The sequence below is a fragment of the Vigna unguiculata genome, chromosome 3, assembly GCF_037176805.1.
Source record: "Vigna unguiculata cultivar grain cowpea cultivar isolate G323 ecotype 2 chromosome 3, ASM3717680v1, whole genome shotgun sequence".
NCBI lineage: Eukaryota > Viridiplantae > Streptophyta > Magnoliopsida > Fabales > Fabaceae > Vigna > Vigna unguiculata.
In genome coordinates this window covers 59468787-59573455 of record NC_140794.1, presented here as the reverse complement: position 1 = coordinate 59573455, position 104669 = coordinate 59468787, and the positions used below count along the sequence as shown (strand labels likewise).

At 29.7% G+C, this 104669-nt stretch overlaps 10 protein-coding genes across 13 annotated transcripts; 4 read left to right on the top strand and 6 right to left on the bottom strand.

The window, feature by feature from the left end:
* The first annotated feature begins 7950 nt into the window (after window positions 1–7950).
* On the top strand, window positions 7951–15153 carry BIM1 (basic helix-loop-helix (bHLH) DNA-binding superfamily protein). 2 transcript variants are annotated; one of them, XM_028064677.2, is made up of 10 exons: window positions 7951–8272; window positions 8605–8994; window positions 11546–11648; window positions 11751–11878; window positions 12767–12872; window positions 13020–13089; window positions 13172–13267; window positions 13494–13933; window positions 14463–14598; window positions 14712–15153. In XM_028064677.2, the coding sequence occupies exons 1-10, from the start codon at window positions 8257–8259 to the stop codon at window positions 14814–14816; spliced, it is 1590 nt and encodes a 529-aa protein (XP_027920478.1). In that variant the 5' UTR covers window positions 7951–8256; the 3' UTR covers window positions 14817–15153. The 2 variants fall into 2 exon arrangements, with proteins under 2 accessions (XP_027920478.1, XP_027920477.1); XM_028064676.2 differs by having other exon boundaries at window positions 13491–13933.
* A 4887-nt stretch (window positions 15154–20040) lies between these two features.
* Window positions 20041–26050, bottom strand: LOC114178998 (uncharacterized). 2 transcript variants are annotated; one of them, XM_028065174.2, is made up of 6 exons: window positions 25485–26050; window positions 25056–25156; window positions 22452–22549; window positions 21607–21818; window positions 20884–20936; window positions 20041–20320 (listed from the first exon to the last, which is right to left on the bottom strand). In XM_028065174.2, exons 1-6 carry the CDS (start codon window positions 25738–25740, stop codon window positions 20276–20278), a joined length of 765 nt encoding a protein of 254 aa, XP_027920975.1. In that variant the 5' UTR covers window positions 25741–26050; the 3' UTR covers window positions 20041–20275. The 2 variants fall into 2 exon arrangements, with proteins under 2 accessions (XP_027920975.1, XP_027920976.1); XM_028065175.2 differs by having other exon boundaries at window positions 20041–20296; window positions 25485–26043.
* Window positions 26051–44491: 18441 nt separating this feature from the next.
* On the top strand, window positions 44492–46026 carry LOC114179569 (dof zinc finger protein DOF5.4-like). Its single transcript, XM_028065957.2, has one exon. The coding sequence runs from the start codon at window positions 44804–44806 to the stop codon at window positions 45659–45661; it is 858 nt and encodes a 285-aa protein (XP_027921758.1). The 5' UTR covers window positions 44492–44803; the 3' UTR covers window positions 45662–46026.
* An 8828-nt stretch (window positions 46027–54854) lies between these two features.
* MPB2C (movement protein binding protein 2C) lies at window positions 54855–59043 on the top strand. Its single transcript, XM_028060883.2, has 5 exons — window positions 54855–55125; window positions 55395–55478; window positions 57086–57418; window positions 58048–58266; window positions 58653–59043. Exons 1-5 carry the CDS (start codon window positions 54958–54960, stop codon window positions 58821–58823), a joined length of 975 nt encoding a protein of 324 aa, XP_027916684.1. The 5' UTR covers window positions 54855–54957; the 3' UTR covers window positions 58824–59043.
* Window positions 59044–60506: 1463 nt separating this feature from the next.
* On the bottom strand, window positions 60507–61984 carry LOC114179768 (protein BREAKING OF ASYMMETRY IN THE STOMATAL LINEAGE). The gene is made up of 4 exons (XM_028066219.2): window positions 61759–61984; window positions 61300–61643; window positions 60983–61215; window positions 60507–60750 (listed from the first exon to the last, which is right to left on the bottom strand). Exons 1-4 carry the CDS (start codon window positions 61814–61816, stop codon window positions 60642–60644), a joined length of 744 nt encoding a protein of 247 aa, XP_027922020.1. The 5' UTR covers window positions 61817–61984; the 3' UTR covers window positions 60507–60641.
* A 978-nt stretch (window positions 61985–62962) lies between these two features.
* On the top strand, window positions 62963–64605 carry LOC114175992 (isoaspartyl peptidase/L-asparaginase-like). The gene is made up of 4 exons (XM_028060865.2): window positions 62963–63212; window positions 63292–63525; window positions 63607–63693; window positions 63836–64605. Exons 1-4 carry the CDS (start codon window positions 63051–63053, stop codon window positions 64319–64321), a joined length of 969 nt encoding a protein of 322 aa, XP_027916666.2. The 5' UTR covers window positions 62963–63050; the 3' UTR covers window positions 64322–64605.
* Window positions 64606–67520: 2915 nt separating this feature from the next.
* LOC114179323 (hexosyltransferase GAUT11-like) lies at window positions 67521–71415 on the bottom strand. Its single transcript, XM_028065624.2, has 2 exons — window positions 71022–71415; window positions 67521–69346 (listed from the first exon to the last, which is right to left on the bottom strand). The coding sequence occupies exons 1-2, from the start codon at window positions 71175–71177 to the stop codon at window positions 67892–67894; spliced, it is 1611 nt and encodes a 536-aa protein (XP_027921425.1). The 5' UTR covers window positions 71178–71415; the 3' UTR covers window positions 67521–67891.
* Window positions 71416–78596: 7181 nt separating this feature from the next.
* LOC114179380 (uncharacterized) lies at window positions 78597–79689 on the bottom strand. Its single transcript, XM_028065708.2, has 3 exons — window positions 79280–79689; window positions 79114–79199; window positions 78597–79015 (listed from the first exon to the last, which is right to left on the bottom strand). Exons 1-3 carry the CDS (start codon window positions 79566–79568, stop codon window positions 78731–78733), a joined length of 660 nt encoding a protein of 219 aa, XP_027921509.1. The 5' UTR covers window positions 79569–79689; the 3' UTR covers window positions 78597–78730.
* Window positions 79690–85680: 5991 nt separating this feature from the next.
* On the bottom strand, window positions 85681–91510 carry LOC114179819 (agamous-like MADS-box protein FUL-L). 2 transcript variants are annotated; one of them, XM_028066285.2, is made up of 8 exons: window positions 91196–91510; window positions 88929–89007; window positions 86794–86858; window positions 86621–86720; window positions 86498–86539; window positions 86306–86347; window positions 86103–86212; window positions 85681–85937 (listed from the first exon to the last, which is right to left on the bottom strand). In XM_028066285.2, exons 1-8 carry the CDS (start codon window positions 91378–91380, stop codon window positions 85838–85840), a joined length of 723 nt encoding a protein of 240 aa, XP_027922086.1. In that variant the 5' UTR covers window positions 91381–91510; the 3' UTR covers window positions 85681–85837. The 2 variants fall into 2 exon arrangements, with proteins under 2 accessions (XP_027922086.1, XP_027922085.1); XM_028066284.2 differs by having other exon boundaries at window positions 85681–85943; window positions 91196–91506.
* A 4659-nt stretch (window positions 91511–96169) lies between these two features.
* LOC114179818 (MADS-box protein EJ2-like) lies at window positions 96170–100701 on the bottom strand. Its single transcript, XM_028066283.2, has 8 exons — window positions 100392–100701; window positions 97716–97794; window positions 97289–97347; window positions 97090–97189; window positions 96913–96954; window positions 96786–96827; window positions 96570–96709; window positions 96170–96482 (listed from the first exon to the last, which is right to left on the bottom strand). The coding sequence occupies exons 1-8, from the start codon at window positions 100574–100576 to the stop codon at window positions 96398–96400; spliced, it is 732 nt and encodes a 243-aa protein (XP_027922084.1). The 5' UTR covers window positions 100577–100701; the 3' UTR covers window positions 96170–96397.
* Window positions 100702–104669: the final 3968 nt, after the last annotated feature.

Sequence of the window (104669 nt, the reverse complement as noted above, 5' to 3'; positions counted from 1 at the left end):
ATCAGTAAATTTTAATGATTTTTTTTTTAAAATTAGCAGAGACTATTTTGTCACTGATTTAAAATTTTCAAGTATATATCAGGGTACAAAGTTAATCGTTTTATATATTTAAACTCTTAATCGTGTTTAGAAAAAAAAAATCAGTATACATAAATCTATGATGAAATGATCTCGAAACAGATTTCCAAACATGCTCTTTGGTGGATGTGGGGTGTTTGGTTATTTTCGAGCTCAACCTCAACAGTTGCATCGATTTAGAACTCATGGCCCAGTCCATATGAGCATCAGAATTGGGAAAGAGGTTGGAAGAGGAAATAAAGCTGAGGCAGGTGCGGTTTAATTTCTATATTAAATTATTGTAACTATTTATGAGATTGGGAGAAATTACAGAAATCATCTCTATTTTTCTATTCTCACACGTACCTCTTAATGGTATGAAAAATATGACGTTGCAATCATTTATATATTCACTAACTAGGTTAAAAATGCCGTGCCAAAATTTTCCATATGAAATATTGCTTTTAATGTAAACAAAATTATGTAATCTCAACACACCCCTAAGGATTTCTAATTTGAAGCTTCTATATTATTTTCCAATAATTTATCGGTTCATCCTTAAACGCTTTCAAATAGCAATCGAAATGAAATTGATCTAAGTGGTTCATTCCGAATTGGACACTCTGTAACAGTTTTCCCGTGACAGCGTTGTTTGTTTAATAAAAAAAATTAAATCGGTAGTCTTACATGATTCGGAGTTCGAAAAATAATATATAGTGTACGCGTTCTTTGATTTTTTTAATTTATTTTGTGAATAGTAAAAAGGTGCATATTATATTTATTTTCCGAGGATAAGAAAATGAGTATTATTTAAATATTGGAGAAAGAAAAATAGAAAGTATTAAAAAATGTAAAGTGGAGGGAATAGGAATAGGAAATGGAGAGAAAAAAGTAATGGAATGTGGGACAGAGTGGGGTGGATGGAGACACTTGTCCTACCAGAAGTGGGTCCACTGGATGGCATGCATGAGGTAAACGACAAAGAAAGGGAGGCACGTGAGTGAAGCACGTGAGTGAGGCACCTCATGTGAAAGAAGTGTCTCTCTTATTGCATCGCTTTCAGATTTGAATCAGCCATAAACGACAGGTCAGTTGAGAGGGGAAAGCACATGCCCCCACTCTCCCTTTTCCCACTTTTCCATCCCTCCCCCTGTGGGTCCCTCACCCACCCCCACGTGACACCCTCACCACTAAGATACCCACACCCACTCCCCCATCATCCCATCCCATCCATCATCCATCATCATCCATCCCCACACATACATCATCCATCACCCATCGCCCCAGGTAACTAAACCCAACGGCGGTTAAACCTGATTTCATCAAACTCCACACATAAATGGTCCCCACCGCACGCGGGGTAGACCAACGGCAGGGGATGATCGCACGTGACTCACTGCTTCTTCACGTGCTCTCTCTACCGTGCTCCCCTATTTCTAACAACAAACCTCTTTTCTTTTCTCTATTTTCATTTTTAATTAATCATAAAAAGGTTAAAAGTATTTCACAAGGGTTGAAATTTTGATGAAAGTGAGTGAAACGAAATGACGTACGCTTACGCTTGCATCACAAAAAGCTAAAGCAGAAGTTGTTGAAGAGTCACTTGATGTATCACATAGTCTGCAACATGATGCCAGTACAAACGAATAACGAGGAAAATTTGAACGGCGTTCAAGATTCTATTCTACTCTGCAAAGTAACTCAACGTTTCAACTCCTTTCTCATTCTTCACCAACACAAACTCTCTCATCAATTTCGTTTTAGTACATTTTATGATTTTAATTTTGCATAATGTTTCTATGATTTTGATTGGACAAGCATTTGAACTACAAATGTGACTGGTATCTAATTATAATAGACATAAACCGTAACAACTTTTAAATATTTAAAACTTCATGTGAGGCGTATGCTCCTTTTGGCTTAAATTATACAGAGGAAACAAACCATACATACATATGCATAAGGGATTAAGTTTCTAAATTAATTAATTAATTAAATAATTAACGTAAATATGGTGGAGCCACCAACTATGATGGATGAGTTGGCCACGTGAAGAGAGAAAGTGTGTATACATTTTAATCACGTGATGGGGTGCGGGTCTTCCGGAGAATTCGACACGTGTCCATTCAATTAAGACGTGCAGGAACCCCGTATGCTTTTCTATTTCATTTCGGTTGGCTTAACTTAAGGCATAACTCATACACACAGCTAATTACAACTTTTTTATTAATTAAATATTCATTTCACTTCTGATTCCAAAACACACTCTCTCACACCCAACATAAATTCAAACAAAAATAAAAAAAATAAAAAAAACTTTAGAAGTGTGCTTCGACTCTGTAATTAGATTATTAGCAAGAATGTCTCTATTAGGATCATGAGTGGAGGGGATGAGTTCATAATAATTAAATCACCTAAATTAAAATGGATTTGTTAACTGATCCCTAAACTGATTCCTTAACAGAGGAATGTCACCACCTTCTCAGCCAGCACATGGCATAAATATAAAATTATTTTTTCACCAAAATTAACTAAATCTTTTTATATTTGCTTCAAACATTCATAATTACTTCATTGCTTGAATATTAATATGTTGTGAGACAATTTTTTTTTTAAATAATCAAACTAATCTATCTTGTGTACATAATTATCTTTTTTTTTCTAGTATACATTTTTAGGTGTTACTTAAATATGAAAAACATAACTAATGATTGAGATCATCTTTATAGGCAATATTGTAGAAAAAGTAAATGAATTAGTACTTGAAAAAGTGCATTGCACTAGAGAATTAGAGTGCCACGTTCTTGGTTGTATATTTTATTTGTGCTTTGTGTTTTTTGAAGTACGATTGTGCAATTCATTCTCTAATAAATATATTTATATAATGGTAGAGCACAGTTAGATGGTACTTTTGTTATTGAGTATGAAAAAGTTGTGGTCACTGAATAGGCCTCGATCCATCTTTTACATTTTGCTTTCATTTATTCATCAGTTTAATAAAATATCACTGAAACAATTATTGTAACCGATGCCGATAAGGAGCTTTAAGCAATATTTTTATGTTGAGGAAGCACAGGGTTGCGACTCCGTGCATGAACCTTGTACGCTGTCTTCACGCATCAGAATCTTTTTTTTATTTTAATCTTGTTTTTTTTTTTTTAATTACACTCCGTTTTTCGTCATACTGTTTGTTAAAAATAAAATTAACGAAACAAACATTATACACTTGGCATACACCGAAATTAGCTATGTCTAGAAAGAAATAGAGTTTAAGCTTTACGATATCCATATTTAATATAAGATTTTTAATATATTCCGTTTATATCGAGGTAGATATATCTCTGAATGTGAAATTAAATATTAGACATTGAATGACACAATATTTCTAACAAATAACAATTTGATAATTGATGATATGATAAGTCTAACAAATAACATGTACCACAAAAGTATATCAGTGTTTGTACTATGATATACTCAACTAATAAGTATTATTTAGATATATTTCGAATGATTTTAATGTTATCTTAAAAAATAATAAATTTTAAGTCTAATTTAACATTATAAAATTTGATTTGTAAGATGAAGTTTGCATTTATTTCTATATTGTAAATATGTCTTATATCTTATATTAAATCAATATAAGATATTTAATAAGGCAAATATTTATAAATAAATATTTTATAAATTTTCAAATAAAATTACAAAAAAGAAATATAAAATTAAATTAAATTTGAATTTGAATTAAATTTAACTTAATAAAATGTAAGTTAAACTTTAATTTTATTTTTTTGTTATTTATGTATATCCATTTATAAAAACAAATATTAAAATACCTACTACCCGTGCATAATAAATATATGTAGGTTCCAACTAACTGTTGCAAATTTTATCCACGAATATCCGCGGATATAAATATTTTTGTCATCCTCGATATACTTAATCATCTCATATCCCTTAAAAATTAAAGGCTTATATATGTTTTTGGTCACTTAATTTTAAGTGAAAATTGGAATTAATCCATATTCAAAAATTTGTACCAAATTAGTTTCCAACTTTAGAACTTTGTGAATTTAGTTATTTTAACTAAATTTTGTTAAATTTATTTGATGTTTCAAACGCGTTTCATGATAGTTTCTTAGTTAACATCGAAGCGAAAATGTGTCAAACGGTGTAAATAACTCAAATGTTATTATAAAACTCATTTGAAATATCAAATAAATTTTTCAAAATTTGGTTAAAAGAACTAAATTCACTTTGTTTTAAAGTTGAAAGACTAAATTGAACCAAAATTTCAAGAAAAAACTAATTCTAATTTTCATTTAAAGAAGTTAAAGGATTAAAAACATATTTATCCAAAATTAAATAAAGAAATTAATTTTTTTTTTCTAAAAATAAAACCTCTTATAGAGATAAAACTATAAATTCCAAAAGTGAGAAACACACATGATTAATATCCAAAAAGTATTGAAAATAGAAAACGGAAATGAAGATAATATGTGGGGTAATTTTGGTTAGGAAGAGGAGTGTGGATTTGAATGGCAGTGAGTGATAAAGTGGGGGACCCCATTACAGTGGTGGGCCTTATCCAGAGACAGTACAGTTGCTGTGTGTGATCTTCTGCACTGCACATATCATATGATTTATGGGAGGTAATACAAGTTGAGTTAGGTTTTTGTGTTGTGTTTTGCATACTCCTTTTGTTTTTATGCACGTGACTTTCGATCACCTCACGTGGCCTCCATCCCCTTCCATCGCTAACCCCACCCACCAAACCATATCACCGCTCATCACTTTTTCACCCTACATTCTTCCATTTTTTTTTTTAAATCTATTATTTTCGATGGCATATCAACCTAATTCATATTTTCAATCTATTAATAAATTTAATTTAGTGTACACTATGTTTCTTCTTAAATATTCACTATAAAATTATATTACTATTAATATACGATTAATTAACACTTTCAAAGATATATATATTTTTATCATGAATAAATTATCAGAACAACAATATGTACTTGAATTTTGACCATTCAAATATTTCTCAATTATTTATAATTGTTATTTTTATTTCTCACAAGATCGAGTTCACACTGCTGCCTGATATATCCAAAACATGTTAGAGTAAAAGATCGAATAAAAGTTTCAGCAAAATGTACCTTTTGTGAAATTATAGAACACTGGTTGCTCTATGATTTATTATGTTTTAGTTAGATAAATATGATTTGTCTTCACGCAAATTTCACTGTAATAATTATGAGTGAACGACTAAGAAAGTAATATATAATAAATATCCATAAAGATTTAACTAACATAACTAATTATTTTAAATTGTTTATACCAAAATTAAATTTTAGTATTTTACATTATTTTTCTTATAAATATTATGTGCGTAGGAAGTTAGGTGTGCATTCACTTTTATATTATAATTTAATTATATCTTTAGTTGATTTATGGTCTTTAAAACACTAGTCACATCATAGAATGAATTTCTTCAATGTTAGAAATATATATTTATGAATGGTTTGATAGTAATATGATAATAGATGACATGTCCAATAAATTTTATTATGATACTAAAATTGTGTGATATTCTTAACATTTTCTAAATATTTATTGTAAAATCATTTAAGTAAAATGTGTTTTGTTAGAAAGACTATAAACATTTTTTTTCAAATCATTTAAGTTGTTTCAGTAAACTGAATAAATTGATACCACTTTGAAACAATTTAAATATACATCACTAATTTAATCTTCCGAGTGATGGTTTTTTTGATATACAATACTAATGAAACACAAGTCAAAAAATTAATAACATCTCAAGACAAAAACTTCATAGTAATAAACTTTTATATCTTCTCTCATGTTACTTAATTATTTAGTTGTACTCGATCTGAAACTTAGATTTTATTTACGCTGAAATACTTTATAAGAACAAAAGTGACAATATCTTAAATATGGTAATTGATTCTAAAGATGATATTATTAATAAATATGGTAATCGTACCTCAATTGTGACTTGGTATAATATATCTTCAATAATTTTAAATATGTAACTTTTTTTTGTTAATCCTTATAAATAATTTTTTTTTTCTTCTGAAAATATCGATAAGTGATCCTATGAATTCTATGTGGACAGATTTGAGAATATGATATAACGTTCATAATTTGAGAATAACTAGAAATATGGTAATGCATGTTCACTAACCCGTTTGCGGACTAGAATACATTTGAAACGCTGAACTCTTAATAAACCATGTAAAGTATTAGGAATAAAAGTTTGAGGTGTGCAATGAGATAGCGTGGAGTTTTATATTTGACGGCAAAAAGCATTGCCATGTGTCCGAAAATTGAGTGCGTTTGTAGTTTGTAGGAATGGATTAATTAGTATACTCGGAAGCAAAGATAAGTTGTGTGTGTATTTATATATCCAAAAAGAGAAAGAAGAAAGATAAAGATGCATGGATATCGTAACTCCAAGCTGTACCATTGTATCTTTGCATCACACTGTAAATGCTCGCCATGATTGTCGGAGGGCTAAAGAATCCTTTCACTAATCAATTCGTATTCCTTTTCTTTCTTTAATTAAAAGCGATATAAACAAACAATTATTGTAAAACACTATTAAACAAAAACATAAACAAACACAAAGAAGGTAGAAGGAAGCTGCAGCCCGCGGAAAGAGAAACCCCACGACAAACCTTCAAAATTCACATGTCTCTGCATTATCATCTCTGTAACGTCATAACTTTCTAAATTTTCTGTTAATCGTAAATTATGTGTAAATGCATAAAACAACTCTTTCTTTCAATTATATATGTATGGCAATGGGAATTTAAATAATCAAATGCAGGAATCAACATAAAGCAGAATTGCCATGATTCGGTGTCAGTTCGCGCTTTGTTAATGCGCTTGAGTAAAAATATATATATTAAAATTTGTAACTAAAATTTGAGAAATTTAAAAAATATTTGATGTAAATGTAGATATGTGTGGTGTGGTGGGTATGAGAGAGAGTGTTGAGGGACATGCACATGGAGGCATAGGAGAAGGCATGATATGATGGAAAGAGAGAAGGGTAGATTTAAAACTTGAAAATAAATAAATAAATGGCGCGTTTGACGGCACAGCCAAAAAGATCCATGATAGAGCAGGGGATATGAAGAGTGGAGGTGAGGTGGTGCGGCACGTGACATTTCCTCCCTCACCACCAACATCTTCTGTTCCTTTTCTCTGTCTTCATTCTTTTCTTTTTCATCTTTTTTGGATAAAAACGAAACAGGGGAAATGTAAATCCATTTCCAGTTTCTTTAAAAAATAGAGGGGGTTTAATTAGTAACTGAGGCAGATAATATTGCTAGGGATCCGTGCACTAATCATCACCACAGGCCTGTATTTAACACTTTCTTAATTTCATTTAACCACGTCAACCACCTTCTGTTCCCGTGTCAACGCTCCGTTTCACGTGACCTTTTCTTTTAACATTCCTCAACGCTCACACACAAAACTCAAAAAACCACTGTCGTTTTGGTATTTAATCACCTGTCACATTTTTCTTTTTTTTTTTATAAAAATAACTGAAAGAGTATTTTGATTGTAGTAATAAATCCAAACATTCCTGAGAGTGGTGGCAGTAGGGATTATCCGATTTAAGATGGAAAAGGTTTAATGGTGTTGATTAAGTGTGAGAAGGAGTGAACTAAAGCAGAAGTAATGTATTTATGACGGTGTGTGAGGGTTATGAAAGGAAGGTAGGTGTTTATTGTTGTGTTACACGTGTGAGTTTGATGCGTTGTAATTAACGGAGTGGTGCTGTGTAATGCTTACGTATTGGGGAGATGTCTATGTAAGTATTTCTCTCCCTTCTTTCTTTCTCCAACCCAAACACTCACATTCCACGATACATACATACCCTTCTCTCTCTCTCTCTCTCTCTCTCTCTCTCTCTCTCTCATCTCTTCTCTTCTCTTTCCCCTTCACCCTCACTGCATGTTCCTGCTTCTCTTTCTCTTCTCTTCTCCCTTCATCTTCCTCTACTCCTTCCCTTCACTTTGTTCTTTAGTTGCTCCTCTCACCTCCCCGCGTCTCCTACACCAATTCAGATCCTTTCACGCCCAACCACCACCGCCGTCGATCTAGATCTCCGTCCGCCAAACGCTGCCGATTTTTCGAGATTTCCTCGCCGCCGCCACCGTCATGACTGCCAACGGAGGTTGCGCCATTAATTACTTCTTTCTCTATTTTTAATTACTTAATTCATTGCACGGACTGTTGTTGTGAATTTCGTTTCCTTTCATTTCCAGTTTTGATCTCTGTAGTCCCTAGTTTCATCAGAATTTTGTACCGGTTGAGTGAGATATATTGAAACTCAATTTTGTTGTTAAGGAGGAACGAGAGTTCTGTTGCGTTATTCTGCTCCTGTGTGAGAACCGTTTGTAATAAGATTAGTGTGCTGAGAAGTTGCGAGAAACGAATGAATTATAGGTTTGTGTTCCGTTGACTTGCATCGATCTTATTGGCGTTTTTTTACCTGTCAACATACAGGGAGTTGTCTGAAGACTCATGATTTCCTGCAGCCACTAGAGCGGCTAGAGACGAAGGGGAGTGCGAAGGAAGAAGCCACAGATGAAATATCATGGGTGGTTGAGAAAGCAGGACCTTCAGTTGAGCACCTCTTACCTGGAGGAATTGGGACTTACAGCATTAACCACATTTCATATGTTAATAATAACAATAACAATAATAATCAAAGGCTTCCGAAGGCGGAGACGTCTCTTTTTGTGCGTCAAACAACTAGTACGGACAGGAACGATGAGAACTCCAACTGCAGTTCGTATACTACTTCGAGCGGTTTCACTTTGTGGGAAGACTCATCGGGGAAGAGGGGCAAAACAGGAAAGGAGAATAATTCGGGCGACAGACCCTCTACTGGAGGTAAACCATAAATTTTTTCTCTCTCTCCATCTTTTTTTTTCTCTCTCTATCTAGGAAAAACTTCATTCAATTTATTTTAATTTATAAAATAAATAAATAAATGACATTTGCAAGCTCTTTTTAATTTATTATTATTGATTATTAATATTTCTTTATTTGTTAATATAAATATACTTTTCATCCTATCTCAATAAATTTCATAGATAAAGTTCGTATAGTGGTAATTTAATGAATAAATGTTTCTTAAATATTTTGTCCCACCAATTTCCTACATTTTTTTCATGGATTTTCCTACAACCTTTATAGACCTAAATTAAAACAAGATCAAGCAATCGCAATTATTTTCCTATTTTCCGCACCACGAAATCGAATTTATAGATATCTTATAATTTAATCATTTCATAAGACTAAATTATGTATTATTTTTTCGAGAAGTTACTGAATTTTATTTTTTATCTTTAAATTTTTATTCTAATATTTTTTAATTTTATTTTAGTGTCTAAATCCTTATCTGAACTATTTCATGTCATTAATTAAAACTTTATCTACACAAATATAGAGGAAAAAAAAATATTTGAAACAAAAAAAGTTACAAAATTTTGTTAAAAATCCAAAACAAAATTCGTAATTTTACATAATAAAGAGTTCATATTTAATTTAATTTCAAATTGACATGCTTGGTCTGAAAAGATATACTCTACCCACTTGCTGAAAATTCCAGTTTTAAACATAGTTTGCTTGTTAAAATCTATCATTCCATAGTAAATCAGAACCCTCATTTTACAATTATTTAAAAAATGAATTTCATCATTATTACCTATCGGCTTTAAATAATTACCTTTACTTTAATTTTTTTTATTCATTCTAAATATCATCTCTTAAATTCAATTTCATTTTATTCTAAAAGTTGACACATTTTATCGAGTTATGTATAATTTTCTTTTTTGGATAAATACATTTTTAATGAATCTTAAATTGGATTTTGTTAAGGTTTAAATCTGGAGATATCCTCCGTAGATAAATTGATGAGGTTTGATTTTAGTAATTTCTGATTTAATTAAATGAACTGGTCCAAGACACTTCTAATTTTATTATTGAGAGAAGAAAATATTTATCTGATAAAATTTCCTGAAATTATGTCCTATTATTAAGTTTTATAGGACTATTTTACTATTAAAATATGTTTTTATTCAATGACTTAACAGTAAACCATAGACTATTTCATCTATTATAATGTTATTGATAAGTCTTATAGGATTATTTTGCTATTAATATATGTTGTATTGACTAATTTGACAATAAATTAGAGATTATTTTGTTTTAAAGATATAATGTTATGAACCAGTTTGAATTTTTTACGCACTTGTAAATTATATTAAATTTTCATTTTTTTAAGATCTAAATCAACCCAGCCTTACGTATCTAAGGAACAACGAGTTGGTTATTTATTTATTTATTTTTAAATTTGAAACATGTTACATCCCTAATTTCGTTCCATTTAATATATATATATATATATATATATATATATATATAATTATTTAATTTATATTTTTGAATTTAATTTAAATTTGTAAATAACCAATGCACTTTTAACTTTTTATTTTTATGTAATTAAAAAAATTCATGAAATACAAGCTACATTTTCTATTATTTCTTAAAATGATCTAAATCGTGTGTGTTTTTATGTATTCTCACGTCATTGTTGTAAGATATCTTTATTTTATTTCTTGTAATGTATTTGATGATTCATCTAATTATTCTCCACAAATAATAATAAAGGTGTTGTTCCTTTTATAAATTTGTTCCATTATTTTATAAAAATTGAGTCACCGGGCCAAAGAAATAAACTGATTATGTCAACTAATAGAATTGTCAATTTTGGTTGTTGGTTCATATTGTGAATTTCTCACCCTTGTGTTCACAGTGGCAAATAAAATAATCTTAATATAGTTGCTGAGAAATTTAACCAGTAGATGGAGAAAGTCATATATCTTCGATATGAAATTATGTTTGTATAATTTGAAAGAATTTATGAAAAATATTTGTTCAAATTTTTTTATAGGATTAATAAGGAGAAAAAAAAATCAAAAATCAAAAATAAAAGAAATCAACCTATAAATAATGTGTCCGTTGATTCATTTAACAATTTTTTGAAAATATAATATTATAATTTTTATTTTTTTTACTATCATCTTTTATTTTATTTTTTTTAACATAATTCAGTGTCGATTATTAATTAAAAAAAAATTAATAGTCCACAACAAATCAGATAAAAATAAAAAATGAGAGTAATATTATATTTTTCGATTCTTTTTAAGGGTGTAATAACATGATCTGACATGTTGATTCATTTAAGATCTACATGTAATGTCATAGATAGACTGAAGCAGCGTTGTGGACTAGTTAGACCATATTCGGTGCTTGTCTATCGGTATTCGGCATAAGAAAACAGTAGAAGTAATGATAGTGTCAAATATGAATTGCAGTATATATACATAGATCTAGTTTGTCTATAATTGGTATGGCTAACGGTTTTATTATATGACAGAGTGTGCGGCGACAAAGCTAGGGCAGTGGACATCAACGGAGCGGACCTCACAGTCGTTTTGTACCAATCGTCACGATAGCTTCAGCTCTCGCTCTTCATCTCAGTCAGTCTCTCTGTCTCTGCCACCACTTCCATATTTATACTCCTTTTTTTTGTCTTCTTAATTTTATTAATGTTTGTTGTATTTGTGGAATTGAATGAACAGGACAACTGGGCAGAAGAACCAGAGTTTTATGGAAATGATGAAGTCCGCAAGGGATAGTGCCCAGGATGAAGTGCTGGAGAACGAAGAAACATTTTTTCTCAAGAAAGAACCTTCCAATAACCAAAGAGGTAACTTTTAACTTTCCATTCTTGAGAAAGGTGCACCATACCCATTGACAGTACCTATTTCATGCAATAATATGCTCAGGTGGCTAAATAATTTTCATGTTAAATTTCTTCTTTTAGCTGTAAAGTTATAACTAGATATTTGGGTTTTCCAAACAAATGGGGCATTTTTTTTTTAAATTTCAGAAATTAATAAATTTTAAATTTATCATTATGAATGGATAAGTAGCCAATCGAACAGTTTTTATTATTCTCTACTTTTAAAAACGTATTATTTTTTTATCATTTTAATGATATTTTTTTAATAGCATATTTTTCAATATATATATATATATATATATATATATATATATATATATATATATAATTTTATCTCACATTTTTTATCTTCTTTACCTCTTTCTGTGTTGCATAAAAATATGAGAAAACATAAATTGGTGTGAGTCTCATTCTTTATTTAATGAGTGTTCACTTATATTTTTTATAGCATTTAATAAATTATAGCTAATAATAGAAAATGTGTTAGAAGAAGTTTCTTATAAATAAAGCATTGTACAATTACACTTCTCTTTATTCAAGTAGAATTTGGAAGACTTTAGAGAGGAATCTCGAGCCAAAACAAGTCGAAGTTTGTGATGCTTAGCATCAACTATATCTTTTACTTTTTTATGATTATTCTTCCTGTGTCGTGCTTTTGTATTTAATTTAATGTAAAGAGGGAGTAAGGAGAAACTTTTGTGCACAACAACCACTTTGTAATTCTTATTTATGTCATTACATCGTTTCGGCCTGGCTGAAAAGGAAATTGATCCAGGTTATTGAGTATTTGTCCTCAAGGTCATTTGTTAAAAAAATTTTGACCAAGTTAATTTATGTGATTATTTACGACAGAGCTGAGGGTAAAAGTGGATGGTAAGAGTACCGATCAGAAGCCAAACACACCAAGATCAAAACACTCTGCAACAGAACAACGGAGAAGGAGCAAAATTAATGACAGGCATGTGTTCCCTATCAATGCAGGCTTAAAGGAACTCTCCTTTTTACTTTATTAGTTATGAACTGAACATAAACTAACATAGTTAAAAAGCAGATTTCCTTACGGTGTTCATAGTCTTCTGACAGAACATTTGAATTAATCATGTAGATTCCAAATGCTAAGAGAGCTTATTCCACACAGTGACCAAAAGAGGGACAAAGCATCTTTTTTATTAGAGGTACATTCATATGAGACGACAGTTTTTATCTTATATAAGTTTTCAATATTTCTGGTTAGTGCTAAATCTGAAATATTTTTAGGTCATTGAGTATATTCATTTTTTACAAGAGAAGGTGCACAAGTATGAAGGTTCATTTCAAGGGTGGAGTAACGAGCAAGAAAAATTGATGCCATGGGTAAATACCATATATACCTATCATAAGCTGCGCAGGATTTAAATGAATAAAACATTATCTTTCTATGAGATATTTACCATTTCTTATCATTTAAATCGCATATGTTTGTTGGGTTCGTTCATTAATATCAATAGCCTGTTGCAACGGATTTGAATTTAGAAATATAATAAGGATTGCGAACCATCCAAAAACTTATTTTTCTATTTTTATTTTTATTTTATAGCAGAGAAATAATGACAAGCCAGCAGAAAACTTTCAACATCGTGGCACTGATAATGGAAGTCCATCTCCAGCACTGCTTTTTTCTTCAAAGAATGAGGAGAAAAATATTAGCATCTCCCCAACAATTCCAGGAAGTACCCAGAATGTAGAATCTGGCTTGAGTACAGCAACTACCTCCAAGACAATGGACCATCAGGCCGGAATAATGAACAAGGCTTTTCCAATTCCTATTTCTTCACAGCTAAATTTCTTCCCTCCAGCCAACATGGGCGGTCCAGGTGGAGTAGTGTCTCAGCTCGCACATATACCGGCTTCTGATGCCGAGAACAAATATCAATCTTCAGTGGAGTGTCAGACCATGGCGGCTACCAGTGAAAAGCTGAAAGAGAAAGAGCTCGCTATTGAAGGTGGTGCAATTAGCATATCAAGTGTGTACTCAAAAGGGTGAGTATTTATAGTATTTTTATTTTTTTTGTGTATAATAAAAAACAGTTTTGAAATTGCTATACCATTTTGAAATTACGTTGGTCTGTTGGACATAAAAAAATGGATCTATTCTCTAGTAAGCATTCATGTAAAGGGAATGCAGATGTGGCACATGTTATGGAGATATACTTTTTGGCAATAACCTATTAATGCTGTATCATACTTGTCTTGACCCTGACATAATGCCGAGGAGTCATTGGATTATGCTATGCAACCTTAATTTAAACTAAATTCACTTTTTTCTCTGATCAGGATTGGCAATTCATGATGCTGTGTAATTGTAGAAGAAGTCCATGATTTGATTTCAGTTCATACTTTACAAATTATCCTTTGTATCTCTTTATATTAGATCAATTGTCTCATGCAATGATGGTACATAGTACTGCTCTGTTCCATTCAAACAATTAGCTGTGCAACATTAGAAACTAGTCCAAATAATTTTCTCAAGATTATAATAGACTAAGATAAATGTATTACACTTGAACAGGTTGCTGCATACGCTTACACATGCACTGCAAAGTTCAGGGGTGGATCTGTCACAGGCTAGCATCTCAGTGCAAATTGAACTTGGCAAACAAGCAAACATGAGACCAACTGTACCCGTGTCAGTGTGTGGTGCTAAGGTATATTGACACTCTAATTACTTATTTTCCGGGTCTTTGTTTTGAACATAAGCTAGGTTGTAGCATTAAATTAAAATTTCACATTATCTAATTTGTGGATGATGTTCCCCTAGGATGGTGAAGTACCTTCTAACAACCAAAAGATGATGCGCTCTAGAGTTGCTAGCTCTGGGAAGTCTGACCAAGCAATTAAGAAGCTAAAGATCTGCAGAAATTAATTGGACCGTTATATTCATTCTTTCCTTATTATAATTTTCATTAATTATTAATTATTTGAGGTAACTTTTTAAAATTAATTTTTGGAAGGGGTATTTATGTCTTGTGCTGGCCTGCTATCCTGCGAGGGTGAGATCGACTGTACATTCAGTGTCCTCTTAATTTGTTGGGATGGTTAGGCTCACCCCAACAAAATAATATGAATCAATTTAGTTTCTAAATCATATAAATATAAAAGGCTTCCATACTAATTGAGAAGCTATTTTTTAACCACAGCTTCTATTCATGTAAAGTTTGTAAACTCTGACTCCTTTATTTGTTGCATATTGTTTGACATTTCGTCTTGGTGGTATTGGTGCTGCTCTACTCAATTCTTATGAAATCGTATAAACTACATCGAAAGCCTATTATATATTTACAATGTTTGGATGCTATAATATACCCAACTAGAGTTCAGTTAAAGGAATCAAAATTAGAAAACTAAAAGAAGGCAACTATTCAAACGATTTCAACCGCAATTCTGGTTAATATTTTCAAAATTCACAGGATAAATTTTACTTCTAATTTTATCTTTTTTTTTCTTTAATGTTTAGTGTGTAGTTCTTTCCATCACTCTTACTTTCGAGGCGAAGAAGATTAAGTTGACAAGTTGATAGCTAAAATGTTTTTAACAATGGTTTTTTGTTTTAAAAAAGTATAAATAACTTTTTTATGGTTTAAAAAAATAAAAATTGTTAGCATAAGTGAATTCTTTGACTTAGGTTGACTCATTTGAATTTTTGACCTGAACCTACTAATTTTTAAGTTTTGATTGATCTGACTCATTCCAGTTTCCAACTCAGATTAAAAGTTGATATAAATTAACCTTTTGGACCTATGGATTTTTTTGTCCTAACCAGTGAACAATTTCACAGTTTGAAAAATATTAATTTCCTTTTAATTAGAAAATTTTAAATTCTATTACTTTTTGTCATTTAAAATATCTTCTTAAAAATTATCATTCAATTTTTTTTAATATTCTCATCCAAACTTTTCATTTTCTTTAAGTATTTCAAGTTTTCTAAATAAATAAATTAATCTCTTAAACTGACTCATTCAAAAATATCATAAATAACGAAAACATAACTCAAATTTAAATATAATTAGGATGATCAATTTGTTGAATTTTGTGTAAAATTACATAAATAATTTATTACTGTTTTGTTATCTTTCATATCCTCTTTTTAAAAAGTTATTAAGGGGATATTAATTTATCATATATATATATATATATATATATATATATATATATATATATATATATATATCTTTAATTTTATCTTTCAATAAATAACATTTTTTATACTAAAATAATTATCTTATCAATTTTACTTTTTAAATATAACTGTGTTTATTTAATAGTTCTTTTAAACCAAAATATTTATTTACAATAAAAAAAATATCAACAAAATCCCTATGTAAACACATTCTTATTCCTATTAAACTATTTAATAGGTGAATTGATCTGCATACCCAACTTTAACAAAAACAAAATAAAAGAAAGACAAAATTTCATTATTAATAATTTAAAATTTAAGAGAGAGTTTATTAGGATTTGGGCCCATTCAAAAGTCAACAATTAGTCGCTTTTGAAAATAACAACTCACTGTCTCCGTTTAATTAATTATTATCTAGTTGATAATGGCTCGTGTTAACGGTTGTTAATTGAGACAAACGTTGAAGATCGATCAAAGCAACATGCATTAATATAAGCACGTGTTATCAAAGGCGAATAATAATTTGGTAGTTATGAAGTCCCTGAGTTAGTGTTACCATTAGCAGCATTAGTGACATATTAAGGTTTTCAGATAATTTATTCAATTGGACACTTGTGTTGCAGGTGACCTCGGTTATCTCATGATAAAAGTAAAATAGATAGAATTACAATCGTAACATTAAAATTATTAAAATTATTATGTTTTGTTAGGATCCAAGTATGAGTTTAAGTTTCATATTGGTTAGAAATGAGAGAGTTGAGCACTATATAAGAATAAAAATCCATAAACTTATTACTTTAAGGTTTTGAGTCGAGAGTGATGTCAATACCTTATGTGATTGGACTTAGGTCTTATTGATGTTGTATTATGTTAAAATTATTATGTGTTGTATCTTTCTAGTGAAACTCATCCTCTTTTTAAGTAATAAGAGTTTTATTGTGACTAATATTTGTAATTTTTGAAATAGTAATAAGTGTTCATTCTATCAATTAGTATCAAAATAAAGTTCAGAAGATCAATTTTCACCGGTAATATTTTTTTGGATAGTTCAACCTATATTAAAATACAACAACTGGATAAGTTTCTCATCATGTTCTTGGAATCCATCCTATAACAATTTACCTTTAATTGACATCAATTCAGACTCTCTTTGATTTCACAAAAAAAATCCTTCATTACACTCAATGAAGATTTGCCATAATCTGTTGTCTGCAAGTTTTTCTCATTTTAATTGAATATAAGTCCTGATTTGGGCGTGAGGGAGGATTAGGGTTTGAGAAAAAGGTGGTTTGAAATTGTGTGTTTGCCACTTTGATGGTGTGAAGAAATGAGGAATTGAATATGTTGAATGAATGGTGAAGTGTTTCACAGTGGAATACAACGCACTACTATTCACCAATCCGCATTATGCCGACACCTCAATTCGCAACTTTCAATTGTTAATTTGATTATGTTTCCTCATTTTAACTATTATAAAAATCTATACAAATTAGTATATATTCCTTTAAGTTAATGTCATCAGGCAAATAAATATACGTATATAGTGTTATATGTAAAGTGAAACACATTATAATGGTTGAATTTTCTATAAAATTTTAAAAATATTAAATACATTATTCATTTTGTATACTTCATGAGAGGCAAAGAATATCTTAAGAAAACACACTCATGATTATTATCTTTAGGAAATTGAAAATTGGTAATGTAAATTTGTTCTATATCTTAAAAAAAATAACCGAGTTGTTAAATATGTGGAGCTTATGTAAAGAAGCTATAGTGTTAAGAGGACACTTGTTGGAATTTTGTTTAACAATAAATTAGAGAAATTCAACGTCAATATAAGTGTCTATGTAAGATAATATGTTAATATTTGTGAATTTTTTTCTCATATATTACTTTATTTTCTTATTTTTATTAAATGTAATTCACACTTACAGTTTTAATTCTTTATCATTTCAATCAGAAATCGAAACAAAAACACAAAAATTTACTAAAAAAAGTTGAAGTTTCTTGATATTTTCAAATCAATAAAAACTGATTTAACTGAACAAACAAAAAACCCCTCTATAAGATTCTCAATAGTTGAATCTTTATTTAGAAAGCTGAAGCCATGTGTTTGTGGGAGACCATGGTTTTTAATCCTGTGGTGATGTCTCATTGGAACTCGTAACTGTTTCTGACTACAAATATATCACTTATTGGGAAATGTGCAGATCATATTGAAACTGTATATTAGGTTGTCTTTTTGGGCCAAAATGTTGACTTTGTTGTGTTTAGGTTGACTATATGGGACCCAATATCACAGTCCAACACAGTTTAGCTCCTAAAAAATAATGTGTTTGTCTTTTCAGATGTTTCTTAGTTCATCTTCTTAATAGTTTCATGTGCAATCTGACATATAATTTAGAATGTAAAAACCACAAAAGTAATTTTAGATTACTCATTTTGAAATATCCTTTCTCACTTCACTGTTCCATTATTCATGCTTCATAATAATATAGTTATAATATTATAGTGTGTGTGTGTATGTTTATGTTATAGTTTATAATATAATAAATAACAATAGTGTATTTTTTGAACCAACTAATTTTAAAGTTATATTTCCATTCCATTTCTCTTCTGTCTTTTCTTCAACTAAACAATATTTATTTTAACTCTATTGCTCACATATTTATCTTTTTTTTTTCTTTACTACCTTTATTTTTTTTCTCCTACGGTTTGGGTTGTTTATTAACTTAACACACACACAAACACGCAAAGTAATTAATAATTGAAAAATAAAATAAAATATTAAAAACTTAATAATTAAAATTTATCATGAACAAAAAATAAAACAAAATTGTAAAACATAATTTTGAATTTTAATTATAGATTTCTCTTTTTCTTTTTGTTAAAGCCTTTCAAAACATGAAAATACAAACTATGATATGTATGGACAATTTTCCCGCGAAGTTGAGGTTACTTCTACTAAAAAGTAAATAATTAACATTTAATGTGAAAAAGTGAAAAATTAAAATTTTGAATTGAACTTAGTTTAAAATTTAAAATCATAAATTAATTTTTAATGATAGATATTTTAGTTTTTCTTTTACTTAACTCGTTTAAAATATAAAAAATTAGTACATGGTAGAAAAAATATGTATATACTTTCGCTACAACTAAGGCAACGAAACTTTATTTATAAAAAAAGTATGGAGCAAAAGCTTTTCCTTAACAAATTATTACTTGTGGAAGTTTACATTAAACAAATTAATTAATTAACATAAAAATTTAAACAATAATAAAATGTTGGAAATTAATTAATAATCCAAAAACAGAAACATAACATCGTAATGTAAGTTAAGATTACTTTTTATAAATATCACTAAATAAATAATATTAATTTATACATTAAATAAATAAAAATTAGCAAGCGTAAAAATTTTAAAATCAATAAACTACTATTGATAATTAATATATAAAATGAAGAAAGTATGGTGTAAAGAATTTTATCCTAAAACTAAGATTTTAACCTCAGTAAATGTATATTAAATACTACTAATATTTAATTACGAATTGAAAACTAGAAAATAACATGTTAATATACCGAAGGAAAAAAGTATTATTTTCAAAATTAAGATTATTTCCGTAAATATACAATAAATAAATAAATAAAATAGTGAGCAAAAAACATAAACAGCAAAAATAATTAATAATATTTAAAAAAAGGCTTTAGGATTTGTTTTGTGTTGAATGTGTATTACAGTTACAGATGAGATGAGTAAGGTTTCAGTTTTTGGAAGCAGTGATTGAGCAAGAGATGAGGTGAACTCAGATCTAACCTAAAAGATTAGATATGTTAAAAGAAAAATAGTAAAAGGTAAACATAATATTAGTGGTTCTATTTTTTGAAGCTACACATTTTTTCAAATCGCTACTACTCAACATTATTGACCCAGAGAAGGCTCTTAACTCTCCATACAAAAGAATCTACAATTAATATAAGTATGATTTTTTCGTTTTCCTTTCAGAACATTTAATGAGTACTTTTACACGCAAAGAGAAAAAAACGTTTAAATAACAACAAAGCTGTATAATCATAAGTTTTATTATCACAAACCTAACATTCAGGGGAAACTAAACTACTATTAACACTTGAATAAAGGTTGAAACAATAAACGTAAGCATCACAGAACTTATCAGCCAATAATTTCATCCAACATCTGTCATTTCCCTTTCTCATCATCCTGTACATTCATAAGTGTCGCCAACTTCAATGAATGATTTAATCAAATTTCAGACCAAACTCAAGTTCCAATGACCAAATATATCTTCTATTATCCAAAAATCATGTCAGAAAATAGCGAGGGGCCAATTTGTAAATGTGAAAATAAAAATGTTTCTATTTCTTCGTACGTGTTTGGTTATAGGCCAAATTAATGCAGAATTGATTATAATTGATTTTCTAAGTAGAATTAGTTCGTGTTTGGTTTCTAAAATCAGTTAGAGGATAAAAAAATCACGTTAAATGAGAAACAACTAATTTTTACTTTTACATTGAAAAATTGATTTAGCTGAAATCAATTCTCCAACGCTGAACCAAACACTCCCTTCATAAAGGAACATAAGCAAACAGAAGAAACATTTAAATTCTTAATTTAACTCCCAAAACATTTCAAATTCTAGTTCTTTTGTGAAGCCTAGACATTTTGTAGGATAATAAAGAAAATTATTTCTTTTTTAAGTTCATGTTATAGATAACACTTTCACTCAAGGAATAAAGAAGATATATATACACAGAAGTTTTAACGAGTACAGATTATATCACGCTTACCGAATTATCCATCAGTTTGTCCAAATCATCATTGTATCTTCCATTGTCATCATCTGAAAGACCAGAGAGATTGTAGGCAAATGTAAAGTCACCAAAGTTTAAATTCACCCAGAGCACATATTATTCTATACTCTAACTCAAATACCCAAAACAATAATCTAACACTGTCATTGGATATAAATCCAACTCCGGAGAACACAGTGGTATAGGCTAACAAATAGGAAAAACATGACGAAAGTTACATCTAGATTACTTGCTTTGATGAGCTTCAAACTAGTGTACAATGAGGGTAAGGAGCTTTGCAGTTATCTTAAGAACTTGCAATTTACTATTTGAATAACTTTAGTTGTTTGAATAAAAATGTGTCATATCGAAATTTTTTAAAGTTAATATTAGGAACATTTTTTACCTTGCCCTTTCTTCTCTCATAAATCATCCAAACACGAGCAATACAAAATTACACGATTTTGTCCCTTCCAGTCCATCTCATTCTCTCAAAAACTTCCAAATTACGTAGCATAATCAGAAGACCTCAATTATCCAAAAAATAAATTGTTTGGCTTGACATAACTATATCCATTTTCCTATACGGTTTATATCCTTTAAATTACTCTGGGACTTTAAATGTGTTTATATAGTTTATAAATGGAAATGTACCAAACTCATACACCATTTTTCAGAAACAAATAACAATTTTTGATAGATTAAAGTAAGAAGGTGTACCGGGCTCGTCGTCATCGCTGTTTCCTTCCCCCAGAAGAAATACATCCAAGTCTTGCTCAGTTGATGAATTTGATAATTTGTCCTTTTTTTGCATTTCCTGCGCCTCTTGATTACAGATCAATTCAGCATTTAATGGTTTCATCGTGACTATGCGATCGTTTCCTTGTTCAGAAGATTTTAGTTTTTCATCTTCCATGTACTTATTCTCATAGCTGACAGAAATCACAAGACAGAAGTTTACTAAATGTTACAAAACAGCATAACTATAATAATATAACCCAAGTTATGATCAGTTGAATGAGTTAATTGCAAGATGCATTTCATATGACAAATGGGCTAGCATAAGCAGCACGACAATTTTCCACAAGTATATTGATTTCTTAGGTGTTCCAATAATCTGCTAAAATTATTGTTAGTAATAATTTATGCACATCCAATTACATTTTGTTATTATACTGTACCAAACACTTGTTATTTTAAGAAATTCAACCACATTCTGTTGTCTGAAAACTTCACATATTCATATTGTTATAGCAGAAGTTCCTTCAATTTCTTTTTCTGCGAATGTTATTTTTATACCTCCAGGATGAGTGTTTCGTACTTTCGGAACTACGGGAAAATTTACACATTCCTATGCCTAGAATATGATATTTAGGTATTTACAATTGAAAACAGCATATTATATATATATATATATATATATATATATATATATATATATATATATATATATATATATATATATATCAAGCAGTCCTCTATTAAATTGAGTCAAGTCAGATGAAACTCAAAAACAACATTCAATGTGAAACCAAAATACTTAAGCAACAAGAAAAGTTACATACGGTGCAGTATGATTATTCACAAGTAAAAAATATATTCTCCAAAACTTCCTCTCTTTCATGACTCGTGGACACAGATCATACCTCAATCGAGAAATCTCCTGTAACAAAGAATCAACTGAATAGTGGGGAGTGCATTATGTTTCAAATATGTGATTGCACGAAAAAATTTAATTGACAATAGAATATGTATACACAAGCCACCCTATACACCTAGGTCAAAAATTTTACTTTATTCATGCGAGATTAGCATAAAAACATGCAATGTCTTTGACACAATGATTTGCTTCAACAAACTTGGAGACAAAAATACCGAGCATCTTATGATTTAGCATGCAGTATATCACCAACCATCATGAGTGCATCCGACAAGCTCACAGTTGCAGGAGGATGAAAAAGGACAACCATAACTCACCATGCTGCAATTCAGGGTTTTTAACTCTTACACCATTGCTCTATCCCCGCCACTTCTTCTCTCTTCCTCACGTACACAAACAAAAACTCCTAGAACACAATGGTCAACTCTAATTCAGATGCACAAATTATGCAGTATTTGAATCTCACACACTCTATTATGTGTTTTAGATTCGGTCATTACTCCATGATATTATTTTACCGAAAACATCAGTTCAATTTACGAAGTATCCTGGTTGAGTAATTTTCTGGACAAGTATTAGGCACTTCCCATTCCAATGGCTGCATAACTTTTTTATGTCACCAATAACTCATTGTAGCTAAGCAAATAAAGTTAAAGCAGAAAAGAAGAACATTATTTAGTAATTCCTACAAAAGATTTAGATGTAAATTATTACTTATCCAATATCTATCCGGACTGTCATACTCAACTTTCCTAATTTCTCTTCTGAGATGTGGTGTAGAATACAATATGGTAGCAAAAGGCACAATAAACTTCAACAAACCTTATTAGGATAGAATCTTTTATTTTCTTTAAAAGGGATTTAAACCTAATTCAACCATACAAAAATGACTTGTAAGATGAAATATGCATCAACTTATATATTACAATTTTATTATATCTCTAGTTGATATGGGATCTCAAATAATTTTTATCATTGACTATTCTCCTTTGAAATTTCTTTTGAGCCTATAATTGCATAATGATTGCACATGGAAATTTAAATCACCTCATCCTTATTACCATAACAGAAATGAAAATCCTGCTCTGGTATTGGTTCATTCTCCACTAACAGTGAAAGTTATCATGAATGGGCGAGATCTATGTAAACACCCTCAGATCACAAAGTATTAATCCTGCAATTTTGTTGATGTAAGTATTAATCAAAATGTTATGGTTCAAATCCCTCCTTCATTCACTTTAACTAGTGTTTCATATGCACCTCTTTTTAAGGGCAATTTGATTTCTATTCTAAAATTGACCACAAATCATAATTGCTTAACACTTTGCCATTCTTTCATCTACTTCGTTGTTAAGATGCAGCCAAGGAGAGTGATTGGTACAGCTGAGAGGTTACACAATCTTTAACAATTGAGGACTTCGAGTATCCATCATGTGTCAAAAGACAGAAATAGGACGATTGAAAGAAAGTAGGTTGTACGGTCTATTTTATTCATAATAAGGTTAGAAATACCCATAAAACTTGTATAGATACTGATAATGAAAAAATCGTTGACATTTTAGAACGGGATACTTATTACATGACAGGTTGACAGCTTTGTTGTCATATTACTCAAATGTTTCAAACCTTGTGATTCATGGGAAATATTTTTATTTCCCTGGAAATTTGAAAAGACAGCTACAATGTCCAGGTTTAGAGACAGAGTATAGAGTCTTTAATTGCTTGTGTGTGACCTACAATAGTCACAGTATTTGTGTAATGATTTGTACAGTGGGATTTCTACTATTTTTTTGTCGAACAAAACATATAGAAGTTGAGTCTCATTTTATTCCGAGAAAGCTTCAAGAAGGTCTTATTCATTTTCTACTCATTCCTTCCTCTGCTCAAGTGGTTGATATGTTGACAGAACTTATACATTCATGTTTCTTTCGTGAGAACTTGTCCAAGTCCAACTTGTATCACATACATGCTCTGGCTTTTGGGGCCTTATTAGACAATAAGGATGAAAATCCCACTGATCCCATATGAATCTTATATACAACTAATTCTGTTAGTGGACTTCAAGATTAGCCTGTTAAGCTGTAACTAATTTTTCTTTCTTTAAGATGTATTTTAATAGCATAGTATGTACATATTCTAATCAACTGAGACCATTCAATTCTGTTAATGAGATTCACTTTTCTCTCGGGTCTCCTTTCCCCTCTCGTTTTCTCTTTCTGCTCTTCTTCTGTGAGGTGGTGTAGAATACTAACATGTCAAGTTTTCAAGTTAACATGATTGATGAAAAAAAAAATGTCCAAGAGTCTAAAACTAAACTCCTTAAATAAAAAGTAATCAGTACTTCTAAGCCAAACATTATTTGCATGCCAGTAAAAATTGATAATGGGTGCCTCTCTTAAACTTAATGAAAGCATTGTGAAAACACGCGGCGCATTAACATTGATAAAAGCAGACATGCCATGCACAGCTTTGATAACATTTTGATTCACAGAAACACAGAAGATGCTACCTTGACGGTAGAAAGAACAAGACTGGCATGTTTTTCCTGCCAATCAGTTAGATCCTGCCTGACATTTGAAACCGCAGGAACATCAGAAAATTCCGTATCATCTGAAAATGGATGGAAACCAAAACTGCGATAAGATCCTCCCGTGAAATAAAGGAAAGTAGGTGCCGAGTGATACAGAATTCAAACATGGTAGGTAGCATTTGTAATGAACTATTAGTGTTTGATAATGACGGAAATTTTGGAATGAAAAAACATTTAAAATAGGTTTTAAATAACAAAAAAAAAATGGTAGAGAATAAAATGCCCCCGTTTTCACTTTAGAATATGACACAAATTGCAAACTATATTCACTACGTAGTCTAATTTCCATTTCTCACTATAAGGAAGCAAATGTTAATCCAGAGAGACAATAAAAGGAAAAGAAAAGACCTTGAAGGGGGAAATCTTCAAAGGTAGCGATGGTGATCCCTCTGACGAACTCTCTCAACTCTTCGGTGATGCCAAAACGCTGGAGATCGACGTCGGTTGTGAGCGAAGGTTGCGGCAAGTGCTTTGAAGCTTGTGCCGCTATCTCTTTGGTGGTTTCTGTAATGATGTCGCTCAATTTGGAAGCTCCCAAGGACAGATCATTCGAACGTTTCGCTGCTTCTTCCGCAAAGCTTCTGGCTCTGTTCCACAGCTCCATCTTTCTCTTCTCTTCTCTTCTGATTGATTACACCTTTTTCTTACCAATTTCAGACAAAGAATTGTCGCAAATTAACGACGTCAATTTTCATTGGGAATGGAAGAGAAGAACGAGAACAGGTTGCCACGTACTGTGCTTCATCACTATCTCTGTCTTTTTCTCATTTTTTTTTCCTTATTTTCATTCCCTCAAGGTCACAACTTTTTCTTTTTTTAAGAAAATATCTTGAACAAAATTGTGACCATCGAAACACAACAGATGCTAATTCCATAAACAAAAACAGGGTGGACGAATTCGCTGTGCACAACCAAAATGTACTTTCATTTGACATGTTGATATAACAAAAAAAATGCGATTTTTGTTTGGGTATTGTTGTAAAAAAAGTTAAAAAATATAAGAAAATGTGAAAATTAAACGAAAAACGTACACCTATTATAACATCTCATAATTTAAAATTATACTTTCTTGGGCTTAATTCATAGTTATATTGTTTTCTTAGTGGGTTGGGCTATATTGCATCCAAGCGGATTTAATTTTTCTACATTTACCACTTTTTTAGCTACATTTAACCTTTTTAGTAGCTCTTTTTTCTTTAAAATATATATTAAAAAAAAACAAATGATATCGTAAAAATTCATAAATATAATTCAACTGATTCTTCTTCTTTTTTTCCATTGCGGCAGATTTAATCAGTTTTCCGTCCCATAATTCATCTAAATTTAACAAGTTTGTTCTTGTTTGGATTGATTTTTGTTTTCTTTTAATTTGAACCAAATTCAGTTAAAGTTTGATAATATAAAAAAAAAAAAGTTAGAGCCATCAATTAATTTTCATGATATATAAATAAATAAAAATAGTTTAAAGTATAAGTTAAAGAAAAGTCAAAATGAAGTTATTGAAGAGTAATAAGTGTGAATGTTGTTAATGGCGGAAAACGAAAAACTAACGGTAGTAGTTGATTGCACAGTAGTAGAGACGCAATAATAGGTGGAGATAAGATGTGCGCGTGTGTTTGTGTGTGCAAGAAGGGATGGTGGTGGGAGCGAAGGAGAAGACAATAGGGGTAGCGTGGGGCCCAAGAGGCCTGGCTCCAACCGACTGGGCCTTCGACATAGGGGTGAAGCCCATAGTTGGTGGGTCGTGACAGTGACACCCATTAAACGAAGAAGCATCAAATAGCGTATCTTGCACGATCTGATGGATCGTGAAAGCTCCACGCAGATTTTTGAAAAAGTCCATAACAAGCAGGCCCCTCTCTCTCTCCACCTTCTTGTTCTTGTTCTTCTTCTTCATCTTCTTGTGTTTGCATTATTGTTATTATTCATGCAGACACGTAAGCAGAGAAAGAAATAAGGTAGCGAGCTTTTAATTTAAATTTTTTGATAGATGTGGACAAGTACCGGTAGACCTAAATTAGGAGCCCCCCACCGTCCCATGTGCATCTCAACCTCTTCACAGATATCAATTTCTCTTATTACTCTATGACAATTTTTTCTTATAATATAAGATATTATTTTTTAAATAATTTTAAAATATTAAAAATAAAAAAATAAAAACTAATTAAAAAATTGAAAAAGTTTTTAAAATTTAATAATTAAAAAATTATTTTTCTAATTTTAATTAGCCATTACCCTCTGATGTCACCCTCATTCAGCAACACCAACAGTTAACTCTTGAATAAATAGCAGGCATATGTTGCTGACCCTCCACTTTTGTCCAAATTAGTTGGAATAATAATTAAGGCTATGCCTTTAATTTAAACGCTTCAACTGTGACTCACTATTCTTCGCCCGCCACACTCTGCAATATTTCCAATCACAACATCAAACTACGGTTTTCGTTACGCTAATTTGAGTTCTTGTGTTTGGATATGGTGGTCCTCCACTCGTTGCCTACTCCTAAAGATCATCGTTTTTTCGATCTCTCTGCCGCTACACCGTTCCATGTTTTAAACGATCTACAAATTAACGCATGTACTCTACCTAGTACTCGTACAATGTTTTAACATTTTGGTCTGACTCAGACATGTATAATTTTAATATCAATTCTCTGAAGTTGCATTGTTTTGGATAAGTCTTATGTTTTAGCAATCCAATCCTAGTCCCTAAACTGTATTTGATCACCGCCAAAAAGGCTCAACTGCTTTTCTACCAATTATCGCACCATTAACCGAGAAAAGATTTAATCCCATGTATATATTTCTCAACATAAGCAAGAATCTCTCATTCATTCACTTCAGTATTCTATTTCTATTCTCACCTTTCTTTCACCAAACTGAGGTCAATTACGTGTATTTTAAATCTAGTTCAACTTTAAAAAAATTCTATAAGTTGAAATATTTATATTTTTCTAATTTACTATTATTTCAAATCCACGTAAAATCTATATAATTTGGTACTTTGGTACTTTGAGTATATAGGATATTTCAAGTGTGAGATCATATATATATATATATATATTTGTAGTTTATTGATAGAGGTAATACAATAAATCTAATAAATTTTATTATAATAGACTATGATGAAAGTTAACTTTAATCATAATTTAACTTATTGAACTAATTTGTAAAATAAAAATTATATTTGTATTTAATTATTTGTGGTGAATGTATTAACTATTGAAAACATTATTTTCAAATTTTCATAAATATAATTAGGATAATAATATTTTCATAACGAAAATTTGATAATTTTCTCTTATGACATTTTTTAAATGATTTTGAAATATAGATAAAAAAATGATAAATTACTTAAAAAATGTTAATTCAGATTGTATGAGAAAATTGTCGAACGATCATTTTTCATATAGTTATTCTAACCAAGTACTATGAAAATCTTAAGTTATAGAGCATTCAAAATATTTTTCTTTCTTTTCATTACTATTCTTATTTAACCAAATATCTAATAATTATTGTCGTATGAATATTTTTCTATTCATTGTGTAGATTCACTGTATTTATTTGAGTGATATTTCTCTATTAAAGTAATTAAAAAATTTTAACCACAATATCAAAATTTACTTCTCAAATGTACATTAATATTAATGACTAATGAATGGAATACCGATCAGGTGGGAACGGATCAAAAGATGGAAACTTAGAATCCTAACTAGGGGTGACAATTAGAGCCTGGCTCGTCGGGTCGACGCGCAAACCTGCATAAAATAAAATAAAAATTGCACTTGTATATATTAATTACTATTTTTATGAACTTTTGCATTAACGTTTCAAATTCTTGTATAACTGAAAAAGACAAGTATTATGTATTTTGTAATGTGCTAAAATTTAAAAAATACATTGTGTATGTCATAGTATGAATATGATGAAATTGCTGAATTATCAATTTATCATCCAATTTCCCAAAGTCTTTACTTAATTTTGTGAACTTCTTAAAGTTTTCTAAATTTTAAACATTGAAAGTTTTATCATAAAAATTAAAAAAAAAAAAAAGCGGACAGCCCGCAGACCAAGAAATATGCGAGATGGGCTAGTGTTTACAGCCCGCATAAAGTATGCGGGACGGGACGGACCAGCCCAAGTTGTGTGGGCCTTATGCGGATCGGACCCAAACGGATCAAGCCGGCCCACATTGCCAACCCTACCTAACACCACCCAGCCTCTAATTATAGTTTTTTTAAACTATAAGATTAGATAAAGATAAAAATGGACCTACACCACACTAATACTAACCTCTCTTATGGGGCATGTTTCATTGACTCAATTAATTTAGTTTATCAAATATTGTTTTGCTTTATCAAATATTATTTATTAATTTTATTTTAGCATCACGCTATAGTATTGCCCAAATTTAATGCATTGTATTGAAAAAATTGCCGACAACTTAGAGTTAGTCATAAAATTGAAACTAATGTCTTACAAAATTTATGGAGAAAACACGTACCATAAGTAAGACAAAGTGGAGGTTATAGAAGGACACTAGTGACTCTATCATTAACTAATGCAAAGTAATGTTAGATTTAGGTTACTAAAACATATTAGCATTGACTATAAGTCCATATTACTTTATTCAATAACTTCAATCACCACCTAAATTTAAATTATCTTTCCAACTTGATTTTTTTTTATTTCTTTGGAAATATCATCACTTTTGAAAGTATAGAGAAAGGAGATTAATGTGTTTAGGGTTTGAAAGAAAAAAAGAATAATTTAACATAATCAATCTTGTGTGGCAATTGTTAACAAACTTAACGCAAAATGTTATAAATATTTCTTAACAAGCAACAAATTAATCTCTCTAATTGGATGTATTACAAAGAGAAAATTACTCTTTATTATGACTTTGTGTGGTGAGAGGAAATTAAATCCTCAATTACCGAAACGCCATTTATTTTACATGTAATGTCAACCCTTATGAAATGTTTTATGCAATAATTAATAACCGCCCTTTTAGTCAAATAATTGTAACAATCAAAAGAATGCTATTAGTTTTTGCTTAATTAGTATTTTCTTTTAATCCAATATTAGTGTCATGCTAATACAAAAATATTTCACGAGTTGCTTGTTCACATTCTCGTGGACCAATCCTATATTTAATCCAACGGACCTTTTAAATGCCTCATAAACTTTAATAACTCTTCGTTGGGTGTAAAATCAACCGCTCACAAATTTTATGACTCAAATTACTATCCCCAAAACTGAAAATGAACCAAATCTGAAAAATGTTAATATATGTTCATGTGGTTAATATCTTAAATATTTGTTCAAATTTGATTATATCAACTACAAAAGAGTGAAAAAAGTTGCTAATGTTGGAGTTTAAATCTGGATAATAATAAAATTGTTATTCAGGTATATTCAATCGACTAGAATGACAGTGGACAAATTGTGAAATATTTTTTAATTGTCATGGTAAACTAACAGTTATTAATGAAAAATAATACAATAAACATTTGTTTTGGGTATTGGGACCAAACACCTATTTTCAACACTCAAATTACCCTTAAGTTCTTTTATCCGATATTCTCCTCTGCTTGCTGTTTTGTTCTTTTTTCTGTTTGATTTCTTTACCCCTTTTCGCTCGGTTGGTCGGACGATCGGGTATATGTCTGAAAGACTATGATGCTTAAGTCAGTTTAAATCTGATCGGGATATAGCAATTAATGTTGTAATAAATGCGAGTAAAAGTTCTCACCCACCTATCTTGGGCTCCTATTTATAGTTTTTGGTATGGGTATATGATTAGAGTATTCTTAATCATGGCTCAATTATTTTTTAAACGTGATTACTGCTGACTTATATTACTTTAATTTACTTTTACCTTACTGATTCAGTTTTGTTGCGTCCGCCTAATCGGAGTACTGTGCGTCCTGGCGGTTGTCTCCATACATGTGAAAACAAAATTCAATTGTGCGGAGGTCGTTGGATCGTGAGCTCCCTTAAAACACTTCGGAGAAATTGTCACATCAACAACCCAAGGAAAGGTCCGCCTGTAACAGGTGGTCTGCAACCGTTTATCCTTGAACCGCCTGACCGATGGTTTGACAATAGGCCATAAAGTACAACATTTATTTTAGTTATTTTAATTAATTAACCAAAAAGGCAACCAACAAGTTTTTTTTTTTTCCTCTTACACTACACAACCATTTCGAGAATAAGTCTTCTCTGTTAATTCAAATGTTTTACTTACAAATTAAAAGTATTCAAGCAAACATTTGAATTTTGTCACTTGTGTAAAATTTAATACTTCAACCTTCGATAAGAACATTTTTTTTTCACGTATCTCCACACTCGTAGAATGAATTTTGTTCTCTATAGGCCTTTATTTTATTTAAGAACCTCCAAAAGTGGAGGCTTAAATGGAGAGAGAGAAGGTGTAGGACATTCACTCAATGATTTTCCTATGCAATAGTTATAACTAAATAAACTCAAAGAAAAATAAGGACAATGTTCAACGAAAATAATTAAAGCATAAAATGAAATGTTTAATTTTTAAAACTATGTTTAAATATGTATTCTTTTATTTTATTGACATAGTTCAACAAAATTTAAGAAGAAAAACCACGACAATGTTTGATATATAATAAGATAGAACAAATTCTGGAATAAAATTTTTGTTATCAATTTATACTATGAAAATTATCAAAGTAAACTAAGAATAGAGATATAAAAACATCAAAATTACAACATAAACAATAACCAAGAATAATATGAAACGAGAAGTGATTTAGGGGGAATCCTTCGTGGCAATGGTGGGTGGGATGGACACGGCAAGAAGAAAGTGTGTAGGAGAGAAATTTACAATGTATTTATTGAAAAATATTCTTTTAAGTTTTAATTATCTAAATATATTTTACATTATGGTCGAACTAAAATAATATCTATAAAATAAGAGAAATTAATCATTAGTTTTAGAATAGGAAAAATATCTTTTTGGTTTCTGAAGTTTGATCTTAATTTGAAAATGGTCCTTGGTTAAAATTTTGTCATTGTTTAATTCTTGCACATTCAAAATTATTATTTTTGGTTCCTATTCCTAAACGGCGTTAAAAATAACAAACGGTATGTCACATATTATTTAATTATTCTTATAAAATAAAAAAACTAGCGTATGCCTACACTTTTCATGAAAATTGAAAAAAAATGTTTTTCTTCCTAAAATTTGAACTTAATTTGAAAATGATTTCTGGTCAAAAATTAATCACGATCCCTACATATTCAAAATTCTTGTTAATATATAATAATACTATTACTAATAATAATATTATTATATAATCATTAAAAGTATTATAATTATTATATAATAATAATATATTATTATTAATAATATTAAAATAAATAATTATATTATAATTATTAATAATATATAATAATAATACTAATATATAATTATTATTAATATTAATATAATATTATTAATAACTAAAAAATTATATATATTAATATATGAGTAATAATATTAATAGTAATTAATAATAATATATAATAATAATAATAATACTATTAATAATTATATATCAGTAATATTATTATATTATTAATAATATTAATATTATTATATATTCTTATAATCATAAATAATAATTACATTATTATTAATAATATAAATAACAATATTATTAATTATTATTAATATTATTACTTGTATATTAATATTATTAATTATTATTTACATATATATTAATATTATTATTAATATATAATAATAAATACTATTAATAAATATGTAATATTATTATTATATATATTAACAATGATTTTGAATATGTAGAACCAAATAATGACAAAGTTTTGGTTTGAGACAATTTTCAAATTAAGTTAAAATTCCCGGAACCAAAAATATATGTTTTCTTATTCTCGTGTAAAACTTTGGCTATGTAGACACTAGTTTTTTAATTTATAAAAAAAAAATAAATAACATGTGGCATATCCTTTGTTATTTTTAACGTCGTTTAGAAATAAAGACAAAAAATAATAAATTTAAAAGTGCAGAGACCAAACAATGATTAGGTGACCAAATTTCGAACAAAGACTATTCTTTAATTAAGGTCAAATTCCAAGGACCAAGAACATTTTTTTTTTCCTTTAGAATATAGTTTGTAAGTTTATATTCTTAATCTTAACAATAATCATGGATATTTTTTTAAGCTTAAGATTTTATATATATATATATATATATATATATATATATATATATATATATATATATATATATATATATATATATATATATATATATATATATAACAAAACATTAATTTTACTTGTTACATAATTTTTTACTACAGTTGATTAAAAATATAAAAAAAAAATTCAGATTGAGTAGATACACAATTAATATATCAATGCTTTAAAACTAACAAGTGAATTTTTATTTCCTTATATCAACATTTATCTTAAATAAGTGCAGTATCTAGTCAAATTGCATGGATATTTAATTAGGTTATATTTTAATTCAATATTTAAATGAAATAAATAGTTGATAGTGAATGCTGAGAAGGCAGATCATCTAAAATTCATCGTATACGTCCATGGTGGATTCTACCGATACTTTTATAATCGAGTCATAATTCAATTTTGGTGAAATTAGTTATTTGATATTTAATGATCTGATGAATGATTTTCTAATTAATTATAATTAAATTAAAAATACTTTATTTTTTTCAACATAGTATTAAACAAATTAAATAAAAGTTGTGTAATGTATATAACTTCATAAAACTAAAGTTATATTTTAGTTATAAATGTCACCATTCACGGCTAGTGACATATTTATAAAAAAAAATTATATTTATTAGGAACTATAATTAAATACTAAATAGATATAATAAAAAAGTACTTACCCTCATAACATTTTATTAAACATACATAAATTTGGATTTAATTAAAAAAAACATTTCGTCTCATGTAAGGTTGTATGTGTTTGATAATTTCTTTTGGTAACATTGTCACGTAGTGACTAACTGTGAATATAAAATATAATAATTAATTATATAGATGACAGACTAACGATGATATATAAAAATTCACCATTTTTAAGAAATTTTAAAATAATGAAATAGAATTCATTTTAGTTTAAATTGTTTTGTTTTTTAATATTTTGTTTGATAAGTAATTCAAATTCATTAAATTTTAATTTATCATCTAAATAAATATTGAATTACTAAAAAATATAGAAGTACTTAGATATTAAAATTTTGTTAATGATTAAAAATATTAATATTAATGTCTCTTTAAGCTAAATTTGGCTAATGCTATTTTTTTTTTTAAGTTTGTAAACATTTTTTCGATTGGAATGGAAAAAATTTTCTCTCTCAATTGATGTCAATCAATATTATTTTTAATTGATTCGACCACATTTACTTACTTAGACAATTAATGGATGGTAGTTAATAGACAAAGTTTAACAATAGTCAAATTATTGACGAATTATGATGATAAAAATTTATTAATAAAATAATCATTAATAAATTTTATTGACAAATATTAAATATTTGTTGACATTACCGAGTACTTTTAAGAAAATATATCTGTAGGAAATTACTAATAAACATTATCTATTGTCAAATTATTGTAACCAATTATTGACATCAGTATAATTCCTTAGTTATTTGAGGTTACTTTGATGCCAAATTTGGTTTTCCATATCTCCTACTAAAACCTGTATGTATACAACCAAACCTATAATCAAAGCAGCATATGTATTAAGCTATTTTTTGTTTTGTCCTGAATTTTATTAAAGCGATCTAATTATATCCTATACTTGTATAAATGACATTAACGTTATTTTTATACATATTATGTGTCATCTTGTAATATTTTTTTTTTATTTTTTATTTTAATTTTATTTTATGTGTCAAGTTTATGTCATATCACATAATAAATTAGTGTTATGTGACTGTATAAGCACCAAATGTTATTATTTTATATTGAATTTAATTTTTATATTTAATTTTTATTTAATTGAGTTTCAATTATTTTTTAAATGAATTCAATATTATTCATTTTTAAAATGTAGTTTAATTCAGTTTATTTATTAATAAAAATAAATAAATTATAAAAAAATTTATCATTACAAGTTTCATTTAGTTTATAATATTAAATCCTACCCTTTTTTAACTAAAAAATTGACCTATCCCAGTATATAAGTAGAAATTTATAACAACATTATAGTAAAAAACATAAATTTAAAATTAAAATACAATTAACAAATTTTAATGACAATCTGAGATAGTATTGAGCTAAAAATATAATAAAATTAATATAATGTAACTATTTTAAATTAAAAAAAAAATCTTATAAACAGTATTTGAAATCATATGGAAACTATCATTCTCTGCCTTACTATTATTATCTTTGAATAAATATATGAAGTAATTAATGAAATAACAACATACAATTTAATTGACCGTAAGAAAAAAAGAAAAGTCTTGTTAAAATTATTGTAATTTTGCAATCAATATTCCTAAATGATTTTATCGACGTGATAAAATAGAAAATGAAAAAACTACTAAAACATAAACAATTTAAAAGAATCGAACAATTTTATAAGAGTAGGAGGAAAGTTAATATCATTTTATAATTCCAATGTTTCGATACTAACTTGGATTTTTGTAAAAAAGTTTATAATATCTAAAATAAAAAAATATAAAGAAAACTCTTTGAAAAATAAGAAATTGTAAATCTTACTTCTTATTTTCTTAATTGTTTTGGTTTCAAATTTAAGAGTTTAAAATCAATATTTAAAATTAAATAGTATTCATATATATATATATATATATATATATATATATATATATATATATATATATATATATATAAGAGAATTTAAAGATATAAAACAAATTAAATATGAGTAAAAAAATCATTTTCAACATTGTAAGAAGAAAAGTTTTGTAATCAAATAATATTATAAATTAAACAATATATAATAATAGAACAAGTTTTGTAATTTATTTATTTATCGGTAGGTGTTGAATTCAACTATATAACTATATTTTAGAGAAGGAAATATTAAATTGTTTTTAAAAAAAAATTCAATTGAATAAAAAATTAAATATAAAAATTAATTGAATACAAGATAATAACACATAGTGCTAACACTTAGTGTTGACACTATCATATGACATAATATGAACTCAACACGTGAAAAATACTTTAAAAAAATCAAAAAAATAAAAATAAAAAATAAAAATACTACAAAATTGACATGTGACATGTATAAAGATATTCTCTTTTAACAAAAAATTGAACTTAATTAAAAAAATAAATAAATAAATAAACTAAATTGAATAATTTCAATAAAAATTTGGACAAAAATATATTTTAACCTATATATTACAGTCAAGCCAACAACCTAATATTTATATTATTACAAACAAACATTTATTAAATAACATAAAATAACATTGACAAAGTTATGATATAGGATGTGAATGTAATGCGTTAAGAAAAATGTGTAGTTGTACAAATTCATATTACCAAAAAATTAAAAAAGTTGCATGAAGAATGTTAACTGACATATTACCAACGCATTTGGATTTCTTGATAATCTTCGTCAGTAAATTTAGTATTGTTAGTAGTGTGATATTATCATATATTATTTTCAATTTATATCGATCATAATTATTTAGTCTATTATTTATAGAAGTTTATTTTTACAATGATATTATATGAGGTTTATTCACCAATTTTTTTATTAATATAGGTTGAAAATTTTCCCTAATTCATTGACAAAAAATAAAAATCTTAACCAATGTTGTTTAAATTTTTTCCCAATTAATAATTATTATAAACATGAACAACAAATAATAACAATAAACTTCATTCAATCGTCCACTTAAGATAATTTTTGTATGTTCTCACTTCGATATGGGTCCTTTCTGTTCAGATAATCGTATTCGTCAACCAATCAGTAGGTATTTGCTAAAGATACTCTGACCCTAAAGTTAGTTTGAATTCGATTCCTCAAAATAATTAATGTTGTAAGTAATAAATGCATAATAAATGTACCAACAACCATGTATTTTTAATTTTTTCCCATGAGCTTTTAACTAAGAGGAGCCTAATTACAACTCAATTCTTGATGAGCTTGTTTACTAACTTGTTTAGACTAAGCATGTATTTAGTTTATTTTGGTGTTGACCGACTAGTTATCTCATTAATTGTTCAGTCAATTATGTGTGTGTTTGGATCACCATTGAAAAAGTTGAGTTTGGTTGAAGGAAACTTAATTTCATCCAAAGGAAAAATATCAAAGGTGTTTCTTTGCATACAATCACACTTTGGACCTCTTTAATACTCCATGAAATGTAAAAAAAAAAAGAAAAAATTACCAAACAAATGGGTGTGACATTCAATGCTCTTCAAGTGACTTTTGAATGTTCAAACGATAATCTAAACACACACTATGTATATCCTACTCTATTCGGCCTGGTCGAATGGTACATATAGTACAAAAACTCAAACTAAAATATTAAATGAGAAAAAATAATAATATACAACAATATAAGGGTGATAAAAAAAATTAATTCCCATTAAATTAATAAGAAAAAAGTTCAGTAGACTCAATAAAAAACATTCTCTAATATTGATCAAATGTAATATTGTCCAATCTAATATTGAAAAAAAAAATTTACTTATGGTGTTCAAAAAATAACTATAATGAGTAAAAAAATAAGCATGACTAACATTGAAAAGAAAAAGTTTTAAGATCAACTAAAAAAAGCATCTTTAATATATACCAAGAAAGTTTTCACTAACGATAACTAAAAAATATAATAATCTACATAAATCAGCAATACATAATGTTAATGACATAAGTAAAAAAAAAAAGGTAAAACATGTTTTTATTCCTTAAACTTTAACGAAAAATTGAAATTCTTCTTTGTTCTTATCATGCTCAATAGTCTCACATTATTTAGGAGTTGAGCAGCAAGGCAATTCAAATACTCATTCATTTTTCTAATCTTTAAGACGTCTTTTAAGGACAAAATTGTAATGAAACTTTCCGTTTCAAAACAGATAATACCTCGAATTTATAGTGATTGACAATACCTCGGATGCCTAGTCCCACATCTCTTAGGAATCAAGTTTTAAGACATTTTAAATACATATTATTCGTTGCAGTCTTTGAGATGGTTTTTAAGAATAAAATCATGATGAAGCACAAACCCCAAAACTGATAAGACTTCAAATGCTCAGCAATTTTGACCCTAACAATGACGGCTGACGAACTTAAGATTATGGAATAATCCCTATTCAAATGAAACATGTTTAACAATAAAATAAAAATCACAACTCTTATAGTTTTAAGTGAAATTTGAACTTATCTATTTTTAAGTAATTTGATCACTCTTAAATAATTTTTAAATTTAAATTTAAAAATATATTTTATTACAAAACATTTCAAATTCTAAAAAGAAAATAATATTTTCTATTAAACCAATTATAAAATGATAATCTAAAACGACATTGATTATAATATAAGTATATTGAGCTTTTATTTAGATAATCCTATATATGATTCGAAATGAAATGAAAAAGAAGAAGATAATTACATTATTTACATTGGCAAAAATGTTGATGAAATATAATGATTATAATTAAATAGCTATTTTGTTATTTTGAACATTCTTAAACGAACCCACGTTGTTTTAAAATAGTGAATATAGTCATTTTCAAATGATAACTACTTAAATTAGGTTAAACAATTAGTCAAACAAGTATGATGCACCGTTGTATGTGCATGACACCGCCATAGACTAACAAAAGGGAGTTTTCTGTGAAGTTAAATGTTGAGTTAAACTTATCTTTTGAATATAGTCAAAATCATGTTATTATTTGTTTCGGGTGTAGGGACCAAGCACCTACTAAGAAGCACTTCAATTTTACTCCTTTCTCCTTTATGCCTCCTCTCTAAATAATCTGTTGTAACTTTCTCGCCAAGTAATCTTCCTCCTTGTTCGATCGGTTGAACAGACGATCGGGGTACCTGTCTAAAAAGCTCCGATGCTTAAGTCAGTTGATGGAGCGATCGATGAATAATCGTAACTGTTGTAATAAATGCGAATAAAGATCCCTACCAACCTACCTCTGGGCCCTATTTATAGTTTCCGGTGTGGGCCTATAATTAGGGTTCCTTAATCATGACCCAATGATCCCTTAATCATGATTACTGACTTGTTTAATTTTAATTAATCTGGCTGATTGGTTCAGGTTTTCTGTTTGGTCGATCGACCGATGGTCGCTTGGCTAGGCGAGTTATCTTGTATGAGTTTAACAACCTTAAGTGATATTTAATCTATATGACTGATTGATCGATGGTCATATGTACGATACTATGCGATTCACCTATGGGGCCGATCGACCGATGGACCTCTATAAGGTAACGCATGATTTACCTGTGGGGCCGATCGACCGATGGTCCCTTATGAGGTAACGTGTGATTTACCTGTGGTGCCGATCGACCGGTGGTCCCTTACGAGGTAACGTGTGATTTACCTGTGGGGCCAATCGACCAGTGGTCCCTTACAAGATAACGTGTGATTTATCTGTGGGACCGATCGACTGATGGTCCTTTATGAGGTTCATATGTAGTTTATTTAAGTGACCGATAGTCCTTCATGGGTTCGCATGGTTTTTGTGGGCCGATCGACCGATGGTCCTGTTTCATATGCAAGCCCTCCCAACCTTGTTCGATGGACCGGCGAATTATGCATTGCCGATAGTCCGATGGAACATACAGTACATTATTATTAAAATATCCGGCAAGAACATCGGAATGCAGGTGTTGGATTCTCCTTCTTAAGGTGAAAATTTCTTACGTAAAGACTTTATTATGATTAAATTGTTGAAAGAAGAAGGTTAGAATAATGAATTTATGGTGTAGGAAGAGATTTTGTGAAAGAAGAAGAAGAGGGAACGTGGGTGAGTGTACACCATCTGTTTGACAGAAAGAAAAAGAGAAGAAAGGAGAGAGTTAGTTGTTTTGTTGAACTATGGATAGATATACACATAGGAGTGGCCGACAAAGCAATGCGACAACTGGTTTTCTGGATTACACCTTCCAACCACCCCTCACTTCGCTCCATGTCCCCACCCTACCCTCCATTTTCAACTCTGTTTCTCATACATTTTTTCTTCTTTTATTTTTCGGTAAACTCATTGTCTCACCTTAATTTCAACACACAAAATGTTATAATATCTATTACAAGATTACGAGCTTTGTTTTGTATTTTTTTTTAATTTAATTGATTGTATTAGAGAATTATATTTTTTCATTTATTATATATATAAATTCTAAAAATAAAAATAATAATGAAACAAAACCATAAAGTTATTGATTCTTATAATGAGTACAGTATAAATCATACTAACATAATTATTGATAAATTAACTGTATATAATTGTTAAATTTTAAAAGAATAAGTCGATACAAAATATAAAGTAGAAGTAAATAATGTTAACTAATTATATATTATTGATATTTTTTAATTATATTTCTTTAACCGAGTTTTTATTTTTATCTTCTTTTTTATATTGATACAATGTTTCGGTGAATGATAATTATTGAATTAAATTATTTAAATTAAACGATGTTAACTAATTTCTTAATTAGTATAGAGAGGAAGGGAAGGAGAAGAGAGAAGCTCTGGTAGAATATTCACTTATCGCAAAGAGTAGAAATCATAATTTTGATTTATATAGTTGATCAAATTATTAAAACTAAAAGGAAAAAAAATGTGCATTACTTTCTAAGATGACAATTTACCACTAACTTTTAACATTTGTCGTTTATGTATAACTATCCAATTTAGATTTACAACTTTTAATTATCACGACAATTAGTTTTTCTTCTTACGATTTTTTCTATACATTATTTGCATTTAATGATGTGTTAGTGATTTAATTATTTTTTTCTCATAGTTTATCTAAAACAATTTCGTTTAGTTTTAATTGCTCGTATCAAATTGACGTAATTTTAAAATTTTACTTAACTTTTAATTTATTGGATTTTTTATTTTAAATGAACTTCGAAATTTAGGTTTCTAGATTGAGAAAAGATGTTGTTTTTATTACATTTCAAAATTCATTTTTTAGTACCTTTTTTAAAACACTCTAAATTCTGAGAAAAATCTTATTAATGGTAATTTGTTTGATTACATTTTCAACGAGGTAACTATGTAGCTAGATAAGAAACATAGTTGGTTAGTCGTAATTATTTTTTATAAGTGAATCCATTCCTATTAAGTATTCTTTTTTCTTCTTCTCATAAGATATTTGGTACATGGAAGATATTATTGGTGTATGAATTGATAGTTGGTTTATTACTTTGAGTTATATTAGATTTTTTAAAGTGACAAGAGAAGTTTAAACTTGTAGACACTCTACATCCAAACAAGAGGATTTAATAGTTACGTTTATTCAATGAGTTGATTTTTAGATAGGTAAAGTATGTGATATTTAGTTTATTATATGTATATTGGAACTAAATGTGGTAATGATTTTTAGAATTAGATGAAGAATACATGAAAGTATATGGAGTTATTTTTAATAAATGGATGAGTTGTTAGACTTTTTAGTATGGTTTGGATTTAATTTTCAGTGCATTTTTCTTTGAAATATGAAAATTGATGCTCTTAGATTTGATACTCCAGAAATATGAAAATTATGCTCTTAGATTTGATACTGTGGAGTTTAAGTTGTGTATAATAATTGTTTTTATCAATATTTTTATTTAAGTTATATATATATATATATATATATATATATATATATATATATATATATATATATATATATATATATATATATATATATATATATATATATATAAGGATTGATCACTTATCACTAGGCTAAAAACTATAATTATTAGTCAGGACACAACTCTTTTTACTTAAGAGTGTAACATAAGTCGCCACGATTGTGATTCAGTCTACTTAGCCTCTGTCACGGGACAATTGATGTCACTTGCAACAATCTCCCCCTCAGCAATTGTCCTACTAGGAATATCACTTGGATTGTGACTTGACCTACTTGGCCTCCGTCATAGGACAATTGTGCAACCCGCAACAATTAGTGTTGTACTCCCTAATGAAACCTCTTCTGTAAACCTAACAAGTAGTATCAGAGTCAGGGACGAATTATTTAAAGGGCAGGGAGGGGCCATGGCCCCCCCAATATTTTTTTTTTAAATTATATGTATATTTTTTATTTTTTTAATTATATTTATATTTTTGAAATTATTTTAAATTATATATATCTTTTAAATTTTTAAATTTTTTAAAAATTATATGTAGTATATTTTAGAAATTAATGGAAATTAAATTGTGTGACTTTTTATTTCTTTTATAAAATACAACCTTTAATCTTAACAAAGTTGGTCATTTAGTTTTTGTAGTCTCAATTTGGTTTCGATTTTTTAAAAAGTTGATGCAATTTGGTTATTTTCATTAAATTTTTTTGGAGCGGATCAAAAAGTTTTTCATCAAAATTAACACTAGGATTATGTTAATTGCACCAACAAAGCAAAACATTCCTATTAACCGTTTTAACCGTTTCAATTTTCAACAAATATAGACTAAAAAAACATTAGACAATCAATTAGACATTTTTAGACAAATAAAGAAACAAAAAAATAATAATTAAACAAAATATTTATTAAGATATTTTTTGTTTCTTTCTCATTGTCTTTCTAATCTTTCACAAATTGTATTCATCTCTCATTCCCATGTGTTTTCTTTTTTGTTTTTGAAGAAAAGAAAATTAGACACAAACTCATTATTATTATTTTTATTTCTCATTTGTTTTCTTTCTTTTTTGAAAAAAAAAAGTAACTCTTTATCGTCTTACCTGATAATTAAATATTAGTTTAAGAGTTATTAACATGATTTTTTATCTTACAAACCTTTTACAAATTCATTTTTTATGAATATACAAGAAAAAATTGTATTCTTATATTATTTTGAAAAAAAAATATTTATACAGATGGAAAATAAAATAATAGATTTATTTTTTAAAAATAATAAAAGGGAAGTTGTTGGTGAAGATGAGAACAAATACATTTTACTTCTTCATATATTTTGAAACATTGTATTAATGGTCTAATCTAATAATCCAATTGTTGAGTTTAAGGAATTATTTTTTGAAACATTATACTAATAATCTAATTTAATGAACAAAAAATTATATTATTTTGGCTCCTCCAACATTTTTAGTCAAGATCCGCCACTGATTAGAGTCGATAGTTAAAATCGACTTAGATGAGTGTAATATGGTCTTTGTATCGAAAGTCTTCCTGGGAAGGGTTCCAGGTAAGCGTGTCCCGTTAAGAAGAACGACAGAAAAGGCAAAAAAGAAGTACTCGTGTTTGGTAGCATCTTTCACCAGGGTGTTAAAGGTCAGGTTTGAGGTTCGATACCCACTGACAACAACCTGCCTTGCGAAGTGGGGGGACACTTGGGGCGAGGGATTGGGGTGTATTGGGTTTTGTGGATAAAATGCATTATTTTTTTTTGAACAAAATCCTATTAATAATGTTTTACAATAGTATGTGCTCTGAAAACAAATGATATTATAAAAAATAATACCACAAAAAGTTAATAGATAATTTAAGCATACTATATATTATTATTTTTTACATAGTTGATGTTATATAATTATCTAATATAAAAGTATACGATTCTCATGTAATTTATTACTAGTTATGTTTAATAAAAATACATATAAAGCACACAATTAAGCGTTGTATGATAAATTTAACATTTTCTGTTAAGACAAATTCTAAAAATATGTTATTAATATAAAACTGTAAACAACGAAATACACAACACACTAATTAATTTAAAACTAAAATGTATCATTCAGTTTTATTGAAAAATCATTGAATTTGATATTAAGACAGATCGATATTAAATATATTTTTTAGTACAATAGAATAGTGAAATAATTTAACAGTAACAATGTCATCATCAATATGCTCTTCTTAATATAAAGTCAATTATTAATTTCAACATCACGTGCCTGTTCCGAAAAAAAAATGAATAATTTAAATTACACAATAAAATTGATTTAACATTAAACTAATAAAGTAAGCATACACTAACAAATACTTTTAAATTTCATTAATGCATATACTTATTAATCTGCATATTATATTTTGTAATTATGGTGTAACTTATGTTATAATTGAGAGTTATAGAAAATAAAGATGAATGAATTGAATATCTTAGGCGTATTAAAAAGTGCGTGGGTTGGGCTGCGAAAGTAGTTACGGCTATGTTATAGGGATTGTTGGGTCAATTCACCTTCCCTCCCAAATCCCCAAACATGACATAACAAACATTACAACTCAGTAAGTAATATAGAGAGCTCAGAAGGACGGTGTTGCAGACTCCAGGCATATTTGTCACTCTCTCAAACGCCGTTCACATTCCGCATCCCAATTCTCTTCTCTCTCTCTCTGCTTTTTCTTCTCCGTACTCTCTCCACACAGACACACATGTGTGTTTACTCAACGACCACAACACCAACACACTCACTGACATAAACACTGCTTTCAGGTGCATCTAATCAAAACTTCTCCCTCCCATTTAACTCCACCAAATGCAGCAAATACACTCCATGGCACCAGGGACACCGGGAGGAGGAGGCGGAACCAGGTTTTTCTCCGGCACCGCCGCCGCGGACAGGAGGCTCCGACCCCACCACCAGAACCACCAGGCCCTCAAGTGCCCCCGCTGCGACTCCCTCAACACCAAGTTCTGTTACTACAACAACTACAACCTCTCCCAGCCTCGCCACTTCTGCAAAAACTGTCGCCGCTACTGGACCAAGGGCGGCGTCCTCCGCAACGTCCCCGTCGGCGGCGGGTGCCGTAAATCCAAACGCTCCAACAAACCCGCCAAAACCTCCGACGCCGCCCCCCCACCCCCGCCGCCCGACCCGGACCATTCCAGCAGCGAGAGCTCGAGCCTGACCGCCGCTGCCGCGGAGCCGGTATCGGCGCCGATAAACTCCGATTCCACGAACATGCAAGAGTCGAAGTTGTTGGTCCCCGTGGATCCTGTTTTGGAAACGAATCCCGTGGAGCAGGGAGCGGGGGACTGCGGTGGTATCTTCTCTGAGATTGGACCTTTCACCAGCCTGATCGCTACTTCCACTAACGAGCCATTGGGTTTCGGTTTCGGCAACGCTCTGCCCGATGCGTCGTCGTTTCAGTGGCAGCACTCGAGGGTGAGCGGCAACCAGGAACTGAAGTTGCCCGAAAGCTCCTTCCTCGACCACACCGTTGATTTGTCGACTCTGCATGGTAAAACCAACCACGGGACATTCGGATCGTTGGATTGGCAGGGCGGTGCGGATCAAGGTTTGTTTGATCTACCTAACACCGTTGATCACGCTTACTGGAGTCACACTCACTGGTCTGACCACGACAATTCTTCTCTCTTCCATCTCCCCTGAAAACGGCTCCACTCCTTCACAAATCTCATCTCACCTTTTTTTTTTTTTTTCAATTTCTTATATAATTTAACTCTAAAGGAGGGCAAAGGATATCTGAAACCAAACTCAAAGTAAAAAAAAAAAAATCGAAAGCGAAGGTGGAAGAAGGACTTGATATAATTAATGACGAGGTGTATATTTTTTTTTTAATTTATAAATTTGGGGGGTGATTGAGCTTGATTCTAATCAGTGATGTGCATGCAGAACTAATTCCATGTTAGTTTCTACCTGATTCTGGTTTTTCCTGTGTTTGATGTGATGACGTTTTATTATATGTTTGTGGGATTTGATTGATTAACAGAGAATTATAGCAGAGTGTTTTAAAATGGAGCGCAATTGTTTATTGAGTTGGTCGCTTATGTTTGGCATTTTTTGTTTATGTCCGTACGATGATTATAGTAAGAAAGAGCGAAGAAATAAGAAGTTGAGGGAGGGGGAAGAGAGTATTGAGATGAGGGAAATGAAAGTAAGAAATTAGGGATTGGGTGGGATAGGGTAGGTTTGGGCGTGGGGTAGTGATGAGTTGCATGCGCGATCATGTTGATGAGTCGGCGTGCGCGAGAGGAATGTGGGGACACGTGGGTGGGAAGAGAAGAATGCGATGTGGTGGATGAGAAGGGGGAGAGCAATTAATCTGGATGGAGGAGTGGTGGAGAAGATATATCTAAGCTAGTGCATTCATAGTGGAGTATCAACTCAACCACTGTTGTTTGTGGGGATATGCATGGGAACAGAACACCCTCATCATCATGCCGTCTCTCTTCACCACTTCATCACGCGGATGCCTCTGTTCCAACACGCCACACCAACAACCACTCTCTATACAATATTAAAATAGGATCACATTTCTTTATCATTCAACATCTACTACTATTTACCGCACTGTCCCAATACAGTTTTCTTTTTTATTTTTACACAATAACACAAGAGTTTGAAGGTGAATGTTTTGTTGTGGATATGTTAGTAAAGAAAGGAGGGTGATAAAAAGTAAAGGGAAGAGGGGAAAGTGGTTGAGAGGGATGGGGGGGGTGTGCAGGGTTAGCCCATATTGTTTACCAAAATAGGTGTGGAAAGGATGGAGTGAGAGTAGAGAGAACTGGTCCATGGCGTGGGCTTTTAATGTGACAGAGCAGCGTGGATTGCGACTCCACCCATGTTAGGGCCTCAGAAGTAGGCACATGGTTTTCGTGGTCCTTCTCTCCACTCACTATTGTGTTGTCATACACAGCTGCCCCTATTCAAACCTTGACGTCTCAACTTCTGCTTTCCTTTCCCTAATCACACTTCAGCTAATGCTATTCTCATTATTATTATTATAATAATATTGCTCTCTGGAACATGGTCAGAGTGTAGACCATATGTCTGCTCATCAGTGACGTTAATGTTAGATAGGAATGTATTCCTTTGATGTTAAGGTTAGGAATGTATTCCTTTCCTCCCTATTCTGCCAACAGATTTCCCACGATCTTTTCCCTTTATATTAATTACGTAACGTACAACTCTCCCTACTTTTTTTTTATCTACATGTATGTACTTCTGCTCTCCGTAATAATCCAATCAATCACTTTACCCAACCGGTGTGGGCTCATTTGGACGAGGTTCTGTACTTTCTGCCTCAACACTGCACAATATTATTAATGCTATGTTTCATTCTCTTCACCATGCCTCTGCTGCTCTTGCGTAACATATTAAGTCGCATTCAATTCCAACCAAGTAAGAAACTGGAGTTTTTACGTATGAACACATTGTTATCCCAACTGTGAAGACACTCAGAATTTGTAACTACCCAATGGTTCAACGTTTTCAGGGTGTATTTGAATTGAAAACATTTTAAAGGTTCGTAACCGGAAAATTTCACTTTTCAAAACTTAACTTAGATCCAAATTCGCACTTACTTGACTTATGGTCAATTGCACAGAAAGATGTTCCAACATTATACCTTCTTTTCAACATTAAACCCTTCATCTGTAAATTTATATTTCGTTGATTAATTAATTAGATTTGATACCCGTTATTCCAACTCGGGCTAAACATGCATAAACACTACCTGCAGATATAGAAAAACGACTTCTTCGTCTAAAATAATTGAATGTGGGGCTAGCGTTTACCCCTCTTTTCAAAGCATGAAATATCTTAAATCCTTATCTTGTTCTGGGGGAAAAATATCTTTTCAATTGGTTATTATGCAATTATGGGTGGGGAAAAAAGTCCATGACCAGCTCCAAGCTCATGCATAAAACGACATATATCTAGTCATAAATATGGCAACGCCAAGAGAATTTACATTATCACCACTACCACCCTATGACACCATGAAAGTGAAACACGGAACCGCAAAGTTTTCTGCTTGTCTCACACTACACAAAACATAAATGTCCCGGGCAAAAAGATTTGAAAATGAAATACCTCTTACCTCGGTGTTGATTAGAAGAATTTAATATCAATTCTGGTGTCAATAACGAAGGTAAAAATGTAAAAGTTTAGCCCTGTCGTCAATACTGTCCTTCCACCGTTTTCACCAGAGGTATCTGTTCGTGCACTTCGAGGACCTATAAAACACTTAAATTTAATTTGTCTCGGCCATTCGTATCCCATAAATAAGGATCATTTTAAAAACTATAAAAAGTTAATATAATTATGGTTTTTTTTAGCAAGAGAAAATAATACTGAGAGCATTGCTCTTGAGGAACTAAAAATGGAACCTGCCCTCTTTTTAGACTGTTCCTGTGTAGAATATCTATTTCCAGAACACTCAAAAAGAAAAAGTGTAGCGGCTGTCTTATGTTGTCCACGTTGTTGGTTAACCTTCCTTTTTTCTCTTTCCAGTTGTGGTCCTAGCTGCTTTTCCTATGATTCTTAAGTCCTTTTTTTTTTTTGTATGGATATGTATAACCCACACATATAGATATATAATCATATCTTGTATATTTTTAAGAATAACTGTATGATACATATAACATATTGTATCCGATAGATGTATGGTATCGACAACACGTATCATTAATATGTGCTGCATAATTCAGTAGTTGAGGATATGTTCTGCTTAATTTGCTGTCATTGGATTTATGGCGCACGTCAGATTTTGTTCCATAAACAACGTACGATGTAGGAGATATAAAGGATCTATTGCACAAGAAGACGCCCTTTCCAGATCAATATGCATGTCGACCAACCTGTTGATTTGTGCGTTCCATGATTCACCTGAAAGTCATCTCTTCTTTTTGCTGGACATCCACCACGTAAATTAGAGATAAGATACATTTATAATAGATAACTTATAAGTTTTTTTTAGGATCAAATTAAAGGTTCATTTCTTTAGAATCATCCAAACAAAATTTGTAGTTTATTAAACTTATTATGTCTCAATTATCAGTTCACCTATGGTCTAATATTTGATATGCATATATTTCGATGTGAAGTATGTTAGACATTCACATCGATTAGAAATAAAAACAAATTTACGATATAGGTTTAATTACATTTTCTGTTTCTATTTTTGTAAAGGAATTTCAAATTAGTATACCAATTTTTTCTTTTTCAGTTAGCATCTTATTTTTTTTTTCCGGTTAAATTCTTATTTTTGAAGATGTGATGCAATTACGTCTGATTGTTAAATGGCGTCAGAATCGTTATCGAAAGAGTGAGGAGACATGCATATATAACAGTTTTTAATTAAGTACAGCAGTAAAATGTTGTTAATGTGTAATGTGGATTTTTGTTTTTTAAATGTGGTGAATATTTGAATGAATAGGATGGTTTTCGTGGGTTCAAAACATGAAAGTATGGTCGATGATTTTGGTAAGATTGAATGTGAAATATTGGATTGTCGTTGGGATCGAAGTTGGTCAACATTGAAGGTGAGTTTCAACTCATGTTTTGTGATTGTGAGTTTCAATTTGGATGTTTTAGTCATGGTTTAATATTGCCTTTTGCTTTTGGGTGTTCTTTATTACATTTCATCAAGTTATGGAACGTTTAAGTTGCTTCACATGGTCATGTCTTTATTGATTTATCAATCTTGAGGTCCTAAAACCCAACATACGTTAATTTTATCATCCGTAGTTCCTGATTTTTATTACAATTATTCGGGGTGATAAAATGGGTTGGGTCCAACAGGTCAGTCCGTCCCGTCCAACTTGTCAACTTAACGGACGAAAGTACAGACCAGACCCATTTTATCTTTTGTGATTGTGAGTTTCAGTTGCTTCACATGGTAGTGTCTTTATTCATATGTTAATCTTGAGGCCTTAAAACCCAACATCTATTAATTTTAGTTCCTAATGCAATTGCCATTACCAATATATATACCTAGCTCTACGATATGTCAACATATACGAGTTAGGTTCAGAATAATTATACTGATGACTGGTCACTATTTTTAAGTTCACCTTCAAAATAAAATAAATTATTTCTTACTCATGTAATTTTATTAACAATATTTGGATACTATATTTACATTTTGCCTATTGTATTTATTTTAATTATTTATGTTACTTTTGTAACAATTCAAATTTATCAAGAAAACACTCCATTGTCATTTTGTCAATGAGGATTCACTTATTTTACTTATATGTAAATGAAATATTATGTTGTTACACCATAAAAATCTACTTTGTTTTGTTATTTTATGTAATTGAAATGTAGGTCGAGAGACAATGCCATTATACCTTTATTCTAATTTTAATTTTAATCAATTTTATTAAACTTGGAAAAATGTGATTTGTTTTGGATATAAATTTTAATCATAAATTTTGCTATTTGTTGAATTAGGTTTGCTAATTATGATTTCGGTAAATAAGCAAACAAAACATTTTAATTTTTTTCCAAACGCTACAAGATAAACTTATTTAAATTTTAATTTTAAGAAAGGAATAAGCTCACACTACATATCATAAAACTTAACAAATTTTCTAGTTAAAGTGAGGGCTTCACTAAGACTACTATAAATCAAATATTAAAAATTAAATTATTTTATTGAGTATCAAGGATCTAACCTATGCTAATAGAGATATTATTTTAAAAAATAAAATATTGCAAGGACTAAATGGACATACACAATTGTAGTATTTTTATAAATGATATATGTAGCAAGGGTTAAGCCCACACAAGACACAACAATTTTTAAAAAATTATAATTTAAGCAGGGGCTTAACTTACGTAATAAAATTATTTTTTAAAAAAGCAAAACTTTAGAGGGAGTTTAGGCCTCACTAATACTAATATATTTTTTAACAAATAAAATTTTTGTGAAGGCTAAACCTTCACTGATACTAATATTTTTATAAAAATAAAGTGTGAATGCTTGTGAACAAAGAGTGAGTCTGACTTGTAGTGTATGTTGGACTATGACTAACAAGATTATTGATAATAAGATTAAATTATTATATTACAATAGTAGATGAAAAGTCTTTATACAGTTGTGATGATATTACATCTATAAAAACTAGTTATAAAATCAAATTAATTATATGAAAAATTATCACAACAATATTCTACTTAACAGAAATAAATAATAACAAATTAAAATATAAAAAATGTAATAATGATTAAATGTATATCTTAGAAACAACGATTTGATACACCATTAAACCAAAATTGCACAAAAATATATATATAATTAAAAGGTATAATAAAATGAAAAGTAAGATTTCATAAAATTTTTTAGATATTAAATTGAGTAAATCATGCCGTGATAATGAATTTTTTTAAACAATATTCAAGAAACAAAATTTAAGAATAAAAAAAAAGATAAAATCCTTTTATTATTTAGTAAATGAAAAAGTTATACAATCAAACATTTAAAATTGATAATCATACATTCTAATGTGAAAAAAAATATAAATAACCGAATGTGATACGTAATATTCATTTGATTTTTTAAAATGAATAATGCATGATTTAAATATTACCGCATAAAAAAAAATGTATAATCAAAATTACAATAAAAATTACAATAAGAAAAAAAGTCCTTACTATGTGAATATATATAATATTAATCAGTAGATTTCTAATATTTAATAATATTTAATTACACGTAAATAAAATTTTATAATTTGAATATGAACTATATTTTACCATCTTAATGGTGTGATTAAATTTTTTTTTAAAGAATATTACAATAAAGTTGTCAAATTTCTGTTTTGCTAAATCAATGTCAAGTCTGTTGAAAATGAAGTTGGTTTAAATTTTTAGGTTTAAATAACTTTTAAATTGAGTTGTTTTGAATTATGAATTTTAGAATGAGTATGAAAATCTTTTCAAAGTAATTAAGCAATTTTGAAAAATGAATTCTAAACTTGTAAACGCTAAAGTAAGCGTTTTAGAACAAAATGAACCTAATGATTTAAAGTGAGTTAAATAACTCTAATGTGTATCATATTTTAGTGAAATATTAGACTTGGTGGAACCTAAAATCCATACATTTTGGCCTATGTTCTTGGTGGAACTTAAAATAGATTCAGAGCACAATAATTATGTATAATTTGATCATGGCGTCCAATGGTTATATCAAAATGAAGGTTGATAGTTATTTTCAGTGATGTCGGTCTCCATTGTCTTTATGGTTTTGGCTTATGTATCCAATATCATGTATTCATTCTAACAATGATTTTAAAAGTTTTTGTGTTTTTTAAGTTAGTTTTTTATATGTCTATCACGTGAGAGATAAATTATTTTTCAAAAATTATTTATTCTAATTTTACGTTATTTGTGGTCTATTGTTAATTCTTTTTGATGACTTTTAATTTATCATAATTCCAAACTAGTGAAGTTGATATGTTTTTTTTTTAATTCTTTAAAATTAAGTAAATTAGCTATTGAAGTTAAACCCTAAAAATATTGTGTTTTTGCCATATTTTAAAGCTTATATGTTTTTTTAGTTCTTTAAAATTAAATCAGTTAATATTAAATTGTGGACTCCATTCTAAATATAAAATAAATTATATTGAGAGAACACTATTTATTTTTGTTCGCAATTAACTCTACGGTAATGTTAATTATGATTTTTGTGGATGAATAATATATACTAATATAATTTACAAAAATATATTTTAACTCGATGATTATAAAACTTGTAGCAATTTCTCACATTATTTTCATTTTTGCAATACTATATCACGGAGAAACAATTCTTTAAAATTAAAATGTTTTACCTTTAAAAAGATTTAAAATAATTTAAAAAAAACTTATTTTAGTTCTTCCATTTTCAATACCATTAAAATGATCTACCGGAATTTTAAATAAAGGTATAATTAGTCGTATAGTACCCAATTTGGTGCTGGAGTTTCTAATTGGTATCCGGTTTAAAAAAAGTATCAACGTGGAGATTAATTTTTAATGACGTGGAAAGCTGGGGAAGAAAATTAAATATGTGGAGACTTGAGAGCGACTTGCGGGCCATTGATAACGAAAGGTTGGTATTGTGTTTTTCTCTGATTTAGTGATTAGGGTTTTGATGTTAGGGTTGATTTTTGTGAAGTTGGGGATATTGGAGAACAGGTTGTTGTTGAGTGCGATGATGGAGTGGCTAATAAAGATGTTTGTGTTGGGGATGGTGAGGAGGCCTTAGCTGATAAGGTGAATACAAAAGTAATTGCACCCTTTAAATACATCATTGCCATCACTCCGCTGCTTACAAAATAAAAATAAAAACACACAAAATGAGAAGAAGAACAAACTGAAATAGGGCACAACAAACTGTCCGGATATTGATGAAGAAGAAACTGGATTAGGGCAGAACATAGGAGAGGAAGAAGATAATGAAAAATGAGGGCCAATCTTCTTTAAACATAAATACCATGTGGAACACTGTACACTGTACAATTATAATTTCAACCAGTCATCTGTTATTATTTGACACGTATCCCTCTGCACTGCCACCTCACCACTTCCTAAACGCCGTTTGGGAACATTTAACGGTATGGACTCAATTGGTGCACTTAAACTAATTTGGGTACGCAATTGACATTTTTTTTAAACCGGGTACCAATTAGAAACTCCAGCACCAAACTGGGTACTATACGACTAATTATACCTTAAATAAATTTATTTTTATCTTCTAAGTGTAAAAAAAATTGACTTTAATTTCTCAAATTAAAAGAAATATGGATAAAACTTTTAAATACTGGATTTGAGAATTTAAAATGATTTTTAAAAATTTATTTTCAGTATCTAAAATTTAATTTTTTGAGATAAAAATTATATAGTTTTGGAAATTAGAATAATTTTAATTGAAGATGTTAATATTGAATTTAATTAAATTTCATCGTTACCAATAAGTTAAAATACTTTTTGATACTAATTTTCGTTAAATATTGTCAAATAAGTCATAATTTTATTTTTGTGCTCAAATAGGTTCAAAATTTCGTCAATTTTGTTCAATTTGATCCTTTTATGCTAACACCGTTTAGATGATTAACGGCGAGACTGCCACATGTCACTTTGCGTTTTTTTTTTATTTTTATTTTTTTTAAATGTCTACATGTCAACTCAGCAGCATGTCATGTGTCAAAATCAATGTTTTATATTCAATCTGGTCTCTATATTTGTTATTTTTGTTCAATTTAGTCCTAATTTTTTTTAATATGAACCAATTTTGTTCCTCTCCAAATTGAAACAATAATTTTTATATTAAAATTCACATTTTTTATTAAATATTTTTATATAATATATTAAAATTTACGTCATTATAACTTTGATATAAAATTGAAATTTGGTCTCATCTTCGATAGGCACAAAATTGGTTAATTTTAAATAAAATTGGAATTAAATTGAACAAAAATAACAAATATATAAACAAATTGAATATAAAACATTAACTTTGACACTACATTGACATGTGACACGTGGTTGGATGGACATATAGACATTTAAAAATAAAAAATAAAAAAGCCACAAAATGACATGTGACCGTTACGGTTCATGATCGTTAATAATTTAAACAATATTAAAATAAATGACCAAATTAAACAAAATTAACAAAAATTAAGTTTTATTTGAAGAAAAAAAAAACAAAACTGGTACTTAAAATTTAACCTTGCAAATATAATTAAAATTTAAGTGTGTTTAAAAATCAGCAGGCTTATGCATTTGTAAGAGGACGGTGTAGGGGCATATCCGTCATTTGATGATGAATATCCGTTGTTTTGTTTTGTCTGTCTGGAGAGGGGAGCGAGGCATTTTCAAAGTGCAGTCAGCTCAGTGTGTGTTTCTCTCTCTAGCTTTCTCTCTCCTCTCCACTGAGTCGAGAAGTGAAGAAGATGCAGCATTTCGTGGATTTGCAGGAGAATTCGGAGTTGTCTGAGACCAATTCATGGCTTTCATCGAAAGAGCACTCGTTAGCGTCCGGTGCGGCGCCCAATACCAATTTGGATCGCGTCCTGTTCAACGACCTCGTCGATATTGTCCCTCTCGTTCAGTCACTCATCGTAAGCCCTCTAATCCTTCAACCATTTTCCCTCTCCTTTCTTCCGAATTCATGGTAACGCAAAAAAGAGGAAAAAATTGATTTTGTTTTTGTGCAAGTGGAAAAGGAAACAACTTGGGAATTGTGTAACTTCCACTTTACTGTATTGCCTTGTGTGCTGACAACATCTTGAAAGCTAGTGACTTGTGACAATTGGCGATCTTCTGACATTTGGTGTTCTTGAATTTATATTTAATTATCTTAAGTATTGTGTTGTTTAATTATGATTAGGATCGTAAAGCGAGCCGTTCGTTCACGCGGCGTGGTTCCATGATCTACACCAAGACACCTGCAAGAGAATCGTTGTCTAAAAGAGTAAGACCGGGTCACCTTTTCCCTCTTCGGTTGTTTAAATTTTTTCCAATTCTTCGAAATTTCCCTTTCTATTGGGTTTATTGTAATCTTCATAAATCTTGCTCTACTTGAATCTGTCACACTTCAGTTTCAGTTATCAATACAGGCTGAAGCTTTACCTAATTTTGAGTCTCTGGTATTAATACAAGTATCCTTGTGTGGCATGATTTTGCATATTTTTACTGCGTTTATGATTTATGATTGGTGCCATGATGGAGGCTCTATACGAAAAATTGTGGAACTAAGCTATTTCCTCGTCAAGCACAAATACCAGAAAAGCTCTGTATATTTCCAACTTACCACATTTGGTACTTTTTACTGCTCCTTAAATGCATGTTGTACATGTGTCCATAATCATAAGTAAATGCATAGCCACATTTACTTTGGGAAACTTTTGTGCATGGGTTTGAATATGATAGTTATTAATGTAAATGACGACATAATTTGAGTAACATAACAAATCTGTATTATTCTGTCTCTTCAATCTCCTGATTTGAAACAATAATGTAGTTCTAGTGATACTTGGCGATTGAATATGAAATTTAATAATTTTCAATCCTTTGTATGTTATGAAAAATATTCGTGCGTTGTTGACTGTCTCTATTTTTTTTGGTCATATTATATCTGAAATATGTGCTTGTGTATTAGGACCTTTCACACACTTCATCACCTAATTAAGTGCGTGTTCGATTCTGCGTCAAAGTGATGTATAATTGATTTTCTAATGCGGAATCCGTACATGTTTGGTTTCCAAAATTAATTAGAGTAAAAAATTCACGTTGAATTAGAAACAACTAATTCTTGCTTTTGCGTTGGAGAATTGATATCAATTCTCCAACGCTGAACCAAACCCACCCTAAATCCCTTTGTCTGAATAGTTAACTTCCTTTTTCTCCCTTTTGTTGAACCCATGATATCCCTATTGGTTTGGGCCCTTTGAATTGTTTGGGAGACTAATCCCTGTTTGATCATGTTAGCACACGGGTTAACTGCCTCTTTACTGCAGCTGCTTCCTTACAAGTTGAGATTCAAACCCATGTTCTCATCACAGGTGGTTGACACTGCTACCACCTTGACTCACTCCGTGAAGATTGAACCATTGAACAAAAAATTTCCATTAGTGTAGACTGGAAAACCTTCAGTAAGATGGTGAGCAGAGAGGTCTTTTTGTTTTTAATGTGATATAATACTGTTATACAACACAAGCGAAGGAATGCTAGGTCCATTCGTATGACTCTGGTGATGTAGGATTTTGTTATTCGAATTAGGTGGTTTTTCTGACTGACCATTGGTATTTTGTAGTTCAAGTAACATGAGCTTTAGTCCTCCTTCCAAATGTTGAAGTTTAATTTATAAATATCTATATCTATTTCTTACTATAGATTGAACTTGCTTATTGCCATTATTTTAGTTTTTTTCCTGTTTTGTTCATAGAGCAGTCTGAAACTATTCTTTTGAAAGAATAATTTCTCATAAGTGCTAAATTTTTTGTGCACAGTGCATTATGACTGAGTGACTGCATTTCTTTACCGTGATTGTTGTAGTGAATCATTTACATCCTCTGATAGGTAACGGATACTAAAAGTAGGAATGCTGCCCAATCTACTCCTGCCAAAAAGAAAAGGGATCATGGAGAAAAAGAACAAGGAAAAAATGGTGGCAATGACACTGATGCTTATTCCACATTTTCTTCAAGAGACAGTGAAGAGTTGAATGTGTTGAAGGAGCAGGTAGAGGAACTTCAGAGGAAATTGTTGGAGAAAGATGAACTTTTAAAGTCAGCAGAAAACACAAGAGACCAGTTGAATGCTTTTAATGCAAAACTTGATGAGCTGAAACACCAGGCTTCAGAAAAGGACACGTTACTGAAGTTTACGCAACAGCAGCTCTCTGATGCTAAAGTAATGACCCGCATCTTAATTTTTTTCCCATTATTAATTTGGCATAAGCTCTTTCTATATCATTTATGTTAGCCAAGTTTAACTCTTAGACTTAATGATACCCATTCACTTAATACACACGCATCATACATATATATCTGGAACACGATGCTGGCTTTTGAGTTTTATGTTGACAGTTTGATTCTACAATTCTGGTGTATTTTGGTAGGCTAGTGCTTAAAGAATGTTGGAAGGCTTAACAATTGCAACACGTATAACTGACAGTTATTTATTTTGTTTTCGATTCTACTTAAGATTTTGGTAGTTACTATAGGTTTATTCGGACTTTATGAAACCTCAATCATAGAATACATTGAATTAAAATGTTGTGTTCAGATCTTATACTGCCTTATCCAATCTTAGTTTCTGAAAGAAATCCTCATGTCCTTGGTGAGGGAGAGGTTTTAAAGTTTTGTTTTTTATCGGCAAGAAGTTAGTTGTTAAACGTTAATTTTTGTAAGCCCGGATTTAAACCCATGATCCATCTATTCCTTCCTCCTTTCCACTTTTACCACCAAGCCAATCTTGTATCCCTTAGGGAAGTTTTAAAGTACTTATTTTCACACATTAACAGGTCTCATTTTCCACAGATTAAGCTCGCAGACAAGCAAGCTGCTCTTGAAAAGATACAGTGGGAAGCGATGACATCCACCAAGAAAGTAGAGAAACTTCAAGATGAGCTAGGTTCCATGCAAGCGGATATTTCATCATTCACGTTATTACTGGAAGGATTATCAAAAACTGACACTGCTAAATACACCGACAATTATGATGTGAAGCCTTATGATTTCAGTCCTCTGCCTAGTATTGTGAGTTTATGAATATTTTTCAAATGTACTCAGCGTATTTTTCCACATGTTTATGGTAACAATTTCAACACCGCACTATGATTTGTTTATCAACGTGCGTGGCTTCCACTTGTGCATGCTTACAAATTCAGTGATTCTATTAATTCTTTTCACTTCAAAAACTGCATCATCAAGTGGTACGAGACTATAAATTTCGGAGGGAGAGAGTGAAAACAATATTGGTTGTTTGGTTTATTTGTAATCTGTTTTCATGTGCCTTTTCTGTTTCATTCATTCTACTTCCTGTTTCATCCTAGTGTATATCTTTGTTTCCTGGAACAGAATTGTGTTAGTATGCATGAATATCTAATCCTTGGATGCTGACCTTTTGAGTAAACGTTGAACAGGATGATTTGGACGAGATGGATTTACAGGAAATGGAAGAAGCAAGAAAAGCTTATATGGCCGCTGTTGCTATTACCAAGGAAAAACAAGACGAGGAATCTATTACGGCTGCTGCCAGTGCTAGGTTACATCTTCAGTCACTTATTTTCAAATCCAAAGATTTTAACCTGTAAGGTCACTAGTTTTATTTGATGTGTCTACACATTAGGTCCCTTTAGTCAAAATGGTCAGGCACTTATCCTATCTTAGGGAGATTGATTTGCTTACAAGCCTGTTTCTGAACAAATATTTAAAGTTGTGCCGTTTATGTGATGAAGTACTAAACGAGCATGTTCAATGAAGTGAAAACGAGCATTCAGAATATCACCACACCAATGGATCGGATTTTCAAAACCAGAGTTAATCATGACCTGATTTGTTTTAGTTTCTTTAAAGTGGCATTCTGCAAGTTTTCTTCTAGCAGCTGATTCCCATTGACAGTGGTTATACACACACACACACACGTATTGATTTGTGGACCTTCCCTTTTTCACACCTGCGAGCTGCAACTCTTATGGCTGACAATGCCAAAGTATTAATGTAAAATTTCATTTTCTGCTCCCAAGTTGTTTTTCGGTTAATACCTTGTACAACCATATCCATTCAACATACAAACAGGTGGAAGTTTGAAAACCTACAACACTATTTTTTCTTGAATGAAAGAAACGGTGATGACTGATTAGTTACACGCCTTTTACCTCTCTGCGTCGACCCAGTTGATGATTATCTATTTTCACTTATGTTTATCTATTGACTCTTCTATAAACATTTGATGGTGAAGGTATTATATAAGATGATATAATATTTCAGTAAAAGCAAGGTAAACATTAAACAATAGTTATGGTAATACAATGATAATTTTTGCCAGCAACAGAAATAGTGATAATGTGTTAGTGGATGCTATAACTAGATTTTAGGAATTTAATTTAATGAATCAGTTTCAAATTTCTACGTTTTTACCGATTAGAATTAGAATCGTAAAAAACCAATTATCATAGAAAATAGATTTAGAAATTTATAATTGGATAGTAATGTTAAAATAAGTTCATACTTTAATTGAATCTTTTTTATAAACACTTTACATTAATTTAATTTAAAATTTAATATCTAAAAGATCTAATGATATATATTGTTTCTATTGCACGCAATAGTCCTACGTACTTTAGAAATTGAGATTTAAGGTAGTTTAATTACTCTTTCTTCTTCTATTTTTTAAGGTATTTTTTAAGAACAAAATCATGATATCTAAAGTTAATAATATCTCGGATGTATGGTGATTGACTTAAACGATAATTTTTCAATTTTTCTTTTACAAAAAAAAATCCAATTCACATTTCTAAATGTTTAAAAATACGTTTCAAAATTTACTAATATTTTATTTATGATCCTTGTATATCTTATTAAATTGATTAATACAACAAGATTTATTCAAAGAAGACTCTCTCTCCCTAAGTAACTCAAATATGTTTCCAAATATAGCCGTTTTTCCTAAAGGTTATTTAGTATAACATTCATTTTTTTAATTGTCATTTACTAAGTTCACCCTACCCACCTCAATGGGTTGGGATTCAAATTCAAAACTTCTCATACATTTGACCTACGCATTTCAACAAAAGGAAGTAATATAGTAATACAATATTAAAGTTGCTATAGATTGCAGCAGGAGACATTTCTAGCTTAATAACACATTTGATTATCTTATTCTAACATTGTATTTGGTTGTACATTAGATATGATAAATAGCACATGAAAGTAAATTGATGCATGTAAAATCAAAACAAACATTGTATTAAATTTTGAGTAATTTTCATGAATTAGACGTGAAAATTTAATAATACATAACAACGGATTGACTATGAACACAAGTACAATTTGGTAGCTGACTACTATCTGGACAAAAGAATTCATTCTTGAGAAAATACAAACATAATAAATAAAAGAATGTGATGGCATCAGAATCTACAACACTGAAATGTCACTGCTCTGGACTTGTGCTTCCTTAGGTGCAAACCTTCTGATTTTGGCATTTGCACTGGGCTTCCAATCCATTCCCAAGCTAGCCTGTGTTTTTCAAACAAAACCACCAATTCCTTCACAACATCAACACCATTGCTACATTTTCATTTTCACATGAACTAGTTAAATGTTTTTTACACTGTCCTTTTTCTAATCATAATTGAACTATTCCTTTGCTATTTGTGTAGTGAAATTTACTTGCTGGGATGAATCTAATCTACCTGAGATTATTATAAACACACACTTTTAATGAAAATTCCAACAAAAATTAACTTACACAGGGAAGGCAAAAGAACTTCTATTGCCTTCAGATTGGTCAGAGCTTCTTGATTCTGCAGACCCTTCAGATTGTACCATCACTCGTTCCTTTTCATTCAAGGATAGTTGAGGGTGGTGGCAGTGAACTACAGAACCTCCACCACGTTCATCATTACGATGCTGCCTAAAGTTTGATCTTTTGTCATGAATGTTCCAGACACTGCCTTGTTCTTCATCCATACCATACTTCAGCTGCTAAAGGTTATCAAAGGTTATCGAACAAAGCCAAAAAGGGTAACCGAATTTTATGATGTGCAATGAGTACTGCATGCATACCTTCCTATTCATTGGCCTTGAACTTTTCTGCATTTTATTTAGACCTTTGACAAGAACCTCAGAATTGACTCCTTTGTTTTCTTGTGCCACATCATTTCCAAAGCAAAACACTATGTAATCTTCATCTGCAGAGAGTGACCAACTTGAATGATCGAACTTATTTCCTATGGGAACCCCACCAACATCTTTGTCTTTAATTATTGGATTGTTCACGTGTTTCTTGCTGCTGCATTTGTTGCTCGACCGTGACAAATTGTTGTTGCAGATAGTGTTGAAGTTTTTTTCCTCGCTTTTGTTGAATGTCATGCTTTTCGCTGCAGGGGGTGAAGTCAGTTCGTGATCATCTGCCAAAAGTTCAGAAAATTGTGAGAGAATGTGAAAAAATGTCATTTTTTTTTATCTTGTTTAAAATGTATAGCTACAAAATATTAACCATGGAAATTAGCTTTCTCACTTTACCTAAGGGCAACCAGCAAACATTGAAACATGATCCGAGTAGACATGTCATTGTGGTCATGTTTTGTTCTTTGTCGGGATATGATGTCAGAAAGGAGATATGACTCACAGGAAACAGACTAAAATTAGGAGAATTTGCTTTGGCATCAGAATTTAGATAAGGGAGTTACAATATTCAGTCCACAATGACTAATGGGGAGAGAGTGAGAAATTTGACCACAAAAACCAACTGTCACAATTTCATTTTGCCAATTGAAACTGCCCAGAAATTAAAGAGAAAATGAAGATGAAGAAAGGTCATTTACATGGCATCTTTTTTAATTGCTACAATAAACTAACATAAATTAGGAGTAAACGTACCATTATTTGTGCCTTAAATTCCTGATCAAATGTTTCATTTTGATGTAATAATTAATGGATTCTTACAGAAAAATAAATAATGATAGCATTTTAAAAAATGGGTTTGTGGTATGGTCTCCTCTCTTATACATTTTAATTTTTATATCTAAAATATAATAAATATATTCCCTTTTAACTGAATAACATTAATTTATATTTTATATATTAAATCGTGTTTTAGTTGATATGTGAAGTGAAATATATCAAATAATATAAAGATATGATAATTGTGCATAAAACCTAATTTGTTTAACACAAAAAAAAAATTCAGAATTAGATTAGAAAAATTATGTTTAGAATAATGAAATAAATATTAGAAATAAATTTTAAACTTAATTCAATCCTACAAAATCAGTTTGTAAAAAGATGAAGATTATACTTATTTATATATTATAAATTAAAGTTATATTTAATCGATGTGAAATTTTTAATATAACTCTCAAAATATGATGTCATAGTTTATCACCGCTTTGGAAAGACCGAGAAGATACTTTTTATTAAATGATTTTCAGTTCTCAAATCATGGATGAGGAGCATGTTCATAGTCATCCCACCACTTTCTCCACATTTTCACAAAAATAATTGAAACCAAATCCCACCTTGTCCCTTTCTTTTGCATGCTTACGTACATTGCAAGGTTCAGTGTTTTTCTACGAATGATCTTGATTTATGATTTTTTTTTTATATTTATAATGGAGTGTTATTAATGTTTATAAATTAAAAATAATAATAATCGAAGATGAAACGGGAATGGGTTATGTGAGAGTTTATATTTATCCTTGTTTACACGCATTTGAGATTTGACGTGTGAAAGTATGATATAATAATAATAATATTTTGGTAGTTAAGAGGGAGTCATCTTCACGACAGAGACACACTCAACAAACAACACCAATATGGGTGGGGCCATAGCTCTACACGGCGGCGCCGGCGACATCCCCCTTTCACTACCACCGGAGCGCCGTCAGCCACGAGAGGAAGCCCTCCGCCACTGCCTCCAAATCGGCGTCGAAGCTCTCAAAGCCAAACTGCCTCCTCTCGACGTGGTTGAGCGCGTCGTATGTATCGTCACAACTACGTATTAAGTATTTATAATGGTGATTGATTGATCTGTTTTGTGTTTTGGAGCGTGTTTAGGTTCGGGAGTTGGAGAACATTCCGCAGTTCAACGCGGGAAAGGGATCCGTGCTCACTTCCAAAGGCACCGTCGAAATGGAAGCTTCAATCATGGACGGCACCACTATGAATTGCGGAGCCGTTTCCGGCCTCACTACGGTTGTCAACGCCGTCTCTCTCGCTCGATTGGTCATGGAGAAAACGCCTCACATTTATCTCGCTTTCGATGGAGCAGAGGAATTTGCACGACAACAAGTTACTCTCCTTTCCTTTCCCTTTCTTTTCATCGTTACTATAACTTCAATTTCTTCGTCATTAATTATTCTTTCTGTTCAGGGCGTTGAGACTCTCGATTCAACCCATTTTATCACTGCAGAAAACATTGAAAGGCTAAAGCAGGCAATAGAAGCCAATAGGGTCCAGGTGCTTAATTTTGAAAACAAACATGCATTTACTCTGCTTATATTTTATTTCTGTCATACTTACATGTAGGTTTTTTCCTTACATTATTCGCCTAAAAGTACTTTTTTTATTCTTCTTACGATGTTGATTCATATATATGTAGATTGACTATACCCAACCTATCCAAAACGATACTAAGAAAGAAACAGCAATTGGTAATGGTGATAGTCAAATTGGAACTGTTGGGTGTGTGGCTGTTGATGGTAATGGAAATTTAGCTTCTGCAACATCTACTGGTGGACTAGTGAACAAAATGGTTGGTCGAATTGGTGACACACCAGTCATAGGTGCTGGTACCTATGCTGATGCACGTTGTGCGGTTTCAGCAACAGGCAAAGGTGAAGCAATAATACGAGGAACCGTGGCAAGAGATGTCGCTGCTCTGATGGAGTTTAAGGGACTTTCTCTCGAGGAAGCTGCGACTTGTGTTGTGCATGAGCGAACGCCAAAAGGCACTGTTGGTTTGGTTGCTGTGTCTGCCAAAGGAGAAGTTACAATGCCTTTTAATACAACAGGCATGTTCAGAGCATGTGCTACTGAAGATGGGTATTCTGAGATTTCAATTTGGCCTGCACCCAAATTTGAGTGATCTTTTTCTGATTCCCAAGCTTAATTTATTCTGACATTTGATGATGCTTCATGCGCTTATGTCAAAGGAAATATCTAAGAATGCTTTTTTTTTTTTTTTTCCTTTTAACTTCAAACTTCAGTGTCAGATTGTCCATTCTGTGATGAAATTAGGGTACATTTTAAGTTTAGCAGCAAGTGCAGAGTTCAGTTCAAAAACAGAAGTTACGGAAAAGTTTGGTAATGTGATAAAATGTTAACTTTGGTGCGGTAAGACAGGAAGATAAAACTATCTGGCATGGTTTATTTCTCCAACCACTGGTTAATTTCGGCATTATGAGATAGGTTTAGATTAATTTGATGTATCAATTGTTGATAATTGATAGGGAAAGTTGTAATAAACCTCCCTCGTCTAAAATTCCGAACAAAGGGTGACAGAACTACTAACTTCCGTAGAAGAGATTGCCCCATTTGAGAAAAAGAACAATGTATAATGATCTACCGTAAACAGAAGAAACTCTAGTACTTTATCTCATGAACTACTTACCACAGTAACTATAACATAAATTGCCACTAAAATGAAATTACGAGTAAACATTCAATTTAATCTTATGAAAAGAAAGGGAATAGTGTTTTCATTCATAAAAGAAAGAGCAGTGATTTTTTGAGGAAAAAATTATAAAGAGAATATGAAGAATACAGCAATGATATTCTTTTTGGGAAAAACTATCATATACAAGTATGGAAGAAGATAAATGTGTTCAAGAGATTCCTTACAAAATCTGCACAATTGACTAATCAAGGTTTTAGTAAAATAAACATACCACTTTCTCCAACCATGTATTTTCAGGAAGAATTTAATTAGTCAAATAACCACTTTCGTGCATTTTATAAATATTTTCCTACCATTAGGTGTTAATAGACATTAATAGGAATGAGGAAAATTAATTCTTTGATATATTTGTTTGATTGCATGTGTGTTGAAGATTTAACGTAGCTATAAGCATGTCAAATGTTAAATGGCATTAGGTTGAGTTACTTGATATAATATTTGAACTTGCTTAACACGCTCAGTGCCGAAATTGATTAAGAAGGAAGGTTGTTAAAAGTTAATTAATTTGATTCATACATGTTGACTCACCATCACAAGTCCTTATAAATTGAATTAAGAAAAAGTTAACCGAACCTAATTCACTTTGTATGAGTAAAAATCTATTACTTAAGTTAAGCCGCTACATATTTCTGAGTTAGGTGGACGGGTTAAGTTAACATATTTTATGCTGTTTTTCTAACTCGTTTCATATATAGAAGTAAATTCACTCAACTTAATTCTAATTATCAAAGTGTTTACCTATTCAAATAAACATTAATTCTAATTATTAAGTTATATTATAGAGATAATATATGAAAATCAAATTATCAATATATATAACTTGACAAATAAACAAATTAAGCATTAAAATAATTCAAATAACATCCAATGATATTTTTGTTTTAAAAGAAATTAAAATATCATCTTCAAGGTTAACCTATCTTTAATCAGACTAGAAGTTATTTAATGTACAAATTAAGTAAGTTAGATTTAATTTATTTTATATTTAAAAGAAAAATACTTTTGAATTTAACCTTAATGAACCTTATGATGAATCATATTAACTTACATGTTAAAATATTTGATGGGTTGTTTTGTTAAATGTTATTTTGTGAAACAATTTATTTTTTGTTTTTTATTATTTATTTTTTACACTATACTTATTCGACTTTTATTTATAGTTTTTGAAGAACATTTATGCGAAAATAATTTAGTAGGATAATGAATATGATTGTAAAATTATATTTATATTTAGATTATTTATAATTATTTACTTTATTACCTTATTTACCTGGTGGTTTAATTTATGTATTACTCATTTTTCATTTTTTTCTCCTTTTAACAAAACCCAACTATTTTTTTTTTCAAGTTCAGGACAAATTATATTGGATTAACTCATTATAACAATATTATTTATTAAAATTGTGAAAATTGGTTCAACTCAATGATTTAATGAGTCAGGTTGAGAAAATATTAAATCCAATTTATATTTGGGTCAATTTGTCATGATTCAAAAAGGTACAATAATTTTCTTTTGAAATATTTAAATAAATACACATGTCAGTTTGGTATTGTAGATAATTAGAGATTCAATCCCAACCGTTTGACTTTATATATTGTTCATTTATGACGAAGTAAATTCATTCCATCTTTCATTAAGTTTTTTCTTTTTTTTGGGTGATATCAACTTTGGAAGTGTGTAACATTTTAACAACTATTTTCAATAATTATAACGTTATTATCGTGAATCACGGTTAAGAAAAACACAAATTGAAAAAAAGAATGTTACGTCATGAGAGAAAAAGAAAACTACAATTATACCTATATTTAGCTGACAACAAAATACGAAAGTAGTTAACAGAGACTATTTGTTTTTTTAAGGCTTAAATATGTTTTTGTTTTTAACTTTAACCGAAAATTATAATCAGTCTTTTTTCAAAATTTTGATCTAATTTAATTTTTTAATTTTTGAAATACATAAATTTAATCTTTTTAACTAAATTTTATTAAATTTATTTGATGTTTTAAATTCTTTTCTTAGATAACATTGAAGCCAACATGTGTTAAACGGTTTAAATAATTATCATGAAACTTACTTAAAATATGAAATAAACTTAATAAAATTTGATTAAAATAAATAAATTCACACATTTTCAAAATTAGTAAACTAAATTAGACAAAAATTTAAAAAATAATCTAATTCTAATTATTATTGAAAATGAATTGACCAAAAATTTATTTAACCTAATTTACTTTATTCTATTGCAACTTTAGTGATTTGATGAAAGTTGCTAAGACGTTGTTTGAAACATGCTTCCGGTCTAACCAGTTGTGCTATTATGTAAATTAAAGCCGAGGAATTGAAATGGTAACCAATGCTGTCATTGTCCTACCATTGTGGTAATTTACTTACTGGTTTGTTCCTCAATCCTTGTCTTTGTTCCACAAGTTGCCTAAAATCAACAGTGATTATAGAATCAGCTTTGAATTGGTTTGCCTTACCCTTGACAGATACGTATTCTAAAGGGATCACAACACCCAATAAATCATAGTTGGTTTAGCAAATAAAGTTGCGTTCACATGGAAAAAGGGAACTGTAAGATTTCTGTAACCCATAACACGAAGGAAAAGGGAAAAAATGTTTTCATTCGATTACATTGCTATTTGAAAGAGCTGATAAATTATTACAAGAATTACTAAAGAACAATCATTCTACCACTTGCATAAAGGGAAAAGATAGCCCTGCCGGCCAAAAATGGATTTCTCCCATATCTCTTCACCTAACGCATATAAACTTTGTAATGTATAAGAAATCATTCTGCTTCCTTTCAAGATTGATTCAAAAGAAAATTTGGGGAATAGATAAGAGAGGGGATGAAAAATAATTCCTAGCAAAGTAAAAAAATTCTACTTCTGACTCTACATTTAGGCAACCAAAGATCAAGAGTATAAAATAATCTGAGATTGCATAATCCATCAGCAATCGAGAAGTAGTGCATTTCAACTTGTGACACAATCTTGAAGATGAGGGTGACTTTGATTTATGTACTTGTCCCATAGGGGCTTGTACCTGCCTATGGCTAACTTCAACCACGGTTTCATGTTCCCGTTGAAGTGAATGACTGCCGCACTTTCAATGAGGCGATTGTCAATGTTTAGGTCATAACCCAATCCTAAAACATGCCATCTTCTGTCAAGTGGCTCTGTCAAACCATAAAAACACAAAAGAGCAGGAGGAAGTGTCCCCAGCTTCCAGAGTGTCCCATCAGCATTCTGGTCCTGCCAATAGTGATATCTTCCGGTCACATTTGCCTTCCTCCATGCAACCAAGTCAAAAATGTTCATACCAAATGCCCATGCACATGCCTGTGGATCAAATCTCGAGCTAATAACTGAATTTGAGAAGTTGATATACTTGTAGTATCTATGAAAGGCTTCCAGACAAGTTTCCACAGCACCGTTCACATTCCCATGCAAATCCAGTGAGAAAAGTGGGGTCAGATCCTTCTGGACAACAAGGTCATCATCCAGGAAGACAACCTTCTCAAGTTGCGGATAAATCTCAGGGATGTAAAACCGAAGATGATTCAATAAAGACAGATACTTGGGATTCCGCATTTTGGGTTCAACATTTAAATCTTGATATGCTCCAAAATAGAAGGTTCTTGAATCAGGATTAAGGAGCTGCTTGACAAGAGGAGAATAAGATGCATTCAACCAATGAAACTCCTCAATGTTCTGTATCTCTATGGTGGCTCCTTTAAAGTCATTACGTAGGAACCATGCTAGCATTACCCCATAACTGACTCCATTAGTGACAATGTGAAAGACCAATTGCTTTGGATGGTCAGCATTGGAGACAGTTGAGTTTACAACTACAGATGTTGCCAGTACATTATCTGAAAATATGCAGAAATGATAGAGATTGTTGTCCACAAGCCGTGGGGAGTTTTTCCTCTCATCTGAGAGTTCCTGCAGGGAAGGCATCCTTAGCCAATCAGACATGAGTTTCACATTTAGACAGTGAAGACTTTTGGGTATTGCTTCAGCTGCTATTTGACCAAACACGGTGCTTTGAACTATTGCTGCATTGGCTCGCTCTTCTAGAGCTTGAATATGTGATCTCATGGTCACTATTGTGGTTGCAATGTCATAATGGATATCTTGTGCCTTAAACATTAGAAGAGAAAGGCTTCTAATAATTGGCTCTGCTTCCTCCAACGTGATGGGCTCACCAGTGATGGCCGCTTTTGAAAGCAAAAGCTGGCAATTTCTGATCTTTGAGCTAAGCTGCCAGGCAAGGTGAAGATTGTTATGCTCTTTGGCAATAACCACATAAGCTTTGGCCAGAATCATTTGTTCTGCTAACTGTCGTGAAAATGATGTAACACTTAAAATCTCTTGAGTAAAATTCAAACTCTCCTTAGCAAATTGTTCAACTCTTTCATTTCTCTCCTGCAAAGTAAATTAACATGCTCCATCAGTATCCAAAACGGACAAATAAAGGAATACTTGTAAGTTTTAACAACAGAAAGTGATATTAACTAAAAGGTAACAACAGTAACTAAGATATATGGAGATATAATATATCTCTTCCAGTGGTGCATAGAAATGGATAAGTTCTGTGGGACTCTAATTTAAGGTCTCTGGTCTTTCACTTCTGTAGTCTATTTTACATGCATCAGTAGTCTTCAAGACCCACTCTTTTACACTATCAAAGCTTATTTAATCCTGTTTACTATTTCATATTGATGAGAACCCACTCAACATATGCTTTTGATATCAAACAGAAAATTGAGTTTGAAAGTAATTTATGCTTAAAGAAGTAAGTGCGTACATTTAGCATCATGACCCGATTTGGATAAAGTTTTTCATTAGTAATTATAGAAGAAATGAGAGAGGGTAAAATAATCAAACTTATCTCACAAGTTAAAATCAAGTTATACACCTCAATTTTGGAGAAATTAGATCAAAGTTCAGAAAAGGCGAGGTACATATGTTGAATTCAGTTTATGTTTAGAGAAGTTTGATTTAGTTTACCATTGCATTTCCTTTTCTCCTGTAAGTGTTTATCGATAAGTTTATCCAAACTAAACTCAGTCATGAAAACATTTCCTGAAAAGCATGTCAGCGATTTAGATATTTTCCTGATTGTTGGATGACTTCAAAGAGCGTTAGATGATAACCACAACAAAGGATGGGAAATAATAGAATGATTAAAAGTTTATCTTCATTCTGACTAACTACGTATCTGGAAACAGGTCAAATGAACAGGATATGGATACTAAACATGACACGGAAGGCGGAGTCAAATGAGTAATAGATTGTTGTTGAAAAATAGAATAACTATCGAAACAAGTCACAGGTTTTGGTTAAATGAGAAACTATGGCATAAAAAATTCTTAAGATTGGGTGGCATGTGAGTGAACAGTTGAAAGGGGAATGATGTGCAAGTAAATACAGAACTGTTCCCAAACCTAGAAATTACTGCCTGCTTCCCATTTTAGTAGTTAATCACCAAACGATCTCCACCTATAGTACCAGTTCTCTAATCTCTTAATTCAACAATAACCAATTTCCATTGCTTCGTATTTCGAATACGATTCAAACACAGATTCCAGTGTACCCAATGTACAAATGAAAAAAAAAAAAATGATTTAACAAGCTAAGCTAAAGCCACTGGTAACAAAAGTAAACAGATTCAGACCATATGAACAGAGTCTCTCCCTCCAAAAACCCATCCAACCATAAACGCTAGTATTGTTACTTGTACAGATAAACTCCTCCGAAAGGAGCAAGTAAAGTTGAATTCACCCCAGATTTGATATAAAACGCATAGTGAGCTCATCCTACTAAAATTAAAAAACATAAGCACTCTTGTTGGCTCACTGTAGAGAAACTTCATGTATCACCAAACTTACGGACACTGGATTACCAGAAAGGAGCAGGCTAATGGCGTGAAGCTAGTGAATAAGAGTGAATAACCGAAAAGACAAGATTTGAATTAGGATCTAACGAGTGGCATCGTAATGTTATCCGGTAAGTAAATGTAAGATATAGGTGAGTATGGTATGAATTAGTTGCGATTGGGAATGGAAAGAGAAAAGAGAAAAGAGAAGTTGAAAGTTACCGGCAAAGGATAATGATGCGGATCTTGGTGGTGGTGGTTGTGTTGGAGAAGGAAGAGAAGGAGAGCAAGGATAGAGGAGAAGGCGAGGAGAAGCCAGATCCAATATGAAAACCTCCGTCGAACCGGGCGCCGATAATCGGCAGCCCGTCGTCGCATCTTTCACCGGTCACCACTCAATCCACAACCGGCGGCAGCCGAACAGCATGAATTAAAATTCAATTGTGGATTCCAATTCCAATCTGAATCTGACGGCACTTCCTATTGGAAAGAAGCATGCAATTGCGAGGCTTCACTCACTGTGGATTCATTTACTCCCTCAATGAATCAGAGACAAAAATGATGAATGATGAATGATGCCATCAAATGAAACCTACACACATACACACATAGAGGTTGAAACTTGTCACTTCGGACTCTTATATTATTTCTTACACTTAAAAACACTCCTTGCACTCTCAAAACTCAAATTTCATTTATTAATACCTCGCCTATTTTTTTATGCAAAGAAATTTATTTTCTAATATAGACATATTTAGTGTATTAAACGTTAGGTAAAGTTTTTGTTTTTAGAAATGAAAATCGAAGTATTGTTTAACATTTTTTAAATTTGTGGAAGTGTATTTTTTTTTTTAAATTGTAAGGGTAATTTATTTACCCCTTTGGTTTTCTAATTAGAAAATGTCTTGTATCACATTTTAACTATCACCTTGTGTTATGAATTTTATTTCTTTGTATTATTTTAATCCTTAAATATAATTACTCAAATATTTTAGTCTTTAAAGTGATTAAATTTTAATATACTAAATTGATTTTAAGTAATGAAATTCGGGAATTAATATAAAAAGTAGAATAGTTTTGATTGTCTCTCACAATATGCGGTCAAGAACTTATTATCATATCACACCATGTTTTAAACGAATCGGATTAATCTTTCAATAAGAGTACTTAAATTATAAATAAGACTATATTATAATATATAAACGAATATAATATTTTCTTCTATATCTGTTTAATGAAATTAAATTAAACTTAAACTTATTATCTTAAAAATTTATATTAAGATTTAAACATGTCATATAATTCACTGTTAAATTTCTCAATTTTTAACAGAGGCAAACATCTTGAGTCGGTCTTGGCATTTTCAAAAATAAAATAATAATTTAGTAAGTTAATAAATTAATTAAAGTCAACAGAAATTTAGTCAAAAAGTTAATAAGTTGAAAAATTTTACTTTAACAAATTAATAAGTTCATAAGATATTAAATAAATAACTTGATAAAGTGAAGGAATAGAAAAAATAACGAATAAATATGTTAATGAACTATTAAATAAAAAGATAAATGAATAAATAAATAAATAATAGATTAATAAACATGTATAGTTCATATAAATGTGTGATTCATCATATTTTATATTATTATCTTTAGAATTTTGGTGCATTATGTGATAAAGTAGATGCAACATATTATATAGTTGCTTCTCCATTGTACATTCTTCGATGAATACCGATGCAGGAAAAAGATATTTACCCCAGTTATTTTAATTATTTAACTTCAATTTAAGAATCGAATCTTATATTATTGAGAAAAAGAATTACCTCTTTCTACCTCGGTTTCTAACCGAATCATAATTTATAAATGTTTGGATATCGTACAACCGAGACATAATACTGATTAAATTTGAAAAAAAAAAATTATAATTGAGGGATACCTCTAATTCTTACTGATGGATTATTGTAACCTTTTGAAATCTCTCTGAGTCTCTTCCTCACATTAGTCCACATTGGTATCACCTAAAACAACCACAAAGAGAAAACAAAGCAATCATAATAGTTAAAAAACATAAACTGCACTAGACGTATTTACATATTACTGCATCAGTATTGATCATAAAAATGAGAAAAGTCTAAGTCTAAGTCTCACATTGACTAGAAATGAAAAAGTAGAACACTGTATAAGGATAAAGAAATCATAAACCTATTGTCTTAAGGTTTTGAGTTGAGAGTCGTGTCAATGTTTTATGTGATTGGGCTCAAGCCTCATTGTTGTTATGTTTCCCCAGTGAAACTCCCTCTACTCCCACGAGAGAGGTGATAATCGCAAAAGAAGAATACAACACAAGACCACAAAGTGCAAAGGTAAGTTAGTATACAAAAGAGTTGTCATAAGACAAATTATGTGTTTAAAATGTTTTAAATTATGTATGTTTTTAATTTTTTTTAATTATATGTATCTTTTGAATTAGGTCGTAGTATATTAAAAATTAATAAAAATTAAATTAGGTATTTTTTTATTTCTTTTATAAAGTACAATATTTAATGTTAATAAATAGTAAAACATAAAATCAAATATAATAAAGAAAAAAAATTATTAAAATAATTTTCATTTTCTCTTGCCATTGTCTTTTGAATTTTTCATATGTTATATTCATCTCTTACCGTTACCTAATTTCTTTTGTTACCAAAGAAAAAAATAAGTTAAACAGAAACTCATTATTTCTGCTATCATTTTTTATATCTTTTCTTCCATTTTTAAAGAAAAAAAAAGTAATTTTTTTTGTCTCACTTGGTAGTTAAATACTTGTTTAATATTTAATATTATTTTTTATCTCATGACATTATGTATATTATTTTTTATGGATATAGAAGAGTAAGTAATGTATTATGTGATTTTTTATAGACAATTTTTAAGTGGACTTGATTATCATAATTTTTTGTAGTAGTTATGTCTCTCAATTTTTGAATAGATTATGATAAATTATTTTTTAGTCTTAAACTTGTTTTTTAAATATGTATATTGATGAAAAAGATGAATAAATTCATTTTTTAAAATTGATAAAAGAAAAGTGAAGATCAAAAGAAGACAATATCGTTGCTTATCGTATAACAATGAAAGGAAATGTTTGCGATGACTTTTGAATCGATATGTGCACATTTGTAAAATGAAAAATGAATCTTTTGCAGATAATATGGTTAATTATATTGGGGGGAAAATAGCTGAAAAATTTAGTTATGGTTGAATTATTTGATAAGTTCTAGAATATGAAAAAACAATGGACAATCATTTAGATATATGTAGTTTCTTTTATAGTTATAACTATACTAAATTTTGTATTCATTTTTATTGAATTAGTGACATTAATGTTAAATATATAAATTTTAAATATATTATTTTGGCTCTCCTACAAATTTTGGTTAAGATTCGCCACGGCTCGTTTGAGCGACAAGTACTCTGCTTAAACCAAAGATTCTTGCTTGAGCTAAAATTAAACAAAAACAAAAAGAGCTACAATGGCTTTCTCGCATAAGCTAAAGATTCTCGCTTGAGTGACAAGGCTTTCACTTAAGCTAAAGATTTCGCTTAAGCTAAAGATTTCGCTTAAGCTAAAATTCAAACAGAGAAAAAAGTGAAATTTTGACTATTTCTACCTAAGCTAAATTTCTCTCACTTGAGCATTAGGGGCTATCAGCTTAAGCTAAAAATTCCCGTTTAAGCTAAAATAACATATTTTCACCTATTCTCAGCATGCAAAACCATAAAACATAAACCCCCACACTTCACATGTACTCATCAATTCAGTACATCAAAACACAATTAACCACAATAAGCAATTCATTTCGAAATTTCAACCAAACCTAGTTTCTCTTATCTTGAGCGTATACCACACTTGACAAGAAGAAGACTCCAAAGAAATTAAGCACCAAAACCCCCAAAACAACTTAGAGAAGCCAAAATGAAGGAATTACAGAGAAGAATGAGGCTCTGATCATAATTCAAGCATAAACAAACATCCCCAAAAATTGAGAAAGAAGAAGAAGGTTGAATTTTTTTAACTTACACAGAAGAAGAAATTGTTTAGGTAGATTCGAGTAAAATTCTATCATGATTCTAAATGTAGCATCTGTTTCACGAATAAATGAGAATCAGATGAGGAAGAGAAAAACCAAGATTGAGTTGGAAGAGAATAAGAAAGTGTAGTTGAGAGGATGAGAGAGTCTTAAGAAAGAAAGTGGGTTTGCAAATTATAATAAGCAGAACAAAAATAAGGCTATGTAAATGAAATGGAGGAGGGTCATTTTCATAATAAAAAAAGGTTATCTCTGAAAAAAAAGAAGATCATTTTTAATGTATACTGATAAAATATTAAACAATGTTATATTAATATAAGGTTTTAGAAATGAAATTTATGTTATAACAAAAAATTTAATTAAACAATAAATTTTGAAATAAAATAATGTAATAAAATTAATAATATAATGTCAAAGTAACATACAAAGTTTAAACGGATCACTCTCTTTCCCCATATATGCACGTATGATAAATGCCATTAATTGTCGGAAATTATTTCATTAAACTAAAACAACTTCTTACTTATTATGATTCTTTCATAAAAACTGGAAACATAACCTAATTAATTAGATGTACTTTGTGCATGAAGCTTCACATGATGGCATGTGCTGGCATAAGTTTTTCTTCCTCTTCTTTTTTTATCACAGAAAAAGATATTACTTATTTGACAACTCACCAAAAAATAAAATGATTAAAAAAAATTGAACTCATATTAATAAAGAAAAAATAATAATAATAAACAATATCAAATAGATATAAAAATTTTGTGGAGATCAAAATATCATTTTCCTCTCTCTTTAACTTCAGATTCACAAAATTATGAGCTCAGACAAAGCCAAAGATTCTTGTCGGTATGCTGATAAAATTTGGTGGCAAAGGGGTGCTTCCCTACACTCAAAAGTTAACTCATGGCATTTTCCTAAACTGAAATATGGTTCTGCATCTTCTAAAAAGTGTTAAACAACCGAAGTTATTGCAACTATTTTTTTATCGGCTTAAATTTTGATATGGTATTAATATTCGCTCACTTTAATTTGGTAATAATTATTTGATTTTATTTTAATATTACTTAATTTTATTTAATTTGTTTTTTAACACTGCTGAAATAATTGATGGATGGTAAATGGTGAATGTTATTTTGTCATTTCGTGTTTTTTTTATATATTTTTTTAATATTTTAAAAATTTTTGTTGTTTAAAAAAATATTTAGCTTTCAAAATTCACATGTCCACGGACTAAGGTTAGAGTTGATATGAAATTAGAATGAAATTTTAAAACTGGAGAATAATAATATTGATTTAAAAATTTAAAAGGTTAAAAATTACATTAAGTATTTCAAATCACGTAAACATTATATTAATTAGTTATATTATTTTATATTATTTATAACCTCTTAAAATTTTAAACTAATATTGTTATTCCCTACCTTTAAATTTTTTTTTTAATTTTAAACCAAATTTAATTTTAAATTAAAAATATTTAATAAAAATGTGAATTTTGATAAGAATATAAGTATAACATTTATATTAAAATGAAATTTGATCTCAATGTAGGAGAGAAATAAAATTGCTCAATTTAAAAAAGAGATTAAATTAAACAAAAATAACGAATATCGAGACCAAATTGAATATAAGAAACTGACCCTAATACGTGACACGATATTGGCTTGACATGTGAACATTTTACTTAAAATAAAAAAAAATTAAAACAAAAAAAAATCATGAAATGACACATGACACTCATTGTTTACAATCTCTTACTAATTTAAACAACGTTACCAAAAATGACCAAATAAAACAAAATTGACGAATATTATAACCAAATTGAAAAAAAAAATATTATGACCAAATTAAAAAAACTGAAAGAATATTAAGATCAAATTAGTATTTAAACTTTTTTATTCTTAGATCGCATTATTCCACAAATACAAAATTATCTTCTCTAAGTGAAATTCTTTATCTGGTGTAATATTTTTTAAATTGTTTATGAATTATTCCATAAACAACTGAATTTCTATCCAATTTTTTCAATACAAATTCACACATGGTTGATGATACAAATTCTAATAAGTGTAGTTCTTAATATATGATGACTTTATAGGAGAGCAATGTCGTGAAAGTTTCAAACTACAAAAAATATATTTCTTTATCATCTTTGGGGAAATAAATGTATTGTTGTTACAAAAGTTGTTAAGGAATTCTTTTGATGTAAAAAATTTTACATGAAAAATATAATTGTCTAGTCAAAGTGCAATTCATCCTAACAAAATCTTGATCTTTTATTTCGAGACAAAGTATATTAAAGTCTCACATCATTGAAATCATGATGCATTAAAGACGAAAAATTATCATTAGAGAAAATTCATACAAATAAAAATGACTCGTGATGATAAATATTTTACCTATATGAAAACTTGTTATCTTTGAGAAAAAAAAAACGAATTCAGTTGACTTTGACACTAATTAATCAATAAAAGATAAATATGTCATGTGAGTCACCAATTTGTTGGGCTCATGTTGACTTAATTAAAAAATGAAAAAAACATTAATGGCCATTCCATAATGCTTCATAAAGAATACTTCTTGTTGCACCAATTTTTTTTTAAGAAGAGATAGAAGGAGAAAAACTAAATGCCAGTAACGAGTAATGAATAAAGAAAAGAATTCGTTTGAGAGAAAACAATTCTTATTATGCTAAGTTTAGTGGATTTTTAAAGTAGAATTACCTAATGAACTTTTGAGCCAAACAAGTGACCATTAATCATGGAAAAACTTGTTTAGATAATAAGTCATGATGAGTCAAAAGTAAATGAAATATATTTTATGGATTTCAAGATTCAATGCTAGTAGATATATGGAAGAACTAAAATCCGGTTGTACTATTAGTACACAATCTCAAAAGAGATAGATAACTTATTTAAGTCTTTTTTCTTATGGGTAAAATCATATTTTTTTAGACATCGCAAACTTAAGATATAATTGAAAAATAAATTACAACGGAGATATTGACAATTATTTACATGTTTATATTATTATTGCGAGTTAAATTATATCTCGTTAATTACAACAAAGATATTGAAAAATCTTAAATAAAAGTCATTAATATTAATATAAAAGTTATTAATGCTCGTCTTTTTAAATTATTAAACACTATATAATTAAAATGATTTATTTAATTTATTTGAATATTTAAAATTTTACTAATATATATATATATATATGTAAAATTTAATTTTAAAATTTAATATTTTAAAATGAATTTTTACCTTGAAAAATAAATTTAATTACTCTAAAATAAATATAAGATATTTTAATTATTTTATTCAGATATTTGAAATTGTTGAAATCTGTTCTTCCCGCATGAAAAAGCCTTCACTCTTCACCTTGTTGGGCTACCTTTTTAGACCGGGCTAGCCCATACCAAATTCATTTCTCTCCATTTTATTAGTTTCACTTACAACACTGCTGGTTCGCAATACTACATTAGTTTCACTTATATCATTGCTTTCTTTCTTTCTGATATCTTAGTTTCTAACTTTCACTTCTCTACTTTGTCCACCATTTCCTTTTTCTAATTCAATCATAAACTTCAAATTTTAGCTTTCAATTATATCCCCTGCGTGGTGTGGAACAGTGTAAAAAATCACCAAAAATGCTCTGCAAGCTTATGCTTTATTTATAGTAGTATTGCACATCATGCATTTCACTTGCAACTTTTTAAAGGACTGTTTCTAAAAAATGCACAAGTAAAGGTATATTTATAATTTAATTTGGATTACAGTAAAAGTTCCAGCATCCAATCTGAACAAGGACGAAATTTAGACACAAAACTCTTGATCACATTTGACAAATGGTGATAAGACTAAGCCAAAAGCCAAAAATTTTTGTGGCGTTTGGTAGTAATCAAGTAGCCTCCATGTTTCTTATTCTTCCTCCTGATGGCAATTGTCATGCAGGGTGAGTTCTGTATACAATACTCAACGAAGCCAGGTCGTGTTCCCTTTCGTACCCATGTTCGCAACATGCACCACAAGAAGGATCGTTTTCTTTGTCCTACAACCAATAATGACACCCTCTGTTGCTTTGCCTCTTCCACTATGGCAACACCCTTTTCCTCTCCCTCCAACATAACTACATTCACCACCACCTGAAACCCCTCAACACCAACAACACAGTTAGTACATTGCTTCTTCTCCTACACTCATTCATCACAAAAACAATCACATTTTCTCTAAACAAACTTACCCCGGCTCTCTTCCTTTCGCACATACTTTTCATATCAAGGAGAAGTTGATAAGCCTTCACATTAAACTTCCCACCAGATTCCGTATCTGTGACCACAAAAAAACAGAGCTTTTGTTGATACTTGTACAGAGTAATTAGAATAAGGTACGATCAGAAAATAACACACCTTCCATGTTGGGTCTGGTGACATGAACAAGAACAAGAGTGTCTTGGCTTTGAACAGTGTGAGAAAGTGCCCAATCAAGAGCCCCCTTGGCTTCAAAGCTAGAATCCACGACCACCATTATCTTATTGCCTGCTTCAGCCCCGTTAGAGTGGTGGCCTGAAAACTCGGTTCTGTTTGCAAATTTGATGGAAGCAGAGGAGGGGGACTTGGAACGAAAAGTAGATGCAGAACAGGCTCGAACACGAGGCGTGGCGAGACCAAAGCACAGCCTGATACGTGGTCTTCCCATGTTGTTTTGGTCCCAAAACACTCACACTGTGTCTTTATATACACACATTGATAGGAACAAAAATTAATGAAGTACAGCTTCTTGGTCATACTCTCACTCACCCTTGACTTTGGACCTCTTTGTTCTCTTCTGCCTCTCTTTCAAATGCCAATTAATGGTTTCTTCGTCTGTTTCCGTGTGATGTCTTCGATGTGGGGCTAATCTTGAACGTGCCAGCCATCAAGAAGAGTTTGCATGATGAACCGGAGTTGACAATGTTGACATCAATTCTTTAATCCTTAATGGTTTCCACACGCGTGGAAGAATAATTCTCGACACAACACCCACCAATACAAAATTATTAACATTAGAATTGTGGAGTCATGGAGATCACGTTGATTTAGAATTTTAAGCTATTGAGACATGGAGCCACGTAATCTGAAGCAGTTCAGAGATTCCTTCATCACAGAACTCACAAAACATGCTTCAATTATTGGATGGGACGATGTTCTATGTAAGGAAACGATCATAATTAAGCTCCCAAACATATGATTGAACATCTTCCTTTCCTTACCATAATTTTGTGAAGAATTAATCATTGTGTCAAATCTAATCCACATTATTTCATAAACAGAAGATCTAAATAGAAATAGTTGGTGTTTCTGCTTGATTCTTTACAAATTATATCTACCTGGAAAATGTATTATATATATTTAAAAGAGCGTAACGTTAATCTCAGATTATATTTAATAGGATGAAACAGCATAAAATAGAATGAAATTAAGGTAGAATGGAGTAAAATGAACTTATAGTTAATCGTTTATTTCTAATGAGATTAAAATTAAACTCTAGTTAAGAATAAAATAATTATTCACTTAATTAAGTTTCAATTCTCTTGTAAAATTGAAGGCTCAATTATGTTTTGGATCACTCATAAATTTTGGGTTCCTATTAGATTGATTTTTGTATTGGAAAATGATTTTTTAACTACTAAATTTTGACAACTTTCTCTTACAACATGAGGTGACATCTTCTAAATGATTCTTCATTTTTTCATTTTCTCATTCTCAATATTCCAAAACCACTTAAAAGATGACATATCATGTTATAAGAAAAAGTTATTAAAATTTAGTAGTCAAAATATAATTGTCGTTTTGTATTATATTTGAATTTTCAAAATTTCAAAACTTTTCCGATCGAGTCGTTAGATATTTCTGTTACTTAGATGAAGTGAGAGTTATCTTGCATTGTCGTCTCTCTTGAATATTGTCACATAATATCATTACAAACTATTATAACGACGATGATGCTATCTCTCAAATATTTGTTGTTACATTTACCTAAAATTATTTTTAAAGGTAATAAAAATTATAAATTTATAAAATATAAAATAAAAATATATAATTATATGATTTTAAAAAATTATAATTTTATAAATTTATAATTTAATGATTTTATAATTTTGTAATTTTGTAATTTTATGATTTATAATTATATCATTTTATAATTTTATATAATTTTATAAAACATATAGTATAATTATTTAAAATTTTATATTTTATAAAATTATATAAATGTAACATTATAAAATTATAAAATGATATAATTATAAATCATAAAATTAAAAAATAATAAAATTAAAAACTATAAAATTATAAATAATTAAATTATAAATTATAAATTTTTTAAATCATAAAATTATATATTTTTATTTTATATTTCATAATTTTATAATTTTATAATTTTATAATTTTATAAATTTAAAATTTATATATATTTTATTTTGTAATGTTATATATTTTTTTAATTTTTAATTTTATATTTTATAAATTCATAACTTTTATTAGTTTTAAAAATAATTTTAGGTAAATACAACAACAAATCCATTCTTGAGAGAGATATTCATCATTGTGAGAATCCCAAATCATATTTCATTCTCTTTCATAAAGCTCTTTCTTCTCTTTAGTCCTATTTTTCGACCATAAATTTTTTATTCAATTCTACTCCTTTTGAAGGGTCACTACCGCTAGAGTAATCTACATGGGAACTCTACCAAAACCTCATTCAAGTTCTCTTAATGGTCAATTCAAAATTTTGTCCACTCTTTGTATGGAACAATATGTTTTCTCCTATGTACAATCCTTTTTGCTTTGCATGTTACTTCCATTCATCCTTAATGAAATTTCCTTTAGTTAAGACCCTAATGTTGTGTCTTGATTGTCATTTGGGCCTTTTTGTTGTGTAGATATAATGTTTTAATGTGTGGAATTGTTTAGGGAGAAAAGAACAGTGCTAGGTCAAGACTATAATGTTAGGGAAGTTTTTTTCTTCACAAATTTAATGCTTTATTGTTGAAATATAAAATAATGGTTTGATTTTTATGTGTGAATGTTGATAAAACTTGACAAAGCCTCCAAGAGAAATGAAACTATAATGAATGATGTCTATAATGGTGATGATTTTCTTTTGTGTAGAGAAAGTTAAGAATGTTGTAAGAGGAAGAGAATTTGGTTTGCAATTTGTAATTATTAAGGGGGGGGGGGGGGGGTAAAACTATTGGATGAGATAAATTAATTTATGGTTACTACTGTTGGTGTTATGAAATTTGTACAATTAGTACAAACACATGTTGAAAAAGTTATTATCATAGAAATTTTGGGAAATGAGTATGATTTTTGTGAAATGTGTGATTCAATGGTTTCTGTGGGTCTGGTTGCTTGAATGACTTTGATGTAGTAAGATGATTTTACTTATGACCTTTATCTTGTGTGAAGGAAGGAGATATATATTTCTAAATGGTTTTTCTTGTGTGATTATGAATATATTACCATATGTTTGACAATGCATGTATATATCTAGTCTCATATGGAAAGGATTTTAGTGTTGAGTTGTCAAATTAGTTATTTTCAAGGGGAAATGTTAATCTAGGATGAGTCTAAGTGTATTGAAGGAGACTTATGATATGAGACTATCCTAACTTTACTAGTATATGACTCATATAAAGGATGATAACTATGTGGTGAGAGTCTAAAGAAGCTTCACATGACAGACGATATGATATAAAACAGAGTCACACTCAAGGAACTAGTGAAGTTAACCTTGTCAATACTGAATGACTTATGCTTATATGATTGTTCCACTTGAGATTGTTGAGATGAAGGAATAAAAAGACAATATGATAGGTGCAGAATCTCATGAGTCCATTCAATACACTAGTTTTCGGGAAGCAAGGGTCTACATGTGAAATATTCTCATGAAAAAATTACTACAAAGAACATAGACCCAAACAAGTGATCTTGTATTATTCAACATTTATATTTATTAATTTCATATTAATATAAACTTAAAAATGTATAAGATTATAAGACTTTAAGGTTATAAGGTTATATGACTATAAGACTACAAGACTAAAAAACTAAAAAACTGCAATACTAGAAGACTATAAGTCTATAAGACTATAATGGTATAAGGTCATAAAACTATAAGATTATCAAAATAAAATAAAATTTGTAAAGTTATAAAATTATGTGTCGATACCTATGAAAGATGACGAAACTAAATAAGAGTCACATTACTCAATTAAGAATCATATCACCCGATTAAAAGTTACATGACACAATTAAAATAAAAAATTGAACGTCAATGACTTAATTGAATTTTCTTTTTATTAGTCAATAAATTTTAAAAATTTAATAAAAACTTAATTGAAAGTTTATAAATTTATTGAGAGTTAAAATTATAAATCATACCTATTTTATTTGATTTAATATATTTTTGAAGACATTAATTGACTACGCATTGTGTGAGAACTTTTTTGGTCCAATATTGTTTGGCCCACATCGATTTGTGAATCTCATCCGGGGGTTTCTCCCTGCACCTCCAATAGTTCTTCTGTACCCCCAAAAATGACTGTTATACCTTTATTTACTATGGGTGAGAGAGTGGGTGAAAGTGGGTGGGACGCAGTAAATTTCATTTACTGCGTCGCCAACGTCCTGCACCCCCAAAACCTTATTTCTTCTACTCCCGTTTCCTTGGTTCTCCATCCCAGTACAGGTTTTCATTTAAAATTTTGCTCTCATTCTCTGTGGTTTGTGGCCCCTGAGTTTTAATTTTTCACGAAACGGATTACAGAATCCGTTTCATAGTGTTATGAAACGGATTCTGTAATCCGTTTCGTAAAAAATTTTGCAATTTTTTTTGAAACGGAATACAGATTCCGTTTCATAACACTGTGAAACGGATTCTGTAATTCGTTTTAGAAAAAAAATGCAATTTTTTTTTCTGAAACGGATTATAGAATCCGTTTCACAGTGTTATGAAACGGAATCTGTATTCCGTTTCCCATACATTTTGTTTTTCTCATTCATTACAAAATTACACCTCACCCCATTACTTTTAAACCTTACTTATGTGTCCTAACCATATCTATAATAAAATAAAATAAAAATTAATAAATAAAAAAGAATCGCCCAAAACGGATTTTACATTCGCTGAAAAACCAAACAACACATCCCAAAACGGATTTCAGGTTCCGTTTCAGCACTCTGGGAAACGGCTTCCACAATCCGTTTCATCTAAAATAAAATAAAAAAAATGTTTTTTATGGGAAACGGATTACACAATCCGTTTCCTTAAAAAAAAAAAAAAATTCTAGGAAACGGATTACTCCAATAGTTGCTTCTTTTTTTTCTTCCCTTTTATTCACATTTCAGTCCTCAATCTTTATCACTTAAATGTAGATTATAAAAAGGAGAACAAAAACTACGCTTAACGTAAGAGTGAAAAGATCATATGATTTTTTCAAGTTATGCTATTCTCTAACATTTTTTATTTAACGTGAAATGCCATGTTAAATTATGTCAAAAGACAAAATAAAGTTGGTTTGAGATCCTGAAACAGTGAAGGCTAGAGAGTGCGGTAAAAAAAATTATTTGGGAAACGGATTACACAATCCGTTTCCTTAAAAAAAAAAATTTGGGAAACGGATTCCATAATCCGTTTCTTTAAAAAAAATATGGGAAACGGATTACACAATTCGTTTCCTTAAAAAAAAAAATTGGGAAACGGATTCCACAATCCGTTTCCTCAAAAAAAAAAAAACAAAATATAATGGGAAACAGATTACACAATCCGTTTCCTTAAAAAAAAAAAATTGTGGGAAACAGATTCCACATTCCGTTTCCTAAAAAAAGTTAAACCTTCCATTTCACGCGTGTGAAAAAATTGTGAATTATGTATCTTCTAATTTACTGCTAAAAATAATTAAATCAATTAAAATATAAATACACATGCACAATATTATTGGGGTTGGGGGTGTGTTTTGGGGTGCGTTTTGGAGGTGTATGATTTTGGGAGTACGGTGAAAGATGGAGTAACTGTTTTTTTTACCATGGACAAACATGAAAAAAAATTAAATTTTGGAGGTACAGGAGAGATTATTGGAGGTGCAGGGAGAAGCCCCCTCTCATCCGGTCTATTCAATGTTTTGGACTCTGGAGTTTTGTAGCCCAAAAAGGAGGGATCATGGAGTTCAAAGACGTTAAAAAAAGTCAAAACAAAATTAGGATTAAACAATTTCATATTCAATGGAATAAACAAGTTTTCCCTTGTCTTTTTTTTTTCATTATTATTTTAAATATTTTTTTAGACTATTCAAAACATAAGATAATCTAAAAATCAATTTAATAATTAATTTGTTTTAATTCTACCAAATTAAATAAAAAAAATTCATAAATTAATACATATATATTTAAGTTTGATTTCAATTTTCATTTTTTTAATTATTATCGAAACAAAATTAGATGTTGATAGAACATGAAATCCCATAAAAAAAAGCAAAAATTACAAACAACAAAAAGGAGAAAATCAATCGATTTTGAGCAAAGATAGAGGTTACACAGATTGGAATGACGAGCTGTTATGCAATAACCTCAATGGTTTTGGGTATTGCAACAAATTCTTTCTGCACAGGGTCACAAAGGTGATTATTTAATAATTGTTGACAACCAGAATATAACACAGTCATCATCGTGAGTTTGTCGGTCCTTTTGTGCAATATGGATAAAATGATCCTTTTACTGTAGGTAAAGTTATCAAGAATTTTATATCGGATATGTTGTAAACTTGAACCTTTTGTTGAAACTCAATTTTATTAGTATCATTTATATGCAAAACCTTTAATGTACTTAGCAACATTCAAAAGCATCTCATACAAAATACAACCCAACATCAAATGTCTTCATGTGTGCTTATGTACAAGTGGGAATGATCCTAACAAGCTTCTTCTTCTATTCATCTGTTGGAAGAGTCATCATCCATGGAGGAATTACGGTTTTAGGTTGAGTTGATGTTGGAGTTCCTTCATCATATTTCGCTTCTGGGGACCCTCTACATCTACTCTCCCAACTCACTCAATTAGTATTATTAGTTACAAATTCAAATTCAACTCATAATTAATTGCAGAGAATGCAGGTTAAGGGAAAGAGAGAGGAAGAAAAAAATATGGTAAATGATGTAAAAATAATGAAATAGATTCAGAGGAAAGACACTGACCCAATATTCAGGGACTCCAATGGCTTAGTTACCATGACAGAAGTCACATCCCCGTTATTTAGCAACGCTTCCTGTTCTTGAGGGACCAGTGCCTTCTCTTTTTCTTTTATCTGTGGTTCACTCAAACAACCATTTATGTTTAAGATTTGAAATCCAAATTTCACAAACTAGTACACAAGCTCTTAATGAATCAACAATATAACCTTCTTGGCGAGCACGTTGTTACGTTCCCGAAGTGCCTTGTCCTGTATCACAGAATAGTACTACGTATGTCATTTCAATCAAATCAAAACAATAGAGAGAAACAAAAACTGTTCACTATCTTTCATGTCATACGAAAACCCGGTGGTTTACTATATTCAACATTATGTCGGAAAAAAAAAAAAAAAACTCACCTTTTTCTGAAGACCTGAAATAGATTCATGCATGGCTTGGTTCTGCACATTAACACAGAGATAATGATATTTAGTGAACAAAAATGAGTGTAGGTTTGATATGTATATACAGTTTTATTTCACCTTTCGTAATCTAATGTGTCTGAGGGCGGAATCAAGTTGTTGTTCTAAACTCTGAAGTCCTCTAAGATTTAAGCTATCAAGGTCTTCTCCCATGAAATTCCTGAAAGGAAGCACTAAAACTGTCACTGCATAATTTATTACACAAGAACCTCTTATTCACAAAACTTCAATACCTTTGATGTAGCTGTAGTACTTCCACCCTAGCCTTCAGTTTTTCGTGTTCTATGGCCCAGTTTTCCTAGCAATGCAAACAGATAATTAAACCAGTATTCTAAGGCTTTTAATTTATTTTAAAAATAACAGCTAAGAAATAAAATATCCATATTTATTTTAGTGACTGTAAGGGAATATTTCTTGAAGATCCGTGTCATTTAGAAATATGATTATATGTATAAGATAGAATTTGGATTTTTTTTTTTATGCTATTCCATTACTGTGCTTCTATAATCTGGACTCTGTGATGAAAGTGGGTTGAATTACATATTTTTTCTCTAATTATAACATATTTATGCTGAGAAAAATGGGGCAATATGAATAAATTAGACATTTTAAAAATCATTTTGGCATAAGAAGTAAGCTGAAGCCATTGTTAATTACATAAAATAAATTAAATTTATTACAACTCAACTGAAGCTAATTGTTTTCTTAGAATTAAATAATCATTTTTTCTTTTTCACTTTTCAGAGATTGTAATTATTTATATTAGTAATTAAATATTTATGAGAAAAAAAAAACTTAACTACAGAATATTCTATCTTAAATTATTTAGAAAACAAGAAAAATATGGAAAACAATTGTTTAAAAAAAATCTATTGTCGTTAGAATTAAATTTTATCCTGATTAAAATGGTAACAAACTAATTATAACCTGCAAAATTATAACATTTCTATATAACTTTTTCAATGTCCTACTTTCATTATATATCATCATTGTACTTAATGGTTATGGAAATAATAGATTATGATTGCTTGTACAATTGATTGTACAATTGATTATGATGACTAATATAATTGATTATTTTTAATCTTCACAATCGATTATGTTACTAACCATAACCAATTATGTAAACAATCATAGGTGACGTGGTTGCACCATTTTCTTTTTCATGGTTTGCATTTGTGACCTTAGCATTTCTCAATTTGGCTTATGTGATTGAGGGATGATAACAAAAGAATTTAATTATCTAATTACAAATTATATTAATAATAACTTTTATTGATTTGTATAATAAGTATATATATTAAAGATCATACTAATAGTGATCTTTGATTACTTGACAACTTATTAAAGTTGTTTCTTTGTGTACATAAAATAGCATGGTAGTAAATTAAAATTCTTTAATTGATATGAGTTTATAACTTATTCACACAGTGAAATTTACAATCATAGTAATAAGAAAAAAATATTTCTGCTAAAGAAACTAATATCGTTAACGAAAATTTCACATTATTAATAGTCCGAATTAACATTGTTCTACTTATGAATAAAATGTTAGTTTATACCTATTTGGAAAACTTGTCGCCTAACAAATATCCATTGATCACATTGATACAGGTTCAAAGTTTGTTGATGCATAATGGTTAACTTCGTGTCATGTATATAACTAATTCTTGATTATAAATATAATTATTATTGTTATTCTAAGAATATTCAATATTAATATTAGGAGGATGATTGTTTTTTCGATATCAAATACTTTAAACTAATTATAATTGTTTACATTTTATATTAGAATACCAAATAAAATTTCATGAGAACCAAATCATTTGTCAAATTTGCAAACATTAATAAAACCTAGTTGATAAAATTTAAAAATATTTAAAAAAAATATAAAAGGAAAATAAATATTCAAATTAAAATATATTTTAAATGTTTTTTTATTTCAATTTTTTAAATTCTAATAAATCTTGTTTTTATACACTGATAAAAGTTATAATACATTACTTGATCAAAATGATGTAAAGAACAAATAATAAACATAATAATAAAATTCTTGTATATTTTGAATTCCAATATATATTGGATGGTGATAAAAAAATATTCTTGACAATTACATTACATTTTTATATTGTAGTAAATAAAAGTTATATATACAATTATAGTGAAAAAGTTGCAATATGATTGATAATGAGTTAGAAAATAAAAAATAATTAAAAAAATATATCAAAATAATATTTTACATGATGAAAATAAACAACAAATCAAAATATTAAAAAATTAAAAAATGTTTAAAATAATTTGAGAGACTATTGAAAAGATCGTACAAAATAAGAGTTAAAAGTTGATTAAGTGGAAATTAAAGACTTACATTTGGTGCTTGATCACTTCCACCTTCTTGCCTCTCCGCATATGAATGCCTCTCATACCGATCAATAATTCTTTCCACACTGTTAACTCAGGAAATTAAAAGTTGCAGTGAGCAAAGATTTTATAAGTTCATTGCATCACCTTAAAGCCTACAAACAAACACGACAACTGCATTGTAAAGCAAATACCTTTTAATTCATACTTCAAATATAGCAGGCTAACGGCTTTCAAATAATTAAGTGATGATTTGCTTTCTCTACGTGTTTTTTTACTATATTAATTTTTTAATTCAATCCATATGAGCGTGTAAATGGTTAACAAAATATGAAAATTTAACAAAATAATTTCCATTATTAATTTAGAAAGAGAGAAGTAATATAAAAAAGAAACGTTGGACGAACTAACAATTTCAAATTTCTTTCATAATAAATAACCATTTAAATACAATGAAACTAATGCAATAATTTGAAAAATCAATCAATTAATAAATAAGGGAAATTTATAATTATCAATTTCCACCCTCACCAATGCGCCTAGTTTCTACCTAGAAGATTTGATTAATTATAAATAACAGATTTTGGATATAAAAACAACAAGAATGTTTTTCCTTAAAAGACCTATACTAAGGTTACTGTAATTTATGCACGTTTGCGTCCATAGTGGTCTAACATTGGTTTAAGCTTCTGTAATGATGGTTAAACATGGAGATATTGTGTTTAGCGTTTCTCGAGTGGATAAGTATGAAGCTCTTGAGGATTAAGTTTTGTTGTTTTTGTCTTTTTAGGTGATTAAGCCTACTTGCTTTTGTTAAATTAAATGATTAAGTCTTGGGTTGTGGTTTTTCTTTTGTTGAGTTTTTAATGTTGTATCGATCTTGTTATTTCAAAATATAATATATACTGATTTTGGTATTTTAAAATATATTAAAAACTTCTTTAATATATCAAAATTTATATATTTTAAAAATAAAGGAGAACAACAGCAAAAAAAAAAAAAAAAAAAAAACCTGTTTCTACCTTCATTATGTGGTTAAGCTTTGGACACATCTAGTCATTGCATACTTTTTAGCCATTGTATTATAACATTTTCCTATTTGTAATTTATTTTATTTGATACTTGTACTGTTCATCCACTCAAGTGTTGTGAGTACTCTTAAACTGCAGAAGATATTAAATAAATGATTATTTAGATATGTTAAATTTAAGTCTACAAAATTAGTTTGAAATATGTTAGGCATATTAACTTGTGGAGATATTAGCTATGTTAAATTTAAACTGAAATCCTAATGTGTAAAATCACTATTTTATAGATTGAGAGATTTAGACACTTCATTTTAAAGGCACCAACCTCATACATGTATGAATAGATATGATATTGGCCTCCAAATAGCAAATCATATACATATATTTTACTACTATATGTTTGGTCACATTCAACTTCTCTAGGGTAGATAACAAAATTATTACCTGTCTCTGATTATTTAAGTATTTTTTAAATTTAAACAAGTTGTTAGAGTTCAATTATTGCGAACTCAATTCTTCTTTCAAAAACATGTTGAGGACTTTACCAACAAAACACACGCACTCAAAAACTAACACTCAAAAGCAAAAAAAAAAAATATATATATATATATATATATATCAACCAGGACTAGACAAATGTATAAGATTGGTCAAGGTTTTATTTTAGGTTTTAAGAATCAGTTAAATAAAATTAGTATGTATAACTCTCTTAATTTAATATTATAGAAAAAACGATTACATTACTATTTACTTTTCGTAAAAGGGGGAGAAATTAATGATAGTAACTAGGTTATTCCATTATGAATAAGAATAAAAATAAGCCTTAAAACCTAAAATAATGTCAGGTTGAATTTGTAATTAGTGAATGGAAAATCATCACAACCAAACCAATCTCCATAGTAGGTGCGATATTAAAATCAGTAGAAAGCACAGACATATAATGACGAAGAAGAACTTTCTATTCCTAACAATTCATTTGCCCAAACACCTCGCGCGCACTCGATCGAGGTGCAGAAGTTGGGTTTCTTTTCTTACTCTCAAAAATCAAGTCTAACTGAACAAGAAATCTAACGCTAATAATCTTGAAAAAGAAAAGAATCAACAGAAGCAGAAGAAAAGACATATAAACAGAGGATGAACAGGAGTGCATTGGTAGAGAAGAAATAGACATGAATTGAAGAGACAGACACATGCATATATAAAGAAAGAGAAAGAGAGAGAGAAGAGAGTGTAGTAAGTAACGTACGAAGGTTGGTTGGAGTATTCCAAAAGTTTGCCTTTAGTAGAGAAGACTATGAGAGCCACATCAGCATCGCAAAGCACAGAGATCTCGCGGGCTTTCTTGATCAAACCAGAGCGTCTCTTTGAGAAGGTGACTTGTCTGTTGATCTTGTTTTCGATCCTCTTCAACTCCACTCTTCCCCTTCCCATTGAACCTTCTCTCCTCAATTACCTCACTGCTACCGATTTCAATGGGAGGAGGAAGAACGTGAGAGGGAGAAGCGAAGCAGAGGAAAGAGGAAGTACATACAAATAAATACCGCAACTTCTCCATTCTTTATTGGAAAACGCAAATATCTTTTGGTGGGTATTTGGTATTTACTATTTTAGTCCATTGTAAATCGATAAACTATTGGGGAAACACCAGAAACCCAAACCGCTCATCGGATCTACAACGTGGTTTTCCAAAACCTGAGTGGTTTTTCCAAATACGTTGTCTACTTACTATTGGTCAGACCACTGTCCTGTCCCTGTAGTCTGGTCCCACCCTTTCTTCTAAGCGCTGCCACCACTCACACCTCATATATACAATCTTTCTTTTCTGTTATTATATAACAGTGCTGTGATACTCTTCTCTGTCCAAAACTATTTAACTTTTCTGTTTGAATGTGATTTTAACTAAATCATTTACTTTATTTTATCATAATTATATTTCTTTCTATCCAAATTTGTTTTGGGTTAGATTATGAATTTGGTTTTCATTTTTTAAGAAATATAAATTTGATCCTTTTTCTAAATTTGATTTTTTTTAAAAAAATTTGATGCAATATGATCATTTATGTTAGTATTGTACTAATAATATTAGAGAGGCATGGGTCGGTGAGTTTTTTTTAAATAATTTTAAATTTTTATTCATTTATTTTATTTTATTTTAAATAAAAAATTTGTCACTTGTTAAATTAATGTTGTAACACATGATAATGATAGTGTGATGTGGTAATGCCAATGCCACATGTTATTATTACACTACGTGTCATTTCTTCATTCTTAATCTAGAAACTATTTCAATTATCAATAATTATTAGATTATAAATTAATATCTAAATTGGTTACTGTAATGACTATTTTTTTTTATCACTAAAATTAATCACTAAAGGAAATTTTCTTGTAGCGTCTCATTGTGTTAGTCTTTTGTTGGGAATAGTCCAAGTGTAAGACTAATGTCATAAAATCATATGAAACCACAAATTTTCAATAACTATAACCATAACCAATATGTGAAAAATATATATAAATCCATCATCTTCTAGATAAGGATAACAAATAGATTAGTCCAGCATGTATTGTTCAAACATTACCTCATTTGGACAAGGAATTCTCACATTCATTGAATACAAATATATAAATAACTCATCTTTTTAATTGGATATGAGGATGCGGATGAACGTATAATTCATCCCATCTTGATACCTGTCTTGAGACTTGTCAATGTCCTGATTCTTATCTCTCTTTAAATTATTAAAATAGTAAGAGTTTATCATGTAATATATATATATATATATATATATATATATATATATATATATATATATATATATATATTGTTCTCATGAAATCTTTAGTTTTATAATTGTTATTTTTCTTTTGGCTACACATTTTTATCTCTCTTTTCTAATTGTTTGGTTTGTTTTTATATCCATGAAATCTACTCACATCTACAGAGTAATTTTCCTCTTATCACAATTTTAGTGCGGGTATGTTCAAATATAATATCAAATAATTTATATCTCACATGATAAGTTTAACTCTCAATTGCAAGTATTCAATTGCATAAATCATTTCCTTTTCTAACATCTACAGAGTAATCTTTCTCTTATCACAACTTTAGTGTGGGTATGTTCAAATGATATAATCTCAAATAATTTTATATCTCAGTGAGAAGTTTAACTCTCAATTGCAAGTGTTCAATTGCATAAATCATTTCCTTTTCTAAGTAATATATAAAACATGTTCTTTATTCTCTTTCATTCTTAACTTTAGCTTCATTTGAAAATATTTTATTAGAAATAATTATTATCTCTCAACATTTCAAATAGTTTGATATATATATATATATATATATATATATATTCAAGTTATTTTTTATTTGATTATACCCTTAATTATATATTTATTTTTTATGTAATTTTATTCAACGGTGTATCAAATTGTCTATAAGATACCCATTTGACATTTTTATTTTTTTTTAAGTTTTTTATTTATTGTTTATTTTTATCATGTGAAATATTGTTTTTGGTTTTTAACATACTTATTTTTATTTTCTAACTCATTATCATGAGTATAATTTTATCACCATAATTATCTAAAGACATTTCATTTACAATGATGAAGGATTTATACTAAATATCAATCATTATTAGTCTAATATTTATTTTGTGTCCTTTTGTCCAAGTGGTATTATAATTTAAAAAAATAATAAATTTCAACAATTGTTTTCTTTTCATAATTTTTTATTTTTTTAATTTTTTTAATTTTGTTTAATTAATGTTTGTAAAATTAATAAATATTTTGAATTTCATAAACTTGTATTTTGTATTCTAATTTGAAGTAGAGATAATTATATAATTTTTAAAATATTTAATATTGAAGAAACGAAAATATATTATTTTGATATTTAATATTTTATAATATTATTTTTCTGTTCTTATTTTTTTCATAAGAGTCAATTAGTTAATGACGAAAGAGTGAAAAAAAAATACGAGGGCACGAATATATGGATATAATAAAAAACGTTTTATATATGTTGGATATGAATATGAGGAGGAGCATGAAATTTATTTTTTTATGATGAATATGAATTAATAAAACTCGTTTTCACCCGTCCTAATCTCATCCAAGTTATTAGATTCCAAATCCATCGACTCGTCATTAATGTGTACACTTATAGGTTCAATTAGGCCCTTTTAATTAATAACAAATGGATTAAATTAAGATTATTCATAAAGTCATGAATTATTTTCTCATTTTCTTTTATTTCAGAGTCCAATTTAATTGATCGTTATAATCTTAAACAATAAATTGGTGTTTTATTATTGTGAATAATAAAAATGAAAAAATATATGTTTACCTTTACAATTCTTCTAAGCGATTTAATTGATGCAAAATAAATTTGATATCAATTAATGAATCTTATTGTGTCTAGTGTTAATCGGAGAAACCAAGAAAATAAAAACTGCATTCAATAAAATAATAAATCAAATATAAATAGTGATTTAGTTTTTCATCGGAGTTTCAAAAATTCTTAAAATTGAAAAAAAAATACATAATAAAAATAGTACATTTTGCCGTAAGGATTATGATTTATTTAAAAATAATGTTATGCAAGCACAGGAAAGTGTTAATTTTATAAAGGGTTAAATATGTTTTTGGTCTCGTTTCAGTAAAATTTGGATTTAGTTTATCTTTAAATTTTTTGACCAATTTAGTCTTTCATCTTTAAAAATGCGTGACTTTAGTCATTTAAATCAAACTTTGTTAAGTTTATTTGACGTTTCAAACGCATTTCATGATAGTATTTGAATTATTTATTTTGACACATCTTCCCTTCAATGTTAACTCAAATATTATCATAAAATATGTTTAACATGTCAAATAAACTTAACAAAATTTGATAAGAATAACTAAATTCACGCATTTATAAAGATGAAAGACTAAATTAGTATAAAATTTCAAAAAAGAACTAATTTTAAAGTTCACTAAAACTTGAGGGACAAAAACATATTTAACCCTTTTATAAATTTTCCATTAACACCGATATATTACATGAATTTCAGTTTTAAAATGTACTATTTGCATTGGGTTTAGAACTCCATAACAAAATTTATTACAAAATCTTTTCTTAAAATTTACTTCTAAATAAAAAAAACTTTACAATATGATGTAAAATTAAATTTAGAATACTTCGCCTCAAGCATGCAACTCATATTTCTATAATTATTGAAAGACACTAAAAAGAAGGTTTGGAAACGAAGCAGCAAAGACATGAATGGTTTGGAATTCAGTTTTAGTGACTTAGACATTTAACTTAAGGATCAACAAAAAGAAGGGTTCATACTTATGTGGACATGACTTCGATGTCTTCTCATTTAGAAAATGTTCAAATGAAAAACAACAATAAAGTAATAGTAGTCCATTTCCAACATAATAAATGTTGAAATGGAGTTAGAATATAAATTTAGGGTAACAAACTCAAAATATCACAACAACTTACAAAAGAGTAACTATGTTACGTTTTGAAGTGGTAATAGCAAAGAGAGGGTGCCAGTAGTAGCTTGTTTACGGTAACTCTTGTAAATATGAGTTTATTGGGCTGAATTAAAAGGTCAGTCCAACTACAAAGATGGGGAATATTTTCATTCTCCATATTTATTGGGCCATTATCCATCTAGTTATGTTGTTACTTTTTATTATTGGCTTTTTCCTATTTTGGATTATTAAAACAGTTAAATATGATTTTCTTTTTTGTATTTTAGTGAAAATTGAAGTTAGTCTTTTTTTTTAAATTTTAATTTAATTTAATTTTTAAATTTAAAATAAAAAATATGTGAATTTAGTTCTTTTAACAAATTTTTATTAAATTTATTTGATGATTTAAATACCCATTTGATACATTCTCGCTTTAATATTAACTAAAAAAAATGTTTGAAACTTCAAATAAATATAACAAAATTTGATTTAAATGATTAAATTCACACATATTTAAAATTTCATATAAAGACTAATTATAAATTTTACAACAAATTAAGGACCAAAAACATATTTAACTATTTTTTTTAAATTACATTAAGTGTCAAACTTAATAGTAAAATACTCTCCTAAAAATTTTCATTAGACATCAGTTCATATATATCAGAAGTCTTAAAATAAATTTTATCAATGTTCTTTTTTTAAGCTTAAAATTTAATTTATCTTAAATAGTATGAAAAGGCAATCATAGATCTGAAGCTAATTATAATAAAAACTTAAAGTTTAAACTTTAATGCCAATATACAGCTTTTCAGGTTCATAAAATGTTTATGACAATACTACTCGCAACCTTTTTTATTCATTTAAACATTGAAAAATAATGCATAAAAAAACGATATGAGAACATATATATATAATATAACTATGAGGGCGTTCTACACATCCATGACGCGTTTTCTTGTTATACGTAAATTCAATGTCATCAAAGCATCCACCCAGCAGCGAATCCTTGCATACTCAAGGACGAAGCTCCAACGTTTGCATCATCACCACCAATCTGGTTGAATCTGTAATCAACAAACACACACTTTAAACTAAATACATATGTATATACCAAAATGTGTTTCAGAGTTTTTCATGTTGAATGACTTTACCCAATTTGCAAGCTGGGATTCACTCCCACTGCATGGAAGAATCCCTCTGATTGAGGAGGAAAGTTTGTGTAATTCATGTTAGACCCTCCAGCTTCCAAACCCAGACTCACTGGGATTTGTGAGTTATTACTTTCTTCCAACTGTTTCAATTCCAACACAAATCCTTTTAAACCAATAACACTAATTTAAGTTTAACCTTTTGGAAATAGCTGTTACCTTACTCCTTAACACATTATTAGTTTCAACAAGCAATGTTTCCTGCATTGAGTTTGTGAAAGGCAAGGTTACACCAAGGAATAAGACAGTGTCAGAAACTACTAAGGATGAAAAAACACATGCATACCCGGTGGTGAAGATCAGCAAGCTGGTCAAGCATGAATTGAGTCTGAAAAAATTGTCAAATATATGTTACAATATCCATGAAATCTTAAGGTAAAACATAAAAGAAGTGAAAGCATTTGCGAAGAGTTAAGAAGTTAAACAAGTTCATAATGATAGTTATAGGTCAATATGTTATTACCTTTGTTGACCTAATATTCTTCAGTGCTACCTCTAGTTGATTCTCTAGCTGCTCAAGATCAGTTGTATTCATTTGGGCAAGATCTTCCCCAAGTAGGTTCCTGCATCATTTAGAATCAATGACACCAAAATATTCATATGAGCTTTAAGACTAAAAACACAGGTAGCAACAAGGTGCATTAATTTCTCATGTTAATTACCTTTGTGAACGTTGCAAGACTTCTACCCTTGCTTTTAATCTCAAATATTCCTGGTAGTTCTGTCAAATGGCATATTTGTTGTTAGATACTTCATATATCTATCATGAAAGTTATTTTCTTTTTGTTAACAAAATTAGGTAGAAGGAATAACACCCCAAATTCATCCAAAGTAAGGCAACAAGTTAACAGCAAGAAAAAAGTTCAACCTGGAGAAGTTACAAGACAAACTCGAATCACCGGTGCTCAAACTTTGAATTGTGTTTTTCATCAAAAAAATTATTTCATATATCACAAATAGAATGCATAGGTCATTGGAGGTGATATAGTAAGAAAGAAAACAGATATATTTATATGGAGAGAGTTCATGAAGTCCACGGAACCTTAGTTTAAAGCAGAAACATTATTTCTTAAACACGAGAAGATTTACCTGAATGTCGTTAATAGGTCGGGTGGTCTCCAGTGCACTGTAACTGTACTTCTGGTACTTCTCCAGTGTTTTCATCATACTGTGTTACAAAAAATTTACCCAATAAAAAATATGGGATCATTCAGTTGTAAAAGATGAAAAATTTTGAACAGAAAATTTCTAAGCGATCAGGTTTAAAACTGCAATTTTTAGTGAGAAAAGTGTACACCCAAAACCCTAGAAAAAGAAAAACGCATGCTTGTACGTGTCTATGCAAGTTCTGCAACATTGTTAAGGGGTAGAAACTCCAATGTATGTTCATAATTGGGCATTATCAATGTTTTGGGAATTAATCATCAGAATATCAACTGGTTTTGCTCTGTTAAGTGCCCTAAAATTGCATCATTGCAATGGTTTTCACAGAAGGGCACAACATGGTAAGCACGATTGTGGATGTTAAACCATTACAGCAAACCATGTACTAATTCCTACATAACTTTTCATGTTTAAGGCTATGACTTTAGCAATCAGTGTTAAAATAATACCCTAAAGTTTGAACTTTGGTGTTTAGCTTAGATTTATATGGAATTTGAAAAGATAAGTATTGTATTGTGTCACTTTTAGGAGTTAAAACATCAATTTTGATCCATTTCCTATTCTTTATACTTTGAGTCTGTTATGGGATTTTTCTAACATTATTAATGGCATGTTGACAGGGAGAGAGGGAATCATTTTAGCCGACATTTTTGTATTATTTATCTTGTTTTGTGTCCAGACATTTATTTAGTTAAGCTGAATTATTGATCACATTACAAACTTCTATGCTTCAGGTATTTTCATTTTTTTTCCACCTTGAACATCTAAAATGCCTAAAATGTTAACATCCAACTTATTCAGCCTGTGGTTAAATTATAAAATGGGTTTTGTTTCATCTTTATTTAACTAGAATTAAAAAAAAAAAAACACTTTCACCCAATCCTAAGCTATTTACATCATTAAGTTTTATATCAAACACTTGGTATCATAAATATATTATTCTCACGTTGTGGTAATTTGATAATAATATAAAAAAACTATCAACAATGAAAAATTAAATTAACCAAAACAAAAGTAATAACTAAGTTAATGACCTTAAGGTCAAACAAACGAAAGAAAAAAAAAAGAAAAACCTTTTACCAAGTAGATTTAAAGCAAAAATATTTTTAACTGCGCATTATGACCACATGCAGAAGAAAGAGTTCATAAATGGAACCATTTTTGAATTATATACCCAGCAGGTAACCCGTCAAAGATTACGTTTTTGACTGACACACAATGATCCAATGGTTATACAATACAACAATGACAATAACCATTATATACTAACCTTTGGAGGATTTATATTAATATCATTATGAAAAAGCTGAAAACAATGACGCATCTTGATAGAACACCAACACCAGCATCATATATATTCAAATTAGTGAAGCCAAAGAAAAAGTTTTCCAACAATCAAGCAAAACTTACTACAATAACAGCACCAAACACATTCCAATAAGAAGAAAGGTCGATGTAGAATGTCACTGAATGAAGAGAAGAGAAAGTGAATGGAAGAAGATATAGATTAACGGAGAACCGGAAGGGATGAAGACAGATAAAGAGTTTTTGTTAGATTAATTACTGCTCATTTTCTCAAATTCTGATCTTCCATTCTTTCATTTCAATCTGTGAAAAAAGGAAAATAAGTGCTCTCCATAATTGTCTCTGCAAGTATAGTGAGAAAAGTGTTTTTGTCTTTTAGTTTTTGTAGATCAAACAAGCTATTCCACAACGGTTTTGAGGATAGACGTAGATTCGCAGCCTTAGAAGCTAAAGGACACCCTTTTTTCTGTCTCTCTCCCTCTCTGAGTCTGCGCAATCCTTAAATTGTAATGCAAAGTAAAACAGGTTTTCGCATCAAACATCCCATCTCTGACACCAAATCATAACAGTAAACCCTGGCTTGAACTGTTAAGGCTCCTTCTCTAATCACAAATATTAAAAAATTCAAGTATTTATTATTAGGGCCAGTTCATGGTTTACAAACTTTATATTCATGATCACCCAAGTTAAAAAAAAAAAAAATTCAGCAAAAAAGACCAAGAACACTATGTTACGAAACCAATTAACGACTTCTACACTCGTCTGTTCCAGAAATGAGCTTGCCCTAGTTCAAGAGGGTATGTGTATCCCAGATGAAATAGAAGCAGCAAAGTTTTCCAAAAGAACATCTAAAAGAGACCAAAAAGAAAATCTCCCCACCTTTGACACTCCTTCATTCCTCATAAAGAGGAAGTTAAAAGATAGAATTTCAGATCTTCACACTTTAAAGTATAGGAATTTAATAAAACAACTTGGTTTGTTGCATATAAAATTATGGAAAGCGAACAGAGAGGAAAGATCGGAACTTTACAGTTCCCACAAGTAAGGAAAAAGAAATAAGAAAGATGTTGATTTTGGGTGTGAGCTGCTGAAGACTTGATCATACAAGTTGTTTGAATGAATGAGGAAGTAGTTAGGCTGAGGAGAAGCAGCAGTGAAGCACAGATCTTGCAGAAAAAGTGGTCGAAATTAACAGGAAGATTATTGGTGCAGAAAAGGGAACATGTTTGCACTTGTGTTCTCATTCAAAGAATCAAACATGTGAGAGACATAAGCAATAAGAGTTAATTGATGTACCTTGAGGTGCTGCTGAACTCATAGAGCTTGCCACGGTTAGAAAAGATGATGAGGGCAACCTCAGCATCACAAAGAACTGAGAGCTCATAAGCCTTCTTGAGCAAGCCATTTCTTCTCTTGGCAAATGTGACTTGCCTGTTGATTTTGTTCTCTATCCTCTTGAGTTCAACCCTCCCTCTTCCCATCTCTCTTAAAAACACACTCTTTCTCGCTCTGGAAACTCCCTTTCCTGTATTGGTTAACAGATGAGAGTGCTTTCTTAAATCGACTCTTTGCTTAGGGTACCAAAAGGGATAAAACAATAGTGCAAGAGAGGAAATAAAAGAGGAAACCTGAAAAAGGTTCCCTTATGTTTGTTTTTCATCTATCTGCCGTATACCCTCTCTATAATATGTTTAATCAGCTAAACAATAGAATGACAAACTTTTATGCTTGCATACTAATTTGACATACTTTCAGATATATATCTTGTTTGTACCTTACTTTAGTACCCAAAAAGTTTAACTTAATCCTTGTTTGTCCATTGTTAGGCCACTAACTATATAGTGTCGCCTATGTACCAAAACAAAATCTATAGCTCACTAACTTACCACATTTCCACACCTCAATATTTTGTCTAAATGCTACACACATTTACTACTTCGTTCAACGTTTGTTATGCTTGAATAGGAAATGTATATTGAGTTACTAGGTTATCTTCACTTTCATTACCAACCAGTTTTAATGTTGGCACGTATCCGATAAAGTTGTCAGGTTAAGAACATCATTCTTCTTTTTTATTAGCAAAAGGAACATTCTTATTTATTAGGCGCAGAACATAAAGAAGTTTAATTAGGGTTTGAGTTGATTCCTTATATATATATATAGCAATTGGAGGTGGTCAAACATATCAGCATTTTACAAACAAAAGTTATGTTTGGTTGATTCAAACACTGTCAAAATCTATTCAGACTTCCAAAATCACGTTTTAAAAAAGAAAAAAAAATTATTATTTAAACTTTTTAACATGGAATTGAAATCAAGAAGACATACATCTAATATTTCAAACGTGCAAAATTAAGTATATATAGTTCATTCACATGAGATTGTTCAAAATTACGTTGAAAGTTTAACTATTACGGTATCTAAGTAAGAGATACATTTTAAATTAGAGAATGAAATACACTTAAATTTTTTTTATTAAGAAGTCAAAATTAAAAATAAAATTAATTATAATTCAATAAAGAATTTTTTCAATTGTTATGTTTCTTTATAATAGATTTTTCTTTCCTCCCGTTTTGAAGAAACAAATATTATTGTAGGTATTCACAAATTTGACCTTACACTGAGGTACGTGTACGGGTTCAAAATCCTTTGAGTTAAAACAAACTGTATTGAATAGTTAGTGAAATTTTTTTACTTTTTACAAGTGATAGGGCTGGAACAAAATGTAAACTGTTTTTTAGAGTGAACCTTTTTCCCTATTAGCACAATAAATAATTAAATATAAAGTACTTCATACTTCAAAATTACATTTAATTAAAATATTTATTGTAAAATCCATTTTTCGACCACTCGTCTAAACACAGATGAAGTCATTTTCAATTAGTTGTTAAAGGAGAGTAGAGTTCACATAAAATAGCAGGTTTAATTTAATTCAGAAATCTTCTTTTGGAATCTTCTTACTACTAAACCTATGTGAATAATATATTAAAAAAACACATAAATCCAAAAATCAATGTTTTCTCAATTGTTTTTTCCAGTTTAATAAAACCTTACAATATGTACTTTCATCTAAATAATGTAATTTGACTTTTCTATAGATAGATAATATAATCTCTAACACGAGATTAGTAGCTCAATACATAATAAATTTTATTATAATTGTATTGTCGGTGTTGCAGTTGTTGTTGTAGTTTCTAGATAGTGGCTTTGATTTCTCTAGAGTGGTTAATATTAAGATTTCTAACGTTGGAAAGACATAATTTTTACACTGAAAGTTTAGTTTTGATTGTAGTGTCGGTTTATTTTAGTAGCATAGTAGGTTTTTGGCGTCTGTCTAATCTCTATTCCCTTAGTAAGAATGTTGCTAAGATGTTGTTCGAAGACCCCTCTAATATATATTTTTTGTGTCTAACATTTCGGGGAACCTTAGTTTTTGTACATGAAAGCTATATTGTTGTCTTTGACCAATTACGGAGATGCATTGTATCTCTCTTCTTTTTGTAAATGGGGTAGAACACCCCTCAAATGCTACATTATTAATTTAAATTAATTCTTTGCCGATAAAAAAATATGATAAACATTACCATAAAATATATGTTTAACTTAACCTTATTTCACAAAACCAACTTATATAATGAGATTTGTATTCACTGATAACGTAATTTAGTTTTATTTATAATAAGGGTAAGATCCCCTCCATATATAAACACACAAAAAAAAGGATAATGATATTTTTACTCATTTTTTTAACCTACTTCTAGCTCGCCACTCTAATCACCCATAGATTATCTATTTTGACTTTTTGTAATGATGTGATGTGATGATCCAAAGATGATTAAAATAGTAGATTAAAAGTGAGTAACAAAGAGTGGGTCAAAATATCATTATTCCAAATAAAAACCTACAATAATCTACCTATTCATGACAACCATGTAAAAATATATAATGTGATAATTATCTAATATTTCTACCCAAATAAGACCTGATACCAAAGAAAACTTCAGTAAAGAAGATTCTAAAATCACTGCAAACGTTTATTTAGCTGGTCTTGATCAATATACAAATTATATAAAAGCCAAATTCAGTGATTTGTTTTTTAAGTTTAATGGTAATTTGAGTTTAGTGAAAAATTGTTGACGTTGATACCATTGAATTTCTCTATTTTGTCAAACCACACACACACACACACACATATATATATATATATATATATATATATATATATATATATATATATATATATATATATATATATATATATATATATATATTACATGATAAACTCTTACTATATATATAAACTAAATTGAAAATAAAAATCTAAATAGGATTGAATTTTGCTATGAAGTGTGGTCTAGGAGGTCGGTGACCAAACAGAATGTTTTTATTTTGACAGCATTTATTTGATATTTTACAAAGCCGTTTAAGCATTTTAGAATTTAAGTTTTGATAGTTTTTGGAGATTTATTTTCTTTAGTCAAATTTCGATTTGGTTTCTTATATTATTTGTTTACTTTTTCCTCTTTTTATAGAATTTCCATGTAGTTTGTGATTGATGAAAAATATCAATTTAATTGAAATGTTAAAGTTTTATAACTTTGTCTAACATGATTTCATAAATATATATATATATATATATATATATATATATATATATATATATAAAGAAAAATTTTAAATTTTTTTTAATTTAAAAGATAAATTTATTTGTTGAAATTTTTTGTTAACATATTTAGTGTATTTTGCTTTTAAAACTAAAGAACTTCATACATTTGAGACCCCACTTTTCTTTTACGCCTACTTATTAACTCTCAATACTATTATTTAAGTTTTTTTTTCATCACTTAGTAACAAGTTTATCTTTTATTATACGTTTTTTAAAAGCAATCTCATCAAAGGGTTGTACACAACTTTTGGGATTGTTAACATTTTATTTTTCTGAAACTAATAAGAAATAATATTTTGTTTCTTGTCTCCCATCCTCCTAAAAGAACATAGTTTAAAAGTTAAAATTAAATTAAAAATAAGATAGAGGATGATTTTTGAAGGATCATCTCCATTTTTTTACCTTCACACTTGATTATCTCCATTTTTTTTAGATGAACATCATAAATGTATTATCAATAAAAACGTGCAAATGACCATTTATTCTACATGAGTAAGAGTGTTAATTTGCAATAATTATAATACATTCTAAACTTGTGTTTAATTTTGTCTATGAATGAGTAAATATTAATTTATTAAAAGATGAATATATTTAACATTGTGAATAAGATTAAAAAATGCATAAAAGTTAATGGGTCCAATAAGATAGGATCTTAAATCTGTCATTGCAAAGTGACAGTGGATGCGACGTGTCGACTTTGGAGTGGGCAGTCTCAAATATGTTGCAGTCACACAGAGTAAGCGAGCATGACCGTACGTTATAAACGGCTTTTGCGACAAGACAGGCACAGGTACATCATCATGGACACGTGTCAGTAACGAGGCGCATTATAAACCGAAGGTTCACACAACCTTTTTAAGGAACACAACATTGTATTGTTCTCCGAGGAAACATCTTTCTCCATCGTC

What these genes read in the sequence shown, in the direction of transcription:
- BIM1 (XM_028064676.2), top strand. An exon ending in CGACAGACCCTCTACTGGAG is followed by an intron (nt 8,995 to 11,545) that starts GTAAACCATAAA and finishes ATTATATGACAG; the next exon opens with AGTGTGCGGCGACAAAGCTA. An exon ending in AAGAAAAATTGATGCCATGG is followed by an intron (nt 13,268 to 13,490) that starts GTAAATACCATA and finishes TTTATTTTATAG; the next exon opens with CAGAGAAATAATGACAAGCC.
- LOC114178998 (XM_028065174.2), bottom strand. Translation starts at nt 25,740, where the DNA reads ATGGAGCTGTGGAACAGAGCCAGAAGCTTTGCGGAAGAAGCAGCGAAA. An exon ending in TGAAGATTTCCCCCTTCAAG is followed by an intron (nt 25,157 to 25,484) that starts GTCTTTTCTTTT and finishes ATCCATTTTCAG; the next exon opens with ATGATACGGAATTTTCTGAT. An exon ending in TTGTTCTTTCTACCGTCAAG is followed by an intron (nt 22,550 to 25,055) that starts GTAGCATCTTCT and finishes TCTTTGTTACAG; the next exon opens with GAGATTTCTCGATTGAGGTA.
- LOC114179569 (XM_028065957.2), top strand. Translation starts at nt 44,804, where the DNA reads ATGCAGCAAATACACTCCATGGCACCAGGGACACCGGGAGGAGGAGGC.
- MPB2C (XM_028060883.2), top strand. Translation starts at nt 54,958, where the DNA reads ATGCAGCATTTCGTGGATTTGCAGGAGAATTCGGAGTTGTCTGAGACC. An exon ending in AGCAGCTCTCTGATGCTAAA is followed by an intron (nt 57,419 to 58,047) that starts GTAATGACCCGC and finishes CATTTTCCACAG; the next exon opens with ATTAAGCTCGCAGACAAGCA. An exon ending in TCAGTCCTCTGCCTAGTATT is followed by an intron (nt 58,267 to 58,652) that starts GTGAGTTTATGA and finishes AACGTTGAACAG; the next exon opens with GATGATTTGGACGAGATGGA.
- LOC114179768 (XM_028066219.2), bottom strand. Translation starts at nt 61,816, where the DNA reads ATGACCACAATGACATGTCTACTCGGATCATGTTTCAATGTTTGCTGG. An exon ending in CAAGGCCAATGAATAGGAAG is followed by an intron (nt 61,216 to 61,299) that starts GTATGCATGCAG and finishes AACCTTTAGCAG; the next exon opens with CTGAAGTATGGTATGGATGA. An exon ending in AGTTCTTTTGCCTTCCCTGT is followed by an intron (nt 60,751 to 60,982) that starts GTAAGTTAATTT and finishes TGAAAAACACAG; the next exon opens with GCTAGCTTGGGAATGGATTG.
- LOC114175992 (XM_028060865.2), top strand. Translation starts at nt 63,051, where the DNA reads ATGGGTGGGGCCATAGCTCTACACGGCGGCGCCGGCGACATCCCCCTT. An exon ending in TCGACGTGGTTGAGCGCGTC is followed by an intron (nt 63,213 to 63,291) that starts GTATGTATCGTC and finishes GAGCGTGTTTAG; the next exon opens with GTTCGGGAGTTGGAGAACAT. An exon ending in TAGAAGCCAATAGGGTCCAG is followed by an intron (nt 63,694 to 63,835) that starts GTGCTTAATTTT and finishes ATATATATGTAG; the next exon opens with ATTGACTATACCCAACCTAT.
- LOC114179323 (XM_028065624.2), bottom strand. Translation starts at nt 71,177, where the DNA reads ATGCGACGACGGGCTGCCGATTATCGGCGCCCGGTTCGACGGAGGTTT. An exon ending in CGCATCATTATCCTTTGCCG is followed by an intron (nt 69,347 to 71,021) that starts GTAACTTTCAAC and finishes TTTACTTTGCAG; the next exon opens with GAGAGAAATGAAAGAGTTGA.
- LOC114179380 (XM_028065708.2), bottom strand. Translation starts at nt 79,568, where the DNA reads ATGGGAAGACCACGTATCAGGCTGTGCTTTGGTCTCGCCACGCCTCGT. An exon ending in CACCAGACCCAACATGGAAG is followed by an intron (nt 79,200 to 79,279) that starts GTGTGTTATTTT and finishes TTGTGGTCACAG; the next exon opens with ATACGGAATCTGGTGGGAAG. An exon ending in GCGAAAGGAAGAGAGCCGGG is followed by an intron (nt 79,016 to 79,113) that starts GTAAGTTTGTTT and finishes GAGGGGTTTCAG; the next exon opens with GTGGTGGTGAATGTAGTTAT.
- LOC114179819 (XM_028066284.2), bottom strand. Translation starts at nt 91,380, where the DNA reads ATGGGAAGGGGAAGAGTGGAGTTGAAGAGGATCGAAAACAAGATCAAC. An exon ending in GAAGTGATCAAGCACCAAAT is followed by an intron (nt 86,859 to 88,928) that starts GTAAGTCTTTAA and finishes TTGCATTGCTAG; the next exon opens with GAAAACTGGGCCATAGAACA. An exon ending in ACAACGTGCTCGCCAAGAAG is followed by an intron (nt 86,213 to 86,305) that starts GTTATATTGTTG and finishes AGTGAACCACAG; the next exon opens with ATAAAAGAAAAAGAGAAGGC.
- LOC114179818 (XM_028066283.2), bottom strand. Translation starts at nt 100,576, where the DNA reads ATGGGAAGAGGGAGGGTTGAACTCAAGAGGATAGAGAACAAAATCAAC. An exon ending in GTCTTGCAACGTTCACAAAG is followed by an intron (nt 97,190 to 97,288) that starts GTAATTAACATG and finishes TAAATGATGCAG; the next exon opens with GAACCTACTTGGGGAAGATC. An exon ending in TTGCTGATCTTCACCACCGG is followed by an intron (nt 96,828 to 96,912) that starts GTATGCATGTGT and finishes AACTCAATGCAG; the next exon opens with GAAACATTGCTTGTTGAAAC.